Source organism: Ranitomeya imitator, chromosome 1 (genome assembly GCF_032444005.1).
Source record: "Ranitomeya imitator isolate aRanImi1 chromosome 1, aRanImi1.pri, whole genome shotgun sequence".
NCBI classification, from domain to species: domain Eukaryota; kingdom Metazoa; phylum Chordata; class Amphibia; order Anura; family Dendrobatidae; genus Ranitomeya; species Ranitomeya imitator.
Genome location: NC_091282.1, coordinates 707,356,690 through 707,500,868, shown reverse-complemented (window position 1 = coordinate 707,500,868; position 144,179 = coordinate 707,356,690). Strand labels below are relative to the sequence as shown.

Genomic DNA, 144,179 nt, shown 5'->3' with positions numbered 1-144,179 from the left:
CTCTTTGCTCTGGCTATCTCCATCTCTCGTTATAAGCACAGCTTATTAATTAAGTCTAGTAAAGGAGAGAGGAATGCAGTGGAAACCGGGCGCTGACGCTGACAAAGGTTAATCCAGGCAGTAAGTCTAAAACATTTTTTATTGCAATGCGTTTCGGGGTAGGACCTACTCTTTTCTCAGGCATAACAGTAAAGGAATCACCTCTTCCCTTACAAAGGGGTCAGAGGTGACGTTTAAATCGCGTTATCTCTTAACTCATTTAAATTTAAAAACAATTGTTTGAACATAAAAATAGCATTAAAAATTGATAAAATTATTCATTTTTTATGCACATTTTTTATATGCATTCGATTGTTCTTAATTTAAATAAAGTGATAATATCCTTTAAACCTCACCTCCGACCCCTTTTTAAGGGAGGAGGTAATTACTGTTACGCCTGAGGAAGGCGTAGGTTCTGTGCTGAAACGCGTTGCTATAAGTTGGAAGTTATTTTTATACTTGCGATCTGGATTATTCTTTGTTAGTGACCGCACCTGGGATCCGCCGCACTCCTCTCTCCTCTACTTGCTATGTACTCTCTCCATTTGGTGTGAGTACAGTGACCGGAGCAGCAGCCACAATTGGTATATACATCACTCTTTACATAGTTGTGCTGGTGAGTGACCAACCCTCCAGCTCACCATCACCTGTTGCCCATGGTGTTACACGGGGAGCACCTTTTGTTTTTTTTGCTCTCTAAACTATGAATTTAATTTGGAACTCGTGTAATGCTTAGCTTTCCCTGAAGGGGTGCTGTAGGAAATTTGAACATCTAGCTGTTGGACTTGCCTACAAATTTAAAGCAACTCTGTCAGCACAGAATGGCTGTGCAAACTAAGTCCTGCCGCTTGGTGCTTCATGGCGGGACCAGTCATTTATATACACCTTCCCACCTGCTTGTTTTCCCTCTATTTCCTACCCCTCTTCTTTGATTGACAGCTCTGGCTTTATAGAGCCCGAGAAGGGTGGAGATAGATGGAAAATAGGCATGAGGGAAGGTGAATATAAATGATTGGTACCGCCATGAAGCACCACGCGCCTGTAAAGCCATTCATTGTTGAGGCCCTTTAAGAGAAACGTTGAGGGTCCCACTAGTAGAATACATTGTGATCGGTGTATGTAATAATGAGTTATCCACAGTGGTTACCTGCTTGACATGCAAATGCACTTTGACCCCTCTGCAGCGGTAGGCTCATTCACATGTATAATAAAATGCGCTATATTAGCATGGGTGCTTTTTTACAGCAAGAAAACAAAATGTATAATAAGAGAACTTTTTTTTCATCCTTTTCTTTTATTAGGCACAATTTAACTATTTCATCTAATGGTTTGCTATAGGATCATTCATCCAGAGCATTAGATGTTACATTGAATCCTTCAAGCAGGCAGATCAGAAAATGCTTGTTTTTCAATTCGGCTCAGCAGTTTTGGAGAAGTAACTGTTGAAAACAATGAAAATAAAATCCTAATAACCATAAAATTCCATTTAGTGCTCATCTCCGGCACAAGAAAACTGGTCCTGCTGACATATGAATTGAGAATAACACACTAAATAGTCGTTTGTATTAAAATTGAAAAAATTGGCCTAGAATGGAAATTGCAGAAACCCACCTGAAATAAAGAAGTAACGGCACCTTCCTATTCTTCATTGTCTTAAATCCACTACTGCTTTTGGATCAAAAGTTGCTTCAATCTAAATGCACCAGAATTCTGGCCCAAAACAATGGTCTTGTATGACTTGCCCCATAATATGTGTTTTATACACTTTTCCCCAAAACAAACAGTGTCTTCCCACACAGGACTTTTTAAATGTAAAATAAAACACTTTATAGTGTAGTTTTTTTATCATGGCTTTATGGAGTCAATAGAGAAATATTAACCTTCGTCCGGCTGAGTAGGTACAATTGTAACTATTCCGTTTTAAAATTGCAATAACTTTTTTTTTTTAGAAAAGTCGTAGAGGGCTGAAATTTCGTGACATCTCTGCAGTTTTAGTCCAGAATATATTGGCCAAATTTCAATAAAATATATATGAAGGTACAATTGTACCTCTGCAGCTTGTTAACGTTGTAAAGTTATGCAGCCTGACGAAGGTTAAGAGAAATACATACACTGTATTTTTTCTGTGGACTCTTTTTTTATACGGCAGCATACACTAAATGTTTTTGCATGCAGTTTTGTGTAATTTCTACTTCTATTTATTATTGTCGTTTTTGTTTTTTTTTTTGCTTTGATATGTATTGAACTTTTTGGCGGCTTTTTTGTTGAGGTTTTTTTTTTGTATGATCGGTAATGTTAAAAATGCAACCAAAAACACAACTTAAAAATTTATTAATTTTAAAAATACACAAAAAAGTGCCAAAAAATGTGTGGAGGCCATTTTCATAGCCTGTCAAGTCAATGAATATTCAAAGCTAGTAAAAGAAAATGATTTGATCCTTTTTAGTGATGAGCGAATGTACTCGTTGCTCGGGTATTCCCAAGCACGCTCGGGTGACTTCCGAGTATTTGTGACTGCTCGGAGATTTAGTTTTCATCGCCTCAGCTGCATGATTTACAGCTATTAGCCAGGCTGAGTACATGTGGGGGTTGCCTGGTTGCTAGGGAATCCCCACATGTAATCAAGCAGGCTAGTAGCTGTAAATCATGCTGCTGAGGCAATGAAAACGAAATCTCCGAGCGGTCATAAATACTCGGAGACCACCCGAGCGAGCTCGGGAAAACTTGAGCAACGAGTACACTTGCTCATCACTAATCCTTTTGTTTCAAAGATTAAATGTCTAGACATGGTTACTCTTCAATGGAAACCCAGGCAGGATCCTACCTGTGGTTTCACTAAAGTTGTAACTTGAAGCTCTTGGGCTACTCCACCATACAGGCAATCAAGTCAGGCCATGTTCACATGTTCACATGTTCAGTATTTGGTCAGTATTTTATATCAGTATTTGTAATCCAAAACCAGGAGTGGAACAATCGGAGGAAAAGTATAATAGAAACACGTCCCCAAGTCTGTATTTATCACCCACTCCTGGATTTGGCTTACAAATACTGATGTAAAATACTGACCAAATACTGAACGTGTGACTGTGGCTTTATAGCTGATGGTTCCCAACAATGTAACTTGTTGTTCAGCCTAATAAGAGCTGCAGTCTGTACTTTTGTGCATTGTGGGGCCCAAATCCAGTCTTCTATATACTGTTTCCATGTCAGACAGCAATGATATTTAGTGATGGGAGGACGTGCCAGGATAACGTGTTAGCCGAGTATGCTTGTATGGTAACTGGGTGTCTTCGGAGTGCTCAAATACTATGTACGAGCCCAAGCTTGAACTGGTCTATAGGACAGAAGGAGAATCCTCCGGTGGGTCCTGTGTAGAGTGGGCCACCACCCTCTTATATGAGCAATACTTGGCACAATATACTGAGTCACTATGTACAGACAGAGGCAGCATCTTATTCATTTATCAATCTACCCAGTTCATTGTTATATACATTTTTGATTGAGGATAATGTCCCATTTGTATGTAGCTGAAAAGTGGGGCCCTGGAGGGCCCTTGGCACCCCAGTCCGACACTGTAGGTCAGTATGACCTAACCTCGACTGTCATGTGAACCCAATGGTGCCCCGAGATCGTGGTAGGACTAATGGGCAGCTAGAACAGCGCTCCCCCTGGACTGCATGTGCACTTTAAATTCCCTTGTTAGAAATTAGCAGCAGCATTTAACAGGTTAGCAGCCACAGACAGCGCTCGGCTTCACCTGTGCCTGTTAGAGGTAGATGTTGGTTTAATAACACAGCCATCATCTGCCAAGAAAGATGCTATCTAATTTCCTGAGTCCACGTCAAAGAAAGCAATGCACCATTGCATGTACTTACTAGTATGTCATATGTCAGGTAGGGGTAAAGGGAACATATTTACAGTTATATGAAAAAGTTTGGGCACCCCTATTAATCTTAAGCTTAATGTTTTATAAAAAATTGTGTTTTTTGCAACAGCTATTTCAGTTTCATATATCTAATAACTGTTGGACACAGTAATGTTTCTGCCTTGAAATGAGGTTTATTGTACTAACAGAAAATGTGCAATCTGCATTCAAACAAAATTTGACAGGTGCATAAGTATGGGCACCCCACCAGAAAAGTGACATTAATATTTAGTAGATCCTCCTTTTGCAAAAATAACAGCCTCTAGTTGCTTCTTGTAGCTTTTAATGAGTTCCTGAATCCTGGATGAAGGTATTATTGACCATTCCTCTTAACAAAACAACTCCAGTTCAGTTAAGTTTGATGGTCGACGAGCATGGACAGCCCTCTTCAAATGATCCCACAGATGTTCAATGATATTCAGGTCTGGGGACTGGGATGGCCATTCCAGAGCAGTGTAATTGTGCCTCTGCATGAATGCCTGAGTAGATTTGGAGCGGTGTTTTGGATCATTGTCTTGCTGAAAGATCCATCCCTTGCGTAACTTCAACTTTGTCACTGATTCATGAACATTATTGTCAAGAATCTGCTGATACTGAGAGGAATCCATGCGTCCCTCAACTTTAACAAGATTCCCGGTCCCGGCATTGGCCACACAGCCCCAAAGCATGATGGAACCTCCACCAAATTTTACTGTGGGTAGCAAGTGTTTTTCTTGAAATGCTGTGTTTTTTGGCCGCCATGCATAACGCCTTTTTGTATGACGAAACAACTCAATCTTGGTTTCATCAGTCCACAGGACCTTCTTCCAAAATGAAATTGGCTTCTCCAAATGTGCTTTTGCATACCTCAGCCGACTCTGTGGAGTGCTTGCAGAAACGGCTTCTTTCGCATCACTCTCCCATACGGCTTCTCCTTGTGCAAAGTGCGTTGTATAGTTGACCGATGCACAGTGACACCATCTGCAGCAAGTTGATGCTGCAGCTCTCTGGAGGTGGTCTGAGGATGTCCTTGACTGATCTCACCATTCTTCTTCTCTGCCTTTCTGATGTTTTTCTTGGCCTGCCACTTGTGGCCTTAACAAGAACTATACCTGTGTTCTTCCATTTCCTTACTATGTTCCTCACAGTGTAAATTGACAGGTTAAATCTCTGAGACAACTTTTTGTATCCTTCCCCTGAACAACTATGTTGAATAATCTTTGTTTTCAGATCAATAGACAGTTGTTTTGAGGAGCCCATGATGCCACTCTTCAGAGGAGATTCAAACAGGAGGAAAACTTGCAAGTGGCCACTTTAAGTAGCTTTTCTCATGATTGCATACACCTGGCTATGAAGTTCAAAGCTCAATGAGGTTAGAAAACCAAAAAAAGTGCTTTAATAAGTCAGTAAAAAGTAGGTAAGAGTATTTAAAACAAGAAAATGATAAGGGTGCCCATACTTATGCACCTGCCAAATTTTGTTTGAATGTGGATTGCACATTTTCTGTTAGTACAATAAACCTCATTTCAAGGCAGAAACATTACTGTGTCCAACAGTTATTAGATATATGAAACTGAAATAGCTGTTGCAAAAAAAACAATTTTTATAAAACATTAAGCTTAAGATTAATAATAGGGGTGCCCAAACTTTTTCATATAACTGTAAATTAGCAACCATACCGTGCCAATCTGAGCACGGCATTGCAGTACATTCCAGTGTATCTAAAACAAATTTAATTTGATTTTACAAATGAAATTGATTAAAAATCTACAATTTTGCTTATAGCTCCATTCAGGGCCGGACTGGCCATCGGGCTCTTCTGGCAAGTGCCAGAAAGGCCGGTGTCAGTAGTGGGCCGCTGCACTCTTCCCCCTCTCCTCCAAATAGTGCCGCTGCCCCATTCAACTATACCGGCGTCTATGACGCCGGTACAGTTGAATGCAATGATGGAGGAGAGAGCGTCTGCTGACGCTCCCTCTCCCATCATTCCCCGGTTTGCCTCTGACACTGCATCATATCATCTCGCACCTGCTGTGTCCCAGGCAGACTGCAGCCGCCAAGAGAGGAGCAGGGAGCAGCACGGGCAAGAGGAGAGGTGAGGAGTGTGTTTTGTTTTTTGTTTTTCTTTACTGGACTGTGGGGCCATTATCAGGGGGGGAGAAGAGATGAGATGTGGGCTGTGCTAGTCTGTCATTGCCTCAGTTACAGTTGTGTGGGCTGTGCTGTATATATTACTGTGTGGACTGTGCTGTATATACTACTGTGTGGGCTGTGCTGTATATACTACTGTGTGGGCTGTGCAGTGTATACTACTGTGTGGGCTGTGCTGTATATACTACTGTGTGGGCTGTGCTGTATATACTACTATGTGGGCTGTGCAGTATATACTACTGTGTGGCCTGTGCTGTATATACTACTATGTGGGCTGTGCTGTATATAATACTGTGTGGGCTGTGCTGTATATACCACTGTGTGGGCTGTGCTGTATATACTACTGTGTGGCTGTGCTGTATACTACTGTGTGGGCTGTGCTGTATATACTACTGTGTGGGCTGTGCTGTATACTGTGTGGGCTGTGCTGTATACTACTGTGTGGGCTGTGCTGTATATACTACTGTGTGGGCTGTGCTGTATACTACTATGCTGGCTGTGCTGTATACTACTACACGGGCTGTGCTATATTATGCAGGCTGTGCTATATACTATGCGGGTTATGCTATATACTATGCGGGCTTTGTAAATATACTATGGGGGTATATTATATTCTATGGAGGAGGCCGTGTTATATACTATGTGACTGTGTTATATACTATTGCGGGGATATATTATATTCTATGGGGGAGGCTGTGTTATATACTATGGGGGTATATTATATTCTATGGGGGAGGCAGTCTTATATACTATGGGGGGCTGCATTATATTCTATGGGGGGCTACATTATATATTATGGGGAAGTGGGCTGTATTATATTCTATGGGGGGCTGTATTAGATTTTATGAGGGATGATTGCATCATACTCTTTGATGGGGCTGTATTATATTCTATGGGGAGGTGGGCTGTATTCTATTCGTGGCTACATTATATTCTATGTGGGGCTGTATTATATTTATATTCTATGAGGGGTGATTGCATCATACTCTATGAGGGGGTTACATTATACTCTGAGGTGGCTGCATTATACTCTCGGGTGGCTGCATTATTATTCTAACGCATCGGGTATTCTAGAATATGCATGTCTCCGTAGTATATGGACAATGATGATTCCAGAATTCGCGGCAGACTGTGCCCGTCGCTGATTGGTCGAGGCAACATTTATGACATCATCATCGCCATGGCAACCATTATGACATCTACATCGATACTGTGCCCGTCGCTGAATCAGAAACGTGGGATTTCTACGTCCTTTATGACATCATTATGACATCATCGTCGCTGTGCCCGTTGCTGATTGGTCGAGGCCTGGCGGCCTCGACCAATCAGAGACGCGGAATTTCTACGTCGATGCTGTGCCGGTCTCTGATTGGTCGAGGCCTGGCGGCCTCGACCAATCAGAGACGCGGGATTTCCAGGACAGACAGACAGAAAGACAGACAGACAGAAAGACAGACAGACAGACAGACGGAAAAACCCTTAGGCAATTATATATATAAACTAGATTGTGGCCCGATTCTAACGCATCGGGTATTCTAGAATATGCATGTCCCCGTAGTATATGGACAATGATGATTCCAGAATTCGCGGCAGACTGTGCCCGTCGCTGATTGGTCGAGGCAACCTTTATGACATCATCGTCGCCATGGCAACCATTATGACATCTACGTCGATACTGAATCAGAAACGTGGGATTTCTACGTCCTTTATGACATCATCGTCGCTGTGCCCGTTGCTGATTGGTCGAGGCTGTCAGGCCTCGACCAATCAGAGACGCTGGATGTCTACGTCCTTTATGACATCATCGTCGCTGTGCCCGTTGCTGATTGGTCGAGGCCTGGCGGCCTCGACCAATCAGAGACGCGGGATTTCCAGGACAGACAGACAGACAGAAAGACAGACTGACAGAAAGACAGACAGACGGAAAAACCCTTAGACAATTATATATATAGAAGATGGAGGACTATGAGTAGTGTATTATACTATGTGGAGGACTGAGCAGTGTATTTTAATATATGGAGGACTATAGGGAGTGTATTTTAGTAAGCAAGTAAAATGCTGCATACTCAGATTGTTTTTGCCGGAACAAAAATCATTGTTCTCAGCAGCACATCACTGGTGTAAACTGTAGATGTGCTGCTGATAACATGATACTGTATAGTGATCTGTTACTGATCTATTAGTGATGGTTCTCTCCCATCATTCTTTCTCAGACGGTGGAAAGAGGCCGGGAAACAAGTGTTGTACAACTTCAGTATTGTCGATCAAACTCATTTAGCGGCCTCAGATCAGCGCATGTAAATACAACCGAAATGCTTTTGTGTGATGTGCAATATGTTAGCATTTGGGGCCCATTTTAAAGTTTGCCTAGGGCCCCACTTTACCTAAAACCGGCCCTGCCTACAAGTGTACAAAGATATCATACAGTCACCATGTGACAAGTGGGCCTGTGTAACTTCAAATGCCAGGGCTGAATTTTAGTCCCAGTCCGGCCCTGGCTCCATTGCAGAGCTATGCGTTTCTATGGTTACAGACTACAGACTTATCCTGTGTAGTCTGATCCTAATGTCATACTCCATTTATTGATTTTCAGAATGGCATATGAATAACATTTGGTAGACTAGTAAGAAGTGGAGGACAGAGAGAAGATGAAATAAAAACCTGAGCTGATTTAATGCTCCAATCAGTGATACAATCAGAATTAGAGTTTTTTATCATAGTTTTGTAAATGAGTTCTTTGTTCCTATAGTAACAGTGCAATACTGTAAAGGAGGGAAGTTTAGTCATAGGGTCTAGAATTTAATTACGTTTGAGGTAAATTATTATAAATTCCTTTATTTCTTTTAGACACAGTAAATGCATTTTACTTTTGGGAACTCATCCTTAATCGTCCGACTCCTCCAGCCTTGATGCTAACCAATGTGATTTGCCATAATATTACTATTTGTTATCAATGTTAATTAACATGGAGACTAATATGGAGATATCACTCATGGCCATATGTGACATCATCAAATACAGGTTGCCATTGTTACCTCTCAGCATGATGTCACAATGACTGTGTGACTATATAAACGGGTGTTCAAGGGGCAGAAACTCATTTCAGAAGATGAAGACGAGGAGAGCGGAGGATTCAGGACCGAGGACACGGATTCTTATTTCAGGAGATAAAGTCCTTGTTGGTAGAATCTCAGACTTGGGTGATGAAGGTTCTTTGTGAGGTCACACAGCGGAATGTTGGACGCTGAGAGTTCTATGCTGCAAACATGGGGACATCAGAGAGGTCAGCACAAGGATGGCACCTCGGATGGAGACACCACTGTAGCTACTATGGTCAGTGGCACTTCAAGTTCTATCTGTGATTGGCACAGATTGTTGTTGGTGGTTCTGTCACTTTAATTTAAGATTTTTGGGGGTAAAAAACTGACTATTATTCCTTCACATGGGACAGAGGTCGGTGTACATACATGGGGTAGCATTTAATTATTTGTTTACTTTACTTTATATTTTACCATTCTATTTTACTGTTTATTTTAATTATATATAACTGGATTTGCTGCAATTTTTACAAAATTTATTACATTTTTAAGTCTCTAAGTTCAAACTCAAAAATGCAAATAAAAGGGGTATGATTAACTGACATAAAGTGCAATATATTTATGATGCTTTTCTTCAGGTTTTATACTGATACTTCTCTTTTTTTTTTCTCACTAGGGATGGTATCTGGATCCTGGAAGGAAAACTGAAGAATCTAACAAGAGCCACATGATTGTTTAGTGTTAATCTTTTAATATGTCTGTACATTATATTTGTTGTCTCATGATGTCATTATATACTGATTATATGGTTCTAATTCTGGAATCAGTGCATCATGACATCATATTGTATAGGTGTCTGCGGTATAACCAAACTGTATGGCTATGTGCCCACAATCCGGAAGTAGCATCATTTTGGATGTGCAGTGTATTTTCTGTGTCCAAAACGCTGCCTTCTATTGAATGCAGGTAAAGCCGCATGTGTTCACTGAAGCATGAGGATTTAGCACATCCAAAACATTTCTATTGTTGAAATTTCTAGCATTTCCACAAGAGAAACTGGCAGAGTGGACATGGGATTTCTATAAATCCCAGCCACTGTGCTGTAACATCTGTCAAAACTGCAACATTTCCTGATCGCGGGCACATACTCTATAAGAGTTCTGATATGCTACAACTGCCCTAAGCCTGTGTCTTAAGGGGTAGTGTTTAGGGGGGAAGGTAGTGTTCTTTTTTTTCAGGGGAGATGAACGTAGTCAAGCTTTGAGCTCCAAAGTCCAATTGTACGGAGGAGAAGCGTGTTACCAGAACAAAGTCACCAAACTGAATATCATTGCTCTCTATATATATATCAGTTAGTTAGTTGTAGTATGGCCGTGGTCCAGGGTTCACGAACTGATCGCCTTTTCTCGGGGTCAAAAAGGAATTTTTTCCCTGTAACACACATTGGCTGAATGTGTCCAGGTTTTTTGCCTTCTTCTGGATCATTGGTCTTAGGTAGTGGAAGAAATTGTAATTAATAAAATGTGCTTAAAATCAATTATCTGTCTCCTTATGTCTTTATTTTATACAGCACTTGCGTAATTGTATATGTGAGTTCTCATTTTTATGATCCTTGGCTGTCACAATATGAAGCCAAACAGAAATATAAGGGCAGTAATGATGTGTCTGTGTCACGCTGTGATGGTCTTCAGTAAAGAAGGGGGGCCTCAAACTGTCCCTGGAGCTGGGACCCTAACTATCCCTGTTCTAGGGGTACTCTTAAATATACAAAGGCCCGAGTCTCTGATCTCACTATGCTCCTGTAAAAAAAACATATCTGAAAGGTAAACCAGCCACAAAGACAAAACAGGGATAACAGAAAACCTCCATGATACAAAAACACAAGCCAACAATAGAGAGGAGCATAGGTGAAGCGATGGCCGTGGGACCACCACGGTGCAGGAAGACTACTATACACAAGATGAGGTGCAAACAAGGCAAGGAATGAAGTGGATGAGGAAGATGCAAACGGGTATGCAATGGCAAAAGATAATTTACAAGAGTTATATTCTTTAGCTTGTCCGTAAAATAGCACGGTGCTCCAACTGTTACACAATCAACATACATCACACAAGTAAATGCAAACAATAAACAAAGAAAGATGCTACTCTACGTATAACCTCCCTGGCCTTTACTAAGCAGGCTTAATGGCTGCCGTGTTCTGACTATTGAAGCCTACACTAGGCCCTGACATGTGCACAAAACAGGAACAAACTCACGGTGATGTTGGGGACTCATATCCAGTCCCTGGGGGCCCCCAACAGTCTAATATGGTGGTGTGCACGGCTTTCTGTCAGCTCCGTATAACGTGGTCTTCTCCTTGCTTCGGGGTCCTGGAGGTGCTCCTGGAAACTGTAAATCCCTTTCTCGGTATCTTTGTGGCTTCTCAAACTCACACAGGACAGCCACCCCCGCTGCACCAGGAAAAGTCTGTGAAATCTCACAAGTCCACTCCATTACAGGCTTGGGGTCCTCTCTTGCAGCTATATCAGGACACAGTTCTCCTCTCTTGCAGCTATAAGCACAAAGTTCTCTCTGCAGCAGCCTCAGCTCACACACGCTGTTCAGGCTCCACCCCTGCCATCTGCACAGTCCAGTTCATTCACACAGTATATCCCAGGGGAGAAGCAGAACACTCCATCCTGCCAGACAAGGGGGTGCAGTCTCTTAAAGTAACAGCGTGTTCCTAACTGTCCATAACAGCATCACCCTCCTACATAGGGACAGGGAGGAATAAACTAAATGGGAAAATGGACCAGGAGATAAACACACACGTACAAACAGCAAACTACAGAACACCACAACTCCAACTCCAAATTTCAACTACTTATCTTTAGCACACAGCACAACATTTCCTAAGAGCATGAAAGCAGAGATTTCACCAGCAGGACAGAGAGGGTCTGGCCAAGTTTTATAGGAAGAGTTAACGTCCAGGTCAGAAGCAGCTAAAATGGAGCTGCATGTTCCTGACCAGCAGAGAAAGGGTCATTAACCTATTTAGCACCAAAGTAAATAAAATTAATAAAATATGGGATCCAAATACAGAAGCTAAATGGAAGATCTGCAATTCACAAAACGCAGTTATCTTCTACCCCTAGATCTCCCAGGTTGGCAGACAGTCTGCTAAGGTAATGTCTGTATTTATGATGCAGAAAATAGAGTCACAATGAAGATTTTTGCAACAGTGGAAAGTATTATTCCATAATAAATGCAGAGTCAAATTACCATATTTATATTGAATTTCCTAAAGTTACCTGAACTTAATTGCATGAAACTATTAGAAAGCATACCTCTCCTAATAACACTCCTAGTGATACGTCCTTCTTAAAAACACTCCTTTTGGCATGCCCCTCCTAATTAGACTTCTAGTGGCACACCCTCCTACTAACACTCCTAGTGGGACGCCCTCCTAATAGCACTCCTTTTGGCACGCCCCTCCTAATAACCCTCCTTTTGGCACGCCCCTCCTAATAGCACTCCTTTTGGCACGCCCCTCCTAATAACACTCCTTTTGGCACGCCCCTCCTAATAGCACTCCTTTTGGCAGGCCCCTCCTAATAACACTCCTATTGGCACACCCCTTCTAATAACACTCCTAGTGGCACGCCCCTCCTAATACTGGTGGCACGCTTCTAATAACACTACTAGTAGCACATCCATCCTAATAACACTCCTAGTAGAATGCCCCTTCCAATAACACTCGTAGTGGCACGCATCTTTTAACATTTCTATTGCCACGACGCTCCTACTATATTCTATGAGGGGTTGCATTATACTATGTGGGGCCTGCATTTAATCCCATGGGGGGCTGCCTTATACTATATGGGGGTCACATTATATTCTATAGGGGGCTACATTATACTATATGAGGGAGGCTGCATTATAATATATGGGGGCTGCAGTAGATTCTATGGGAGGGCTGCGTTATACTACATTAAGGCTACATTATATTCCATGAGGGGGCTGCATTATACTATGTGAGGGCTGCATTTATTCCTATGGGGGGCTGTTGTGAATTCAGCTTTTGGGCTCCATCCGGTGGTTGTAGAGGCTAATGCAGTTGTGACTGGACTGCAGGATTGGACAGGTGTATCTACTAATTGCAAAACTGACTGGGGTATATAGCCTTGCTGGACTCTTTAGTCCCTGCCAGTTGTCCATTGTTTTTGAAGGATTCACTTCCCTGCTGGTCTCTCCAGTTTGCTGTGCTTTTCTACAAAGATAAGTCCTGGCTTTGTTTTTGCTGTCCACCTGCAGTGGACCTTAAGGTACTGTCACACTAGACGATATCGCTAGCGATCCGTGACGTTGCAGCGTCCTCGCTAGCGATATCGTCCAGTGTGACAGGCAGCAGCGATCAGGCCCCTGCTGTGATGTCGCTGGTCGGGGAAGAAAGTCCAGAACTTTATTTCGTCGCTGGACTCCCCGTAGACATCGCTGAATCGGCGTGTGTGACACCGATTCAGCGATGTCTTCACTGGTAACCAGGGTAAACATCGGGTTACTAAGCGCAGGGCCGCGCTTAGTAACCCGATGTTTACCCTGGTTACCAGCGTAAAAAAACAAACAGTACATACTTACATTCAGCTGTCTGTCCCTTGCCGTCTGGTTCCTGCACTGACTGCTGGCCGTAAAGTGAAAGCAGAGCACAGCCACAGCGGTGAGTCACCGCTGTGTGACGCACCGCTGTGCTGTGCTTTCACTTTCACTTTACGGCCAGCAGTCAGTGCAGGAACCAGACGGCAAGGGACAGACAGCTGAATGTAAGTATGTACTGTTTGTTTTTTTACGCTGGTAACCAGGGTAAACATCGGGTTACTAAGCGCGGCCCTGCGCTTAGTTACCCGATGTTTACCCTGGTTACCAGGGACCTCGGGATCGTTGGTCGCTGGAGAGCTGTCTGTGTGACAGCTCTCCAGCGACCAAACAGCGACGCTGCAGCGATCCGGATCGTTGTTGGTATCGCTGCAGCGTCGCTAAGTGTGACGGTACCTTTACAGTTTTGTGCATATTCATGTTTTTGTCTTGTTCAGCTTTGTCTGTGAAAGATTTTTTGCAGCTAAGCTGTGTCTCTGGAGATGCAGATATACCCCCCATGTCTTTAGTCAGATGTGGTGATTCGTATTTTCTGTGGTGGATATTTTCTAGTGTTTTTATACTAACCGCATAGTACTCTGTTCTATTCTTTCTTTTTAGCTAGTATGGCCTCCTATGCTAAAATCTGATTTCATTTCTGCGTATGTTATTTCCCTCTCCTCTCACCGTCAATATTTGTGGGGGGCTATCTATCCTTTGGGGATTTTCTCTGAGGCAAGATAGGTTTCCTGTTTCTGTCTTTAGGGGAAGTTAGATCTTAGGCTGTGCCGAGGGGTCTAGGGAGTGTCAGGTACCCCCCACGGCTACTTCTAGTTGTGCTGCTAGGTTCAGGGTTTGCGGTCAGTACAGGGACCACCTTCTCCAGAGTCCGTCTCATGCTGCTCCTAGGCCACCAGATCATAACAGGGGGCTGCATTATACTATATGAGGGAGGCTGCATTATAGTCTATGAAGAACTACGGAGAGTGCATTATACTATATGTACTATATGGGACCTGCATTATACTGTATCGAGAACTATGTGGAATACATTATACTATATGAAGAACTATGGGTGGGGTGCATTATACTATGGGGAGTGCATTGTACATGGAGAACTATGAGGAGTGAATGCAGTATACTATATGAAGAACTATTGTACTATACTATTTGGAGGACTGAGGAGTGTATTATACTATATGGAGGACTGAAGAGTATATTTTAATATATAGAGGACTATGGGGTGCATTATACTATGGGAAGGACTAGTGGGGTGCATTATACTATATGGAGGACTGTGGGGAATGTATTATACTATATGGAGGACTATGGGAGGATATTATACTATATGGAGGACTATGAGGAGTGTATTATACTTTATGAAGGACTATGGGGAGTGTATTATACTATATGGAGGGCTATGGGGAGAGTATTATACTGTATGGATGACTATGGGGAGTGTATTATACTATATGGAGGATTACGGAGTGTGTATTATACTATAGGGAGGACTTTGGTGCACATTAAATTATGTGGTGCATTATGGGGTGTATAATATACTATGCGGAGGACTATGGGGCTTATTCATCTAATGATTGGATTGGTTATACTGGAACAAAAATCATTGTTTTCAGTAGCACATCGCCCAGAGAAAACTGCAGATATTTTGCTGATCACATGATGCTAAAACTCCTACAAAAAAACACGGAGTACATGTCCAAATGTGAAAATATGAAGGTAATTTATTGAACAATTATACAAAACATGACATGACATGACACAAATATAAAAACAGCTTAGCAATGACAGGGTAGATAGAGGGCTTGTGTGTAAAACCACACAAGTACAGCAAAATCACTGATAACAAACAGGCTGGGCAGGCTGAAATCAAAGGGTTGTGTTCCCAATTAATTAGATGCAGTAGCATACAAAGTGCATAGTGCAATGAAAGTGCAATTTAAAAATCAAAATGAATGTCCCAGGGTAGAGGGCTAAATTAGGAAGAGCATATATCACTCCAAGTGAACCCACTGGCCAAGTATCAGTACCCCAGAGAACAAAGACAAATAATCAAACGGCGTCCTGCTTACCCATGTGGCCTGTCAGTGTGTGCTTCTTCGGGAGGCTGTATGTTAGGGATACCTCAAAATACAAATATCACTTACATTAAACAAAACTAACAATGACAGACTGATACAGAGGGAAGAGGACCCTGCCCTTGTGGGCTTACATTCTACAGGATTATAGGGAAGGAGACAATAGGTTGGGGGTTGCAGTAGCTCCAATGTTGTGGAAGTGGCCGTGTGGTCATTACAGGTTGTAAGCTTCTTTGAAGAGATGGGTTTTCAGGTTCCGGTTGAAGGATCTAAATGTGGTGGATAACCAGATGTGTTGGGGGACAGAATTCCGGATGATCAGGGATATTCGGCAGAAGGCTTGGAGGCGATTTGGTGAGGAGTGAATAAGCATGGAGGAGAGAGAGAAATCTTGGGAGGACCGGAGATTACATGAGGGAAGATATTGAGAGATTAGTTCGGAAATGTACGGTTATGGATGGCTTTGTAGGTCAGTGTTAGTACTATAAACTGGATACACTGGGAAATTGGGAGCCAGTTTAGGGATTTGTAAAGAGGGGAAGCAGGAGTGTAGCGAGGAGAGAGATTAGTTAGTCGGGCAGCAGAGTTAAGGATGGACTGGAGAGGTGCAAGAATGTTAGAAGGTAGGCCACAGAGGAGGATGTTGCAATAGTTGAGGCGGGAGATGATTAGGGCATACACAAGCATTTCGGAAGAGTGAGGGTTGAGGAAAGCACGGATTCTGGAAATATTTTTGAGCTGGAGGCGACAGGAGGTGGCGAGAGCTTGGATGTGCGGTTTGAAGGACAAGGCAGAGTCAAGGGTTACTCCGAGGCAGCGGATTACCGGGACAGAGGTAAGTGTGAATTCATTTATTGTGAAAGATAGATCAGGTAGGGAGGGTATGCGAGATGGCAGAATGATAATTAGTTCAGATTTGTCCACATTGAGTTTGAGGAAGCGAGAGGAGAAGAAGGAGGATATGGCTGATAGACACTCTTGGATTCTGGAGAGCAGAGAGGTGACATCTGGGCCAAAGAGGTAGATATGAGCAGGGTCAGACTGGCCCACTGGAGAACCGGAGGATTCTCCAGTGGGCCCAGACCCTGACACCTGCTGGCATGCAGGGCCAGCAGCTGCCTAGGGCCCCCGCTGCTCCAAGGGCCCCCAGCCAGTGGGGTGTCGCTAATAGCAGGACACCACGCAGCCGCTATGGGGCCCCCGGTGCCAGCGGAGAAGCAGCGAATGACAGGAATCCTAAGCCTGCTCCCGCTGCTAAATTGAAATGAATATTCATGCATCCCCACGCCCCCATGGGCATGGAGAGGAGTGAATTAATTTCACTATAATAGCGGGCAGCGCTTGCCGCATGCTGCAGCTAACACTGCCCGCTATCAGGATCTGCAGACCAGGGCTCCCGCCCCCTCTCCCTCAGGGGCCCACAACCCATGCGGCCGCTATGGGGCCGTAAGTCAGAGGGACCAGTCGCCATTGCCACCCCCAGGGGCGCATTAATGGAGGAGAGAGCATCAGATGATGCTCCCTCTCCCATCATTCCCCTCGCCTTTGACACACAGTGGGTGCGCGATGACGTCACTTCATCGCGTACCTTCTGTGTGCGAGACCGACTGCAGTGCAGCTCCTGACATCAGAGCAGAGCCACCGCTGGAATCAGCGTGGGAGCGAGGAGGAGAGGGAGTATTGTGGGGTTTTATATATATATATATATATATATATATTATATACATATATATATATATATATATATCAGTGAGTCAGGGGCAGCATTATTCCCTATGGGGGGGCAGCATTATACCATAAGGGGTTGCTACATTATACCCTATAGGGGGCAGCATTATACGCTATGAGGGAGGCAGCATTATTCCCTATGGGGGAGCTGCATTGTACCCTATAAGGGGGGCAGCATTATTCCCTATGGGGAAGTTGCATTATACCCTATGGGGGAGCTGCATTATACCCTAGGAGGGGGCTGCATTATACCTTATCAGGGAGGGCTGCATTATATCTTATGGAGGAGCTGCATTATACCCTATGAGGGGGCAGCATTATACTCTAAGAGGGGGCAGCATGATACTCTGAGGGGGCTACATTATATTCTGTGGGGGGGCTGCATTATACTATATGAGGGGAGCTGCATTATATTCTATGGAGGGGCTACATTATACTCTGAGGGGGCTACATTATATTCTAGGGGGGCTGTATTATACTATATCAAGGGGGCTGCATTAAACCCTATGAGGGGGCTACATTATATTCTATGGGGGGGCTGCATTATACCTTATGAGGGGGTTGCATTATACTCTATGAGGCTGGTTGCATTATATTCTATGGAGGGTACATTATACTACACTGTTCAAAAAAATAAAAGGCGCAATTAAACAACTGAATATATCTCCAAGTAAATCAAACTTCTGTGAAATCAAACTGTCCACTTAGGAAGCAACACTGTTTGACAATCAATTTCACATGCTGTTGTGCAAATGGAATAGACAACAGATGGAAATTATTGGCAATTATCAAAACACACTCAATAAAGGAGTGGTTCTGCAGGTGGGGACCACAGACCATATCTCAGTACCAATGCTTTCTGGCTGATGTTTTGGTCACTTTTGAATGTTGGTTGTGCTTTTACACTCATGATAGCGTGAGATGGACTCTACAACCCATACAAGTGGCTCATGTAGTGCAGCTAATCCACTATGGCACATCAATGGGAGCTGTGGCAAGAAGGTTTGCTGTGTCTGTCAACATAGTGTCTAGAGGCTGGAGGCGCTACCAGGAGACAGGCCAGTACACCAGGAGATGTGGAGGGGCCGTAGGAGGACAACAACCCAGCAGCAGGACCGCTACCTCAGCCTTTGTGCAAGGAGGAACAGGAGAAGCACTGCCAGAGCCCTGCAAAATGACCTCCAGCACGCCACAAATGTGCATGTGTCTGCACAAATGGTTAGAAACCTACTCCATGAGGATGGTCTGAGTGCCCGATGTCCACAGATGGGGGTTGTGCTCACAGCCCAACACCATGCAGAACGCTTGGCATTTGCCACAGAACACCAGGATTGGCAAATTCGCCACTGGCGCCCTGTGCTCTTCACAGATGAAAGCAGGTTCACACTGAGCAAATGTGACAGACATGACAGAGTCTGGAGGCGCCGTGGAGAGCGATCTGCTGCCTGTAACATCCTTCAGCATGACCGCTTTGGCAGTGGGTCAGTAATGGTGTGGGGTGGCATTTCTTTGGAGGGCTGCACAGCCTTCCATGTGCTCGCCAGAGGTAGCCTGAGTGCCATTAGGTACCGAGATGAGATCCTCAGACCCCTTGTGAGACCATATGCTGGTGCGGTTGGCTCTGGGTTCTTCCTAATGCAGGACAATGCCAGACCTCATGTGGCTGGAGTGTATCAGCAGTTCCTGCAAGGTAAAGGCATTGAAGCTATGGACTGGCCCGCCCGTTCCCCAGATCTGAATCCGATTGAACACATCTGGGACATCATGTCTCGCACCATCCACCAACATCATGTTGCACCACCGACTGTCCAGGAGTTAGGGGATGCTTTAGTGCAGGTCTGGGAAGAGATCCCTCAGGAGACCATCCGCTGTCTCATCAGGAGCATGCCCAGGCATTGTAGGGAGGTCATACAAGCACGTGGAGGCCACAATCACTACAGAGCATAATTTCCTTGTTTTGAGGCATTTCCACTCAAGTTGGATCAGCCTGTAATTTGATTTTCCACTTTGATTTTGAGTATCGTTTCAAATCCAGGCCTCCGTGAGATATTCATTTTGATTTTTATTGATAATTTTTATGTTTTATTGTTCTCAACACTTTCCACTATGTAGTGAATAAAGATTTACAAGTGGAATATTTTATTTAGTGATATTTAGGATGTGGAATTTTAGTGTTCCCTTTATTTTTTTTAGCAGTGTATATGAGGAGGCTGCTTTATATACTATGAGGGGGCTGCATTGTATCCTATGAGTTGGCTACTTTATATTCTATGAGGGGGCTACTTTATATTCTATGAGGGGGCTACCCTAACCCTTGCTACATAATTAAGACATGTACTACCTCATATTATACCCTGATATTAGCGTGTTTTACCGCACAATTGATGGTCTTGTATTAATTTCTATGTAGCTACATAGTGGGCCCCAAGAGTAATTATCTCTGGTGGGTCCAAGGTGCTGCAGTCCGACGCTGTGCGAGCCCCACTCCTTCATGTATCACGGCTGTTAGACAGCCTCAACACATGCAGGGATTGCCTAGCAAACAGGCTGTCTAACAGCCACGAGACATGCAGCCGCAGGAACGCAAACACATTATTTGAACACGCCGAAGACACTCGGTTAGTACATGAGCATACTCTGATAACACCTCATCCGAGCACACTCTCTCATCACTAATGATAATACAATAATGGCACAAAATCTGCACTGATGCGCAGAGTCACCATCTTGCCTTCTACTTCCCATGTGTTCATTAGTTCTGACACCCTCATCCATGAACCAGGAGGCCCCAGATGAACACATCTATGAGTTGTACTTGGATATGGAAAAGATGCTGTGCCTAAACCTGTAGGAAGACAGCTTAAAAAATAGTAAAATGTATCCAATTTCTAGAATGAAATATGTGAGTATCATCAGCGAGCAGTGCTGCACTGAGAAGCATGGGGCCTCCCGGAATGGCTCTTTAATTTGCTACTGCTTTCCATTACGGAGCAGATAGATTCTTCGATGTCATACGCACGTCAACAATATTCCGCGCTGAGACTTGGTTATTTAATTTTGATTTGTAAACCCTTTAGGCCATGAGCGATCTTGTCACATGGAGATAAAACTGCGTGTGATTACTTTCACAGGAGACAAAGACTGACTCAATTAGAAAGAAATAAAAGTGGAATCCTTTCTAGCAGATGAGGAGGGAAGGGGCACATGTGTTTCCTGTTAGCGGAATGAAATAGCCGCCATCATTTGTATACTGTATGTGCGCTTGTTTCTAATTGTAACAAAGAACAATGTAAACACCAGCAAATCAAGAGCGGGTCCTCTCCCCAAATAACATGTTTATCAATAAGCGGCCCTGACACTGCACCCAGATCTGTGTATTCAATCAACTGTAAGTGCTCTGGATCATCTTTCCTGCATCCTTCCAACATACCCACCTCATTACCTTGTTTCCAAAGCTGTCAGTCATAGGATGTCATATACTGCGGGTACGGCAGACAAGATTATTACCGTGTGTGTACCCATGGAGAAAAGCCTCCCAAACCCATCTATTCTGTGTAGTTATTTGTTTTCATCAGGCATGGTACCATGCATTTTGGAATATTGACAAATCTTAGAAAAAGAAAACCGGAAATATGATATTATGAAATACATACTTTATAGGGGTATTTTATTATTTTTTTTTTTTAAGACAACCCTTGTCTATGTGACCTTTTTGTCCAGACCCCGAACCATTCTGGTGGACTTCAGCCATCCTTGTATTACAAAGACAAGTATTCATAAAAATTGCAACCATGTAATACTACATATCCTTTGTGGACCTCCATAGAAGGAATGTCTGGTTGACCACGGTTTCCATTTTAGCTTTTTGTCCTGCGGTATGGAAGCAAGACCTGTGGCTTTCAGCTAAACACCATGGTGGCTTCCATGTGCAACATTTGCAACCTTTAGAGCTCTGCTCATGGTTGAGTGTGCAGACTTTAGACTGTATTGGCCTAAAATGTCCCAATATGAAAAGTCAAAAGATGATCAAAAGGATTTGCAGAACCATGGTCCAGAAACCAAGCTGGTAGTCCGTGGCCGCCAGACCAGACCCCTGAAAACCTCCTCCTAAGTGCCCACAACCTTGTTGACTCCTCTGATAAGTACTGACCCACGCATGACGTTGCTAAGGGTCTGCTAATCAGAAGAAACACCGGTGATGTCACCAGTTTGGATGAGATTTGCAGCACTATGGACTGGCTGACACATACTATCGATGTAGCGGCTCCATCAGTGTCCTGGAAATCGTTTTGTCTGGAATAGACAAGTACTATTGTGAAGCATAATATTTAAAACAGTCTTGTTAGGTTTTGTTTTCATGCATCAGTTGTTGACAGACAAGTCATGCACTTTATCAGTCCAGTTCCTCGACCCATTTCGTGAAAGAACTGTTACCCTGGATGCCAGAAACAATCCCACTGAGTATAAGAGAATCCGTTTCTCTCTGGCACTTCTTTCCAACACCGGAGGAAGAATAGAGGAAATGCGAGAATTCGCCCTTACAGATGTTTGCACTTGGTTCCAGGAGTTTAGACTCCATCGTTGGCGTTTGTTGTTGAGATTACACATTTCATACATCTCACTTGTAATCTGTGTTCTATCAATAAATTATCAGTGCCATGTAAGTACTACATTTCTTCTGAATATATGTTGAGAAGCTAATGAGATGTGTGTAAGCCCCAGTGCAACAGTTGGACTAACTGCGCATTGTATAGTAACTCTTAGGGGCCATAAACTCAGGTTTGTGAACCCATATTGGCACAAATGGTAGGATTAGTATTCTCTGTTTTTAACTTTTACAAAGTGATTAAAATGGTCACCAAAAAACTAATTCTAAAAACTGCCCACATAATATACTCGTAATATACTATGCAGATTTATAGGCTATGGACACCGTTGGCATGGAAACTTTATTTTTTTACACTTGTTCCAGATTATCTTTAGGGTCCTGGATGCTGCATTCTTCACTAGCTCTCTTGTATGAGCACCGCTTCATTGCTGAAGGAATTTGTCATTTCCCAGCTCATGAAGGATGATGGACCTTACTTCCTACCACACCCTCTCTCATCTCTGATTTGTCATTTATATTGTCCTTGCTCATCTCCTAGCTCACCTGCTATAGCTGAGGCCAAATTAAGACGTCCCTGAAACATGGAATTGCAATGCCCAGACCAGACGGGGCATCTGATCTGAACTTAGCAGGTTCAGAAGCATATGTCTTTCCAATGGTGGACATATCAATGGTGCAACCTGTGCAGCTGCGCAGGGGTCCAAGACGTAAGGGGCCACCTTCCACTTTGAAATCAGCAAGTAGTTTCTTTCAACAGTACAGGGGGACCCATATAGTGTTCTTGCACAAGGTGCCATATCGTGTTCTTGCACAGGGAGCCATATAGTGTTCTTGCACAGGGGGCCATGTAGTGTTCCTGCACAGGGGCCATGTAGTGTTCTTGCAGAGGGGGCCATATAATGTCTTTGCACACAGGCCCTCTTCCATCTGTGCCCGTCACTGTCAGCCTGCCAAGCTCAGCTCAGCAGATCTGCAACCAGTTCGTACATTGCAGTCCATACTTGTATTGTAATTCAGCAACTACTGAATTTGGCCAAAAATGGAGAGCTCTGTCAGAGTCAAGAGTAGAGCTCTGACAGATGATTGTCAGATTTTGTAAACCAGCCAGCTAATAGAAGGAGTAAAAGATTCTGGCACTCACTTATTGAATAAATGCTGTTTAATTCAATTTATGGAAATCCAATTGAATTGAATTAATCAGCATTTATTCAACATGTACAGTGGGGGATATAAGTCTTTGATCCCTTGCTGATTTTGTAAGTTTGCCCACTGACAAAGACAAGAACAGTAGTGATGAGCGAGTGTGCTCGTTACTTGAGTTTCTCCGAGCAGGCTTGGGTGGTCTCCGAGTATTTCAGCGTGATCAGAGATTTAGTTTATGTTGACGCAGCTGCATGATTTGTGGCTGCTAGACAGCTTGAATACATGTGGGGATTGCCTAACAAACAGGCCATCCCCTCATGTATTGAAGCTGTCTAGCAGCAGCAAATCATGCAGCTGCATCGACATAAACTAAATCTCCGATCACGCTGAAATACTCGTAGACCACCTGAAAATGCTCGGAGAAACTGGAGTAACGAGCATACTCGGTCATCACTAATGAACAGTCTATAATTTTAAGGGTAGGTTAATGTTAGCATTGAGAGATAGACTATCAAAAATAAAATACAGAAAATCACATTGTATAAATTATAAAAATGTATTTGCATTTTGCAGTGAGTAATAAGTATTTGATCCCTCTGGCAAGCAAGACTTAATACTTGGTGGCAAAGCTCTTTTTGGCAAGCAGAGCAGTCAGATGTTTTTTGTAGTTGATGATGAGGTTTGCGCACATGTCAGGAGGGATTTTGGTCCATTTCTCTTTGCAGATCATCTCTAAATCATTAAGATTTTGAGGCTGTCACTTGGCAACTCGGAGCTTCAACTCCCTCCATAGGTTTTCTATAGGATTAAGGGGTGGAGACTGGCTAGGCCACTCCATGACTTTAATGTGCTTCTTTTTGAGCCACTCCTTTGTTGGCTTGGCTGTATGTTTTGGGTCATTGTCTTGCTGAAAGACCCAGCCACGACCCATTTTTAATGCGCTGGCGGTGGGAAGTAGGCCGTCACTCAGGAATTTGCGGTACATGGCTCCATCCATTTTCCCATAGATGCTGTGAAGTAGTACTGTGCCCTTAGCAGAGAAACAGCCCAAACATAATGTTTCCACCTCCATGCTTGACAGTCAGGATGGTGTTTTTTTGGTCATAGGCAGCATTTCTCTTCCTCCAACCATGCGAGTTGAGTTAATGCCAAAGACCACGATTTTTGTCTCATCTGACCAGAGAACCTTCTCCCAATCATTCACAGAATCATCCAGGTGTTCATTGGCAATCTTCAGACGGGCCTGCACATCTGCCTTCTTGAGCAGGGGGAGCTTGCGGGCACTACAGGACTTTAAACTTTTACGGCGTAATGTGTTAGTAATGATTTTCTTGGTGACTGTTGTCCCAGCTGCCCTGAGATCATTAACAAGTTCACCCCGTGTAGTTTTAGGCTGATCTCTTACCTTTCTCATGATCAAGGATACCCCATGAGGTGAGATTTTGCATGGTGCTCCAGATCAATGTCGATTGACAGTCATTTTGTATTTCTTCCATTTTCTTACTATTGCACCAACAGTTGTCTCCTTCTCACCCAGCGTCTTATGTACAGTTTTGTAGTACATTTCAGCTTTGTGCAGGTCTATGATGTTGTCCGAGGCATCCTTAGAAAGCTCTTTGGTCTTGCCCATGTTGTAGAGTTTAGTCTGACTGATTAATTGAGTCTGTGGACAGGATTCTTTTATAAGGCAGGGATCACAATTGCGAGAAACTCGCACGAGTCTCGCATCTCAATACCCATCACTGAGCTCAGCTGCATAGAAATACATGCAGCCGTTTGCTCCGGTCCTGAGTGCTGGTGGCAGTGCCGCTTATTGAGATGTGAGACTCGTGCGAGTTTCTCGCAAGTGTGATCCCAGCCAAAAGGTGACTATATAAGACCGCTGTCTTTAATGCAGGTAATGAGTTGATTAGGAGTCAGAATTCTTGATGGTTGGTAGGGGATCAAATACTTATTGCAAATAAATTTACGGTATATAATTTGTACAATGTAATTTTCTGGATTTTATTTTTGATATTCTGATAAAATTAACCTACCTTTAAAATTATAGACTGTTCATGTCTTTGTCAGTGGGCAAACTTACAAAAATCATCAAGGGATCAAATAATTATTTCCCCCACTGTAAGTCCCTGGATCTTTTTCTCCCTTTGTACTTTATCTCCACGAGCACCACAAACTTACAGAGTGCCGACCCACTGTCTTCTATTTTATTAGCTAATAGAAGGAATCTGCAGCAGATGAGTTGGAAACTTTTTAATAAAAACTATTTATAAAGTGGCTTAAAAGGGGTTGTCCAAGTTGAAATATTTTTAGTCCACAAATGTATAGTTTTCTAAATACTACAATATCAACCTTCTATACCCCCTGCCACTATAGCGCTGCCTCTCTGCTGCTACCCCAATCTTTATCGACCAGGTTGCAGCAGTGACCCATGCAGGATACACTGGGCTCAGCTTTACTTTTGTTTTATGGGATAATGTTTTATTTTTTCTTTTAATGCAGCAATCTCTATGTATATAGTTTTTTTTACTATAGACCCTAATTGTTTATATTCTCTCTTTAAAAAAATGCTTGCTTCAATTCGTAATTCTATGATAAATCTAGAAATCACATACTCATTGAGTCCAATATCTTGTAATGTTTTAAACAGAGAAAAAAAACACACATACTAAAGCATGGTGGCTCAGTGGTTAGCACTGCAGCCTTGCAGCACTGGAGTCCTGGGTTCAAATCCCACAAAGGACAACATCTGCAAAGAGTTTGTATGTTCTCCCCGTATTTGCATGGGTACTCCGGTTTCCTCCCACACTCCAAAGACATACTGATAGGGAATTTAGATTGTGAGCCCCATCGGGGACAGTGATGATAATGTGTGCAAGTTATAAAGCACTGTGAAATATGTTAGTGCTATTTACAAATAAAGAATTATTATTATTATTATTATTAATACCCATATAGCCAAAAATGCACCAAAAACCAAATAAACACCCGATAAAATGCTTGTAAAATAGATATTTTAAAAAAATTTTTTACCAAAAATGGGAAACAATGTATAAAACCATGTTATTACTTTATTTAAGTGTACATTTCTGAATTTCTAAATGACCCATTAAAGGAAATAGAAGTTAGGACAATGCAAGAGTTTATTATTAAAATTTCCAAAAATATGTCTGGTCATCGGGTATTAAATTGTCGGACAGTGAGCCAGGAACCTTCCTCTATGAGCCACAATGAAGAGCCGCTAAGGAAGGCAGACTCGGCTGGAGCAGATGTGGCCGCTCATGTATTACTTGGTCTGGAATAGATCGGAATGTGAATTCTATGAAATACAGTTGTCTTTATGAGGAAAGAAAACATCTAGTTACACGTCAAAGAATAGCAATGAAGTAGTAAAAAATACCCGAATCCGCACCATTCCTATTTTTAGGTTTGTCAAAACATTGCAGCAGAAATGTAGAAACTGGTGATCTGAAACGTTTCCCCCTTCTCTCCAAAACTCTATATTATAGCAGTGCTCGAAAGCCATGTGCTAGATATGATAACATCTTCCGTTGGGCTGATCACATTCCCTCCATATGCTTGGGTTGCAGTTTTCCCATCTCTTGTGTGCGGGGATGGAATATATTCAGGTGATTGAGTTTTATTAATGTCTCCTGTGAGGGTTCAGAAACCAGATGGATATACATTATCCAAACAATCCATCCTGTTTGTACAATATATGGAAGAGACAGTCAACCTGTGGAAGTCCGCCTGGACTGTAAGCCCATAGCCGGGAGTAAAAGAATCAAGTTTCCGTACAATCTGAGATGTTGACTTTAAAGCCAGAAAACCTTGTTGGTTCAGTTCAGAATTATTCCCCCATCTAAGGTACAGTGGACATCTTGCTGATTGCTGGGGGTCTGATCACTGGGACCAACACTAGTTAGGAATGGTGCTCTGAAACCCAGGAATCGTTCTCCGCAGAGCCCCACTTTGATAGTCATGCTTGACCCCCACTCCATTCACAGTGTAGAGGACTGGTAGAGAATGCTCATTTCATGTCAGTTCCATAGACAGCGAATGGAATAGAGATTAATGGGGCGCTACAGTTCCCCGTTCTCATGATCACTAGGGGTCCAAGTGGTTATGCCCCCAGTCATCGGCACGTTATCACCTTCCTTTTGGATAGGAAATACCCTGCCATTTTGGGGGGGGAATAACCCCTTAATTATAAATTTTTCTTACCTCCCTACTATTTTTGATCACTGATTCTGACTTTCTTGATTCCCCTTCAATAGCAATACCTGCTCAAACTGACAGAGACGTACCTGTTTCTCTTCACCAAATGCAAAGGTTCAGTTCACTGCCTTAGCCTTGATCTAAGTATCTTATTGCCACCCACCGAGTGACTAAAGCACATCCACTATTACCCTCTACCCCCACCCCCCAGAGTTTACACCCGTGGAGCAAGCAAAATCTCTAATGTTTGGCATGTAGTTGTTGAGGAGCATCTAGATTCCAACTTCCCATGATGGTTACTCCAAGGAGACAACCTGTCAGCACATTTTTATAAACGGCATTAGTTGTATGGAGCCATAGGTGCTCGCGCCCCAATAAATATTACTTCTTTTTTTTTTAAGAGAACCTATGTGCCAGTCCTGAAAAATCTAGGGTAGGAGCTACGTGCAAGTCAGGGAGTAGGAGCACTAGTTTTTGCATATTCCCTTGGAATAACCAGTAGGATTACATTGAAACATCCCCAGTGCACTTCTACAATGATTTGCATATGGCGGGCACACTAGATTTCTCATGACTGTCACATCAGTTCAGTACAAGAAAGGGATCGTTTTTATTGATCGCCTATGTGATGTGTAAAAAAATAAGAAAAAAAAAACAAGGGTTGATGATGATTTTTTCAGCTGATTTTGGATGTTAAATATGCTATGTGACCCAAGTAAAGTAGACTACTTAAGTGTCAAAAATGTTGATTTTTGTTTTCCCAATCTGCGATCATTCTTTGATAAATTCCAGTTGACAAAATATTACTATAATTAAAAAAGTCAATTTTAATTAATATTTGCATATATAATATAATATATGCTCATTTGCAGCTCCTGGGCCCCAACACAAAATCTCAACTAGAACTCAAGCTATAAAATACCCTTTTTAATACCAGCACTTTTTGTGATATTAGTACCAATATTACTTGTTATTAAGGGTGGCAAAGACAAACATCAATAACAAAAAGTGAACACTTGTAAACCAAAATAAAAGAAGTAGCGCATAGAGAAACTAGTGTGAACTTACCTTATGGACTGCTTAGATCCAGTTACTTAAATGGATAAAAGACAAGATTATATATACCTTATAATAATGCAGATAATTAGTGTTATGCCAGATATTTTGGCGCACCTTGGCTGCACATGCAGCTTCATATACATAAAGATTTAATATTTATTTTCTCAGGAGTTGAATGTCCATCTTGAGCAAGGAAGGTATAAGGTCCTTTCTAAATATCTATCTTTGCACTTTAATCACTTTTGTAATTGGCATTATTGCAAAATACCCTATACTTCTCCCTATCTTGGTAAACCCTAAATTACTTTTTTAAATTCACTTTGTTATATTTTGTTTGAGGGGAGTCTCAGGAGGCTGGGACTGCACTCACTTCTCCGCAGCGTATATCGCCCCACCTGAAACAGGACATCATTACAGGTCAGCGCTACAGTTGCTTCCTACATTTTTTTTTGCATTGCCGCCCTATGAAGATGTTATTAGATCCATGGTGCTGAAGCTGTAGGAGAATTGAGTGCAGCGCTGGTTCTCTGCTTTTATCCCTGCCACAGTGTCTAATTATAAAATAAATCATCAGGGTCGGAGATAGAAGCAGGGTGAGTGATACAAGTGCTGCCTCACAGATTCTAGCACTACTCTCAAACAATTAGTCATCTGGGGGCAGTAATAGAAGCAATGAGTGACACCAGCACTCCCCATGATGACTATCCATTTGAAGGTAAAGCTAGAAGCTTTGGGGCGGCACTAGTGTCACTCACTGCTTCTATCACTGCCCCCTGATGATCATTCATTTGCGGTTGTTCTGTCTTCCTCCACGTAGGATGCTGTGTGGATTCCAACATACGGCTAAACCTTCATCCACATCCCAGTAAACAGACTGTGTTGATGCTTAAGTCTTATTTATTAGGGTGATGACAACCAAAACTATAACGTTGAACAACAATGGTGGACAGTATTCATAGTAGATGATCGAATAGTGAATGATGTTGATGTACAAAGTGGATGTTCAGTGAATAATCATAGTGGATGACTGATCATAGTGGATGACTGATCATAGTGGATGACTGATCATAGTGGATGACTGGTGAAAAACTGTAAAGAATAACAGCATTTCAGTATATGCACATACAGGGTGCAATCACATAAATAACTGGGACATTACAGCAAGAATTATACAGAGTGCATTACACAGTAATTCTAACAGCACTGCCCTATTCTATACAAGAATGCATCTATCTACATGCAGAGTACACATTAACCTAACTGCAAGCTGCAAAGCACATCTGCCTAACTATATCTGACTATAGGAGCTGCATAAGGCTTAAATACTAACACAAACATAAGATGCATTAAACCTTTATAAACGTACCGAGATCCGTTAGGACAGGGGTAAGAAAGTAAGCGAGACAGGAGCACGTGTGCCTCTCTGCAGATCTCAGGAAAAATGGCTACTGAAGCTTGTCTTCACAAGAAGAAGAAGAATGTGGGCGGAACTAACCCATAAGACATTGCTCTTAGGAGGGAAAAGTTGGTAAACAACATGAAAAGTAGGCAACTGATGACCTCCAGTGGCCACAACTTGAATAACATGATAATTAACTCTTTGCACATTAAGATGGGCAGAACACTCCCCGCTTGGCGTCAACAGATGCCACAATAAGGTTCTTTTGGGGAAAATAATAATACAAGCTCGGTAACGGGTCTGAGGAACAGTTTGTTTTCTCCGAGCTTGCACACTCTGACCTCTACTTTCCGCACTTTCCCATCTTTACTGGGAAGGGTCTTAATGACTAGGCCGAGTGGCCACTCGTTCCGATGTGACTGACTGTCTTTGACGAGTACAACATCGCCAGATTGAATGTTTGAGCGGTCTTTCTGCCACTTTGTCCTGCTTTGCAGAGTGGAGAGATACTGTTTCCTCCATCTATTCCAGAAGACGTTGGACACGCTTTGTACTTGCCTCCATTGTCTGTAGAGGTCTTTGTCATTGAATTCTCCGAGTGGAGCTTTCGGGACACAGGTTTTCTGTGTGAGTAACATTGCAGGGGTAAGGATGGATGGATCTCCAGAATCACTAGAAAGTGCTGTCTTGTAGGACTGGGTTACAAGAAATAGACAAGCTATAGCTCGAACAAGTGACTTCCATGTGGAGAACCTGCTGAACCGGTGAGATTCGAGGTGGCAGCTTGAAATCTCTGTATGTAGAGCAGACACTTGAGGTCGGATCTCTTCGTCTGTGTCTGGACCCACTAGTTCGAAAGTTTCAGGCCTGCTGATGTGGGACATCGAACGGTACAAAGAGGTAGGACCTGTGAACCATGAAGTGTCCTTCAGATGACTGGGTGCAACGGATCTAGTCGCGTGGTCCGCAGGATTGTGATGAGTAGGTACGTAGTGCCACTGATTAGGGTCGGTGGATCTTCTTACCCGAAGTACCCGGTTGCTGACGTAGACGTAGAAGCGTCGTGTCTCGTTACAGATGTACCCCAGTACCACCTTGCTATCGGTGTAGAACTCTGCATCCCCGATCTTCAGGCCCATCGCATCCGAGACCAGCTCGGCCAACTCAACTGCGAGGACAGCAGCACAGAGTTCAAGTCTGGGTATCGTGTGTTCACGAAGTGGCGCCAATTTCGTCCGGCTCATAACGAACCCGATATGGCATTGTCCGCTTACGTCTGTGGATTTGAGGTACGCTACTGCTGCAATCGCTTTGACTGATGCATCACAGAAAATACAAAGTGTTTGCGTTTTGACCTCTGTGGATGGCACAGGAGCATACGGTCGTTTCACACGAAGGTTGGTCAGGGCTTCAAGAGACTTCCTCCACTCTGCCCACAGGTCCGCCTTTCCCGCTTAAAGTGGATCATCCCAATCAGTAGTGTCTTGGGTGAAGTCCCTGAGCATCAGCTTTCCTTGGATGGTTACTGGAGCTACGAACCACAAGGGGTCGTATAAACTATTCACGAAGGAAAGAACTCCTCTGCGCGTGAAGGGTTTCTCATCCTTGCTGATCTGAAAGGTGAAGGTATCTGTCTTCAGGTCCCACAGCCATCCAAGGCTCCGCTGCATAGGAAGGGGGTCGATGCTGAGGTCTAAATCCTTTAGATCGCTGGAATAGTCTTCAGAGGGAAAGGCTTCCATCAACTCTCGGCTGTTGGAAGAAATCTTGTGTAACCTTAGGTTAGACTGAGCGAGCATGTCACGAGTCCTCTTTAGTAGACTGATTGCGGCCTCACTTGTCGGTGTGGACTTCAAACAGTCATCCACGTAAAAATCCTTTTCCACAAAGGACCTGACGTCCGAGCCATACTCTTCACCCTTTTTGGCAGAATGTCGGAGGCCGTAGATTGCGACCGCTGGGGAAGGACTGTTCCCAAAGATGTGTACCCGCATCCGGTACTCTGCGATGTCTTCGTCCGGGTCGTTGTCACGGTACCAGAAGAACCTCAGGTTGTTTCTGTGTTCCTCTTTGACGAGAAAACAGTGGAACATCTGTTGTATGTCGGCCATAAATGCCACTGAATCTCTATGGAAACAGAGTAATACTTCCAGAAGTCTGTTGTTGAGGTCTGGGCCCAACAGTAAGACATCATTCAATGACACGTCTTCGCATTTGGCACTTGAGTCGAATACCACTCTAATTTGACCTGGCTTCTTAGGATGGTACACTCCGAAGATGGGCAGGTACCAACACTCCTCTCCGTGTCGAAGTGCAGGTGCAATCTCTGCGTGGTTGTTCTGGAATATCTTTCCCATGAAGGTAAAGAAATGTTCCTTCGTCTCAGGTGACTTCTGAAGCTTGTGTCTTAGGGAGATGAATCTGCTGTAGACCAATTCCTTGTTGTTGGGTAGGCGTCTCCTCTGAGGTCGAAATGGTAGAGGTGCGACCCAACTATTCGCCGTATCCTTGACTATTTGTTCGTCCATGATGTCCAGGAATATCTTGTCTTCTATAGACATCGCTACCTTGTTGTCTTCCTTCGTCCTGTGGAAGACTGTACATCCTATGTGGTCTTGTTCACCTTCACAGGCGTGGTCTTCGTTGATAGGAACTGAGAAAGGGCAAGGTAGGGGAGTGCTGCTCGGTAGTTCCTTTACCAGCAGACTATTGTGACACAGCTGGAAGAGAGATGGACGTCCATTTTCTAGTGTGCTGGTAAGCATACTGTTGACTGAGACCGGCTTGTGTGCTCCTCCTAGACAGACATCTCCAATGACCCATCCAAGGTCTTGCCTCTGCACGTATGGAGCATTCAGTGAGCCGTTGATATATTCTCTAGTCTTGTGGACTCGTAGTATATCTCTTCCCAGAAGTAAAGCTATTGGCGCTTCTGGTTCCAACTTAGGTATCAGGTGGGCTATACGCTTCAGGTGGGGGTGATACGTTGCCACCTCTGGTGAAGGTATCTCAGACCTGTTGTCAGGAATCTGGTTGCACTCCAGGATGGTCGGTAGTGACAGACAGGTCTGGCCATCCATGGACTCCACTTTGTATCCGGTTGCTTTCCTCCCCGCCGTCTCGAAGGTACCTGAACATGTCCTAAGGGAGTAGGGAGAACTGGGGCCTACAATGCTGAAGTTGTCAAAGAAGATGGACCTGGCTAAAGACCTATTACTTTGGTCATCTAGGATTGCATATATCTTGAGCGCTTTGTCTCTGTGGCCTGTTGGATAGACTCGGACAAGGCAGAGTTTTGAGCAGGATCTTCCTCCCTTGAGTCCCTTACAGATCTCCGTACATTGAGAGGTGACCGCAGGGGTGTCTTCGACGGTGTTCTTCTGTTTCTCATCGTGCTCCTCTGCTTGTGACAACACTCCTGGAGGTGGTCCAGGATGCAAGGCTGTATTGTGATCCGTGCTGCTGCATTCTGCACATTTCACGCTAGCTCCACAGTTCCTGGCGAAGTGAGAGGTCGTAGCACAGCATTTGAAGCAGATGTTGTTTTCCTTGAGGAAACCTTTGCGATCCTCTAAAGTCTTCTCCCTGAAGGCTCTGCACTTTAGTAGAGGATGTGGTTTCCTGTGTAGAGGACACTGCTTACTGACATCCTGAGGTTTGCTCTCTTCCGTAGGGGGCTTAGTTGTCTTGTGTGGAGGACCTGTGGAATCAATATCAGTTTTATGGACTGCCACGGGTGTCTTACTGGGTTTGACACCAGGGGTAGTGGAACATGACAGAGTGAAATCAAAACTAGGGTCATTTCTGATATTGGCTTGCTGGGTGACAAACTCAACAAGTACAGTAAAAGGAGGGAATGGTACGTTATGAATTTGTTTATACCGTGAACCATGTATAATCCACCTTTCTTGAAGATTGTAAGGAAGTTTCTGTACTATTGGATTGACACCCCTAGCAGTGTCTAAGAATGCCAATCCAGCCAAGTGACCTTCCTTCTGGGCGACCTGTAACTCTATCAATAAATCACTCAATTCTCTAAGTCTTTGATAACCCTTGGGCCCTATCTTAGGGAAATCATCAATTCTTTTGAATAAAGCATTCTCTATTACTTCTACGGACCCATAGCATTCGTCAAGTCTTTCCCACACTTTACGTAAACCTATGTGTGGGTATTCTATGTTAATGTCTCTTAGTCTTTTAGCATGCTCGACCGATTCAGTTCCAAGCCACTTTACCAGGAGATCTAACTCCTCACTACTAGAAAGGTCCAGTCCCTGAATGGCGTTCTGGAACGAAGCTCGCCATGACCTGTAGTTTTCGGCTTTGTCAGTGAACTTTACAAGTCCTTTTGTTACCAGTTCTTGGCGGGCAAAGAACTTTGCCAAGTCTATGGTGGCTTGATCAGTGTTGGTACGAGCCGGTATGTTATAGCCATGTCTAGTGTGTGGTGCATCACCATACCTGTGAGACGCTCTTGGCTTCGGACAGTCTGCATAGTACCTTTCTGGTGAAGAAGATGTCTCTTTAAGGTGAGGTGGAAGCTGTACCTTCTTCTCAGTGGAACGATAGCTGTGGCCGACTCCTCTGTGTTGGACGTCTCCTTGTTTGTAGTAGCGAAGTTCGGGGTTAGATCGATGATAATCGGCGTAGGCTGATCGTTGTAGTCTGTCGAGGGTGTTGTCCATGCTGGAGTGTCGATGAACGTACTCTGCGACGCGCTGAGCTGGATCTTGCTGCTCTAGATCTGTTCCAAGAACGTTGCTGCGTCCCTCATAATCAGGATCCCTCATGGCTTCCAAGTACTCTGCCTTAGCTATTGCAGCTGCTGCCTCTTTGTCTACCATAAGTCTTTCTAGAGACACTTGCAGGCGCGCACCTTCTGCTTCTTGCTCTGCCCGCAAACGTGCGGTTTCAGCCTGCAAACGTGCATTTTCTGCTTCATGCTCTGCTTGTCTCAGCTTTAGATGCATTTCTTTCTCGGCAAAGGAGGACCTCGCTTTGGCTGCTTCAGCTTCAGCACGAGCGACAGCGGCCAGCTCTGCTAATGATGACCTGTTAGAGCTTGCTCGTGACCTCGTCTTGAGTGAGGATGTGCTGTTTCGAGACATTGTGCGCTTAGCTGCGTACTGCTGAGTGTTTTGGCGGGAAACTGAGTCTAGGTGCGGTGAGCTTCCGCGTGGCGGGAATGATGTAGCTTCTCTTGGCGGGCTGCAGTATAGTCCCGCGGCTGTATGGCGGCTGCTGTGGTACCCGAATGCGGAGCAGTGTGGGTGTTAGCGGTTCCGTACAGTCTGAACAACTACAGCCTGCGACCGGCTATCAGTTTCGCTGAAGGCAGCTAATCTGTTCTTACTTTACAATCACCGCCTGCGACTGGTGGTCTCGTTTTTCACTGTTCTGTCTTCCTCCACGTAGGATGCTGTGTGGATTCCAACATACGGCTAAACCTTCATCCACATCCCAGTAAACAGACTGTGTTGATGCTTAAGTCTTATTTATTAGGGTGATGACAACCAAAACTATAACGTTGAACAACAATGGTGGACAGTATTCATAGTAGATGATCGAATAGTGAATGATGTTGATGTACAAAGTGGATGTTCAGTGAATAATCATAGTGGATGACTGATCATAGTGGATGACTGATCATAGTGGATGACTGATCATAGTGGATGACTGGTGAAAAACTGTAAAGAATAACAGCATTTCAGTATATGCACATACAGGGTGCAATCACATAAATAACTGGGACATTACAGCAAGAATTATACAGAGTGCATTACACAGTAATTCTAACAGCACTGCCCTATTCTATACAAGAATGCATCTATCTACATGCAGAGTACACATTAACCTAACTGCAAGCTGCAAAGCACATCTGCCTAACTATATCTGACTATAGGAGCTGCATAAGGCTTAAATACTAACACAAACATAAGATGCATTAAACCTTTATAAACGTACCGAGATCCGTTAGGACAGGGGTAAGAAAGTAAGCGAGACAGGAGCACGTGTGCCTCTCTGCAGATCTCAGGAAAAATGGCTACTGAAGCTTGTCTTCACAAGAAGAATGTGGGCGGAACTAACCCATAAGACATTGCTCTTAGGAGGGAAAAGTTGGTAAACAACATGAAAAGTAGGCAACTGATGACCTCCAGTGGCCACAACTTGAATAACATGATAATTAACTCTTTGCACATTAAGATGGGCAGAACAGCGGTCATTGATAGAAGCTGAGGGGCAATGCTGGTTTCATTTACTGTTTTTATATCCGCATCTTGACTGCATTTTGATGCGCAGTTAGACTATGCAGTGGTGGAGATAGAAGCATAGTACAACGTTGCAACCACCTCTTGTCCAGTTTCTATTGCTATGGATCCAGGACTTCTTCAGAGGGCGGTGATGAAAAAAACAGTGGTAAGTGACTGCAGCGCCACCCCCTGATGAAGTCCTGTTCTGTGATAGCCAATGCTGCTGCAAGGACGTGAATGCATCTCCAGCCTCCTGTGACATCCTGGATGAGACTCGTCTCAAACAAAAGTCACAGCAAGTGAAGAATATCGAGAAGTATAGGGAATTTATTTTTAAAAAAACAGCAATTTACAAAAATGGTTAAAAATTGGATGTAAAAATAGATTTTTGGAAACGACATTTAAGGTACCAGACCACAATCACTGTCCTTATGACTGGTATCTAGAGGTCCAAGAGGGGACCTCTTCGCTATTAACCCAAGAAGAGATCAATTTTTGATGACTTATGCGAACATGTTGTTCTTGGTCATAAGTTCATTTGTGATACCACAATTCTCTAGCTGCTGTGTCCCAAGATAAAAATGTCTAAAGAGGACCAGTTAAAGGTTTTTGCCACCCTATCTGAGGGCAGCATGATGTAGGGCCAGAGACCCTGATTCCAGTTGTGTGTCACTTACTGGGCTGCTTGCTGCAGTTTTAATAAAATCACTGTGCTATCTGCTGCAGATCTAGCAGTGCTCTAAATGCTGAACTCTCTATAACCCTGCTCACACCACTGATTGGCAGCTCTTGTGTGCACTGCTCAAAGGTAGGAAGCTGCCAATCATTTGTAGGGTTGGGGTTATACAGAGGTCCTTAATATGGAGGACTACCTAGCAGCAGGTTTACGAGTCCTCTAGTGATATCCACCTGCTAATAAATCAATGATTTTTATCAAAACTACAGCAAGCAGCCCAGTAAGTGACTCATCACTGGAATCAGGCTCTCTGTCTTGACATTTTGCTGCATTCAGATTAAGTGACATAAACCTGGTAACAGATTTAACTCTCAAGACATTCGAAAATCCTAACTCAACTTTTTGTAACAACTTGTTAAAAAATTGTTGCTACTTTAGTCAATTTTACTCCAGCGCAAGAGGCTGTAGTAAGCCATGCCTTTATATATATTCATTATCATTGTCAGTGGCATAAATTATAGCAGAAATCGACTCCAGCTCATAATTGGCATAGATTTCAGGTTGTGGCACATAGACACCATCAAGGTGCGACAAATAGATTGGCAAGCAAGGATAACCCGAGGCACCAGCAGTAAGGCCATGGGCAGACATATCATTGGTGCTATCTGTGCGGCTGCACAGGGGACCATGTGTTAAGGGGGCTCATTTCTACCTTCATGTCGGTGGAATTGTGCATTATATTGAGCTATTGGAATGAGAAAGGGCCGTAAATTGTTCTTGCACAGGGGCCCTTATTTACCTCTTAAGAGTTGCATTTTGAAATCACGTGACTTTGTGTTGTGCCTTTTTGCTTTGTTATTCCTCCTGAGAATACATCAATTGCCCCTGCTGTCTTCCCATTACCCTGGTTAATAGGTTGTGTCCTTACAGACTGTCAGCAGTGCTAAAGGGAACCTGTTGTGTGATTCACACTGCCCAAACCCCGGGCACCATGAACTGCAGCCTGGTACATTATTCTCTGAAATGTTCCGGCGTTGCAGAGGACACATACTTTGATGATCCATCTACATCTCAAAGTGCTGTGGTAGGCGATTCCCTATGTACGCGCAAGGGAAAGACCTGTCACTCAGCTGCTGCTCCTCCCTACTCTGATCTCTGGCTATGGTTCCTATCTGAATCTTAAAAATATATAAAGCATTTTAGAGATTAATGCTATTGATGGTATAAAGAATGTAAAGGGGTCATCCCACTAACAATTCCACCCAATTGTCATCTTAAAGGGAACCTGTCACCCCCCTCAGGCGTTTGTAACTAAAAGAGCCACCTTGTGCAGCACTAATGCTGCATTCTGACAAGGTGGCTCTTTTAGTTATGATGCCTGCACACGCTGAAATAATCGTTTATAAAATGTGCCCCCTCATACCATGAAATCATCCCGGGGCGGGACTTTCCTTCCTAATCAGACGCAGCACAGCCGTCACTCCGGTCCTCTGTGCGCCGGGCGCCGCCTCCTCTTGCTGCTTTATTGTCCCTGGCGCCTGCGCTGTAAGTACGAAGGGCAGCGCAACTGCGCGCGCACGAAAAAAAACTTAATGCGCAGGCGCCGGGGATGACAATGAAGCAAGAGGAGGCGGCGCCTGGCGCACACAGGACCGGAGTGACGGCTGGGAAGCGTCTGGCTTAGGAAGGAAAGTCCCGCCCCCCGTGGCGATTTCAGGGTATGAGGGGGCACATTTTATAAACGTTTATTTTAGCATGTGCAGGCATCATAACTAAAAGAGCCACCTTGTCAGAATGCAGCATTAGTGCTGCACAAGGTGGCTCTTTTAGTTACAAACGCCTGAGGGGGGTAACAGGTTCCCTTTAAGCCTAGATTTGCAGAAGGAATAACAGAGGTACAGCACCGCACAGACTTTTAAGAAAAAACTTCTTGAACTGTTCTTTTAAGAGGAATAAAAGTATTTACTAAAATTAACATATCAGCAAAATAATTGATCTTCAGGTTAAAAAATAACGGGATGCAGGAACAGATAAAAAAGAACTTCATGACTCCTGTTGTGAATTCTGTTGTCAAGCTCCCTCCTGTGGTCATGAATGGTACTTCGGCTGGTTCTGTCCATGGGCTTCATCTGGTGGTTGTGAGGGGGGCTGCGGCTTCTGAGTTTCCTTCCACAGGTGACGAGGTTAATTCATTAGCTGGCTGCTCTATTTAACTCCACTTAGATCATTGCTCCATGCCACCTGTCAATGTTCCAGTATTGGTCTAGTTCGCTCCTGGCTCGTTCTTGTGACCTGTCTTCCCAGCAGAAGCTAAGTTCCTGCTTGTTTTTCTCTTGTTTGCTATTTTTTGGTCCAGCTTGCTATTTGTCTTTTTGCGCCCTCTGCGTGGTCTTTTTGTAGTTTTTCTGCTGACCGCAAAGTTACCTTTCCTATCCTCTGTCTGTTCAGTAAGTCGGGCCTCTCTTTGCTAAATCTATTTCATCTCTGTGTTCGTAATTTTCATCTTAACTCACAGTCATTATATGTGGGGGGCTGCCTTTTCCTTTGGGGAATTTCTCTGAGGCAAGGTAGGCTTTATTTTTCTATCTTTAGGGCTAGCTAGTTCCTTAGGCTGTGACGAGTTGCATAGGGAGCGTTAGGAGCAATCCACGGCTATTTCTAGTGTGTGTGATAGGATTAGGGATTGCGGTCAGCAGAGTTCCCACGTCCCAGAGCTTGTCCTGTGTTATTAGTAGCTATCAGGTCATTCCGTGTGCTCTTAACCACCAGGTCCATTATTGTCCTAACCACCAGGTCATAACAGTACAGGTGGCCCAAAGTATTAATGCATCTCAATAGAGGGATTAGAGAAGTTCTGAGACCATTTTTTTTTTCTTTGCAGTGTGTTTTGTCTCTCTTTTCCCCTTTACCTCTGGGTGGTTCAGGATACAGGTGTAGATATGGACATTCAAGGTCTGTCCTCTTGTATGGATAATCTCACTGCAAGGGTATAAAACATTCAAGATTTTGTGGTTCAGAATCCGATGTCAGAGCCTAGGATTCCAATTCCTTTTTTGGGGATAGATCTAAGTTTCTGAATTTCAAAAATAATTGTAAATTGGTTCTTGCTTTGAAACCTCGCTCCTCAGGTGACCCTGTTCAACAAGTGAAAATTATTATTTCTTTGTTACGTGGCGACCCTCAAGACTGGGCATTTTCCCTTGCGCCAGGAGATCCGGCATTGCGTGATGTTGATGCGTTTTTTCTGGCGCTTGGATTGCTTTATGATGAACCAAATTCAGTGGATCAGGCAGAGAAAATCTTGCTGGCTCTGTGTCAGGGTCAGGATGAGGTAGAGATATATTGTCAGAAGTTTAGGAAGTGGTCTGTACTCACTCAGTGGAATGAATGTGCCCTGGCAGCAATTTTCAGAAAGGGTCTCTCTGAAGCCCTTAAGGATGTCATGGTGGGATTTCCCATGCCTGCTGGTCTGAATGAGTCTATGTCTTTGGCCATTCAGATCGATCGACGCTTGCGCGAGCGTAAAGCTGTGCACCATTTGGCGGTATTATCTGAGCATAGACCTGAGCCTATGCAATGTGATAGGACTTTGACCAGAGCTGAACGGCAAGAACACAGACGTCGGAATGGGCTGTGTTTTTACTGTGGAGATTCCACTCATGCTATCTCCGATTGTCCTAAGCGCACTAAGCGTTTCGCTAGGTCTGCCACCATTGGTACGGTACAGTCGAAATTTCTTTTGTCCGTTACTCTGATTTGCTCTTTGTCATCCTATTCTGTTATGGCATTTGTGGATTCAGGCGCTGCCCTGAATTTGATGGACTTGGAGTTTGCTAGGCGCTGTGTTTTTTTCTTGGAGCCCTTGCAGTATCCTATTCCATTGAGAGGAATTGATGCTACGCCTTTGGCCAAGAATAAGCCTCAGTACTGGACCCAATTGACCATGTGCATGGCTCCTGCACATCAGGAGGATATTCGCTTTTTGGTGTTGCATAATCTGCATGATGTGGTCGTTTTGGGGTTGCCATGGCTACAGGTCCATAATCCAGTATTGGATTGGAAATCTATGTCTGTGTCCAGCTGGGGTTGTCAGGGGGTACATGGTGATGTTCCATTTTTGTCTATTTCGTCATCCACCCCTTCTGAAGTCCCGGAGTTTTTGTCGGATTACCAGGATGTATTTGATGAGCCCAAATCCAGTGCCCTACCTCCTCATAGGGATTGCTATTGTGCTATTAATTTGATTCCTGGTAGTAAGTTTCCTAAGGGCCGACTGTTCAATTTATCTGTGCCAGAACACGCCGCTATGCGGAGTTATATAAAGGAATCCTTGGAGAAGGGTCATATTCGCCCGTCATCGTCACCATTGGGAGCAGGGTTCTTTTTTTGTGGCCAAGAAGGATGGTTCTTTGAGACCTTGTATTGATTACCGCCTTCTTAATAAGATCACAGTCAAATTTCAGTACCCTTTGCCGCTGCTGTCTGATTTATTTGCTCGGATTAAGGGGGCTAGTTGGTTCACCAAGATAGATCTTCGTGGTGCGTATAATCTTGTGCGTATTAAACAGGGCGATGAATGGAAAACAGCATTTAATACGCCCGAGGGCCATTTTGAGTACCTGGTTATGCCATTCGGGCTTTCCAATGCTCCATCAGTATTTCAGTCCTTTATGCATGACATCTTCCGAGAGTACCTGGATAAATTCCTGATTGTATATTTGGATGATATTTTGGTCTTCTCGGATGATTGGGAGTCTCACGTGAAGCAGGTCAGAATGGTGTTCCAGGTCCTTCATGCGAATTCTTTGTTTGTGAAGGGGTCAAAGTGTCTCTTTGGAGTTCAGAAGGTTTCATTTTTGGGTTTCATTTTTTCCCCTTCTACTATCGAGATGGACCCTGTTAAAGTCCAGGCCATTTATGATTGGACTCAGCCGACATCTGTGAAGAGTCTGCAAAAGTTCCTGGGCTTTGCTAATTTTTATCGTCGCTTCATCAGTAATTTTTCTAGTGTTGCTAAACCGTTGACTGATTTGACCAAGAAGGGTGCTGATGTGGTCAATTGGTCTTCTGCGGCTGTGGAAGCTTTTCAGGAGTTGAAGCGTCGTTTTTCTTCTGCCCCTGTGTTGTGCCAGCCAGATGTTTCGCTCCCGTTCCAGGTCGAGGTTGATGCTTCTGAGATTGGAGCAGGGGCTGTTTTGTCGCAAAGAAGTTCTGATGGCTCGGTGATGAAACCATGTGCCTTCTTTTCTAGAAAGTTTTCGCCTGCTGAGCGCAATTATGATGTTGGCAATCGAAAGTTGTTGGCCATGAAGTGGGCATTCGAGGAGTGGCGTCATTGGCTTGAAGGAGCCAAGCATCGCGTGGTGGTCTTGAAGGATCACAAGAATTTGACTTATCTCGAGTCTGCCAAACGGTTGAATCCTAGACAGGCTCGTTGGTCGCTATTTTTCTCCCGTTTTGATTTTGTGGTTTCGTACCTTCCTGGCTCTAAGAATGTGAAGGCTGATGCCCTGTCAAGGAGTTTTGTGCCCGACTCTCCGGGTGTTCCTGAGCCGGCGGGTATTCTCAGAGAGGGGGTAATTTTGTCTGCCATCTCCCCTGATTTGCGGCGGGTGCTGCAAAAATTTCAGGCTGATAGACCTGACCGTTGCCCAGCGGAGAAACTGTTTGTCCCTGATAAATGGACTAGTAGAGTTATCTCTGAGGTTCATTGTTCGGTGTTGGCTGGTCATCCTGGAATCTTTGGTACCAGAGATTTGGTGGCTAGATCCTTTTGGTGGCCGTCTTTGTCACGGGATGTGCGTTCTTTTGTGCAGTCCTGTGGGACTTGTGCTCGGGCTAAGCCCTGCTGTTCTCGTGCCAGTGGGTTGCTTTTGCCCTTGCCGGTCCCGAAGAGGCCCTGGACGCATATTTCTATGGATTTTATTTCGGATCTCCCTGTCTCTCAAAAGATGTCGGTCATTTGGGTGGGTTGTGATCGCTTCTCGAAGATGGTCCATTTGGTACCCTTGTCTAAATTGCCTTCCTCCTCTGATTTGGTGCCATTGTTTTTCCAGCATGTGGTTCGTTTACATGGCATTCCGGAGAACATTGTTTCGGACAGAGGTTCCCAGTTTGTTTCGAGGTTTTGGCGATCCTTTTGTGCTAGGATGGGCATTGATTTGTCTTTTTCCTCGGCTTTCCATCCTCAGACAAATGGCCAAACCGAACGAACTAATCAGATTTTGGAAACATATCTGAGATGCTTTGTTTCTGCTGATCAGGATGATTGGGTGTCCTTTTTGCCTTTGGCTGAGTTCGCCCTTAATAATCGGGCCAGCTCGGCTACTTTGGTTTCGCCGTTTTTCTGCAATTCTGGTTTCCATCCTCGTTTCTCTTCAGGGCAGGTTGAGTCTTCGGACTGTCCTGGTGTAGATACTGTGGTGGATAGGTTGCAGCAGATTTGGACTCATGTGGTGGACAATTTGACATTGTCCCAGGAGAAGGCTCAACGTTTCGCTAACCGCCGGTGCTGTGTGGGTCCCCGACTTCGTGTTGGGGATTTGGTTTGGTTGTCGTCTCGTTATGTTCCTATGAAGGTTTCCTCTCCTAAGTTTAAGCCTCGTTTCATTGGTCCGTATAAGATTTCTGAGGTTCTCAATCCTGTGTCATTTCGTTTGACCCTTCCAGCTTCTTTTGCCATTCATAATCTATTCCATAGGTCGTTGTTGCGGAGATACGTGGCGCCTGTGATTCCATCCGTTGATCCTCCTGCCCCGGTGTTGGTTGAGGGGGAGTTGGAGTATGTGGTGGAGAAGATTTTGGATTCTCGTATTTCGAGACGGAAACTCCAGTACCTGGTCAAGTGGAAGGGTTATGGTCAGGAAGATTATTCCTGGGTCTTTGCCTCTGATGTTCATGCTGCCGATCTGGTTCGTGCCTTTCATTTGGCTCGTCCTGGTCGGCCTGGGGGCTCTGGTGAGGGTTCGGTGACCCCTCCTCAAGGGGGGGTACTGTTGTGAATTCTGTTCTCAAGCTCCCTCCTGTGGTCATGAATGGTACTTCGGCTGGTTCTGTCCATGGGCTTCCTCTGGTGGTTGTGAGTGGGGCTGCGGCTTCTGAGTTTCCTTCCACAGGTGACGAGGTTAATTCGTTAGCTGGCTGCTCTATTTAACTCCACTTAGATCATTGCTCCATGCCACCTGTCAATGTTCCAGTATTGGTCTAGTTCGCTCCTGGACCTGTCTTCCCAGCAGAAGCTAAGTTCCTGCTTGTTTTTCTCTTGTTTGCTATTTTTCTGTCCAGCTTGCTATTTTGATTTTTGTCTTGCTTGCTGGAAGCTCTGGGATGCAGAGGGGCGCCTCCGCACCATGAGTCGGTGCGGAGGGTCTTTTTGCGCCCTCTGCGTGGTCTTTTTGTAGTTTTTGTGCTGACCACAAAGTTACCTTTCCTATCCTCTGTCTGTTGAGTAAGTCGGGCCTCTCTTTGCTAAATCTATTTCATCTCTGTGTCTGTAATTTTCATCTTAACTCACAGTCATTATATGTGGGGGGCTGCCTTTTCCTTTGGGGAATTTCTCTGAGGCAAGGTAGGCTTTATTTTTCTATCTTTAGGGCTAGCTAGTTCCTTAGGCTGTGGCGAGTTGCATAGGGAGCGTTGGGAGCAATCAACGGCTATTTCTAGTGTGTGTGATAGGATTAGGGATTGCGGTCAGCAGAGTTCCCACGTCCCAGAGCTTGTCCTGTGTTATTAGTAGCTATCAGGTCATTCTGTGTGCTCTTAACCACCAGGTCCATTATTGTCCTAACCACCAGGTCATAACAGACTCCAAAATACTGGAATGAGAATTTGGAATCTGTGCTTTGGGGAAACATTGAGGTATGAAGCTTCCTGCTTTTTGAGCCCTATGGTCAGGTCATTGAAATCACTGCTCTTACTGACGGCAGGTTGAGAACACTGCGTCCCTGGACCACGGGATTGCATTGATTCAAAATATTGCCAATATTGTAACGATTGGCATAAAATAAAAGATCAGTGATTACCCACAGAGATATTCAGTGCAGGAAATTTAGTAATGTTACCCATTTTAATACCACAACAATAAGAATATTAGATTTCCCGCAAGGAAAATTATTGGCAGATTGTTGTCCCTTTTAATCCAGAAGAATATCAGAGCTATTCCTTAAAGGGTTGTTCCCAAAAAAGCAAGGTATCCCCATCGGTAGTAAATGGTTCAACAGTTGATTCACGTGCATCATTGACCAAATTTGTGCTTAGCTCGGCAGGACTACCACCAGGCCCTTAGCATTACCGGAATCCAGAGAAGCCAAGGCCCCAACACAGAAAGTTCCTGATAAAAAGATGATCTTTATTTCATATTGGTTAAAAAGAAAAACACAACAGAAAGACAAAACCGGCAACGTTTCGGCCAAAAATGGCTCTTCTCCAGCCTAAAACAATACAGTTACGATCAGTGTTGTACTGGGGTGACAATGGCCCATGTTATGAACAGGTAATTCAGAACCACAATGGACCTTGAAGTTCAGAGCACACAAAGTGACCTGACAATTACCAAAAACATAGGATGAGCTCTGAGACGTGGAAACTCTGCTGACCGCAATCCCTAATCCTATCCAACCACACTAGAGGTAGCCGTGGAGCGCTCCTGACCAGACCTATGCGCCTCGAGCACAGCCTGAGAAACTAGCTAGCCCTAAGAAAGAAAAATAAGACTAGCTTGCCTCAGAGAAATACCCCAAAGGAAAAGGCAGCCCCCCACATATAATGACTGTGAGTAGAGATGAAAATACAAACGCAGAGATGAAATAGATTTAGCAAAGCGAGGCCCAACTTACTGAACAGACCGAAGATAGGAAAGATTGCTTTGCGGTCAACACAAAACCCTACAAACAACCACGCAGAGGGGGCAAAAAGACCCTCCGCACCGACTAACGGTACGGAGGTGCTCCCTCTGCGTCCCAGAGCTTCCAGCAAGCAAGAAAAACCAATATAGCAAGCTGGACAGAAAAAATAGCAAACAAAAAATAACACAAGCAAAACTTAGCTTATGCAGGATAGACAGGCCACAGGAACGATCCAGGAGAAAGCAAGACCAATACTAGAACATTGACTGGAGGCCAGGATCAAAGCACTAGGTGGAGTTAAATAGAGCAGCACCTAACGACTTAACCTCATCACCTGAGGAAGGAAACTCAGAAGCCGCAGTACCACTCTCATCCACCAAAGGAAGCTCATAGACAGAACCAGCCGAAGTACCACTCACGACCACAGGAGGGAGCTTGGCCACAGAATTCACAACAGGCCCACCAGTAACTAACTCCAGGGCCCCACTTGTCAGCTACTTGCAAACGTGACTTTATCCTGCTTCAAAAAATTCTAGAGCAATGACCTGGGTAGATTGTTAAATATATAAGACGCTGCTTCTGTCTGTACACAGTGATTCAAGTTTATTGTGCCAAGTACTGCACATATAAGAAGGTGGAGGCCCACCAGAGGATTCTCCTGCTCTCCTGTGGGCCAGTCCAAGCTTGGCTAGGATTATGACTACTGCTTCAAAATCCTCATAAAAAGTTCCATGTGAACATCCCCTGACAATTGCGTTAACATTTGATGCCTGTCTTATGGGGTGATCATGATGACTGCCTCTGAACGTTTTAGTCTACCGGCGGCAGAAGTTTGACTGCAATCTGCATTGATTAGTTAGATAGATAATTACCCTATCAGCCATGTCCTATGACAGAGTGGGTACAGGGCACATTAGTCACCCTTGTTGAAAGGGGTGCCTCAGATGAGCTGGCACTTTAAGCATGTGCCCACCGGAAGTCTTTTGTATTAGTTGTATAGCAGCATTGTATACATATCAATGGTATTAACCCCTTAATGACAGCCAATACGTCTTTTAACTGACCTGAGATATAAGAGAATATCCTCCCCATACAGTTAACAATTCCGCAGCTGTCGGCTGTCCACTATAGCTGACAACTTGCTGTATCAGCCACGATCAGTGTTTGCACCGTCCAAATCTGTTTAACCCCTTAGATGCTGCTGTCAATAGTGACTACATCATTATAAATGGTTAACAGAGTGTGGGGTCTCCCTCTTTATCCAAATTGGTGCCCTCAGATCTTGATTTTGTGGTCCTGATGTTTGCCATGGCAATTCATGACCAAATAGCGGCCTTAGAGTCTGACAGCTATAGTAATCTGTTCAGAAGTTAGCGACATTTAGGTGGTAAAAATGCAAATTTTCATTTCTATCATACCACTTTGCATTAATTCCTGTAAAGCACCTGAAGGGTTAATAAACTACCTGACTGCAGTTTTTAATATGTCAGGGGGTGCTGTTTTTAAAATGGCATCATGTTGGGGGGGTTCCCAATATATGAGACCCCTAAAGTCACTTCAAACATGGATAAGTCCCTAAAAAAATTGTTTTTGTAAATTTCCTTGAAACAATGAAAAATTGGTGCTACATTTTTAAACCTCCTAAAATGCTAACAAAATAAAATAACATTTTACAAATGGTGCTGATGTAAAGCTGACACGTGGGAAATATTATTTATTAATGGTTTGCTGTGGTATGACTATCTGGATTAAAGGGATAATCATTAAAATTTTGAAAATTGCTAATTTTTTAACATTTTTCTCAAATGTTTGATATTTTTTATAAATAAACACAAAACATATTGACCTAAATTTACCATTTTCATAAAGTATAAAGTGTCACGAAAAAATATTCTCAAAATCACCGGGATTTGTTGAAGCGTTGCAGAGTTATTACCACATAAAGTGACACTGGTCAGATTTCAAAAATTTGGCTCCGTCACTAAGGGGTTAAATGACTGTAGCTATAGAGCTGGTATTTGGTAACTGTATGTCACTATTGAGCACTGCGTGGTGGTATTTACTGATATTGGTGGCACTGCTCATTATGCATTGTATTATTATCATTATTATTTTATTGGGTGGTACATGATATATAGTGGGATCTGGTTTCTCGCCAGTGTAGGCTACTCCTTTTGGGCTACATATGTTTGGAGCTTTTATTTAGGGACTCTAGGTAATTTGGAAATTAAATGACAGTGGTCCAGAAAAGAAAGCAGTGATAACAGAAGGTGCGGCCCACGGCTTTATTAAAGGTAAGGTTGGCCCTGCTGCACAAACGGTACTGAAATACATTATATATTGGCTATGATTCCTGCACAGCTGAACTTAACCCAAAGCTCTCTGCCATCAGCCCCGTGGTCTCATCAGATCCACTGCTCCTATTTTATAGTTCACACATTTTTGTTTTTTTTATTGAAATAAATGTCTGTTCCAATTATCACATTTTTATAAGCTTTTTTTATTGTAGAAATGCACACAAAAAACGACAACATTATAGGACAGCAGTTTAATCTACGGGCTTAGGGTGCTCATTTAAAAGAATAGGTAACATTTGTAATAAAAGGTGCTTTTGCATAAAAAGAGATCTACATTTTATTTTTATTTTTTTATTTCACTCATTTCTATAGAGCCATTAATTCCACAGCGCTTTACAGACATTATTACATGCTGAAGAATGCAACAAAAGCCAATTTCTGCAGGGATTAAACACACTAACAGCATGTGGATGAGACTTTGTTAAAACTTCTCCACTTTGCTGGGATTTTAATACGCTGCGGATTTTACATGCAGAAAATCTACAGATAAAAGATAAAATCCAGCCCAATGAAGCAAGGAAACGTTATCTATTACACAGTGCAGTATGGGCATGGCCACACATTGCAGAGGCGCTGTGGATTTTGATAAAGTTCTGCAATTGTCCTATTCTGCCAAAACAAACAATTCAGAGAAATGGAATTGATTTTCAGTTGCAGAAATTTCTGCTATAAAATCTGCCACGTGCGAATTCACCCTAAAACGTGCAGATTTTCTCTTCATACCTGTTCTGTCACATTGCAGTCGGTGTGCAGACAGCAGATGATTCCTGCAGGAAGCAGAGTGTCAGAGCTATGACAAATGATTCACAGCAACAACGTGGAATAAAACCAGAACTCTGAGCAGGTGAAATAAAGCGTTATTAATATTCTTCATATAAATACAGCATGATATAACTCTGCTTAGCCCTGCATGACTTTGTTTTATTTTACAAGTGAAACACAAAAAATGGACGATCCTACTCTCCATCATATAGTATATTGTAAAATATAGTTATTATAAAATTAGAAAAGTGTGTATTTATATATATATGTGTGTGTGTGTGTGTGTGTGTGTGTGTGTATATATATATATATATATATATATATATATATATATATATATATATATATGTGTATATATATATTAGGGTGCCAAGGAAATGCATGGTAAAAATTAAAAAGTAGCAAGTTTTTGAAGGTCTTACCTCCTAATTTTGTTCCTTTTTGGTCATAGATATTTTATAATTTTCTTTCTTTAAGATTAGTTATCATTTACTGGTTGCTCATTGGCACATCATATTGCAGTTTTAAATGTTTGTTTAGTATTTATCGTCATGCATATCCCGCGTTATGTATGGTATGTTATGCCAGTTACCGTTCAGATTAATTATATTTACGCGAAAAACTGAACTGACTGCTACACTGCTACTAAGTACTGACACATGTACAATGCACATAATTGTGTAATGCATATTTTACTGTAATAGAATGCTTACTGCCATTCTATGTTTTTTGAATTATAAATAGTATATACAGTTAAAGATATGATGACAAACTGAATGGTTATTGTGTGTACAATATTGTGGAAAATGAGAAACATGGAATAATTCACCTGCCTTGAGCAAGTAGTAAATTTATAATTAATGTCAACATATTTTACATGGTGAATCCTTATGCCCAAAGAAACAAATTTGAGGGGTAAGACTTACCAATTTGCAAAGTTCATTTTTCCTTGGCACCCTAATATGTAAATGTATATATGTATGTGTGTGTGTATATATATATATATGTATATATGGGTGCATATGAATATATGTGCGTGTGTGTGTGTGTATATATATATGTGTGTGTGTGTGTATATGTGTGTGTGTGTGTGTGTGTGTGTGTGTGTGTGTGTGTATATATATATATGTATATATGTGTGTGTATATATATATAATTTTAGTCACTCCAAAGCTGCATATGGGGTCAATGTTATTAAATAGTATTTGCCATATGGCGCACATATTCTTAATAATTGCATTTTTTTTGCAGATTTTCTACAAAAACATACATTTTAGATAGCAATAGCACAATTAACTATTCATTTTGCAACAAGAATCGTTTAATTGAAATAAATGTTTTTCTACCTTTCTTTTGGGTAGCAGTAGTATTCTTATTCCTTATTTTAAGGAAATATGCAAAAACTATAATGATAGTTTATAATTTATAGTTAAGATGGTTATAAAAGTAATAAAACAAAATAATAACTGGGTTAAGTATAAATTATTTTGAAGCACAAAAATAATAAAACTTTTTATTAAAACAATGCAAAATGAGAATTTATTTATACGTTTGTATTTATGATACAAATACATTTGATATAACTATGTATTCAATGTACAGTGTGAAGCCAGAACATTTCAGGTTTACTGCATTGCAAATTAAAACATGCATGGAACAGTTAAAATAAAAATGTTCTGCAACTACATGAATACATAAATTGAAGACATGGTGGGGAAAAAGTGTATCCTATTATCCTTTTTCCAAGCTTTTTTTTTTTCTTTCTTTTAATTTTTAAAAGTTAGAAATTAGCTAAAACACATAATTTACATAATACTTGCAAAATAAAAATAATAAAAAAAAATAATAAAAATTATATTCCAGAATTGAGAAGAAAAATGGTCATAACTGAGAGGACAGGTTCACCTCCTTACATGTTATACTCCTATGTAGAGGCCAAATTGGGACATTAGTTTTATTATCCCACAACTTATAGTGTTCAGCACCTCAACTTGGTCCATTGTCCTCATCCGAAATGCTTATTTATATGTGTAGGAAACAGTTCCCCCTCTTTACAGGATTAAAAAAGAAATGGGGTCCTGAAAGGAGAAGCAGATCAAAAATCTTAGAAATAATACTATTAATAATAATACTAATAATAATAATTAATAATAATAATAATTGGCACATTAAATAGAAATAGAGGTGCTGACCAAAACACCCAAGGTAAACAAAAAAATGAAGATTAATAGACAACAAAGAGTTTAGCTTAAGGAAGTAGCTTTCCCTCCAGTGCTGAGAGTTGTAGTGCCACTGTCTCCTATCCCCACAGATGAATGATGGCTGCCCAATATCCTGTGGAGAGCTCATGATCTGTGGTTTATGTATTTATTCTCCCAGTAAATAAACAATTAGAGAGCATTACCCAGAGCATGTCAGAGCATAATGCAATTATCTGCCCAGATGTTGCCTTCCATCCCATACCCCAGTGCAGTGACTGATTATCAGCCCCATTGCCCTCCTGGGCGACCACTCACTCTATGGTTGGGATCTGCAACCTGTAGCAATCTGGCTGTTGTGAAACTACAACTCCCAGCAGGCCACATGATGCAAACTCCATTCTAAAGCCTTGTCCCAGGTGTAGGAGGAATTGCTGGCTCTCTGATTTCATGTCTGCAGTGAAGCCAGAGATGTGAAGCTGCAGCCAGGGCCATACACAGGGGGGCTAATATCATGTAATAAGGGGGGAATGAGTGGTGTGTGATGAGGAAAAGCACAGCAGCTCTGCCCAGGGATAATGTGCCCCAGTGCCACCATGTGGAGCAGTGCCAGGGGGCACAGAGTATTCCGCAAGCTGCAGCATAGAGAGAAAGGATGATTAATAGAACAGATCAGTGCAAAGATCTTCATGAAACCAACAGTCCATCAAACTGCGAAGGAGGATTAGATACAAAATGAGACAGAACAACACCTATATATCTATATCCACCTGGTCATCTGATTGTATCTCCCTCTGTAAGATCTCGGCTCTGTTACCGATCCATCACTATGCTCTCCTCTCTACATATCAGGCTCACAGTTATCTCCTCTGTCTACTTTAGATTTATCTATTCTCTCTCTGTTCAGCCGAATAGATCATTTCTAGCTTAGACAAGAGAAAAAAGAGCAGCACAAAAAATGGAATGCTGCCTCCATATCTTCATCCCTCATTTCTAGCTTATCTCTCTGTCTCTTATATTCTTTATTCTCCCTAGCTCATATCCATCTATATTTCTATCTATTTATCTCTCTCTTATCCTATCTATCTATATCTAATATCTATCTATTTATCTATCTATCTAATATCTATCGATAAACGGTGTGTTGCTTCCAATTTTTCTGGATTTTAATCTATCTATCTATCTATGTAATATCTATCTAATATCTATCTATGTAATATCTATCTACTATCTATGTAATATCTATCTATCTATCTATCTATGTAATATCTATCTACTATCTATGTAATATCTATCTAATATCTATCTATCTATGTAATATCTATCTAATATCTATCTATGTAATATCTATCTACTATCTATGTAATATCTATCTAATATCTATCTATGTAATATCTATCTATCTATGTAATATCTATCTACTATCTATGTAATATCTATCTAATATCTATCTATCTATCTATGTAATATCTATCTACTATCTATATAATATCTATCTAATATCTATCTATCTATGTAATATCTATCTATGTAATATCTATATAATATCGATCTATCTATCTATGTAATATCTAATATCTATCTATCGATCTAATATCTATCTACTATCTATCTATCGATCTAATATCTATCTAATATCTATCTATCATCTATTTATCTATCAATCTATCTAATATCTATCTATAGATCTACCATCTATCGAATCTAATAACTATCTATCTCATATCTATCTAGTACATATAATTTATCATCTATCATATCTATCTTTTATCTATCACTATTATCCCCTTTTCTCTTACATATCCTTCTCATCCTTTATATTTATGTATTTATCGCTCTCTATGGATCTATCTTCCCATTTGTGACTATCCCATGTAGTATCCCAGGTGGGAGTGTGATATCCGCAGACCCCGCACAGATCTCCTGCACAGTGCAGTCCGCGGCTGTAGCCCCCCATCCTCAGTATCATCACAGGAGATTATTGGGGTCCCCTCAGCCTCACTACTTCTGATGCCATGTGTGTAGGGTGAAGCTGCTGTAACCTGATGTCTGGTGAAGCTGGAGTTTATGTGACTAGATGCATTGGACATATAGGGAAATTGTGAGAGATGGAAGAGAATACAAAAAGTGAATTTACAATCAATGAATTTAGGTTGTAGAACAGTAAAACCATCAGGGGATGTAATGAGATAGCAGTGTGGGTTATGCTCGGTGATGTCAGATTTTCACATGAAGCTCCCTGGAATAGCGCTGACCACAGTGTAAAGTCCGCACCGTCTGAACTGACCTCAATGGGAGTTTTCTGGTTTGGGGATTTATTTATTTTTTTTTATTAAATCACAGAAGGTTAGTTTTACAAATGTAAAGGTATTAGCATTATAAGAAAGTATTATTCTACTTGTATTTAAATCGTTATTTAGGTATACTGTACATGACAGATGATAGGCAGATATTTAGATGCGTCTTTCCATCTAGCCCTAACTAGCTATGGATTGCAGGTTATGCCCCATCTATTCTTAGATTCCTGTGAAACTGATCCGATTGATCGATCACTGATTTTATAGTGTATATCAGTGGTACTAAATCTGAATAGATTTCTTATTTTTTTTGGAAATGATGGGTTAATATCCGATGTACAATGGTCTGGGGGCTACCATGGGCATCACAGATATCCGTGCAGTGTAGATTGACGGTAGAAACTAAGGACTTGTTAATCCGTGTGTATACGAGGCCGAATATTCCGCTTTATTGTAAGGAAAACCACGAAATACTGTCTATGGAAAATAACATACAAAATAAAAGGAAATGTATAAAAAAAATTGTCATATAACTACAATTTGGTACATTTCACTTATTATCTTATTTTCAATGCATCAAGTATATATATATCATTATATATATATATATATATATATATATATATATATATATATATATTCTGGTACATTTATTTCCTTATTTTAGATTAAATATTCAACAGACTTTGAGATATATATATATATATATATATATATATATATATATATATATATATATATATATATATACTAAAAAACTGAATGACATTAGGTATAGATAGAACAGAAAGCAATAATAATGGCAAGATAAGGAAATGTATCAAATACAACCTGCTAATGCGTGTAATGTAAAAATATTAGAAATCTAATAAATCATTTACTATAAGCATTTGCACCAATATAACAGGCACACAAATGAATACTATATGTATAAGAAATTCTAGGGGCAGACTGGAAAGTGAAGTCCTCAGGTGTGCTCTCCGAGTACTGTATAATATTCCTCTTGCTGTATGGTGATATTTGTTTGTACTATGTCCCCACATTGCCCTTTGCTCTCTGGTTGTTTTGCAAAACCCAAATGCAGACCCTAATTATCCGACAAGACCAACAACAATTATACTAATTACCCAATGGGTTTTCTGCTGTATGTGCACAATGTGTTGTTACAAGGCGTATGCTAATCACTCGGAAACCTAGCCCTGACATTAATCTTTATGCCAGGCTGCACAGGACCAGTGTATATTTGGATACTGCCCCCCACGCGCACATCCACCCTGCTCTCAGGCCACTGTGGAGGTGACCTCTCCTGTCCCAGCCCACACTGGGCACGTCTGCTATAACCCCAAATCACTGGAGACCCCCGAGCAATCACTCAGCCCAGAACACACAGAGAGCAGGGGATGGGGGGCTACATGCTCTGCACTGAGCGGGGGATGGACTCACCCTTGTAGGATATGACAGACCCTGCAGTCAGCCCTCATTCTATATATATATATATATATATATATATATATATATATATATATATATATATATATATATATATATATAACGTGTGTGTATATGGTAGAAATATAATCTGGAGAGTAGGCAAGAATCACTCCATAAGTGGCGCACAAATAGTGTGTGTAATATGTCCAAGATAGAAGATACTCTGTGAAATAATTTGTTCCATAGACATAATCATCAAAAAATCTATTTACTGTATATGTTATAATAATAATAATAATAATAATATGCTTATATATTCTTATATACTAAGTGTATGTGTAGTATAATATATATTACACACAGATGTATATAAAACAGCACAATTGATATTTAATATATTATATCATATTATGTGAATTAAACTAGAATATATATATTTGCATATTAATTTATAATGGCATACAGCAAGCTGAAAACAATATCAACCTCTAATGGTTACAGTGTTGATACATGTGTCCATCTGCTGGTAGTTTTCCTAGACGACTGCTATTTCTGTATCTTATCTGTGACATTTAGCTCTGATGATATTGTAAAAAAAAATAAAAAAATACTATTATTTATTTTTGAACAATAAGTATTATTATTAGGGCTAGATGATGCAGATAAGATACAGAAATAGTGGTCTTCTAGTAAAACTACCAGCAGATATAAACACTTTAACCATTAGAGGTTGATATTGTTTTCAGCCTTTCTAAATTAATATCCAAATATGTGTGCGTGTGTTTATAAATTATATATATAGATTAAAATGATCTAGATGAATTCATATAATAGATATATTACATTAAATATCAATTGTACTGTATATAACCCTGCTACATACTATTACTATTATTCTGGTCATCGGTTTTCAGTGTGCCATGCAGGCAGGCACCCTTGGCCCGGAGCCCCCCGTGCTGGCACTCACCGCCTCTCGGAGGGTCTCTCCCCTGCCATCAGTGCCCAGGTGCAGATGAGGCTGGTCTGCGCTGGGCAGGAGCAGGGAGGCCGCCACCAGGCTGCTGCCTGTCACTGCAGAGCGCCAATAGCAGGGGGGCATTCTCCCAGCCTGCCCACGGAGGAGTGCCTAGCCCCGGTGTCAGTGCAGCCCTGCCCACGTTGCTATTAGAGGGAAATACAGAACTTCCACTGTTGCACCAAGTAAAGGAAGGGTCTTCGTCATCTTGTTTCCCCTTAATTGCGCGGTGCAGCCTGCCCTGCTGCTGTCAGGCCCCTGTCATGGGTAAGTGGCCCTGTCCCCACTGGTGACCTGCACTGGCGGCACTCTGCAGTAACCCATGCACTGCCAGTGAGGTGAGTACCAGCTGATTGCCCAGCACTAACCCCAGTTGGCATGCATCTGTCCACAGAACCTGCCTTTGGAGAAGTCAACCAGCTAGGAGGGGTGTTTGTGAATGGAAGACCTCTGCCCAATGCCATCCGGCTGCGGATTGTGGAGCTGGCCCAGCTGGGCATCCGGCCCTGTGACATCAGCAGGCAGCTGCGGGTTTCCCATGGATGTGTCAGCAAGATTCTGGCCCGCTACAATGAGACTGGGTCCATCCTGCCGGGAGCCATTGGGGGCAGCAAGCCTCGGGTGACCACCCCGACGGTGGTGAAGCACATCAGGACCTACAAGCAGAGGGACCCTGGGATCTTTGCCTGGGAGATCAGGGACAGGCTGCTGGCAGATGGGGTGTGCGACAAATACAACGTGCCCTCAGTCAGCTCCATCAGCCGGATCCTCCGAAATAAGATCGGAACCTTGTCCCAGCAGGGTCACTACGAGTCCCACAAACAGCAGCAGCAGCAGCAGCACCCCACCTCTGCCCTGCAGTACAACCACATCTACTCCTACACCAGCCCTATGGCTGCCAAGGTGCCCACCCCGCCTGGCATGCACTCCATCCCCAGCAGCATGGCCATGCCCAGGACCTGGCCCTCCTCACATTCGGTCACGGACATACTCGGGATTAGATCCATCACAGATCAAGGTAAGAGATCCCTGGATCAATGCGATCACCCACAATATTGGATATTAAACCTATGAAATAGATGGAAACAGAATTCTGGAGGTTAAGCAGAAATAACAGTTTAGCCCTGGTGAAACCCAATGATCATATATATATGTGTATATATATATATATATATATATATATATATATATATATATATATATATTAATCTTAGATAATCTTCACAAATAAAACCTACTTTATAACAGACACCTTTAAAAGAATCAGATTAGCTGAAATCCCCTTACCATCCTATGCAGCATATCTCCAATTACGCATATATGTAGAATTATATTTTAATTAATATTTGTAATTAGTTTTCTCCTATCCATCATTGCACCTGCGCTTTGTCTATCCTCTACCCATCAAACACGCATGTTCTTTCTTATTAGTAGCATTTCGAGGAGGCATAAAGGAATTTTGGAGCCCGAATGTTTTAGCAGCAGATTTTGATCAATTGTTTTCACATTCTACAAAAATGTCGCATGCAGAGCCAGATGTCGCAGGGTGTCGGGTGGCAGTGCAGCTTCTCCATCTAATACTTGTGGACACGCTGAGAAAACTGTATATAAGAGAGATCAGGTCTAATAGAGCTGAAGGGTGAAGAAGTGCAGCCCCCCAACCTTTCCCTGTTACAGCAGGCCTGTGTCATCAGCTCAGTGCCTGCTGGAAATTAGGGGGGGAAAAGTTTCACTTCTCCAGTCTGTGCAATCAGACTAAATTTACCCAGACAGGAAGTTCAAATGTCAGATAATTGGTTTCATTGTGAGGCACACAGCCCAACCTCTGGGCATAGTGTGCACAGGAGGAGAGAGAGCTCTGCCCTGCACCCAGAGACTCATTCTCTGCCTATTGCCCTGCATATGATGGATCCCCCTTACTGGTGCCACAACAATACCAGTCCTGGGCTCCAACCAGTCCAGTCCCATCAATAACTAATGAGACCAAGTGCTGTATCCCCTTCCCACAGCCTGGCCCAGAATATACACAGATTACCATTTCCTGAATTGGCCTAACATTGGAGAATTAGATTACAAATTGGGAATGTTTGTAGATCCCCCTAATGGTTTCCTCTCTTATTAACACCACATTGGCAGTCAGGCCTCCAAGGGAACTGTCTGGAGTTGTTCCTCTATGTCTCAGATTATTTTGGGGGAAAGGATTCCTGAGCTGTGTACAAGGGGTCCTGCTCTGCACTGCTCAGGCCATTAAACTTGTGCTTTTGTGAGCAAATTGCTAATTTATTGGACAAAGCATTGCCTCTGACACAGGGACAGCACTTTCTAGTGGGGAAGGTGTGAACTGGTTATTAAGAAGGAGGGGAGAAAGGTCCCTTAAGTAGAGTTTTTATTTTTCCTTATTTATATTTAACAGATAGCTGGAGACTTTGTCTATAGAATCAGATGACAAGGAGCAGGAAATACATAACTAGGTTAATGCAGGTTGTGAATGAGTGCAGAAAAATGTGTGTGTATATATATATATATATATATATATATATATATATACAATATAAATAAAAAATATCAGCATGTAACATAAGAATATATGTGTGTGTGGGTGTATATATGTATATATAATATATCAGCATGTAACATAGTAGGAATATATATATATATATATATATATATATATATATATCAGCATGTAACATAGTAGGAATATATGTGTGTGTATATATATATATATATATATATATATATATATATATATATATATACATCTACATGTAACATAGTAGGAATATATATGTGTGTGTGTGTATATATCAGCATGTAACATAGTAGGAATATATGTGTGTGTGTATATATCAGCATGTAACATAGTAGGAATATATATGTGTGTGTGTATATATCAGCATGTAACATAGTAGGAATATATATGTGTGTGTGTGTATATATCAGCATGTAACACAGTAGGAATATATATGTGTGTGTGTGTGTATATATCAGCATGTAACATAGTAGGAATATATGTGTGTGTGTGTATATATATATATATATATATATATATATATATCAGCATGTAACATAGTAGGAATATATGTGTGTGTGTGTGTGTGTGTGTGTGTATATATATATATATATATATATATCAGCATGTAACATAGTAGGAATATATATGTGTGTGTATATATATATCAGCATGTAACATAGTAGGAATATATGTGTGTGTGTATATATATATATATATATATATATATATATATACATATATATCAGCATGTAACATAGTAGGAATATATGTGTGTGTGTATATATAGATATATAATATATCAGCATGTAACATAGCAGGAATATATGTGTGTGTGTGTGTGTGTGTATATATATATATATATATATATATATATCAGCATGTAACATAGTAGGAAGATATGTGTGTGTGTGTGTGTATATATATATATATAGATATATAATATATCAGCATGTAACATAGTAGGAATATATATATATATGTGTGTGTGTGTGTGTGTGTGTGTTTGTGTGTGTGTGTGTGTGTGTATATATATATATATATATATATATATATATATATAATATCAGCATGCAACATAGTAGGAATGTATATATGTGTGTGTATATATATATAATATATCAGCATGTAACATAGTAGGAACATATGTATATATATATATATATATATATATATATATATATTAAATATCAGCATGTAACATAGTAGGAATGTGCATATATATATATATATATATAATAAATATCAGCATAGGAATAGGAGGAATATATATAAATATATATATATATATATATATATATATATATATATATATATATATATATATATAGATTCAAGATTCAAAGAAGCTTTATTGGCAGAACCAAACACACATCAGCTTTGCCAAAGCAAGTATATATATATATATATATATATATATATATATATATATATATATTATTTAGGATTTGTGTATCATACTTTATTCAATACATTTCATAAAATATTACCACTAAAATCTAACACCATAATAAATCCTATATAATATAATCAAATGTATCACAAATTACAAAAAATCCATATAGTGATAACTTCTAGCAAACTTATCCTACATATAATGAATATTATTATTATTTATTGTTATAGCCCCATTTGTTCCATGGCGCTTTACATGTAAGGAGGGGTATACATAATAAAAACAAGTACAATAATCTTGAACAATACAAGTCATAACTGGTACAGGAGGAGACAGGACCCTGCCCACGAAGGCTCACAATCTACAAGGGATGGGTGAGAATACAGTAGGTAGGGTAGAGCTGGTCATGCAGCGGTTTGGTCATTGCAATATATCTTCTCAGCCCCTTTTTATTGATAATCTGCATCTGATAAAAGGCTCTAGAACCTTATAGCACAGGGTTATAGGGTTACTCCTCTCCTTCCTGCATGTATGTGCATGGTCTGATGCCAGCTCTGTGCCCAGGTGGGCAGCATACACTGAGGATAGGGGGCTCATCCCCTGATGGACACTTGCAGGGCTTCTTTTCCCAGATCCTTCCTTCTGTACAATCCCGACTGACAGATCTTCCAGCTTTGACTACATTGTGAGAAAGACTCTGGAACGTTTTTTCCCCCTCACTGTAGAATAAACATTTCTGACAAATTCTGGAATGCTAAGTATTTTCCATATTTAATCCTTTCTTCAAACACAGGCCGCACTTAATTTTCACCAAATTCTAGGGGCTGCAGACTATTTTTCTTGTAAAATCCCATTTTGTTACAAGATGGGAATAAATTAATGGTGTGCTGTAAGTACAGGCTGTCACATGCAGGCCGTGATTAATGAGCCCTGTGATTAATGGCTGCGGCTAATTATTGCATTTTCCCTCCATGACATGTGATTTTCTAATGCAATTTTCAGTATTTATCCAAAAACTCCACAAAACAGACACTTTTTCGTTTACACTGAAAACATAGTCACTTCCATTTTATTTGCATCTATGAATTTCACACATTGGGGAGAACAGCCTGCAGGATGCAGACAGCCAAGATACACACTCAGCAGAAGTGCTCCACTCACCGCAAGGCTGTAATAACCTGACTCCAGGGCCGCCAATGATAAGTGGAGGAGAGTAGGGGAAACAGGGGCAACCCTGCCGGAGCCAAGAGGACACTCTTACCACATGTATTATTATTTCCTCAAAATATTTACAATATTCATATCAAATGAAAGAAGTAGATGATAGTATAACAAGAGGGCGAGAGAAATTAGAGGTAGATACTAGAGATGAGGTAGACAGATGGATGACAAGTTATAGATGGCGGGAGGTCAAATCAAGAGATATTAAACAGTAAAATGTCACATAGATTGTGTGTGTATAAATAGTCATATGTGTATGGAAAATATCTATCTATCTATCTATCTATCTATATATATATGACAAAAATTCTCGGTATGAAAAATATAACAATGTATCTGTGTGTATATATGTATATATATATATATATATATATATATATATATATATATACACATGTGTGTGTATATCTATTTATATATAGTGTGTGTATACTTTTATGTGTATGTGTACTTACACAAATATATATTTATATATACACAGTGTATAAATACTAAATATGCATGTTGTATATTTATAGGCTCTCCGTTTACAGTGTGTGTCTGTGTATATATATATATATATATATATATATATATATATATATATATATATATATACACTACACAACCATACATAAATATGGACGGATTTATAATATCTTTCTCATTTCTAAATTGAGAATGGTTTTGCTGTATCTGTATATCCGGTTTATGAGTTTCCAATGTATTTAGGAGATATGTTGTGTTTTCTGGCATATTCCTATGCAGTTCTCTCTTTAGTCCTTTCTTCATCCTCTCTGCTGTCCTTTCTTAACCCTCCCTGGTGTCCTTTCTTCAGTCCTTGCTGCTGTCCTTTCTTGATCCTCTCTTTAGTCCTTTCTTCATCCTCTCTTTAGTCATTTCTTCATCCTCTCTTTAGTCCTTTCTTCAGTCCTCTCTTTAGTCGTTTCTTCAGTCCTCTCTTTAGTCCTTTCTTCAGACCTCTCTTCAGTCCTTTCTTCATCCTCTCTGATGTCCTTTCTTCAGTCTTCTATGCTGTCCTTTCTTCAGTCCTCTCTTTAGTCCTTTCTTCAGTCCTCTCTTTAGTCCTCTCTTTAGTCCTTTCTTCAGTCCTCTCTTTAGTCCTCTCTTTAGTCCTTTCTTCAGTCCTCTCTTTAGTCCTTTCTTCAGACCTCTCTTCAGTCCTTTCTTCATCCTCTCTGATGTCCTTTCTTCAGTCTTCTCTGCTGTCCTTTCTTCAGTCCTCTCTTTAGTCCTTTCTTCAGTCCTCTCTTTAGTCCTCTCTTTAGTCCTTTCTTCAGCCCTCTCTGCGGTCTCTCACCCTTTCCTTAATTGTGGTGTAATGTATAATGTGGAGGCAGTGAAGATATTGGTACAGTCAGTGACTGATGCTCCTGTGCCCGCAGTCAGTGACACTTCTCCATACCACAGTCCCAAGATTGAGGAATGGTGCAGCCTGAGCAGGAATGGCTTCCAGTCTACACAACACATGCTCAATGGCCTGGAGAAAGGCTCCCTGGAGCAGGAGGTGAAGTACAGCCAGGTAGGTGCCGCAGAGCTGTGTGTGGTCAGTAGGGTCCGGGGAGCTGAAGCTGCAGACCCCTCCTGTCTTATCTCACATCTGTGGAATCTTGATTTTATTTCCTTATCTACTTCATGAATATGTATTTGTATAATGCACAGACAGATAGCAGCACAGTCGCCGGACCCATCGGCACAAGTCAGATCCGACCTTACTCCGTCCCAGATGCTTAAGAACGTTACTATTTTATTGTTGTTTTTGTTCTGTACTTTTACTACTTTACATTCCTAAACATCGGGGATTATCAGACTTCATATTGTAAGTCCTAGCGGGACTTATACCAGTTAATATATATATTTATATAGATATCTATATATATAGATATCTATCTATATATATCTATCCACATGCCGGCTCCCAGAGATCGGCCCCAGCTCTATAAACCTTGATCTTACCGGAGACGATCCCGCTGATCTGCCGCAGGAGATGTGTGACATGATGACTGCACAAGATACTGTGTCACATCATTGAATTCTATGGATGGCTAACAGATTTGCTATATTGTAATTGAGCCATACACTCTCAAGACTGAGGAGTTACATTGGCTTAAAATCGGTGAAGCAAATATTATATGAATGATCGGTTAATAAAAGCGTGTATATAACTAGCAGCTTAGTGGGGAAAGGCTGTCAGCATTCCTAGGTCAGTGACCGAAACACACAGCCAAGGGATCCCCTGTATATGGACACAGAACTGCATCTGCCACATCAATGCAGAACGCTTTCTTTACAAAAAAAGCCCATACATTATATATATATTTATATTCTGTAGCTACATATGTCATGTGTCTATCTATCTATATATATATATATATATATATATATATATATATATATTGTATGTATATGCGTTTGCATGGATTATAATTGTAGGAGTTTATTTGTACATGTATGTATGTGTATATATATATATATGTCTGCATATATGCATGTGTATATATATATATATACACATGCACACATGCCATATGTAGATTCATTATATATATATATATATATATATATATATATATATATATATATATATATATATAGTATTAGGCTATGTTCACGTGTTTTTGCAGCATTTTGTTAATGCAAATTTTCAGCTGTGCTTTTCAATACCAGCAAAGTCTATGGGATTTCAGAAATCTCATGCACACACATTAGTTTTATTTTTCTGCCTTGGAAAACTGTTGCGTTTTTGCAAACTGCAGCATGCAATTTCTTTCGGCATTTTCTTTGCGTATTTGCAGCATTTTTTTTAACCCATAGGAAACAATGGATAAGTGCAAAAACACAAGTATCAGGTTTTGCAGCATTCTTGGTGCAAAGTTGTGTCACGTTCTTTGTTTTTTGTTTGGGGGGCACTAAACTTTAACAGCATGCACAAGAGACAACAAAAAACGTAGCGAAAAATAAAGTAGCAAAATTGGCTTTTTTGTAGCAGCTTTTGCCTGCAAAAAAAATGCAATGTATGAACATAGCCTTAAGTGTGTAAGTGTGCGTATAAGTGCATATATATATATAATTATAAAACATATGTATATGTGTGTGAATATATGTACAGTGTATACATGGATATGCTGTATTTGTTATATATATATATATATATATATATATATATATATATATATATATATATATATATATATATATATATAATCATAGTGTAGGATAATCATGTATATAATATCTAATGTGTTATGAATACTATTCAGGCATAATTGATCTATATAAGGTGAAAAACCCTGATGCTATATTTATATTTTATGTAACAGTTCTAGGATATGGGTGTTTATAGTTTTCTCTGTAGTTTCTGGAATCCTTAATAATAATGTATATCATATGTTACATATACAGAACTTTATATCGTATTATTGTAACATGGTCATTGAGCTTGTCTGCTTTGTTTAATTGTTTGAACTTATTCTCTATAGAGATGAGCTATATGGGAATATTTATTTCTATCGTGTGCGATATTTATCTAAGATCTCTGATATCTATTTGTAGACAAGTCTACATTTCTAAAAGCCTGAAACTCTCTTGCTTTGTGAGTGTATATACCAATACACAGAGATATATTTATATTATTTTAAAGCCCTTTCACTTTGTTCTATAGTCAAATATTTAGATTTAGGTCACCTGGAATCGTTTGCGTTATTTGCTCCCAAATAATAAAAAATATCCCCAAAATGTAATATATATTTATTGTATAGATTTGTCTGCAGATAAATCCACATTGATGCCATATGGTTCACTGCACATAAGAGGGAGCGATGGCCTCTACATTCACTTTGTTTTTCTTGCACCAGTGTGGCGTTACAGGGCGTTTTGTTCTCTATTTATGGCTAAAGCTAAATTCGGAATTTGTGGACACCAGTGCATTGTGTGTTCAGGTGACCCCGGCGTAGTCTGAGTTATGTGATATTTCTGATGGCGGAATGGACACAACATGTTGTCTGTTTCCAAGGGCGACCAAGAGAATTTTAAAAGCAGCGTTAGACATTAATGGGGGAAAATGGGAACAGCAGAGAAAATGAAGTTATTGTTGCTCAAAGAAACCAGAGTTTATTTTTATTGAGTGCATTGATTTTAACAGTTGTAACACATTGGAAACATTGTGTATAAATGATTAGAAAATGGAAAATCTGAACCCAAGTTGGAGAGCAGCATACATCTGGTCAGATCACACAGGTAACGCGTCATCTCCTAATAATAACACATTACCCCTATACCAATGACCAGACTGTAAGCAATTCATATACGGCTTGATGCACGTCTTCTGGAATGTCTGACAATCCCAGCTCCATTTTATCCTATAAAAAGCATTTTTTTTTTATCTTCACTTGATGCCCACAATTCACACCAGTCTTCAGATGCAGCTGTAGCATGGCTGAATATACCATAAACATCACTTGTGATACTGTGTGTCAGTCATGCAGTAATAATAACTACAGACATTATCCGAAACACCCAGCACTCACTCCTGTAGTCTTTTCCATCCAATCCTTAAATGAAGCTCTATGGGATTACAAGAACACCTTGAGATACTAATAAATGGAGGATGTGAACCTTGGATATCTGAATGCATGTAGGAACATTTTTCCCGCTCTACTATAAGGTCAGGATGTATAAAGAGGGAACAGGGGAATCCCTTATTATTTTGTATTGCTTATATAGCACTATCATATTCTGCAGCGCTTTACATTCATTATCATCACTGTCCCCATTGGGACTCAGAACCTAGATTCCCTATTAGTATTTCTCTGGAGTGTGGGAGGAAACCAGAAAACCCTCAAACACGGGGAGAACATACAAACTCCTTGCAGATGTTGTCTTTGGTGGGATTTGAACCCAGGACTTAAGGTCTTCAAAGCAACAGTGCTAACCACTGAGTCAGCGTGCTTGTTCCATTATGGTGCTGGGAGGTGCCAACCTGGACAGAAAGGCCCGATGCTTGGCTGCCTTTCTCACCCCCTTTTCATTAACCATGTGCTAGCTTACCTTCGATGCAATGGTAAAGTAGAAATAGAGATGGCAGTACGTAATCCATTAGTAAAAGGAATAAGACCAACCTTCATTGGGATTTCTTTCTTTAAAAGGCATCCAATGGAAACTGTCTCTATGGCCCATACACCCTCCCCCATTATATACATATACAGGTGCTTCTCACAAAATTAGAATATCATCAAAAAGTTAATTTATTTCAGTTCTTCAGTACAAAAAGTGAAACTCATATATTAGTCATTACAAACAGAGTGATGTATTTCAAATGTTTATTTCTGTTAATGTTGATGATTATGGCTTACAGCCAATGAAAACTTAAAAGTCATTATCTCAGTAAATTAGAATACTTTATAACACCAGCTTGAAAAATGATTTGGCTTACTGAAATGGATGTTCAGTAAATGCACTCAATACTTGGTCGGGGCTCCTTTTGCTTCAATTACTACATCAATGCATCGTGGCATGGAGGCGATCAGCCTGTGGCACTGCTGAGGGGTTATGGAAGCCTAGGTTACTTTGATATACAGCCTTCAGCTCGTCTGCATTGTTGGGTCTGGTGTCTCTCATCTTCCTCTTGACAATACCCCATAGGTTCTCTATAAGGTCAAGGTCAGGCGAGTTTGCTGGCCAATCAAGCACAGTGATACTGTTGTTTGTAAACCAGGTATTGGCACTTTTGGCAGTGTGGACAGGTGCCAAGTCCTGCTGGAGAATGAAATTTCCATCTCCAAAAAGCTTGTCGGCAGAGGGAAGCATGAAGTGCTCTAAAATTTCCTGGTAGACGGCTGCGCTGACTTGGCTCCACAAACCATCACTGATTGTGGAAACTTCACACTAGACCTCAAGCAGCTTGGATTGTGGCCTCTCCACTCTTCCTCCAGACTCTGGGACCTTGATTTCCAAATGAAAAGCAAAATTTACTTTCATCTGAAAACAACACCTTGGACACTGAGCAACAGTCCTGTTCTTTTTCTCCTTGGCCAAGGTAAGACACTTCTGGAGCTGTCTATTGGTCATGAGTGGCTTGATACAAGGAATGCGACACTTGTAGCCCATGTCCTGGATACGTCTGTGTGTGGTGGCTCTTGAAGCAATGACTCCAGCAGCAGTCCACGCCTTGTGAATCTCCCCCAAATTTTGGAATGGCCTTTTCCTAACAATCCTTTCAAAGCTGCAGTTATCCCGCTTGCTTGTGCACCTTTTTCTGCCACACTTTTTCCTTCCACTCAACTTTCCATTAATATGCTTGGATACAGCAATCTGTGAACAGCCAGCTTCTTTAGCAATGACCTTTCATGGCTTACTGTCCTTGTGGAGTGTGTCAATGACTGCCTTCTGGACATCTGTCAAGTCAGCAGTCTTCGCCATGATTGTGGAGCTATTGAAACAGACTAAGGGACCTTTTAAATGCTTAGGAAGCCTTTGCAGGTGTTTTTTGTTAATTATTCTAATTTACTGAGATAATGTCCTTCGGGTTCTCATTGGCTGTAAGCCATAATCATCAACATTAACAAAAATAAACACTTGAAATAAATCTCTCTGTTTGCAATGACTCTTCATAATATACGAGTTTAACTTTTTGTATTGTAGAACTGAAATAAATTGACTTTTTGATGATATTCTAATTTTGTGAGGACGCGTGCGCATGTGTGTGTGTGTGTATATATATATATATATATATATATATATATAATGAAGGATGTTGGTGGCCCTGTATCACACCTATTGTGAGATCTTCTACCATCTTTATATTTCGATACTCCTATACTCCCCATCCTTATATTTAAGCCAAAAGGCATATTTGTAAACAAATCCCTAAAGAAACAAAGCTTTTCTTTAAGGCTGAAAATATCTTTATTGCTATTAAATATACTAAAGACATATATATATATATGAAATTATCTAGAAGTATGTTTGGATTTACTCCATTTTTGGGGATTATTTTTCTGCATATTATCAGCAGCATATTTGGTGCATAAAATTTGCAGTATTTTGATTTATGAAATCTCATGCACACGCATGTTCTTTTTTTCCTGTATTACCAAGACACAGTATGTCAATTCTTTCAGCATTTTTTCACCCATTTCCTGTCACCACTTTGGTTTTTGGGACAGAATAAAAATGCTGCAAAAATGCCATGTGTGAACATACCCTTAGGATCTTATACACAGTCACTACTTTGTATTAGGTCACAGACCTCCTGCAGTTCACTTGGCCACAATACATAATATATCAGGCGTCCGCTCTCAGAGTAAGTGAGAACATTCTATTTTTCTTTTCTGCCAACTAAACAGCAGTGGGGCTGAGCTAGTAATGAGGACATACATATTATACAGGTGGCAAGAGAATGACTTGAATTCATTGACAGACAAGTCCTCAGCCGTCGTGTCATGTAATGTAGGTATGCAGAACTCCTCTTCTTGTGATGAGAAGGGTCCCAGCAGGATCCTGTGGATAGATGATAAATTGTACTTGTAGAACAGTCATGTAACCTGGAAACACAGGATTGGGCATGCTGAAATTTGATCTGATCTGTCAAGGCCCTTAATGTGTAGGGGCGATTGTAGAGCTTTACGTGTAGGGCTACACTTCCTATATAGGTAACTTTTTTTTAGGAGCGTACCTAAATGAAGGCATCTAATTACGTCGTCAACAGATTGGTAAACGGACCGTGGATCATCAGTGTTCTGGATCTGATTTTCATCAGTTTTTATTACCAGTAGAAAAACAAAAACACAAAGCTTCTTCTCTCCAATCCACTGTTAATCACTGATTTTCACGGGCTCATAGACCTATATGTGTAATATTGCTCCACGACTCGGATGAAAAATGGACGTATCTCTGGAATTTTTCGCTCCGCAAAAGAACCCACTGACATGTGAACAGCCCCATAGACTGTAATGGGTACGTGCTGTAGCTGTGAAAATCACAGATCGGACACAGATGTGACTCACGGACGCCGGAGTGAGGCCTAAGGCTCAGTTCACTTGTTCGGACATTTGTCTGTGCCTAACACTTAGCAGACAAACAGAATGCGTCATCTGTTACATCAATCATGAAAACATAAGGAGAGAGACCCCTTTGATTATTATGGGGATTATCTGGGTTCTGCATGCAGGACTTTTTTTTTCCATTCTAAAAACTACAAACTAAATAAACCCCACAATAATGAACGGGTTCACCCCGCTGCCGTCTACATAGCTGATGCAATGGGTCACTTATTCCATTTGTCTGTTAAGATGGAAGAGACAAATAGAAAGTCCAAATGGACAGGTAGACTGAGCCTTAGATAAAGGGGTTGTCCAGTCTGCAATCACTCTATGTGACTGCTGAGTTGTATATTCCCTGTGTAGGTGGCTGTGTCATGTGCTAAGTAGGCTCTACTCCACTTCGTAATGTTCTAAGGGAGGAAAGCCTAGTCCGCATGTGACCACAAGTTTGCAAATCACATATATGTTCACAATGCCGCCCCCCCCCCCAGGGAATACAGGGGAATCATGACTGTGTGCATTGTGACTGCAGACTTTTCATCTTACACTGGACAACCCCTTTAATGATGTACATTTTGGTTTATTTGATGTCACTACTGCATTACTGCTGTAGCCCAGTATGGTTATGATTCTTGGAAGAGTTAATCATCAGGCCGTTCTGCGTGCAGACACATGGCAGACATTGGCGTCCGCTTGGCACATTATTGAGGTGGAGAGCTTTCAGGCTTCACAATTTAATTTCTAAAATATGATACAAGTTTGCATTGTGGAATGTCTCCTATTAATTTTCTGCTATTTAGTACAGAATGAAGCAGCTTGTGACGTAAACTCCATTCTGGTTGGATTCTGTGATACAATGTGTCATTGTGCTTAGAACGGTGATGTCGTCACTTGCACAGAATGGTGAACCATGAAGCTGAGAAAGGAATATTCTGGTTTCAGACAATTTTTTTTTGTATACTACAAAGTTCCGCAGTCCTCACAGTTAGCAAGTTCTCTGCTTGTAGTCATAGAGTGGGATTTTTTATGGGTTAGTCCTGTTCTGGAATGGCACCCCGCACCTTACACAAAGAGCTCTTACTTCTGTACTGTAACTATAGACACACTATATTCTCCTCCCTTGGGGGATTATTGGACCCCAGACCTCCAGCAATGATAATGTGTTGTCACATGAGACTGCAATTGGAGTCACGTGTCTGTATGGCGCAACCTCACTGAACACAGGGACTGGTGGGATCTGGGGAAGTGCTGCCTTGGTTCACCCAATAGATGTGCTTAGTAAGTTTTCTATTCTTTTAATAATTTTGTAATTATGTCTACTGTGCTGTGGAGGTAATCGACAGCAAATCTCCAACTGGATTTTGTTACTTACAATCTCAATTAAAATTAATGAGAAAAATTGTCCCCCAAAAATCTGTAAATTAACAAAATGAGTCTGTCATAGTAAACATGCAGTCTAGTTTCCCAGACGTCTCTTAAATAGCAGGAAAAGTTGAGCAGATATAGATATATATATATATATATAGATATATATATATATCTATATATATATATATCGGACTGGCCCACGGGAGAAGGGGAAATTTCTCCGGTAGGCCCCTGTGCAGGGCTGCAAATGAGTAGTGCTATTACGCTTGATTCACAATTTGTAGAAAAAGATATAATATAATCATTCAGTAAACAAGCTAGGCAAATTCCTATAGCATAGAAGCAAAAGTAAATGTGTGTACTGTACTAGGGTCCGGTTATTTTTGTGTGTAGCTGAGAAGTGGGCCCCAAAAATCAATGTTACTGTTGAGCCTTTGACAATCCACTCCACTCAAACACTGTATATACATATACATATATAGTAACATAGTAACATAGTAACATAGTTAGTAAGGCCGAAAAAAGACATTTGTCCATCCAGTTCAGCCTATATTCCGTCATAATAAATCCCCAGATCTACGTCCTTTTACAGAACCTAATAATTGTATGATACAATATTGTTCTGCTCCAGGAAGACATCCAGGCCTCTCTTGAACCCCTCGACTGAGTTCGCCATCACCACCTCCTCAGGCAAGCAATTCCAGATTCTCACTGCCCTAACAGTAAAGAATCCTCTTCTATGTTGGTGGAAAAACCTTCTCTCCTCCAGACGCAAAGAATGCCCCCTTGTGCCCGTCACCTTCCTTGGTATAAACAGATCCTCAGCGAGATATTTGTATTGTCCCCTTATATACTTATACATGGTTATTAGATCGCCCCTCAGTCGTCTTTTTTCTAGACTAAATAATCCTAATTTCGCTAATCTATCTGGGTATTGTAGTTCTCCCATCCCCTTTATTAATTTTGTTGCCCTCCTTTGTACTCTCTCTAGTTCCATTATATCCTTCCTGAGCACCGGTGCCCAAAACTGGACACAGTACTCCATGTGCGGTCTAACTAGGGATTTGTACAGAGGCAGTATAATGCTCTCATCATGTGTATCCAGACCTCTTTTAATGCACCCCATGATCCTGTTTGCCTTGGCAGCTGCTGCCTGGCACTGGCTGCTCCAGGTAAGTTTATCATTAACTAGGATCCCCAAGTCCTTCTCCCTGTCAGATTTACCCAGTGGTTTCCCGTTCAGTGTGTAATGGTGATATTGATTCCTTCTTCCCATGTGTATAACCTTACATTTATCATTGTTAAACCTCATCTGCCACCTTTCAGCCCAAGTTTCCAACTTATCCAGATCCATCTGTAGCAGAATACTATCTTCTCTTGTATTAACTGCTTTACATAGTTTTGTATCATCTGCAAATATCGATATTTTACTGTGTAAACCTTCTACCAGATCATTAATGAATATGTTGAAGAGAACAGGTCCCAATACTGACCCCTGCGGTACCCCACTGGTCACAGCGACCCAGTTAGAGACTATACCATTTATAACCACCCTCTGCTTTCTATCACTAAGCCAGTTACTAACCCATTTACACACATTTTCCCCCAGACCAAGCATTCTCATTTTGTGTACCAACCTCTTGTGCGGCACGGTATCAAACGCTTTGGAAAAATCGAGATATACCACGTCCAATGACTCACCGTGGTCCAGCCTATAGCTTACCTCTTCATAAAAATTGATTAGATTGGTTTGACCGGAGCGATTTCTCATAAACCCATGCTGATATGGAGTTAAACAGTTATTCTCATTGAGATAATCCAGAATAACATCCCTCAGAAACCCTTCAAATATTTTACCAACAATAGAGGTTAGACTTACTGGCCTATAATTTCCAGGTTCACTTTTAGAGCCCTTTTTGAATATTGGCACCACATTTGCTATGCGCCAGTCCTGCGGAACAGACCCTGTCGCTATAGAGTCCCTAAAAATAAGAAATAATGGTTTATCTATTACATTACTTAGTTCCCTTAGTACTCGTGGGTGTATGCCATCCGGACCCGGAGATTTATCTATTTTAATCTTATTTAGCCGGTTTCGCACCTCTTCTTGGGTTAGATTGGTGACCCTTAATATAGGGTTTTCATTGTTTCTTGGGATTTCACCTAGCATTTCATTTTCCACCGTGAATACCGTGGAGAAGAAGGTGTTTAATATGTTAGCTTTTTCCTCGTCATCTACAACCATTCTTTCCTCACTATTTTTTAAGGGGCCTACATTTTCAGTTTTTATTCTTTTACTATTGATATAGTTGAAGAACAGTTTGGGATTAGTTTTACTCTCCTTAGCAATGTGCTTCTCTGTTTCCTTTTTGGCAGCTTTAATTAGTTTTTTAGATAAAGTATTTTTCTCCCTATAGTTTTTTAGAGCTTCAATGGTGCCATCCTGCTTTAGTAGTGCAAATGCTTTCTTTTTACTGTTAATTGCCTGTCTTACTTCTTTGTTTAGCCACATTGGGTTTTTCCTATTTCTAGTCCTTTTATTCCCACAAGGTATAAACCGCTTACACTGCCTATTTAGGATGTTCTTAAACATTTCCCATTTATTATCTGTATTCTCATTTCTGAGGATATTGTCCCAGTCTACCAGATTAAGGGCATCTCTAAGCTATATATACACACACAGCTCTGGCAAAAATTAAGAGATCACCACATCAAAACGCTGTCATGGGCAGCCCAATCTCCAGACCTGAGCCCCAATGAAAACCTCTGGAATGTAATCAAGAGGATGATGGATAGTCACAAGCCATCAAGCAAAGAAGAACTGCTTATATTTCTGAGCCAGAAGCTGGTGGAAAGCATGCCAAGACACATGAAAGCTGTGATTAAAAATCATGGTTATTCCACAAAATATTGATTTCTAAACTCTTCCTGAGTTAAAACATTAGTATTGTTGTTTCTAAATGATTATGAACTTGTTTACTTTGCATTATTTGAGATCTGAAAGCACTGTCTTTTGTTATTTTGACCACTTCTCCTTTTCAGAAAAAAATACAAAATTTATTGCTTGGAAATTTGGAGACATGTTGTCAGAAGTTTATAGAATAAAAGAACAATTTACATTTTACTCCAAAATATACCTATAAAGAGCAAAATCAGGCAAACTGAACATTTTGCAGTGGTCTCTTAATTTTTGCCAGAGCTGTATGTATAATGTGTGTGTGAATAATTAAAAGATAAGATTATGCATAGTAGGAGTGAAAGTGTGTTTCCTCACTTTTTTGTTGTTGGAGTGCTGCTGCCTGTTTTTAATTAATTTTGATCTTTCTGCATATGTATGCGTATATATATAAGATTTCAAAGCAGCACTAGCAAACCGTTATGATAATCGGGTTCCAAACCTTCCAGGCATAGCCCAGTCTTCAAAATACCGTATATAATCGAGTATAAGTCGAGATTTTCAGCCCATTTTTTGGGGCTGAAAGTCCCCCTCTCGGCTTATACTGGAGTCAAACCCGGGGGTCGGCAGGGGAGGGGGAGCGGGGGCTGTCTAGTTATACTCACCTACTCCTGGCACGGTCCTTGCTTCTTCCACCGCTGCAGATTCTTCCTGTACTGAGCGGTCACATGGTACCGCTCATTACAGTCATGAATATGTGGCTCCACATATTCATGACTGTAATGAGCGGTAACTGTGACCGCTCAATACAGGAAGAAGATGCAGCGGTGGAAGAAGCCGGGACTGCAGGGACCGCGCCAGGAGCAGGTAAGTATACGGGGAGGGGAGCGCTGCGCGATATTTACCTGCTCCTCGTTCTGATGCGGCTCCGTCTCCAGCGTCCTCTGGCTGTGACGCTCAGGTTAGAGGGCGCGGTGACGTAGTCAGTGCGCGCCCTCTGCTGAGCATCAGTGCTGGAGACGGAGCCGCACGAGGAGCAGGTAACTATTGAAAGCGCCGGCGTCCTGAGCGAAGAGAGGTGAGTATGTGATTTTTTTTTAATTGCAGGAGCAGCAGCTTTATATATGGCACAACTTTATATGGAGCATCTATGGGGCCATAATGAACGGTGCAGAGCATTCTATATGGGGCACAGCTTTATATGGAGCATCTATGGGCCCATAATGAACGGTGCAGAGCATTATATGTGGCACAGCTTTATATGAGGCCATAATGAACGGTGCAGAGCATTATATGTGGCACAGCTTTATATGGGGTCATAATGAACGGTGCAGAGCATTATATGTGGCACAGCTTTATATGGGCCCATAATGAACGGTGCAGAGCATTATATGGAGCATCTTATGGGGCAATAATGAACGGTATGGAGCATCTATTTTTAGTTTTGAAATTCACCGGTAGCTGCTGCATTTCCTACCCTAGGCTTATACTCGAGTCAATAAGTTTTCCCAGTTTTTTGTGGCAAAATTAGGGGTCGGCTTATACTCGGGTCAGCTTATACTCGAGTATATATGGTAAGTAAAAATAGAAAATTGTGCTTTAATAGCCCATTGGGGCTCAACATTTTTTTTGTACAGGCACGGATGATTGAACTCGTGGAGACCAAAACATCCAACACCGCGGAGACATCATCACGTGTTTCTCAACGCAGTGATCCAGAACACTGCCCCCAAATATGCAAATGCATGTAGAGGAGCTGCGGAGACACCATCACATGTTTCTGAACGCAGGCAGTGAATAGCCAGGCCTTTCCCCGGGAAGGATCAACCAAGGGAAGGGCAGCATCCAATAAAGGAAAACCACCTATGCCAAGCATGGTATCCATCCACAGACAGCTGTTTCGGGGATTTTGCCCCTCATCAGTGTGGAGTAGGAAACTGGCTATCAGGAGCAGTGCCTAGTAGAAAGTCTATAAAGGCACGGATGATTGACCTCGTGGAGACCAAAACATCCAACACAACGGAGACACCATCACGTGTTTCTCAACGCAGTGATCCAGAACACTGCCCCCAAATATGCAAATGCATGTAGAGGAGCTGCGGAGACACCATCACATGTTTCTCAACGCAGGCAGTGAATAGCCAGGGGGGGCAGTGTTGTGGATCACTGCGTTGAGAAACACGTGATGGTGTCTCCGTGGTGTTGGATGTTTTGGTCTCCACGAGGTCAATCATCTGTGCTTTTATAGACTTTCTACTAGGCACTGCTCCTGATAGCCAGTTTCCTACTCCACACTGATGAGGGGCAAAAGCCCCGAAACAGCTGTCTGTGGATGGATACCATGCTTGGCATAGATGGTTTTCCTTTATTGGATGTTTTCCTTTATTGGATGCTGCCCTTCCCTTGGTTGTTCCTTCCCGGGGAAAGGCCTGGCTATTCACTGCCTGTGTTGAGAAACATGTGATGGTGCCTCCACAGCTCCTCTACATGCATTTGCATATTTGGGGGCAGTGTTCTGGATCACTGCGTTGAGAAACACGTGATGGTGTCTCCGCGGTGTTGGATGTTTTGGTCTCCACGAGGTCAATCATCCGTGCCTTTATAGACTTTCTACTAGGCACTGCTCCTGATAGCCAGTTTCCTACTCCAACATTTTTTTGGGTTCTACCAAGAACCTTTTTAAGCTGGCTATTAAAACACACAATTTTCTATCTTTGCCTAAATGGTGTGCTGCCTTCTTTTGTAATTAAATATGTATGTATGCATCTCTATCGAGAGATAAAAATCAATTAAAAAAAGCAGGACTGCATGCAAAAAAGTGAAGACACACTCTTCCATTCTCTTTTTATATATAATCTTATATTTTAGTCATTCACATTATTATTATTATTTATTATAGCGCCATTTATTCCATGGCGCTTTATATGTGAGGAGGGGTATACATAATAAAAACAAGTACAATAATCTTGAACAATACAAGTCACAACTGGTACAGGAGGAGAGAGGACCCTGCCCGCGAGGGCTCACAGTCTCATCCCTGTTCATTCTCGGTTTAGGAGTCCAATAGGTGGTCCTGATCACTGACTGACCACTATCCCTCTACATGCTCATACACTAAATGTTGCCAATCATATTTTACTATTCCATTGAATTTATCTTGGTGGGAAACATCTTTCCCTAAATGCATCTGGAAGCGAGGGATTGCTACCGACATGAAGCCAGCAGGAATTAGGAATTACTGGCCAGCGGCAGGAAATGTGTAACTTCAAGCATTTGATTGATCAAAATATTGAATAAATGATTCTGGGGTTCTACCCCTGCAATGCTCAATTAGGAAAACGTCGAAAACAAAGGGATTAGTGGATGGTTTCCGCATTGCTGAAAGTATCGAGGCGTATATCCCGGTAAAAGTTGAATGAGGTGGTGGTTTATGCGACGCGTTTTGAAGACCGAGTTACGTTTTCTTCAGGAATGACCGAAGCATGGAAACCGTCCACTAAACCCTTTGACTTTGATGTCTAATGGTCACTTGCTGCACCAGATGTCTAACATTACATGCCTTCTTAACAGATTTATCAGGCTAGTTTAATCTGAGCATAAAACTTATTGTGTCTCTCAGATAAGACCTTAGTTTGCGCTGACTTCTCCTACAGCTCCTTTAATTGGGAAAACAGTGAGTCCATTTCTGGAGAAAGGAATGTACACGTAGACATCTATGGAGAGCACTCGGTAGTCATAGACACGTGTATTGACTTCTAAGCTGACACACCATTATGTTGAACATCCTTGTGTTGCTCACAGCAAACCCTTTGGAGACTGTCCTGACGTGCGAGGCTCTGCCTCTTCACCAATAGACCGTCTGGCTGCGTTCAGGCGCTGCACCCATTGAATATGGTCAGTTAGGCATGGTGAAAATAAACAATGTATGGCTGAGAGAAGTCAATGTAGCAAAGTGGAATTGTATAAATACATATATACTGCAAGTATGTGGTTAGCTACGTGATCTGGTATATGCAGTAAATCTTATACTGGACATATCGATTGCTGTCCCTTCCCTTGTGTATATACAATATCTACAGTAGCTTTTATTCCAGTTATATAATATATTTACTTTGATAAAATAAATTCTTGTACTAAAAAGTTTTTGTTTCTTCTATATAAGCATCCGCAAAAGTAATATTTTAACACTGTAACATGTAAGATCAGTTTTCCATCAGTTTCCCACATTATTTTTTTCCATGGTCAATGGTTATTTTTTTTCAGTAGGCGGCATCCATTTTTGGTCCATGTGTCAGTTTCTACAATTCTTGTTCCATCTCTTATTCTTGTATGAAGAAAAAAAATCTAAGTTTCTCCTGCCCACCAAAAATAAAATACGGACAGTCTAGGGATGACACCCATGTAATATCTTATTTTCCATGGGGCAACGTGTAGCAAAGTAGGACATGCATGTGTGCTTTTTTTTGTAGGCAGTCAGTCATGTAAAAATGCACATTCATTATAATAAGTTCATGATCTGTCCAGAAAAATGATGGATAACACACGTAACAAAAGAACCGATGTGGGAAACCGGCCTTACAGTATATAGCGGTTTTTGCTGCTGCATAGTTTTGTTTTACCTATATGGGTTTTCTGCTTTTTTATCAGCTTTCTTGATTTTTGTCTATATGGGTACATCACCGTTGTTACGTGGATCCGTGAAATTACTTTACGTAGGGTGTCATGTTCCCACATTTTAACTCTTAAAATGGTAAGCTTGGCATCTTAAAAGGTTCCTGGAATCAAAAGTATTCCCCTATTAGTATCATGGGGTGTACAGTTGTGGCCAAAAGTATTGACACCCCTGCAATTCTGTCAGATAATACTCAGTTTCTTCCTGAAAAAGATTGCAATTACAAATTCTTTGGTATTATTATCTTCATTTAATTTTTCTTAAATGAAAAAAACACAAAAGAGAATGAAGCAAAACATTGATCATTTCACACCAAACTCCAAAAATGGGCCAGACAAAAGTATTGGCACCCTCAGCCTAATACTTTGTTGCACAACCTTTAGCCAAAATTACTGCGACCAACCGCTTCCGGTAACCATCAATGAGTTTCTAACAATGCTCTGCTGGAATTTTAGACCATTCTTCTTTGGCAAACTGCTCCAGGTCCCTGATATTTGAAGGGTGCCTTCTCCAAACTGGCATTTTTAGATCTCTCCACAGGTGTTCTATGGGATTCGGGTCTGGACTCATTGCTGGCCACCTTAGAAGTCTCCAGTGCTTTCTCTCAAACCATTTTCTAGTGCTTTTTGAAGTGTGTCTTGGGTCATTGTCCTGCTGGAAGACCCATGACCTCTGAAGGAGACCCAGCTTTCTCACACTGGGCCCTACATTATGCTGCAAAATTTGTTAGTAGTCTTCAGGTTTCATAATGCCATGCACACGGTCAAGCAGTCCAGTGCCAGAGGCAGCAAAGCAGCCCAAAAACATCAGGGAACCGCCGCCATGTTTGACTGTAGGGACCATGTTCTTTTCTTTGAATACCTCTTTTTTCTCCTGTAAACTCTATGTTGATGCCTTTGCCCAAAAAGCTCTACTTTTGTCTCATCTGACCAGAGAACATTCTTCCAAAACATTTTAGGCTTTTTCAGGTAAGTTTTGGCAAACTCCAGCCTGGCTTTTTTTATGTCTCGGGGTAAGAAGTAGGGTCTTCCTGGGTCTCCTACCATACAGTCATTCAGACGCCGACGGATAGTACAGGTTGACACTGTTGTACCCTCGGACTGCAGGGCAGCTTGAACTTGTTTGGATGTTAGACGAGGTTCTTTATCCAACATCCGCACAATCTTGCGTTGAAATCTCTTGTCAATTTTTCTTTTCCGTCCACATCTAGGGAGGTTAGCCACAGTGCCATGGGCTTTAACCCCTTAAGCCCCGAGGGTGGTTTGCACGTTAATGACCGGGCCAATTTTTACAATTCTGACCACTGTCCCTTTATGAGGTTATAACTCTGGAACGCTTCAACGGATCTTGGCGATTCTGACATTGTTTTCTCGTGACATATTGTACTTCATTTTAGTAGTAACATTTATTCGATATAACTTGCGTTTATTTGTGAAAAAAACGGAAATTTGGCGAAAATTTTGAAAATTTCGCAATTTTCCAACTTTAAATTTTTATGCCCTTAAATCACAGAGATATGTCACGCAAAATACTTAATAAGTAACATTTCCCACATGTCTCCTTTACATCAGCACAATTTTGGAACCAAAATTTTTTTTTGTTAGGGAGTTATAAGGGTTCAAAGTTGACCAGCAATTTCTCATTTTTACAACACCATTTTTTTTAGGGACCACATCTCATTTGATGTCATTTTGAGGGGTCTATATGATAGAAAATACCCAAGTGTGACACCATTCTAAAAACTGCACCCCTCAAGGTGCTCAAAACCACATTCAAGAAGTTTATTAACCCTTCAGGGGTTTCACAGGAATTTTTGGAATGTTTAAATAAAAATGAATATTTAACTTTTTTTCACACAAAATTTATTTCAGCTCCAATTTGTTTTATTTTACCAAGGGTAACAGGATAAAATGGATGCCAAACATTGTTGTACAATCTGTACTGAGTACGCTGATACCCCATATGTGGGGGTAAACCACTGTTTGGGCGCATGGCAGAGCTCGGAAGGGAAGGAGCGCCATTTGACTTTTAAATGCAAAATTGACAGGAATTGAGATGGGACACCATGTTGCGTTTGGAGAGCCACTGATGTGCCTAAACATTGAAACCCCCCACAAGTGACACCATTTTGGAAAGTAGACACCCTAAGGAACTTATCTAGATGTGTGGTGACCACTTTGACCCACCAATTGCTTCACAGAAGTTTATAATGCAGAGCCGTAAAAATAAAAAATCATATTTTTTCACAAAAATGATCTTTTCGCCCCCAATTTTTTATTTTCCCAAGAGTAAGAGAAGAAATTGAACCTCAAAAATTGTTGGCCAATTTGTCCTGAGTACGCTGATACCCCGTATATGGGTGTAAACCATTGTTTGGGCGTATGGCAGAGCTCGGAAGGGAAGGAGCGCCATTTTACTTTTCAATGCAAAATTGACTGGAATTGAGATGGGATGCCATGTTGCGTTTGGAGAGCCCCTGATGTGCCTAAACATTGAAATCCCCACAAGTGACACCATTTTGGAAAGTAGACCCCTTAAGGAACTTATCTAGAGGTGTGGTGAGCACTTTGACCCAACAAGTGCTTCACAGAAGTTTATAATGCAGAGCCGTAAAAATAAAAAATCATATTTTTTCACAAAAATAATCTTTTCGCCACCAATTTTTTATTTTCCCAAGGGTAAGAGAAGAAATTAGACCACAAAAGTTGTTGTGCAATTTGTCCTGAGTGCGACGATACCCCATATGTGGGGGTAAACCACTGTTTGGGCGCATGGCAGAGCTCGGAAGGAAAGGAGCGCCATTTGACTTTTCAATGCAAAATTGACTGGAATTGAGATGGGACGCCATGTTGCGTTTGGAGAGCCCCTGATGTGCCTAAACATTGGAACCCCTCACAAGTGACACCATTTTGAAAAGTAGACCCCTTAAGGAACTTATCTAGATGTGTGGTGAGCACTTTGACCCAACAAGTGCTTCACAGAAGTTTATAATGCAGAGCCGTAAAAATAAAAAATCTTATTTTTTCACAAAAATGATCTTTTCGCCCCCAATTTTTTATTTTCCCAAGGGTAAGAGAAGAAATTAGACCACAAAAGTTGTTGTGCAATTTGTCCTGAGTGCGACGATACCCCATATGTGGGGGTAAACCACTTTTTGGGTGCATAGCAGAGCTCGGAAGGGAAGGAGCGCCATTTGACTTTTCAATGCAAAATTGACTGGAATTAAGATGGGACGCCATGTTGGTTTGGAGAGCCCCTGATGTGCCTAAACATTAAAAACCCCCACAAGTGACACCATTTTGGAAACTAGACCCTCTAAGGAACTTATCTAGATGTGTTTTGAGAGCTTTGAACCCCCAAGTGTTTCACTACAGTTTATAACGCAGAGCCGTTAAAATAAATTTATTTTTTTTTCGCAAAAATTTTTTAGCCCCCAGTTTTGTATTTTCACAAGGGTAACATAATAAATTGGACCCCAAAAGTTGTTGTCCAATTTGTCCTGAGTACGCTGATACCCCATATGTGGGGGGGAACCACTGTTTGGGCGCATGGCAGAGCTCGGAAGGGAAGGAGCGCCATTTGGAATGCAGACTTAGATGGATTGGTCTGCAGGAGTCACGTTGCATTTGCAGAGCCCCTGATGTACCCAAACAGTACAAACCCCCCACAAGTGACCCCATATTAGAAACTAGACCTCCCATGGAACTTATCTAGATGTGTTGTGAGAACTTTGAACCCCTAAGTGTTTCACTACAGTTTATAACGCAGACCCGTGAAAATAAAAATTATTTTTTTTTTCACAAAAATGATTTTTTAGCCCCCAGCTTTGTATTTTTACAAGGGTAACAGAATAAATTGGACCCCAAAAGTTGTTGTTCAATTTGTCCTGAGTACGCTGATACCCCATATGTGGGGGGGAACCACTGTTTGGGCTCATGGCAGAGCTCGGAAGGGAAGGAGCGCCATTTGGAATGCAGACTTAGATGGATTGGTCTGCAGGCGTCACGTTGCATTTGCAGAGCCCCTGATGTACCCAAACAGTAGAAACCACCCACAAGTGACCCCATATTGGAAACTAGACCTCCCATGGAACTTATCTAGATGTGTTGTGAAAACTTTGAACCCCCAAGTGTTTCACTACAGTTTACAACGCAGAGCCGTGAAAATAAAAATCCTTTTTTTTCCCACAAAAATGATTTTTAGCCCCCCAAATTTTTATTTTCCCAAGGATAACAAGAGAACTTGGACCCAAAAAGTTGTTGTCCAATTTGTCTCGAGTACGCTGATACCCCATATGTTGGGGTAAACCCCTGTTTGGGCGCACGGGAGAGCTCGGAAGTGAAGGAGCACTGTTTTACTTTTTCAATGCAGAATTGGCTGGAATTGAGATCGGACGCCATGTCGCGTTTGGAGAGCCCCTGATGTGTCTAAACAGTGGAAACCCCCCAATTATAAATGAAACCCTAATCCAAACGCACCACTAACCCTAATCCCAACTGTAACCCTAACCACACACCTAACCCAGACACACCCCTAATTCTAATCCCAACCCTAATCCCAACCGTAAATGTAATCCAAACCCTAACCCTAGCCCCAACCCTAGCCCTAACCCTAACCCTAACCCTAACCCTAACCGGAAAATGGAAATAAATACATTTTTTTTAATTTTATTATTTTTCCCTAAGGCTAGGTTCACATTGCGTTAGGGAAATCCGTTTAGCACTAGCGGATTGCGCTAACACAATGTCTTTTTAGGTGTCGTGTTTAGTGGTCGCGTTAACGTCCCCGCTCTGGAAGATCGGGGATCGGACCTCGGGCGCGCCGCGGACGCTGCAAGCAGCGTCTGAGGCGCGCCACAAAAGAATGGCACCTTGCTAGCGCGAGCCGAAAATGGCACGCTCTAGCGATGCGCTACACCTGAAAATCACATTGCTGTCAATGGTTGTGCTAACGGACCCGTTGCACGGCGTTAATTGTGACATTTTCGCCGTGCAACGCTGTCCGTTAGCGTTAACCCATTAACGCAATGTGAACCTAGCCTAACTAAGGGGGTGATGAAGGGGGGTTTGATTTACTTTTATAGCGAGTTTTTTAGCGGATTTTTATGATTGGCAGCCGTCACACACTAAAAGACGCTTTTTATAGCAAAAAAGTTTTTGCGTCTCCACATTTTGAGACCTATAATTTTTCCATATTTTGGTCCACAGAGTCATGTGAGGTCTTGTTTTTTGCGGGACGAGTTGACGTTTTTATCGGTTACATTTTCGGACACGTGACAGTTTTTGATCGCTTTTTATTCCGATTTTTTTGTGAGGCAGAATGACCAAAAACCAGCTATTCATGAATTTCTTTTGGGGGAGGCGTTTATACCGTTCCGCGTTTGGTAAAATTGATGAAGCAGTTTTATTCTTCGGGTCAGTACGATTACAGCGACACCTCATTTATATCATTTTTTTTATGTTTTGGCGCTTTTATACGATAAAAGCTATTTTATAGAAAAAATAATTATTTTGGCATCGCTTTATTCAGAGGACTATAACTTTTTTATTTTTTTGGTTATGATGCTATATGGCGGCTCGTTTTTTGCGGGACAAGATGACGTTTTCAGAGGTAACATGGTTATTTATATCCGTCTTTTTGATCGCGTGTTATTCCACTCTTTGTTCAGCGTTATGATAATAAAGCGTTGTTTTTTGGCTCGTTTTTTTTTTTTTTTTCTTACGGTGTTCACTGAAGGGGTTAACTAGTGGGCCAGTTTTATAGGTCGGGTCGTTACGGACGCGGCGATACTAAATATGTGTACTTTTATTGTTTTTTTGTTTTTTTTTTATGTAAAGAAATGTATTTATGGGAATAATATTTTTTTTTTTCTGCTTTATTTAGGAATTTTTTTTTTATTTTTTTTTTTACAAGTGTGGAAATTTTTTTTTTTACTTTTTCACTTTGTCCCAGGGGGGGACATCACAGATCACCGATCTGACAGTGTGCACAGCACTCTATCAGATCGGTGATCTGACATACAGCCGGGCAGGATTAGAGCTGCAGCTGCAGCCTGCTCCTGACCCGGAAGTGCTCCCTGCAGGACCCGGATGCAGCCCGGCGGCCATTTTGGATCCGGGGACTGCAGGGAGAAGACGCTCGGTACACGGTGAGCACATCACCGTGTACCGATCGTCTCAGGGAAGCCCGCAGGGAGCCCCCTCCCTGCGCGATGCTTCCCTGCACCGCCGGCACATCGCGATCATCTTTGATCGCGGTGTGCCGGGGGTTAATGTGCCGGGAGCGGTCCGTGACCGCTCCTGGCACATAGTGCCGGATGTCAGCTGCGATAGGCAGCTGACACCCGGCCGCGATCGGCCGCGCTCCCCCCGTGAGCGCGGCCGATCGCATATGACGTACTATCCCGTCCATGGGAATTAAGTCCCAGGTCACCTGGACGGGATAGTACGTCATATGGGATTAAGGGGTTAAACTTCTTGATGACACTGCGCACGGTAGACACAGGAACATTCAGGTCTTTGGAGATGGACTTGTAGCCTTGAGATTGCTCATGCTTCCTCACAATTTGGTTTCTCAAGTCCTCAGACAGTTCTTTGGTCTTCTTTCTTTTCTCCATGCTCAATGTGGTACACACAAGGACACAGGATGAGTCAACTTTAATCCATGTCAGCTGGCTGCAAGTGTGATTTAGTTATTGCCAACACCTGTTAGGTGCCACAGGTAAGTTATAGGTGCTGTTAATTACACAAATTAGAGAAGCATCACATGATTTTTCGAACAGTGCCAATACTTTTGCCCACCCCCTTTTTTATGTTTGGTGTGGAATTATATCCAATTTGGCTTTAGGACAATTCTTTTTGTGTTTTTTTCATTTAAGACAAATTAAATGAAGATAACAATAACAAAGAATTTGTGTTTGCAATTATTTTCAGGAAGAAACTGAGTATTATCTGACAGAATTGCAGGGTGTCAATACTTTTGGCCACAACTGTAAGTTACTGATAGCTGTGGGTCCAACCACTGGGACCCCAACAATCCTTTAAAATGGGGCTCTGAATAACAGGATACCAGCTCTACAGGGTCATGTCTTGAATGGAGTGGAGATGAATATGCTCAACCTCCACCCTATTCATTGTTTATGGGACCTCCGGAAATGGCAAACTACTTTACTCTCCTTTCTCTGGCACTCCTATACACAATGAATGAAGTGGCGGTCAACCACGTGCACCTCAGCTTCACTCATGATGGGGGTCTGACAGCCTGGTCCCCGGGATCACTTAATTTTAGTAAATTATCCTATGGCTTCGGAACACATATTCATTCTGAGAATGACACTTTCAGGTTACTTAATTTTGTAGAATATTCCAGAATAAATTGGTACTATGTAAAAATAAAATAATTCCTATTACAACTAGCAAAGATGAGTGTATTGTAGTGCTCTAGACAGATGTTCACCTCCTTCGATAAGGATCGTAACGTAGATGGAAAAGGCGCTCGCCTTGAAATGCAACACTGTGCACCAAACTTTTGCTGCAAAATTTGTCTCCCTGAGCCAACCAAAAGGTGGTGTGAATGTGGTCAAAAGTATCTAAGGATTCACCAAACATATCCAACATGAGCCGTTGTGCGTTATTTGGTGATTTTCAGACTTTTACTCTTTATATTGTCTAAACATTAGACAGGATTAGTAAATCAAAGCCATTATTTTTAATTAAAGACAAGGATTTGTTATCTCTTACTCTAACAAGATGATAAAATGAGATATAATCTATTCATGATTCTAATTAAAAACTACTATATAATTGTCTAAGGGGTACTTCCATCTGTCCTTCTGTCTGTAACGGTTATTTGTTCGCTGATTGGTCTCGGCAGCTGCCTGTCATGGCTGCCACGACCAATCAGCGACGCGCACAGTCCGGAAGAAAATGGCCGCTCCTTACTCCCCGCACTCACTGCCCCGCGCCCGCATACACCCCTCCAGTCTGCCCTCACACAGGGTTAATGGCAGTGGTAACGGACCGCGTTATGCTGCGGTATAATGCAGTCCGTTACCACTGCTATTAACCCTGTGGGACCAAGTTTCTTACTATTGACGCAGCCTATGCAGCGCCAATAGTAAAAACATTGAATGTTAAAAATAATAATAAAAAAAAAATGATTATATACTCACCTACGCCACCTTTCCCGCTCCTCGCGATGCAACCAGCATGTTCTGGTCACACAGATGGTCTGGCAGAAGGACCTGCCATGACGTCACGGTCATGTGACCACAACGTCATCACAAGTCCTGCGCGCCTGCGCGGAAAGGACCTGCCGTGACTTCACGGTCATGAGACCGTGACGTCATGACAGGTCCTGCATGACAAGGACCTGCCGTAACGTCACGGTCATGTGACCGCGACACGGTCACGTGACCGCGACGTCAGCACACCCTGGGACCGGAAGATGCCGCCTGCACCCCACACAGGCGACAGTGCTACAACGCGCCTGCGGAAGGAGAGTATATGTTTATTTTTTTAACCTGTGTCATACGTGGCTGGGCAATATACTACATAGCTGGGCAATATACTACATGGGCTGTGCAATATGCTACGTGGCTCTGTGCTGTATACTACGTCACTGGGCAATATACTATGTCACTGGGCAATATACTATGTGGCTCTGTGCTGTATACTACGTCACTGGGCAATATACTACGTTACTGGGCAATATACTATGTGGCTCTGCTGTATACTATGTCACTGGGCAATATACAATGTAACTGGGCAATATACTATGTCACTGGGCAATATACAACGTAACTGGGCAATCTACTACGTGGCTGGGCAATATACTACGTGACTGGGCAATATACTACTTAACTGTGCTATATACTATGTGGATCTGCTGTATACTATGTCACTGGGCAATATACAATGTAACTGGGCAATATACTACGTCACTGGGCAATATACTATGTCACTGGGCAATATACAATGTAACTGGGCAATCTACTACGTGGCTGGACAAGATACTACGTGACTGGGCAATATACTACGTGGCTGAGCAATCTACTACGTGGCTGGGCAATATACTACGTGGCTGTGCAATATACTACGTGACTGGGCAATATACTACGTGGCTGAGCAATCTACTACGTGGCTGGACAATATACTACGTGACTGGGCAATATACTACGTGGCTGTGCAATATGCTACGTGGCTGTGCAATATACTACGTGACTGGGCAATATACTACGTGGCTGGGCAATATACTACGTGGACATACATATTCTAGAATACCCGATGCATTAGAATCAGGCAACCATCTAGTTTAGAATATTCAGCCAGGTCCGCACACTGCAGATTTATTGCCTATTTTAATGGTAAAATCTGTGCCAAAAATCTAAATCCCATCACTAGGCAGCAGATTAGAGGGCCTGCTATGGGAATACAATCCACAGCATGTTCCCTGTCTGGTGGATTTTATTCATACAGTAAAAATAATGACAACTACAACAAAATCTGTACACAAAACAATGTGAAATTTGCTGTTTTGAAGCAAAAAAAAGGTCAATTTTGTACTTAAGATCCCCTCTCCTGGTATATATGGTCCCCTCATCCCCATTCTGATACAAATGGCCCCTCATCCCTATCCTGGTATGCATGGCTCCATCATCCCTATCCTGGTATGCATGGCTCTTCATACCTATCCTGGTATGCATGCCCCCCTCATCCTTATCCTTGTATGCATAGCCCCACCCTTATCCTGGTATGATTGGCAGCATCCCAGTCCCGGTATGTTTGGCCCCATCCTTAACCTGGTATGATTGGTCTCATCACAGTCCTGGTTTGATTGGTCCCATCCTTATCCTGGTATGATTAACCCCATCAAGGTCCTGATATGATTGGTCCCATCCTTATTCTGATATAAATGGCCCTATCCTGCTCCTGGTATGATTGGTCTAATCCTTTTTCTGGTATAAATGGCCCCATCCTGTTCCTGGTTTGATTGGTCCCATCCCTTTTCTTTTATAATTGGCCCCATCCTGCTCCTGGTATGCATGGCCCCCATCAGGAAAGATTAAAAAAAACAAAAACATTACACTTATCTTCCTCCGCTCCCTCGCAGTCGCAGCATCCTGCTTGGGTGTCAGCAGCTGCTTAATGCTTGTAAGCATCGCAAGGAAGGGACATCATGAGCTGCTCACAAGCAGAGCACAGCTGCCTGAATACTCACCGGGACCGTTCATTGCAGAGAGCAGTGAGTATTCATTGCTCTTCAGTAGCGCGCACTGTCAGCCAGCTGCTTCCTGTTACTGCGGCGGTCACGTGTGCCGATACTTCAGAGAAATTAATATTCAGAATATTAATTTCTCTTAGGTATCGGCACATGTGACCGCTGGCAATAGCAGGAAGGCTCTCGCTGACACTGGGTGCTACTGAAGAGGAATGGATACTCACCGCTCTCTGCAATGAACGGTCACGGTGAGTATTCCGGCAGCTGCTGGCACTGGAGCAGAACACTGTGAGGGAGCGGGGGAAAGTAAGTGTAACGTTCTTTTAAAAAAAAAAAATCTTTTCTGATGTGACCAATCATACCAGCAAAAGGATGGGGCCAATCACACCATGATGCCAGAAAGAAATGAATATTCATTGCCCTCCATGCCCATGGGCCTGGAATGCAGTGCATATTCATTTCTCTTTAGCAGCGGGCACAGAGTTAGCTGTACCCATTCCCCCACCTTAGCCAGAGGCCATACATCCAGACTATAAGACGCACCCCCATTTTCCTCCACATTTTGGGAGGAAAAAAGTGTGTCTTATAGTCTGAAAAATAGAGTATATGTTTTATATTATTACAGGTGAAACCAGAAGTTTACATACACTATATAAAGAGACATATGTATGTTTTTTCTCAATATTTGACATGAAATCAGAATAAACCTTTCCCGTTTTAGGTCATTTAGGATTACCATAATTATTAATGTTTGCCAAATGCCAGAATAATGAGAGATAGAAAATGTTTTAAGGCATTTTTATTACTTACTGCAAAGTCAAGTGTACAGACACTAAGATTACTATGCCTTTAAACAATTCTTGATAATCAATATTCACCGCACACTCATAAGTTCATAGTGCAAAATCATTTTTTTTTATTTGTGTCCATTAGCAAAGTCAATATTTAACAATGGTGACATGAAGAAAAACGTGACTAGAGCTAAAGTAGATGTTTCGACCCATCCTGGGTCTTAATCATTGAGTTGCTGTATCATGTAGGTAGGTGTCATAATGAGAAGGAAGGTTTTCCTAGTGAGATCCACCGAGAGGATGCTTGATGGTGGTTGCAGGAATGCAGGTAACCTGGTTGGGTAGCTCTCAGTAGCAGCGCTCCCGGACCCTGCTGTAAAGCTCCAGTACCAGGGGCTCTTCAGCCCGTTCCACCAACGGTGTGCACACTAAATTATCTTATTTTAAACAATTCTGGACTTCCCATATGAGGATTTCATGTGTTTGGAAGTTTCAGTTGAAGATTTTTTGGCAACATCTGAGTTAACTAGAGACACACATGTGGATGTATTTTAATGCACACCTGAAACACACTGCTTCTTTGTGTAGCATCATGGGGAATTCTCAAGGAATCAGCCAAGATATCAGAAAGAGAATTGTGGACTTGCACAAGTCTGGCTCATCCTTGGGTACCATGTCAAGATACGTGAAGGTGCCTCATTCATCTGTGCAAAAAGTTATATGCAAGTACAAACAAGATGGTAATGTCCAGCCATCATACCAATCAGGAAGGGAAGGAAGGATGGGTCCTGTGTCCCAGAGATGACATGCTATGGGCTGACGTGCATATAAACCCAAGGACAAACGCAAAAGACCTTGTGAAGATGATGGCAGCAGCTAGTAAGATTGTGTCAATATCCACAGTGAAACGAGTACTGTATCAACATGGGCTGAAAGGCCACTCTGCAAGGAAGAAGTCATTACTCCAACAGAAACATAAAAAAGCCAGATTAATGTTTTCAAATGCACACAGGAGCAAAGACTTTAATTTTGGAGACATGTCCTGTGGTCTGATGAAACTAAAATTGAACTTTTTGGGCATAATGACCATTATGTTTGGAGGAAAAAGGGAGAAACTTGGAAGCCTAAGAACACCATCCCAACTGTGAAACACGGTGGTGCAGCATCATAATGTGGGGTTGTTTTGCCCCTGGGTTTCAGGGAACTTCGTATTTCAACTCTATGTGAAGTGGCCATACTGATTAGATGCCGTTTACACTAACTTTTGATCATACAATGAAGGTTTGTTTTTTAGATCTTATTTTTTAATTAACTGTTTGCAAAAAAACATTTGTGTTCTAGCAACATACGAATTCCATATATCATAGCAACATTTCTGGTGCTATTGAATACTGCATTAACCCATGTCACTCTTTACAGCTTTGTCAATTTTAGGCTAAAAGGACACTTTTTAGTATATAATTTCTTTATATTTTACAGGTCATTTTGGGACTGGCAAGGAATTGGTGTTGTCTCACCAAACCAATTTACGTGACTTGCAATTGTTTGACCATTTTTTGAGCTGTAATATGGCTGCAACCTGTGAACCAAAATACAAGAGAATTGGAGCCTTTCCTGGTGGGAGAGTGCTGCAACCCTGAATATTAGACATCTGTCACAGTCAATAAATGCAATGTCACCATGCAGCACTAGATCTTCAAATCATTCAGCCCTCTAGCACTAGTGTTTAGTTCCTCTGCGACATAGTTTGGGTGTAGAAGATTTGTGCACAATTCTGTAACATGTAAATGTCTCTCTGACTTGCCCTATTCCTCTAAGGATATTGCTTATTTCCTCCTCATTCGTTATGCTCAGCTGAGACTAATGTGCATGGCTATAGAGGAGTTCCCCTTTACAATAAAACCGCTTTGATTATCTATAATTTTGCCTGAAAGGCACTGACCTAATGCATTTTATGGCTCTCTATACTTGAAGTGAGCTTCATAGCATTCCAGGGTCCTATTCTGAGTATAAGGGCTCCATGATCTGTTTCTGCACAGTGGCCACCATCTGCATGTGATGGATGAATCCAGAAATGTGTAAAGGAAAACCAAAGAAAAAGAATTAACCGCAGATAATAAAGAATTAGACTACGTTAACAATTTTTTTTTTGCACACCCTTGAATACATGAGTCTCATACAATAGGAATAATATAGTACATGCTGGATTTTTTTTTACGTGGACATTCAGTCTAACAAAACAAATCAAAAAACAGTCATGTGAACAATCCAATTTAATTACATTGGTCCGAGCGCTGTCTTTTTTTCCATGAAAATATCGTTGTGTGAACTTGGCCTAATTCACGTGCATACGAATGGCATTTAGAACAAGTGAGTAAATCTCATCCCATGCTGTTCTCTAACAGCTTAGATGGTGATTATAAAAATGTGTTGCATAGGATTCCGTGCTGTATGCCGGCGTGCAAGTGTGTGATTCATCACTGTGGAGAAATTGTTCAAGAAAAATGAAAGATCAGAAACCAGTGCCCAGAAATATAAGGATTAATAGTCTGGTGTTCATATGGCGGTGTGGCGTGAACAGTACAATTGGCTTTAGGTTACACATTTCCTACATAATTTCCTCTAATAGTAGGATTTGGAATTGCCTGCGTGGTGCGGACTTTTGACGTAATAGAGCTGTTTATAGGACTAGCCATGAGCAGGCGCACACGTGCTGGACAGTGATTATGCTCATCCTGAAAACTTGGTCATTAGCACAATGGAGAATATTTACTTAGAACACAGTCTCAAAGAAAATGTGCTGGAGTGAGATGCACCAAATTGTATGTTTGACCACAAACTGAGCAAGGGTTGTCACGATTCTGTTGTCAGGTGTCTTGGAACCAGGGGCTCGTTCCCTGTCCCTAACGTTAGGGCCTCCCTAGCTCACCCTGTTCTCCATATCACTTCTGATGATGAAGACGCTGTGGCCAAATACCTTAGTTCTTAAATCCGCCCTCAGTCTTTACCCTTCTCCCACCCAGGGAAGAGGGGAGTAGTAGTGTACTGTAATACACCAACCAGACTAACAAGGTAATATGAACAGGGATAAGGGAAAATATCAATCATACAAATATACTCACACATATAACAGGGGTAAATATCGGGGAGTGGAGGATGGGGTAAAACCAAAGTAGGAGAAGGAATGGAATTAGCACACAACCAAAACCACATCTCTTAACCATGCTACATGAAGCTAGCTAACAGTGGCTAACAGTGAACAGCTGAGAACCTTAATGCAGGAAAGCTTCCAAAAGTTCTCAACTGTGCTGATAAACCCCTGCACTGCTAAAAGCAACCTGTAATATGAAGGTGAAGTGCTTCTAAACAGTGCAGGAGGAGGAGAAAATAGACGCTGCGGTCTTTTGGCTCCTCTGTGTCGCGTTAAACCAACAGATTTATTGGGCTTCAACTTGCACTATTTTCTGGTATAATTCATAAAATGTGTAAGATCATGGTAGTGATGCTAAACATGCATAGTTTATATTTTTCTTACTTTAAAATATTTTAATGGCTTTAATAAAATCTGTACTTGTTTTGAAGAAAAAAAAGGTTTGTGTCCCCATTTTTTGGAGCTTGTAACTTGTTGATGGAGATGCGTGAGCTTTTTTTTTTGTACCAAGTGGTAGAGTTTATTGTGAGTAATTTGGGATACATACTACATATTCACAGTTTTTCATTTTTCTATGAATGGTTCAATAACCAAAGCTTTGTTTTTTATTTCTTTTGTGACATTTCCCATGCAATTTATAATGACAAACAATTCTATATTTTAATAAAGCAAACTTTTATATATATATACACACACACACACACACACACACACACACACACACACACACACACACACACACACATATATATATATATATATACACACCATACATATATACACACACACACTTTTATAATTTGTTTAAAATTATTATTATTTGTGCACCTGTATAGTAATTTAGATTTTATCAGTCATGTTGGATATTATGAACCATTTTCACCCATAGCCTGGTCTGTTTATCAGCTAATAATCACCTCCCGACCACATAAATCCCCTGGCTGCAGGATCAGTCCACACCCTGTGGTCTGCAGTCATGGAGACACATAGTTAGCATAGGAGCTGTAGACATAGAATGGTGAGTTTTAAAATAAAATTACTTTCAAATTTGCTTTATTTATTTTTATTTTTTTACATATATTTTGATCACTTTGCTATGTTGTATTTAGCAGTACGTCAAGTACAGGTGTATGATCTTAATGCCTCTATTTAACCAAGTAAATAGTCCCTATCAACCATCCTCAATTGCGGGGTGACCCCTGTCTGTCACCCTCATTTTTGTATTTCCTATGAAGCCCTTCCATTTGGGCTTAATAGGAGATAGATTTGTACTACAGTCATGGACAAAAATTTTGAGAATGAGACAAAAGTCTACTGCTTCATTTCTTCTAATGGCAATTTGCATATACTCCTGAATGTCAGAGTGATCAACTTAACAGCAATTACTGTACTTGCAAAGTCAATATTTGCCCAGAAAATGAACTTTAACCCCCAAAACACATTTCAACATCATTGCAGTCCTGCCTTAAAAGCTAACATCGTTTTAGTGATTGCTCCATTAACACAGGTGTGGGTGTTGATGAGGACAGGGCTGGCGATCAATCAGTCATGATTAAGTAAGAATGACATCACTGGACACTTTAAAATGAGGCTGGTGCTTGGTATCATTGTTTCTCTTCAGTTAACCATGGTTATCATTAAAGAAACGCGTGCAGCCATCATTGCACTGCACAAAAATGGCCTAGCAGGGAAGAGTATCGCAGCTACAAAGATTGCACCTCAGTCAACAATCTATCGCATCATCAAGAACTTCAAGGAGAGAGCTTCCATTGTTGTCAAAAAGGCTCCAGGGTGCCCAAGAAAGACCAGCAAGCGCCAGGACCGTATCTAAAAACTGTTTCACCTGCGGGATCGGACTACAAGCAGTGATGAGCTTGCTCAGGAATGGCAGCAGGCTGGTGTGAGTGCTTCTGCACGCACTGTGAGGCGGAGACTCTTTGAGCAAGGCCTGGTTTCAAGGAGGGCAGCAAAGAAGCCACTTCTCTCTAGAAAAAACATCAGGGACTGACAGATATTCTGCAAAAGGTACAGGGAGTGGACTGCTGAGGACTGGGGCAAAGTCATTTTCTCTGATGAATCCCCTTTTCGATTGTTTGGGACATCTGGAAAACAGCTTATTCGGAGAAGAAGAGGTGAGCGATACCACCAGTCTTGTCTCATGCCAACTGTAAAGCATCCTGAAACCATTCATGTGTGGGGTTGCTTTTCAGCCAAGGGAATCTGCTCACTCACAGTCTTGCCTAAAACACAGCCACGAATAAAGAATGGTACCAGAATGTCCTCCAAGAGCAACTTCTCCCAACCGTCCAAGAGCAGTTTGGCGCCCAACAATGCCTTTTCCAGCATGATGGAGCACCTTGCCATAAAGCAAATGTGATAACTAAATGGCTCATGGAACAAAACATAGAGATTTTGGGTCCATGGCCTGGAAATTCCCCAGATTTTAATCCCATTGAGAACTTGTGGTCAATCATCAAGAGACGGGTGGACAAACAAAAACCAACAAATTCTGGCAAAATGCAAGCATTGATTATGCAAGAATGGACTGCTATCAGTCAGGATTTGGTCCAGAAGTTGATTGAGAGCATGCCAGGGAGAATTGCAGAGGTCTTGAAGAAGAAGGGTCAACACTGCAAATATTGACTTGCTGCATTAACTCATTCTAACTGTCAATATAACCTATTGGTACTCATAATATGATTGCAATTATATTTCTGTATGTGATATAAACATCAGATAAACACTAATAAAAACCAGAGGGCAGCAGCTCATGTGAAAATATAATTTTGGTGTCATTCTCAAAATTTTTGGCCATGACTGTATATACTGCAATCCAGAAGTAATGCGGGATATTGTACAAGTAATTAAATGATTGTAGATTTTGTCCTAAACTGAATAAAAAGATATTTTTTGTTCATATTTTTTACAATATTGAAAAGAAAACTAAACATATTTGGTAAAAAATACATATTTTGTATTGCTACATCCATAAGATTCCGAGCTATCAAAATATATAATTAATGCATATGGTATTAAAAAAAATAAACTGTCAGAAATAACATTTTTTTGGTTACTACACCAAAAATTGAATAAAAAGCAATCAAAACAGTTTATGTACCCAAATAAAAAAATTAAAAAAGTACACCTCAACGTGCAAAAATCAAGCTCAAATACTCGTAATTCAGAATTTTTATTTTTTTAACCACTAGAATCTAAAAACTATACAAGTTTCGCATCATCTTAATTGTTTGCACCTGAAGGATCATATCGCCACATCGTTTTTACATTTGTCGGAATGATGTTTTTTTCTTCAGTCATCCAACATGGAATTTTTTTTCTCGGTTCCCATTATCTTGTATGAGATGAATGGTGTCATTTTAAACTGCAACTTGTCCCACAAAAAAAAGCCCTTATTACGCTGTGTCCATGGAAATGGAGCAATAGAAGGTTGTTACTAAAGTATACACACCCTTTAACTTTTAGTTTTTAACCCCTTAGTGACGGAGCCAAATTTTTGAAATCTGAGTAGTGTTACTTTATGTGGTAATAACTCTGGAACGCTTCAACAAAGCCCAGTGATTTTGAGATTGTTTTTTCGTGACACATTATACTTTATGGTAATGGTAAATTTAGGTTGATGTGCTTTGTGTTTATTTATGAAAAATATCAGAAATTTGAAAAAATGTTAAAATATTAGCAATTTTTAAACTTTGAATGATTATCCCTTTAATCCCGATAGTCATACCACAGCAAAACATTAATCAATAACATTTCCCACATGTCTGCTTTACATCAGCACCATTTGCAAAATGTTATTTTATTTTGTTAGTATTTTAGGAGGTTTAAAAATGTAACAACAATTTAAATTTTTTTCAAGGAAATTTACAAAATATGTTTTTTTCTAGGGACCTATCCATGTTTGAAGTGAATTTGGTTCTATATATAGGGAAATCCCCACAAGTGATACCATTTTAAAAACAGCACCCCCTGACATTGAAAACTGCAGTCAGGTAGTTTGTTAACCCTTCGGGTGATTTTCAGAAATTAATGCAAAGTGGCATGAGAAAAAAGAAAATGTGTATTTTTACCACCTAAATGTCACTAACTTCTGACCAGATTACTACAGCCGTCAGACTCTAAGGCCGCTATTTGGTCATGAATTGCCATGGCAAGCATCAGGACCACACAACCATGATCTGAGGGCACCAATTGGGATAAAGAGGAAGCCCCCATACTCTGTTAACCATTTATAATGATGTAGGCACTACTGACAGCAGCATCTATGGGTTTAAATAGATTTGGATGGTACAAACACTGATCATTGCTGATGCAGCAAGTTGTCAGCTATAGTGGACAGCCGACAGCTGCTGGATTGTCACCTGTATGGGGATATAAGTCTCTTATATCTCAGGTCAGTTAAAAGGTGTATTGGCAGTCACTAATGGGTTAAAGATGTTTACTTGTGAACAGGAATATAGATTTTTTTTTTATTACAGTTTTTCTTTTCTACAGTGATCCCAGCAAATTGATTTACTAGTCTATGACTATCCTACATGTGAAAATGAGCAGAAATAAGTACCGTATACCAGCCATTAAGTGCTCAGACTGGCCCAGCAGATAGGCTTCCCACACTAACACTGACTAGGATAATGGTCTGCAGGAAACATTATATCACAGCCATAATGAGTCAATGATTCCCTACATTTGGCTGCTACAATAGGATTTTTGCATGTGTTCTCAATTCAGTCCGCTTGTGAACGTCTTATCTTTCTCCGCTTTTCCTCATTTTTTTGTACACTGATTTATAGAGCAGGATGTCTTTAATGCTGTTAATATAGCATCACGGATACTACATGTGAGATATTTTGCAAGCCGAAAACCACAGTAATCTTGTGTCTACACCAGTCAGTGTTCAGGAAGCGGCCTTATACTCTGCCAGGCAGTAGTAAATATGTATTTTTCAATGTCATTCTCAGATGTTATAGATGTTTTTGAGCTCTCTTATAATTTCCTATCACTTACACATGTGAACGCATCCCAACACATTCTGGCTTAGACCGGCTAGACTGTATATTTTTTTAAACCGCTCATTGATTTAAATAAGTATGGTGTAATGCCTAATATCACCTGTGGGAGTGCTGCAGGGAAATTAGGCTTTTGCAACCAAGTTCGTACACAGATTACATCTGACTCCTGGTATGATCATCTTATTTTTAGGGACCTCTTGGCAAAGAGTATCAATTAGTCTCAATGGCTGCAAAATAGTCAACCTCAATCTACCAGAGATCAAAAGCGATTCAACCATAAAAAACATGAAAGCCCAGATTCATCAAAGTGTTTACCCCAGAAATCTGACGTAAACGCTTTGAAAAATTGCAAATATTTTTTGCAATGCAGAGCTTTGGGACTTTTGGGGTTTTCCTGCCAAAATAGGTGAATTCGAGGAGGAGTTGCACCTATTCGTCAAATTCATCAATAGGGGTGGCGTTTCTTTTGCCATAAATCTTACTCAATGGCATGGCCAGGATTAATTACACTATGCAGTCAATGTAATGCTAGAATTAACTGACCTGAATGGTCTTGTCGTCCCAACTTTGCAAACTGCTGGCAAATGCTTTACAATTGCTTTGCTGATAATGTCGTTTTGGTTGGGGTTTATTTGCACTGATTGTTGTACGATACAAATGAAAGTCGTTCTGCAGTGACTGGTGAGTGATGTGGCCGGAAGGTAGCAGCATCCCGGGCTTGATTTCTGTGTATGCTAGGTCATTGTTGAACCAACGAGATTTAGAGATGCACATTCTCCTTCCATGGGGGACCTGATTGAATGTGACCCTAATTTCACATTTCTCAACATTTGGTTGAACTTGATAGAACAGTTGAATAAAAAAAAAACATCCATGTAATCTGACCAGGGGTGCTTATATTATTGATGCAGTTTGTAAAGCCGCACAGGGGCCCAAGAGGTAAAAAGCCCCATTTCCACCTCCAAATCTGGTGGAATTGTGCATTATGATGACCTATTGGTCTCCAAAAGTCCATATATTATTCTTGCACAGGGGCATCATCTGTCTGTGTCCGTCAATGAATCTGAGCAACAACAAATAAAAAAAAGAAGCTATGGCTCTTGGAAAATGGAATTAATACAATCACAGCAAGGAAATGGCAGTGCCAGGTACACTATATATTTTTTAACACTTTATGTATATTCATGTGGCTTCTTTCCCTTTTACTATAATGTCAGACGAACACTAAATGTTGCTGTGAACTTTATGGTTCGATTTAATCAGTTTGAGTCATTACACAAACAGTCTTTGATGAGGAATGCCTTCCAGCTCCCCCATCAACTTGCCATTGCATGAACTATCCGACCAGTGGTGCCTCTCATCAACAAAATCCAGATTCTTTTCTCTAAAGAAATGCCTAAGAGAAATCGGTGTGGTGAAACAGATGATGAATCCAGCACTGACATGTTAAAGGACTGGCTACATGCCAGCATTTGACAAATAAGCCTCTAATAATATGGGGCTTAGAGAGATCTTATCACTGTTCAAAAATCAAGATCAATCTCTTGACCTTGGCTTTTCTTTTGTACTCTCTAATTCTCTTCCTTGCCATTGCTTCCCGTACACATTCTACTGTTACCAGAAAGGAGAGGAATGAGGATGACGGTGACTTCTTGTTCTCGGCTACTCAACTACTCATGACAATATCCTGGATTACTGTACACAATTCACCATTTCTTCTATTATAATCAATAGGTACTATTTAAGAGGTAGCAATAGCCGGTCAGGTCGAGTGCTTGCTAAACACCAATGGGAAATGTCTCGTTACGAAGTGTTGCAGATTTATCTTTTGTTAGTTACATTAATATCTAGGTTTTTATTACAACATATTTGGCATTAGAATTATACCCTTGGAAATGTTGGGCTCTATACACACTTAAAGGGAACCTGTCAGGCAATTAATGCTGCCCGATACACAGGATGTGTGAATCAGAGACAGGCTCCATCATCACATCCCGCCCCCATGACTAGTCATGTTAGTCACTTTGTTCCTGGCTTACGGCCGAAGTATGTTCTCTTTCAAACTCCCGTCAAGGGCGCAGGAGCTGGTCTCTGAATCATGCTTCCCATGGTTCTCGCATCATGAATTCCCTGAAAAGTTGGTTTTAAGTCATTGCCTCTGCTAGTACCAGGGAAATGCTGGACAGAGTATCTGTTCTTTTTTTGTTATGGATCTTAACTGATCCCATTGCCTTATAATGGGGTTCTCATAGCTCTGTTATTTTATGGGAAAACAAGGTGGTCTGCATATCAGAAAAAAACAACAAAAACCTGAATGTACTGGCCTTAACAGTAGCGTGACCATACTCTAGGAATATTCACTATCAAAAAATATTGTAGTAATAATGGACTCAGAGGAAATAAAACAAAAAAGATCCATACTCTTGGCATTCCTCAGAACTGCTCCCTGTGGCCCTCACTGGTCTCCTTATTTCCTCTGGCAGGGGTCGTCCACTGTAGCCAGGAAGGAGCCACTAATAGGCTGCAGCTTTGACACCCGCTAAGGGCTGGAAGAGAGTCCCTCTTCCAACCAAGAGAGAAAGCCAAGGCTACAAAAGTATAAAAGTCACTGATAAGATTAACAGCAGCAAAAGTGCAAGCCAGGAGACAGCCAGTCAAGTATCTGTTCTTGTTTTTCTTCTTCAGGCTAGTCATTAGCTGCAGTAGTCACCTAGGGTATATGAGAGGTCATCGCTTTTGCCACTCCTTTACATATTTGAGAGAAAAATAAAGTGACTGATATATATCAGTCTCCCTCTTATTAGAATTGAGAGTCCTCAGTGGTTGATACCTTTCAATGGTTAACTGAAAAGATGGTAACAAATTGCAAGCTTTCCAGACTACACAGGTCTCTTCATCAGGCAAAGACTAATAGAAATTCTGAATAAATATATATTTATGCACAACACAGCACAGAAATAATGTCATAGATAAGACAGGTGATGTGAAGCAAAACTACCATTATGGGAGAGTGAAAAACAGTTATGTCCATAAATATTGGAACAGTTCATAGATATCTTATCTATTACATTATTTCTGTGCTGTGTTGTATATATGAACTGTTCCAATATTTATGGACATAACTGTTTATCACTCTCCCATCATGGTAGTTCTGCTTCACGTATCTATGACATTATTTCTGGGCTGTATTGTGCATAAATATGTGATTCTTCAGAATTTGTATTAGTCTATGCCTGATGAAGGGACCTGAGCAGTCTTGAAACCTTGCAATTTGTTACCATCTTTTCAGTTAGCCATTAAAAGGTATCAACCACTGAGGACTCTCAATTCTAAATATTTTTCTATCTACTGGCTAATACGGTACAAAGATATATATCTTTCCTGCATCCCTCTTATTAAACTCTCTCCTCTCCTTCCTGAATGTAGCAGCCAGGATCATATTCTTCTCCAACTGCTACAGCGATGCCTCTACCCTGTGCCATTGGTTGCACTGGTTACCCATCCGATACAGAGTTCAATATAAACTTAGCACTCATTATTATATACCTGGCTACTTGTGCCGCAGTTTTATTTTCATTTTGCTGATTGAAGAACAGAAGTCACGAGTAAAGCAGATTGTTGGACTGTTGTACTCTTGGCCACAAATTTACTGTAAATGAACAGATAAAAAATAAGTCCCTTTTCATACATTCAGCAAACAGCTAATAAAATTGTGAGGGATTAGATGTGACGGATTTTTTGGAAAGAAGACATGAAGAAAAAGCTTTCTGATGAGCTGTTAGAGAGCAAGGGGCCCATAATTTGTTTTTGCAGGTCGGACCTACTCTTGGAGGGGTTTAACATTCCTATTAAATAAATATAAAACCAATGTAAAGACAAAGGAAAATAATAATAATCAAGGAGAGATCCAACTGATCTGCCAGAATTAAAATAAACATTTCCTTTGGATAACGTCAATCAACTAAATCCAATGTTTGACAACTGGTGTTTGTTTATCTCATTAGTATAATTCTACTCTTCTGTGTCTGCCGCTTGGCAGGGGATGATTTCTTGATGATGGTGATCTCTATGGATGACAGTGTTTACAATGTACTCAACACTTGGCCTGATACAGTTTTAGGAATGACTTGGTTCATTGGATAAATCAACATGGCAGCTCTCAGTCAACAAAAATAAAACATTATACGAGTAATTATCCCATTCCGCTAAATGGGTAGTTCATATCTCTGTGACTACAACCATGGAAATCTGATTTTATTTTTGTCTTTTGTTTTTATATAGCCATAAGGACAGATTTTTATTTTTTTCCATTTTTGTTACAGTTGCAATGAGAGAAATATGGAACATTTACATGAGAACTAGATCTTTTATCATCTAATATATAATTGCCTAGAATACTACTTCCTGCAATTTGTGCCAACTTCCGTGGCTTTGTCCGCAGCTAATGTCCGGAGCTAATGTCCGGAGCTAATGTCCAGAGCTAATGTCCGGAGATTAATTGCCTAGAATACTATTTCCTGCAATTTGTGCCAACTTCCGTGGCTTTGTCCGGAGCTAATGTCCGGAGCTAATGTCCGGAGCTAATGTCCAGAGCTAATGTCCGGAGATTAATTGCCTAGAATACTACTTCCTGCAATTTGTGCCAACTTCCGTGGCTTTGTCCGGAGCTAATGTCCGGAGCTAATGTCCGGAGCTAATGTGCGGAGATAATGTCCGGAGCTAATGTCCGGAGCTAATGTCCGGAGCTAATGTCCGGAGATAAGTGACGTCAACAGTGTCCAGTGTCTGATTGGTTGCCGCCTGCTGCGAGCGACCAATCAGAAACGTGCCGTACTGTGACACACTCCGCCCGCCATTTTGGTGTGATTTTTGAATTTTTACCTCACAGCAAGTTTCTACTGCGTGGAGGCGGGCCCAGTGACGTTGCTCTTCAAGCTCCTGCCGAATTTCGTCAAAAAAATGATAATACCATTTACCAAAACTATATATATTTAGTTGTGAAGTGGTTCAGTGACATTTTCACACCAATTTTGAACTTTTGTTTGGTGTTTTCTCCATATACTGCCTATTATTTTTGTTCTTTCTTACTATTATTTATTAATTGTATTATTCTTACATTTGAATAAATAAAGTATATATGGATTCTAGACTCCCGATTCTTTAGAATCGGGCTGCCATCTAGTATATATATATATATATATATATATATATATATATATATATATATATATATATATAGATTCATTATTTCAAACCTCAAAACAAAATTCTTATTTTAATTGCATAATGACATGAAAAAGTTATTCTGCATGTCATTATAAATACAGTCATACAAATTTCTATACTTTAATATAGATTTTTACTTCAGCACAGTAAACTTTTTATTTTTTTATTTTTTTAAGAAAACTGTTTTTGTATTATTGAATTCAAAGATCCATAACATTTTTATTTTTGAGTAATACGAGAGCTTGGTTTTTGTGAGAAGACTTACAGCTTTCACTGGAACCATTTTGAAGCACAAACGATTTTCTTGATCACTTTTAATTCTGTTTTTTTTTGGTGAGACAGAATGAACATAAACTTTGCCTTTGTTTTCTTTTTAACAGATTACATTGCGTGGGGAAAGAGAATGTTTTTTAATTTGATAACATGGGTCGTTAGTTACTGGATGCGGTGATGCCACTAGTCAGGGTAAAAGTAACAAGCAGTGTATTGCTTGTAGCAAGTCGTAATAGTCTTTCGTACAGTGGCGTAACTAGAATCCAAGATAAAAAGAAAATGAGCAAATAACCTATAGTAAATAAACAGTAATAGTACATGTAAATAATCTACAGTACTTAACATTGTTTTGATAAAAAAAAATGTAAAAGCAATCATGACATGGTTCGGCATGGTACCTAACTCTTATAATTCACCTCACTATGTGTCGACGGACGTAGAAATTGATAAGGGCAGAATAGGATCAGGGTCCCAACTGTTCAGACATCTGCCCATGGAAAGCTATATAATCAAAATAAACAGCCCCCCACAAAAGGAGCCACACCCCTGTATGAACGATGTACAAAAAGCTAAACCAAAACCAAAATGGGCCGTTCATTCTGTTTACATAGCTTTCCACGCTTGTAAACAAAGACAGGAACAGCAGCAGAGAGCCATTGCTGGACCTGGGGAACAGAAGTATTGCGATCTTTATTATTTTCTATGTTTGCAAAACTGTGCGAAAATGCAAATGTATCCTGGACAACCCCTTTAAGATTTCCATAGCCATTAAGAATAAAAGCTTGTTCGTATGTTGCTACATTTTTGCCAAATGTTTTCCAAGGGTAAAAAATGCTTCACTGTAGAGTACCAAAGCACAGGATGAAAGCAAAAGGTGAAGGATCAAAGAACTAAAGCAAAACTGAAAAATGGGCCAACACAGAACCATCGTTTTTATTCTAGGTTCTGTCTAACAGGTGTGCCAGCCTTTTTTTTGTTTTACTTTACATTACAGCAAACTGAATGACAATTCTGAAATATCATACACACTATTCTTTTTTTTTTTCCAAATCTGCAGCATTTTGGTTCCTTCTGTGTTTTTTTTCGTTGATTTTCAATTTACAGTACATGAATTAGAGAAAAAAATATAAATACAAATGCGCAAAAGAGAGTATTTTTGCATATTTTTTCTGCCAGTAATCTGGGTTTTAGTGCAGAAATCTGCTGCAAATATTCGACTTGTGCACTTGTGCGTTTCACATAGAGGATTTAGTTTTAAAGAAAAAAAACCTCAGTTCTATTTCAGCTATTGAAAACTTGGGAAAGAAAAATATGAGCTCAATTCAATGTTGCCTTTATGACATTAGCTGGTGTCACCATGAGAAAAAAAGATTGATAACTATGTGGTGGGCCATTAAAACTGGATTAACTCTTGGGGGCTTTGTACCTTCAAGGGATGCTCCTAAAAAATAGGATAGAACAATACAAGAATGAGAAAGACCAAATGTCTCTGGGACCTTGTTATCGGATTTTCCTACCTGAGCTTGTAAAATAACATAGGTAAAGCTTCCCACAAACAGACTGCTCGTCTTCCTGAAATTGGAGATCTTTACAGATGTGATTGTACTGAAAGGTTAATTCACCTGCCACTGCTCAGGAGATTTGGGGGCTCTCTAAAAGTCCTGCTGTTTACTTCAGATCATTCAAGGTGATGTCTAAACAAACGGAATAAGTTGGTCTTGGTGGCTCAGGTTTAAAGGATCCTTTGTGTGAAATTTTAAGGTCAAAACTACTTGGCAAACATCGCCTTTGTTGTGGGATTGAGAGAATGGAAGTGTAGGCCTCTAGTCAATAAGCTGTGAATCGGTTTATCCACCTAAGTGATTTCCACTCCTACGAAGTCATTGAGACTCTTAAGATGTGTCGCTGATCCAGAGGGCACCTCCTCATACCAGGAAAGGTAGAAAACCTATTAAAGCTGCTTTGTTGAAAGATGTCAGTCTTTAGAAGGCATTATCTTTCTTAATTCATGTCAATCTAGGATGACAATACCGTTGGTTGGAATAGACGTTCCATCATGTTTTAGCCTTAAACGGGATTAGAAGTTTTCTCTACCACAAGGGACATGTTTCTACTATTTTAGGACCATGTATTAAAAAAAATCATGATCTTATGCCCTTGCCATGAAATTGGCCAATAATGTGGGTGTAAATAGCTTGCAATAAAAATAAACCAGAATACACATGCAAAGCATAACCTCACTACAAGTGAGCATGTGCAGAACGAACGAAGCCTATAGGAGGAGCAAGCGCAGCAATGGATGATTCTGTAGAAGCTAGAAGGATATGCCACACTACTATTATTTCTGTACCCTCATCTTAGGACTTGGAAAACCAGTAAGGCCGGCTTCACACTTGCGAGTTTTACGGACGTAAGAGCGCAGAAACTACGTCCGTAAAACTCGCAAAAAATACGGCACAATTATTCTCTATGCCCCTGCTCCTATCTGCCGTATATTACTGATCAGTATTATACGGCTTTCTACGGCCGTACAAAATCGCAGCATGCTGCGTTTGTCACCGTACTGCGCAAGAAATACGCCAATGAAAGTCTATGGAAGCGTGAAAAATACAGATTTCACACGGACAAGCAGTGTGACTTGCGAGAAATACGCAGCGCTGTTAGAGAGAAAAGCCGGTAATTCAGTGCGGTGTACAGTAAAATCACACTGACAGCTTACAGTCCAATAGGTAGAATAAATGTGTACACATAGAATAGGTATATATATATATATACGTCAGTGAGACACATATATGTATATATATTAATATTTATTCCAGCACTATACAGCTTGAAAGCCGGTAATTCAATTACCGGCTTTTTCTTTCTCCTTCCTAAAACCCGACATGATTTGAGACATGGTTTACATACAGTAAACCATGTCTTCTCTCCATTTTTTTTGCAAATTCCACACTACTAATGTCAGTAGTGTGTATCTGCAAAATTTGGCCGTTCTATCTACTAAATTAAAGGGTTAAATGGCGGAAAAAATTGGCGTGGGCTCCCGCGCAATTTTCTCCGCCAGAGTAGTAAAGCCAGTGACTGAGGGCAGATATTAATAGCCTGGAGAGGGTCCATGGTTATTGGCCCCCCCCTGGCTAAAAATATCTGCCCCCGGCCACCCCAGAACAGGCACATCTGGAAGATGCGCCTATTCTGGCACTTGGCCACTCTCTTCCCATTCCCGTGTAGCGGTGGGATATGGGGTAATGAAGGGTTAATGCCACCTTGCTATTGTAAGGTGACATTAAGCCTAATTAATAATGGAGAGGCGTCAATTATGACACCTATCCATTATCAATCCAATTGAATGAAAGGGTTAAATAAAACACAAACACATTATTTAAAATTATTTTAATGAAATAAAAACAATGGTTGTTGGAGTATTTTATTCTACGCCCAATCCAATCACTGAAGACCCTCGTTCTGTGAAAGAAAAAACATAATAAACCAACAATATACTTACCCTCCGCAGATCTGTAACATCCAACGATGTAAATCCTTCTGAAGGGGTTAAAACATTTTGCAGCAAGGAGCTTTGCTAATGCAGGCTGCTCCTCGCTGCAAAACCCCGGGGAATGAGTCTAAATATAGATCAATGAGCTATATTTAGCTTCATTTGCGGTGAGGCGCCCTCTGCTGGATGTTCATAGATCGTGGGAAATTTCCTAGAAAGCTCCCAGGCTTTCTAGGCAAGTTCCAGATGTGCCTTTTCTGGGGTGGCTGGGGGCAGATATTTTTAGCCAGGGGGGGGCCAATAACCATGGACCCTCTCCAGGCTATTAATATCTGCCCTCAGTCACTGGCTTTACTACTCTGGCGGAGAAAATTGCGCGGGAGCCCACGCCAATTTTTTCCGCCATTTAACCCTTTATTTTAAGAGCTAGAACGGCCAAATTTTGCAGATACACACTACTGACATTAGTAGTGTGGAATCTGCAAAAAAAATGGAGAGAAGACATGGTTTACTGTATGTAAACCATGTCTCAAATCATGTCGGGTTTTAAGAAGGAGAAAGAAAAAGGCGGTAATTGAATTACCGGCTTTCAAGCTGTATAGCGCTGGAATAAATATTAATATATATACATATATGTGTCTAATGACATATATATATATATATATATATATATATATATATACAGTATATATATTTTTTTTTTTCTTTTTGGGACACATGGATCATTTCTATAGCGGTATGTTGGTTTTGCAAGCCTGCGAGAAAACCACGCAGTACGGATGCCATACGGATTACATACGGAGGATGCCATGCGCAAAAAACGCTGACACACCCTGCCTACGGAGGAGCTACGGACCACTATTTTCGGGACATTTCAGCGTATTACGGCCGTAATATACGGACCGTATTTTCATACGCTGAGTGTGAAGCCGGCCTAATAGAGAGAGGAACCCCTAGGAACAATCATGTCTATCCCAGGCGCATGGCCACACTCTAGGCCAGTGCTCCCCATCTCTGGTCCTCAAGAGCCACCAACAGGTCAGGTATTCAGCATTTCCTTAGTATTGCACAGGTGATGGAATTCTTGCCTTTCCAGGTAATGCAATTATCACCTGGGCAATGCTAAAGGTACTGTCACACTAGACGATATCGCTAGCGATCCGTGACGTTGCAGCGTCCTCGCTAGCGATATCGTCCAGTGTGACAGGCAGCAGCGATCAGGCCCCTGCTGGGAGATCGCTGGTCGGGGAAGAAAGTCCAGAACTTTATTTCGTCGCTGGACTCCCCGTAAACATCGCTGAATCGGCGTGTGTGACACCGATTCAGCGATGTCTTCACTGGTAACCAGGGTAAACATCGGGTAACTAAGCGCAGGGCCGCGCTTAGTAACCCGATGTTTACCCTGGTTACCAGCGTAAAAAAACAAACAGTACATACTTACATTCAGCTGTCTGTCCCTTGCCGTCTGGTTCCTGCACTGACTGCTGGCCGTAAAGTGAAAGCAGAGCACAGCCACAGCGGTGAGTCACCGCTGTGTGACTCACCGCTGTGCTGTGCTTTCACTTTCACTTTACGGCCAGCAGTCAGTGCAGGAACCAGACGGCAAGGGACAGACAGCTGAATGTAAGTATGTACTGTTTGTTTTTTTACGCTGGTGACCAGGGTAAACATCGGGTTACTAAGCGCGGCCCTGCGCTTAGTTACCCGATGCTTACCCTGGTTACCGGGGACCTCGGGATCGTTGGTCGCTGGAGAGCTGTCTGTGTGACAGCTCTCCAGCGACCAAACAGCGACGCTGCAGCGATCCGGATCGTTGTCGGTATCGCTGCAGCGTCGCTAAGTGTGACGGTACCTTAAGGAAATCCTGAAAACGTGACCTGTTGGTGGCTCTTGAGGACCAGAGTTGGGGAACACTGCTCTAGACTTACAAAGACATGGCTTAGACTGTGAAGCTGAAGAAGAATATAAACATCACTGTATTCTACAGCTGCTGACTCATTTCAGATCTCACTTCTAGTCCAAAAGTGACTACATTTTGAGGGCTTCAGTGTCATCATGTGTATTCACTTAGGTTTAAAGGGAAGGTGCCACCAGTTTTCTCGTATTTTGTTTTTTAGTGAAATTAAGCTTAAAATAGTAATTAAAATGTATTAATGCAATGTTTGCACTGTTTGCAAACATTTCTATATGAAAAATATTATATATTTTTCTACAAATATACATATTTACCACTAGGGGGAGCATTTTCCGTTTTAGACCTCAAGCAGCTATAGTAAGATTTAGCAGCTCTGCCCCAGGGATATTAGACCACCCAAAAGGGGAGGGAAATGGTGATGTCAGCAGTTACTGCCCCAACAGTAAGAATGAAGAGCAGCATCACAGGGCAGCACCATTTTGTGTGTGACTGCCCTGTGACCTGCTGTCACCAGCAGTTACTGCATCAGAGTGACAGCTAGTTTACAGAGGAGCAGAACACAGTGGGCTCAGCAGCATCTGGACCCAAGAAGAGTGAAGACATGTGGTGTGCATGGAGCAGCATTAGGAGCTGTGTGGGAGCTCCAGCTCTGCAGTGAATAGCCAGGCATTATGGAGGGAGGGGAGAGATGCATTGTATGGCTAAGGCCGGGGTCACACTAGACCGCAATACGGACGAGTGCAATGCGATAAAAAAAATCGCATAGCACTCGTCCCAATGTTAATCTATGGGGCAGCTCCCATCATCCGATATTCTCTCGGCCGTATTCAGGATCCGAGTGAAATCGCAGCATGCTGCAATTGTCAGCGTATCTCGGCCGAGAATCGCCAATGAAAGTCTATGGGGTTGAGAAAAAAAAAAAAAAATCGCACAGCACACGGACCATCAGTGTGACGTGCGAGAAATTCTCAGGCATTGGGCAGGTGACAGGAAAGGCTCAGCCATTATTTGCTCATTTTGCAAATGTGTGAGAAAATCTCACCATACGGACGCCATACGGATGTCACACGGATGCCAAACGGATCATTGGATGTGAGAAAATCGCATCCTCGCACTGCACACGGATCACTGTTTTGGTAACATTTGTGCGATTCTCGTCCATCAAAAACGGACCTTTTTTTATACGTTGTGTGTGTCCCCGGCCTAAGAGTGACTGATGGGAGAGAAAGAGACGTGAAGTATGATGAGTGAGACACATATGGAGTGTGATGGGGAGATACACATTGAGGCTGTGTGCACACGTTCAGGATTTTTCGCATTTTTTTGCGTTTGTTCGCTATAAAAATGTGATAAAAACAATTTAAAAATGCATACATATGCATCCCATCATTTATAATGCATTCCGCAATTTTTGTGCCTATGTTGCGTTTTTTTCTGGGGGAAAAACGCATCGCAGTAAAAAACGCAACATGTTCTGCGCATGTCGTGTCTCCTCCTTTGATGTGGGCTCCGGCGCTGAGCCCACATCAAAGTCACGACATGTCGGCTGTTTTGTACAGCTGACATGTGCGCGCAATAGCGGCAGGTGAAATCGCAATTCACCCGCCGCTATTAACCTGTTAAATGCCGCTGTCAAATGCTGACAGCGGCATTTAACTACCGCATCCAGCCGCGCGGCCAGAAATGGGCGTATCGTCCACCCCCATCACATGATCAGGGGTTGGCGATGCGTCAGGATGGTAACCATAGAGGTCCTTGAGACCTCTATAGCTACTGATGCCGGCCTGCTGTGAGCGCCTCCCTGTGGTCGGCGCTCATAGCAAGCCTGTAATTCAGCTACGGAGCAGCAATCTGATGATCGCTGCTATGTAGCTGAGCCGATCGAGTTGTGCCAGCTTCTAGTTTCCCATGGAGGCTATTGATGCATGGCAAATGTAAAAAAAAAAGTTTTTAAAAATATGAAAAAAAAAAAAAGTTAAAGTTTAAATCACCCCCCTTTTGCCCCATCAAAAATAAAACAATAAAAAAATCAAACCTACACATATTTAGTATCGCCGCATCTGTCAATAGAAAAAAACATGACTGACATGTGCCCGCAATAGCGGCAGGTGAGATCGCGATTCAACCGTTCCTCTGTATGTGTTTTCCGTCCGGCGGAAACAGCTGTTTTGACGGATCCTGCAAAAAACGGATGAAACGTGTGGCCATCCGGCGCTAATACAACTCAATGAGAAAATAACGGATCCGGCGGAAAATAACTGATCTGGCAGAAAAAAAAGTAAATTGTGGAAAAAAACGGATCTGGCGTGAAAAAACGGATCCGGCGGAAAAAACTGATCTGGCAGAAAAAAAAGGAACTTGTGGGAAAAAAACGGATCCGGCGGGAAAAAACGGATAAAACGGAAAAAAAGGATCCGATGGAAAAAAAAACTGATTTGGCAGAAAAAAAAGGAAATTGTGGAAAAAAAACTGATCCGGCGGGAAAAAACTGATCCGGCGGGAAAAGACGGATCAGGCGGGAAAAAAAGGATCCGATGGAAAAAAAAAACTGATCTGGCAGAGAAAAAAGGAAATTGTGGAAAAAAACGGATCTGGCGGGAAAAAACAGATCAGGCGGGAAAAAAAAGGATCCGATGGAAAAATAACTGATCTGACAGAAAAAAAAGGAAATTGTGGAAAAAAACGGATCAAACGGGAAAAAAATGATCCGATGGAAAAAAAACCTGATCTGGCAGAAAAAAAAGGAAATTGTGGAAAAAAACGGATCCGGCGGGAAAAAACGGATCCGGCGGGAATTAACGGATCCGGTGGGAAAAAAACGGGTCCGGCGGGAAAAAACGGATCCGGCGGGAAAAAACGGATCCGGAGGGAAAAAACGGATCCGGCGGGAAAAAACGGATAAGGCGGAAAAAAAGGATCCGATGGAAAAAAAAACTGATCTGGCAGAAAAAAAAGGAAATTGTGGAAAAAAAACTGATCCGGCGGGAAAAAACTGATCCGGCGGGAAAAGACGGATCAGGCGGGAAAAAAAGGATCCGATGGAAAAAAAAAACTGATCTGGCAGAGAAAAAAGGAAATTGTGGAAAAAAACGGATCTGGCGGGAAAAAACAGATCAGGCGGGAAAAAAAAGGATCCGATGGAAAAAAAACTGATCTGACAGAAAAAAAAGGAAATTGTGGAAAAAAACGGATCAAACGGGAAAAAAATGATCCGATGGAAAAAAAACCTGATCTGGCAGAAAAAAAGGAAATTGTGGAAAAAAACGGATCCGGCGGGAAAAAACGGATCTGGCGGGAAAAAACGGATCCGGCGGGAAAAAACGGATCCGGAGGGAAAAAACGGATCCGGCGGGAAAAAACGGATCCGGCGGGAAAAAATGGATCCGGCGGGAAAAACGGATCTGGCGGAAAAAAACGGATTCTGCAAATGTGCTTGCAGGATGCGTTTTTTTCCCATAAACTTGTATTAGCGACAGATCGTGACGGATGGCCACACGTCGCGTGGTCGCGTCCGTCGTGCAACGGATCCGTCGTGTTTTGGCGGACCGTCGGCACGAAAAAACGTTCAAGTGACCTTTTTTTGTCCAGCGCATCCGCCATTTTCTACTGCGCATGCGCTGCCAAAACTCCGCCCCCTCCTTCTAGACTTCAGAATGGGCAGTGGATGTGTTGAAAAACTGCATCCGCTGCCCACGTCGGGCACAAATTTCACAACGTGCGTCGGTACGTCGGCCCGACGCATAGCGACGGACTCGTACTGACGCAAGTGTGAAAGAGGCTTTGTGAGGGTTGAATTTAAAAAAAACAAAAAAAACCGCGTGGGCGCCCGTGCAATTTTCTGCGCCAGAGGGGGAAAGCCGACGGCCGGGGGCCAATATCTGTAGCCTGCTATGAATATCAGCCCGCAGCTGTCTGTATAGCCTTTACTGGCTATTAAAATAAGGGGACCCCAAAAAAAAAAATTGCGTGGGGTCCCCCTATATTTTATAGCCAGAAAGGCTATGCAGACAGCTGCAGGCTGATATTCATAGCCTAGAGAGGGGCCATGGATATTGCCCCCCCCAGGCTACAAATACCAGTCCGCAGCCGCCCCAGAAATGGCGCATCTGTAAGATGCGCCAATTCCGGCACTTAGCCCCTCTCTTCCCACTCCCGTGTAGCGGTGGGATATGGGGTAATGAAGGGTTAATGTCACCTTGCTATTGTAAGGTGACATTAAGCCGGGTTAATAACGGAGAGGCGTCAATAAGACGCCTATCCGTTATTAATCCAATAGTAAGAAAGGGTTAAAAAAAAACACGCACACATTAGGAAAAAAGTATTTTAATATTCTTCATTTCACCATACTTACCATACTTCAGCGCCTGCAAAAAACGTAAAATAATAAACCGTATACTACCTATCCGCCGTAGTCCAATTAATATCGAGTGTCCCACGACGATCTCCCCTATAGAACAGTGACATCGGGTGATGTCACTGCTCTATAGACCTTCAGTGACACACTGACAGGAGACAATGGCTCCTACAGTGCATCACTGAGAGGTTACCTTAGGACAAGGTCTCACTTTATGGCAATTGCTGCCTGGGAAAATTTCTCATACAGCAATGGCATAAAGTGAGACTAGGGACTTTTTTTTTTACAGCGGCGGAGGAATACAGTGGTGGAAGGATACCTTCCTGCTGTCATTGTGTTCCTGGAGCCCCTAGAGAGCAGTCACATTATCTGATGCTGCTGCTCTCCACGGGAGATCGCCGTGGGACACTCGTGGATTTCTGCGGACAGGGAGTATATTGGTTGTTTGTTTTTTTAATATTTTTTTTACAGATGACACTGGCTTCGGGGAACAAAGTGACAAGTAATGGTGAGTATGAAATCTATGTTTAATGTACTGTATGTCTATATGTATGTATGTATTGTATGAATGTATTGTATGTGGCATGTATGTGGCATGTATGTAGCATGTATGTATGGAGTATTTTTTTTTTTCATTCAACACATTAGCCGGATGATGGGACTATTACTGTCCCATAATTGGCTAATGTGTCAATCACTGTCATTGTAGCAGGAATCGTCTGATGGGACACGCATAGAGACCCCCCCACGCTGCAGAGACCCCCCCACGCTGCACAGAGGCCCCCCCACGCCGCACAGAGACCCCCCCGCCGCAGAGACCCCCCTGCCGCACAGAGACCCCCCCACGCCGCAGAGACCCCCCACGCCGCACAGAGACCTCCCCACGCTGCACAGAGACCTCCCCACGCCGCACAGAGACCCCCCGACGCCGCAGAGACCCCCCACGCCGCACAGAGACCCCCCACGCCGCAGAGACCTCCCCACGCCGCACAGAGATCCCCCGACGCCGCACAGAGATCCCCCCACGCCGCACAGAGACCCCCCCGACGCCGCAGAGACCCCCCCACGCCGCACAGAGACCTCCCCACGCCGCAGAGACCCCCTGACGCCGCAGAGACCTCCCCACGCCGCACAGAGATCCCCCGACGCCACACAGAGACCCCCCCACGCCGCCCAGAGATCCCCCACGCCGCAGAGACTCCCCCACGCCGCAGAGACCCCCCCACGCCGCACAGAGACCCCCCCACGCCGCACAGAGACTTCCCCACGCTGCACAGAGACCCCCCGACGCCGCAGAGACCCCCCCACGCCGCACAGAGAGGGAGAGCGACACAGGGGGAGAGTGCAGTTTACCGGAGATCACTGGGACTCTGTGCAAGTGGGGAGACAGAGCAGAGGGAAGCACACAGGGCAGAGTGTGAGAGCAGAGGATGTCTGCCCAGAACCTGCAGTGCCTGGAGTACAGAGGAGAAGTGAGGGCTTCTTCTCTCCTGTGATAGAGAGCAAGTGGAGCTCGGCAGATAGCACTGGACTATAATAAAATGGCAGCTAGTCACACCTACAGCAGTGAGTTGTGCATCCCACAGAGGCGTGCCCAGCTCACTGCTAATGCTGCTGCAATGTTACAGATAGGGTCCGAGCTGGTCTATTATCTGCTATGTCCATGGGGTGCAGTAATCTGACACTGATAGTGACCTGCTACTGCTGCAAAACCAAGATGTCAGCCCCCAGTGCATTCTTTCTACTCATATATCACACGAAATCTGTTTTACATGCATTCAAATCTGGGTTATAAAAGCATGTTATGCTACATTACATTGATTAATTAATGATCTACAAACGCGGTACCTTCCCTTTAAAGTCCCAAATGGCCTAATATGGCAGTGTGAATTTGTTGTTTAAAAAAAAAAAAAAAAAAGTTCGTTTACTTTCCAACAACAACAACACTGTCGCCTATGGGATGTCTGGAAACAACTTTTCTAATAAGTGGGGCTGAGATGCAATTCCAGACAAAGCCCAAAGAGAAGAGTGGTGCTGATATACAGTGGGGAAAAGAGGTATTTGATACACTGCCAATCTTGCAAGTTTTCCCACCTACAAAGAATGGAGAGGTCCGTAACTTTTATCGTAGGTCCACTTCAACTGTGAGAGACAGAATGTAAAACAAACAAACAAGAAAAACAGAAAATCACATGGTCTGATTTTTACATAATTAATTTGAATTTTGTTGCATGAAATAAGTATTTGACATGATAGAAAAACAGAGCTTAATATTTGGTACAGAAACCTTTGTTTGCAATTTCAGAGGTCAGACCTTTCCAGTAGTTCTTGATCAAGTTTGCACACATTGCAGCAGGGATTTTGGCCCACTCCTCCAGGTCTTTCAGGTTTCGGGGCTGTAGCTCGGCAACATTGAGTTTCAGCTCCCTCAAAAGATTTTCTATTGGTTTCAGGTGTGGAGACTGGATAGTCTACTCCAGGACCTTGAAATTATTCTTATGGAGCAACTCCTTAGTTGCCATGGCTGGGTGTTTTGGGTCATTGTCATGTAACAACCCATCTTCAATTCTCTTACTGATGGAACGATGCAGGACCTGATCCATTCTCCCTTCAATATAGTGCAGTCGCCCTGTCCCCTTTTCACAAAAGCACACTAAAAGTATGCTGGTTCCCCACCAAGCTTCATGGTTAGGATGGTGTTGATGGGGTTGTACTCATCCTTCTTCCTCCAAACACGGTGAGTTGAATTGATAACAAAAAGTTCTATTTTGGTCTCACCTGACCTTCTCCTATGCCTCCTCTGGATCATCCAGATGGTTATTGGCAAATTTCAAACGGCCCGGACATGTGCTGGAGCGAGCAAGGGGACCTTGCGTGCGCTGCATGATTTTAATCCATGAAGGCATAGTGTGTTACTAATGGTAATGTTTGAAACTGTGGTCCCTGCCTTCTTCCGGTCATTGACCAGGTCCTCCCTTGTAGTTTTGGGCTGATCCCTGACCTTTCTCTGAATCATCCTTACTCCACGAGTTGAGATCTTGCATATAGCCCCAGATCGAGGAAGACTGACAGTCATGTTATGTTTCTTCCAGTTTCTAATAATTATGACAACAATTGTTGCCTTCTCGCCAAGCTGTTTGCCTATTGTCATCTTAGCCTTGTGCAGGTCTACAATTTTGTCCCTGGTGTCCTTAGACAGCTCTTTGGTCTTGGCCATGGTGGAGAGTTTGGAGTGTGATTGATTGAGTGTGTGGACAGGTGTCTTTTATACAGCTAACAAGTTCAAACAGGTGCAATAATTGTAATGATTTAGCGATGACCTGCAAAGAGGAGTGGACCAAAATTCCTCCTGACATGTACGCAAACCTCATCATCAACTAAAAAAAATGTCTGACGGCTGTGCTTGCCAACAAGGGTTTTGTCACCAAGTATTAAAGGGACACTGTCACCTGAATTTGGAGGGAACAATCTTCAGCCATGGAGGCGGGGTTTTCGGGTGTTTGATTCACCCTTTCCTTACCCGCTGGCTGCATGCTGGCTGCAATATTGGATTGAAGTTCATTCTCTGTCCTTCATAGTACACGCCCGCGTGAATATATATATATATATATATATATATACACGCCCGCGTGTGTGTGTGTATATATATATATATATATATATATATATATATATATATATATATATATACACTATATATAGTAATAAAATAAGCAATAGGGAACTGCAACAAAGCTAAAATATAACATATTTGGGACATAAAATTCATAGAAGGTATATCCGACAAGACGAGTAGGAGTGTAAATGAAGATTCTTAATTTATTTGTGAATCAAAATCTTAATAATTCTTTGCCTTTCTTTTTTTGCAGACAGCCAGTGGTTTACCAACGGTTGGTAATTTTGTTGCAGCTTCAGGAATGACTCCATACCCCACTTCAGCACCAGTGTCCCCATACATGGCATATGGCACAGCAGCCCCCACAGGGTATGTGACAGGTCATGGATGGCAGCATACCGGGGGTACGCCATTATCTCCTCATAACTGCGACATTGCCGCATCATTAGCATTTAAAGGCATGCACACAGCACGAGAAGGTGAGAACCACCTAGATAACTAGCCCAGAACCCACTATATGGACATCAAATAAACCTGATGTTGGCTTATCATAGAGGAAACCGCAAGAGAAAAAAGTGTGGGAGATGACCATTAATACGAAGAAAAAGCCAATTTATTAACACAGCTCATTTGTTTTTCTGCTACATTAATAAGGTGGCTTTTCATCATTAAATGGTAGCTTTGCACACTTTTTCTGATTTTAGCTGATGTGCACATTTTATTTTAAAGCCTCTTCAGAAAAAAATGCTAAAACTTCTTATATGAACATCAATGTGGAATTCTCATAGAAATGAATAGAAAGAGTTTTTTTTTAAACTGTTTTGGAGCAGATCTGCTTGAAAAAAACACTGTGTGAATGTACACTAACATAACCTTGACCAAGCACTCAACTCAAAATTGGAAGTGTTCCCTGACTTGTGTATTAAAGAGTACCTATCACCAATCTGTGGCTGCCCTTTTTACTCAGCAAAAGAGTGGACAGCCCCAGATTAGTGATTTCTCAAAATATCAATTGTCAAAAGGTCTCCTAAGTAACCCTATTGTTCTCCCAAAACTCAGGCCCAACCTTCTGTTTTGTGGGATCCCGCAACCCTCCGTGGTCTTTCTCTCAGTTAAAGATCGAGATACCGTTCTTTGCACTAACCCAGCGCCACCACTGACATTACTGTTCAGTAACCGCTTAGTAAAGTCGTAACAGAGGGCATTGTGGGTTATGAATTATCTAGCGATAGAGAATGTATAACTGGTGGAGAAAGGTTGAACTTGATGGACCTGTATATTTTTCAATCTAAGTAAGTATGAAGTAACAGTGTTGCAGCGTATCTACAAAGTGAGAGGGACTGCAGAGTTTTAATGTAGAGTAATGCACCTAGCACGGAGTAATCCTATCGCTGCATACACATTAAATTGAAGTATGTCAGCCGCTAAAGCAAACATGATTTTAGTGTGTATAAAATGAGAGAGAAAATCCCACGATCCCAACGTATTGTTACCCCTTTATAAATCACTTGTGAGGCCACATCTATAATATGGGATCCAGTTTGGGGTTTCACATTTTAAAAAGTATATTCAGAAGTTAGAGTCAGTTCAAAGGCGGTCAACTAGATTATTACAAGGGATGGAAGGCCTCTCATATGAGGAGAGGTTGGAAAAGTTGGGCTTGTTTAGCTTAGAAAAAAGATGTCTCAGAGGGGATCTCATTAACATGTATAAATATACCGTATGTGTGGTCAGTACAAAGGACTGGTGCATGACTTATTCCTTCCAAGGACCATACTTAGGACCAGGGGGCACTCATTACAGGTCGACAGTTAAATAGGAAAGGGTTCTTTACAGTTAGAGCAGTCAGACTGTGGAATGCCGACCACAAGAGGTGGTAATGGCAGAAACTATAACAGCTTTTGTACAAGGGATGGATGCGGGTTATAGTTAATTTATTGACAAAATGAACAATTGATAGAGAAAGGTTGAAAAAAGACCTAGGTTCATCAAGTTCAACCTATGTAACAATGTAGAGGCTTGTGGGATCCTGCTCTGCATCCAACAACCCCACAGGTCAGCCCTGACTTTTGTGGAGCTGTCTTGGGGGTCTCTAGGGTTAACCCTGCTGTTCTGTTCGGTCTGGGGAGACCTATTTTGAACTTTGGTATTTTTTGGGGTGTTCAAGATGCAGTTCTGAAACTTGTGGTTGATTGACTTAAATGAGGATGGGTCGGTCGGCCACGGGTTTCAGAGCCGCATCTTGAATATTTTAAAGAATATTGAAGTTCAAAGTCGGTCATTTTTGACCAACAGAACAGCAGGGTTAAGTTGAAGCAGTTATAGTTCGTAAAATCAACAATCTGGGGCTGTACATTCTTTTATTGAATTTAAAAGGCAGTCCCAGATTGGTGATAATTACCCTTTTTGCGATTTGCTGTACTCAATCGCAGATAGATACTTCTTTGATATTCTAAAGAAAGATGCACAGTCATGGCCATAACTTATGAGACTGACACAAGCTTTGGTTTTCACAAAATTTGCTGCTTCAGTGTTTTTTTAAATCTTAGAGTCATCTGTTTCTATGGTTGCTGAAGTACAATTATCAGCATTTAATACGTTTTTACACTTTTACTGACAAATACAATTGCTCCTGAATGGTTGGGAGAAGTAACTTATGTAGAAGGTGTAGATATTATTCTTTAATCTATGGCAAAATTCTGATGAGCCCACGTCCTTGAATAAGAAGCAACCCCACGCATCAATATGGCAGCAGAAAACTTTACTGTTGGCAGACACAGGATTTGTGGTGGCACTCACCAAGTGCAATTTTTCTCAATGATACAAGACCAATTTGGTGATGAACAATGATTTTTCTAGCATGATGGAGACAATGTCACAAGGCAAAAGTGATAACTAAGAAGCTCAGTGAACAAGACATTGACAATTTGGGTTCATGGCCAAAAAACTCCCCAGATCTCAATCCCATTGAGAACCAGTGGTGAATCTTCAAAAAGGGTATGGAGATATATATATATATATATATATATATATATATATATATATATATATATATATATATATATATATATATATATCGTATATACTCGAGTATAAGCCGACCCGAGTATAAGCCGACCCCCCTAATTTTGCAACAAAAAACTAACTTATTGACTCGAGTATAAGCCTAGGGTGGAAAATGCAGCAGCTACCGGTAAATGTCAAAAATAAAAATAGATATCAATAAAAGTTAAATTAATTGAGACATCAGTAGGTTAAGTGTTTTTGAATATCCATATTGAATCAGGAGCCCCATATAATGCTCCATGCAGTTTATTATGGCCCCATAAGATGCTCCATATTAAAATATATGTCCCATATAATGCTTCATGCAGTTCTTTATGGCTCCATAAGATGCTCCATATACAAATATGCCTCATATAATGCTCCATACAGTTCATTATGGCCCCACAGATGCCCCATATAATGCTCCATGCAGTTCTTTATGGCCCCATAGATGCCCCATATAATGCTCCATGCAGTTCACTATGGCCCCATAGATGTCCCATATAATGCTCCATGCAGTTCTTTATGGCCCCACAGATGCCCCATATAATGCTCCATGCAGTTCATTATGGCCCCATAGATGTCCCATATAATGCTCCATGCAGTTCTTTATGGCCCCACAGATGCCCCATATAATGCTCCATGCAGTTCTTTATGGCCCCATATAATGCTCCATGCAGTTCATTATGGCCCCATAGATGCCCCATAAAATGCTCCATGTAGTTTATTATGGCCCCATTGATGCCGCATATAATGCTCCATGCAGTTCCTTATGGCCCTATAGATGCTCCATATAACATTGTGCCACATGTAATGCTGCTGCACTAAAAAAAAATGACATACTCACCTGTTGTCGCTGCCCGCTGCTCCTCAGCGTCCCATCTCTCCGCAGTGACTGTTCAGGCAGAGGGCGGCGCGTACACTAATACGTCATCGCGTCCTCTGACCTGAACAGTCACTGCAGAGAACGCGGAAAACGAGGCGGCGGTGGAACGCGGAAAGGTGAATATGACATACTCACCTGCTCTCGACGCTCTGACGCGGTCCCTGCATGTCCCACGGTCTCCGGGAGCAGCAGCTTCTTCCTGTAGTGATATGGGGTGGGGCCACATTTTCAATACTTTAATGAGTGGTACCAGTGACCGCTGAACAGGGGAAGAAGCTGCCGCACCCGAAGACCGTGGGACATGCAGGGACCGCGTCAGGAGCGCTGGGAGCAGGTTAGTATTTGACAGTTGTTGCTCCCCCTCACCCGAGGACCATGACTCGAATATAAGCCGAGAGGGGCACTTTCAGCCCATTTTTTTTGGCTGAAAATTTCGGCTTATACTCGAGTATATAGGGTATATATATATATAAACTAGATGTATTTGTTTGTAAAAACTTCTGAAATTCTTATAACTGTACATCAGTAACCATAGAAACATCCAACTAAAAGATCTAAAAACACTGAAGCAGCAGAACCAAAATTTGTGTCAGTCTCAAATCTTTTGGCCATGACTGAACCTGCTAGGTAGTCTTGTACTCTGCCTCACAGGTCACCAGTATTATAAATGGAGACTGGTAGGGTACTGGATTAGTAATCCTGTATTGGGTTCATGGAGTTTCAAGTTTTGCTTGTGCTAAAATCCCTGTTTGTTTTCTTTTTTTAGTAAGAAGATATAATATAGATATATTAGTTCCCTTTTATGGAATCGGTCACTAGGTTTTTGCTACTTATTTGAGAGCAGTATCATTTAGAGACAGAGAACCTGATTCAAGTGGTCACTTACTGTAGTTTTTATAAAATTATAGATGAAAAAAGTTGTAATCTGGCACCAAAAAGTGTGTATTAAGAATCCACTCGTCCATTAAAATCCAAAGAATCAAACCAAAAATAATATGTAAAAAAAATTATTTTTCAATGTGTTATTTTTTTTGTTTGATTCTTGGTATTAAAAATCCATTTTATTAGTGTCCATTAAAATCCACAATTTTCAACTACGATTTGCCGTTGGGGATACCTGCATCAATTTTTGGAATTTATCCACATGACCTTTGGTATTTGTGGTAAGTTGATGTAATTTTTTCCCTTTTTTATTTTCAAAAATTAGTGTTATCAGCAGGAGATTATCACTAGAGGACTAGTAACCCTGATGCCAGGAAATCCTCCGTATTCATGAGCTCTGTAAAGCCCTGCCCACACCACTGATTAGCTTTCAGCCTTTGCACATTGTACACAGAATGCTGCCAATCAGTGGTGTGGGCAGGGCTATACAAAGCTCAGCAGTCTGAGAACTGCTAGATCTGCAGCAGAGAAAACAAGGTTTTTATCAAAACTCCAGAGTCCAGTAAAGTAAGTGAGATGTCTCTTGAGTCTTTGCGCCTCTCTGATAGGGTAGCAAAAACCTTGTGACAGATTACCTTTAAATATTCTATTAGCATTTGAAAGAAATGGAATTCTATTTGATATAATTTTTTTTTTTCATTTGCATTTTTAGCAGAAGATACAAAAGTAAGCATCCATTTGCGTAAATCTCCACAGTCCTACCACACATCCCAACGCCACGGGACAGTTGCTCATATGACAAGTGCATAGAAATGAAGGACAACCTCTGTAATCTGACATACAAGCATCACGGAAAACATTCCACATGCTATCAAGCCAGTAGCACATGCAGAACTGGAATATTGCCAGAAATCTGCCAATCACATGGACCGTGAACACCTGACCACTTGTGCAAAGCAACCAGCTGTCTCATCTTCACCTGGATATGTGGTCATCATGAAAGACATACACCTGGTGGACATACTGTGAAAGAATCTTCTCTGGATTCATTGAACCATATCTCTGCACCTTCTTATGGAATTTGAGACATGCCACTTTCCCGTTGAACTAAAATAAAAAAAAAAATAAGAAGTTTTGTTACCGTACACTCGACATCTATGTGCCTTTTATAAGACTTGTGGTTTGTAGCTTTAAAAATTTAGAATCTCTCACACAAAAGAAATCTAGTCATGAAACCTGAACTCAATGTGAAGAGGAAATGAAGGGACTTTGGACTTGCACCTCGTGCTGCGTGAAGTTTTGCAAATGTTCGATAGCCAAACATGGGGTACATGGGTTTAAAACCCAAACTACACAAAGGCTTATGGTCACTCAAAGTGATCGAACCAGATAAAATCTGGAGGACTCATTCATACAATTCACGATTCAGCCTCTTAAGCATTAAATAAAACACGTCTTGGCCCAACATCTACTAGGATATTTAAACATATGGTAGATGACAAGCACAAACCAATGCGGAAATGTGAAAACGTGTTCTGTCCTTTTGTATAGGTTTTAATTATTATGGTTATTATGGTCCAAGTTACAGTAACTAATGGGCGGGAGGGTCAGGGTAATATTCTGTCTTTTACTTTACAGGTGAATTTTTTGTAGATAATTTAAAAAGGAAAAAAAAAAAACCTCATGATGGTCCCCGCTGAATTCTGGCGTACAACTTCTTGAAATGTTTAAAATTTTTGTGCAGATTGAAATGGGAGGTTTAATTTATGACCGACATGTAAGCTTCTGCCTTGCATATTTTTCTGGCGGTGGCACACACAAGTTGACAGATAAGCCAAATTCTTTAAACAATTTTTCCATACTTCCCGAATTATTTGTGATGTAGTGCAAGTGTATTACAATTCTTACCAATTACCGCCTTCCCCGGTTTCCACCACCGTTCCCGGTCATTTTTGTTATGTGACCAAAGCTTCTATTCCATTTAGTCTTTTAGAAATCAAACGAGACGCTATAGACTTACAGTGGGTACAGAAAGAATTCAGACCCCTTTCAATTTTTCACTCTTTGTTTCACTGCAGCCATTTGGTAAATTCAAAAAAGTTCATTTTTTTCTCATTAATGTACACTCTGCACCATATCTGATAAAAAACAGAAATGTAGAAATTTTTGTATATTTATTAAAAAAGAAAAACAAATATCACATGGTCATAAGTATTCAGACTCTTTGCTCTGACACTCATATATAAGTCACATGCTGTCCATTTCTTTGTGATCCTCCTTCATTGGAGTTCAGCTATGTTCAGCTATTAAACTGATAGGACTTGATTTGGAAAGGCACACACCTGTCTATATAGGACCTCACAGCTCACAGTGCATGTCAGACCAAATGACAATCATGAGGTCAAAGGAACTGACTAAGGAGCTCAGAGACAGAATTGTGGCAATGCACAGATCTGGACAAGGTTACAAAAGAATTTCTGCAGTACTCAAGGTTCCTGAGAGCACAGTGGCCTCCATACTCCTTAAATGGAAGAAATTTGGAACCACCAGAAGTCTTCCTAGACCTGGCCGTCCAGCCAAACTGAGCAATCATGGGAGAAGAGCCTTGGTGAGAGAGGTAAAGAAGAACCCCAAGATCACTGTGGCTGAGCACCAGAGATGCAGTAGGGAGATGGGAGAAAGTTCCACAAAGTCAACTATCACGGCAGCCCTCCAGCAGTCGGGCCTTTATGGCAGAGTGGCCAGACGGAAGCCACTCCTCAGTGCAAGACATATGAAAGCCGGCATAGAGTTTGCTAAAAAAAACACATGAAGGACTCCCAGACTATGAGAAATAATATTCTCTGGTCTGGTGAAGCGAAGATAGACCTTTTTGGTGATAATTCTAAGCGGGATGAGTGGAGAAAACCAGGCACTGCTCATCACCTGCACAATACAATCCCAACAGTGACACATGGTGGTGGCAGCATCATGCTATGGGGGTGTTTTTCAGCTGCAGGGACAGGACGACTGGTTGCTATTGAAGGAAACATGAATGCGGCCAAGTACAGAGATATCCTGGATGAAAACCTCTTCCAGAGTGCTCTGGTCCTCAGACTTGGCCGAAGGTTCACCTTCCAACAAGACAATGACCCTAAGCACACAGCTAAAATAACAAAGGAGTCGCTTCAGAACAACTCTGTGACCATTCTTGACCACAGAGCCCTGACCTAAACCCAATTGAACATCTCTGGACAGACCTGAAAATGGCTGTCCACCAACTTTCACCATCCAAACTGACAGAACTGGAGAGGATCTGCAAGGGAGAATGGCAGAGGATCCCCAAATCCAGGTGTGAAAAACTTGTTGCATCGTTCCCAAGAAGACACATGGCTGTAGTAGCTCAAAAGGGTGCTTCTACTGAGCAAAGAGTCTGAATACTTATGACCATGTGAGATTTCAGTTTTTCTTTTTTAATAAATTTGCATTGTGTACATTAATGATAAAAAGAAATTAAGTTTTTTTGAATTTACCAAATGGCTGCAATGAAACAAAGAGTCAAAAATTTAAAGGGGTCTGAATACTTTCCGTACCCACTGTACAATGAGAAAGCAACTTCAATTCCACACACCTCTCCCTGTATGAGCCAGTTAGTCGATTTACAAATCCTGTGGGCCAGAAGACAACTGGAGTGATGTTGGAAACGTTGTAAGATGGCGATCAGTAAATATTTTAATACACTTGCATTATATCACATACAGGGCTAGGCATTCTTAGGGGAAAAAAGTGCTGAGACCTCTTCTATAACAAATGTACGCCTCTTACCGAATTGAATGCATCTTATATCAGCGCTCCCTTAATTAAAGGGACTTTGTCAGCAGGTTTTGCTTTGTAATTTGAGAACAGCATGATGTAAGAGCAAAGACACTGATTCCAGCAATATGTCACATACTAGACTGTGATGCCGTTTCAATATAATTAGTATTTTATCAGCAGGAGATTATCACTACTTGACAAGGCGTATTGTGCCTCCTAGTCAACTGCTCTGTGTAACCCCACCCACAGCACTTATTGGCAGATTTCTATGTATGCTGTGCATTGACAAAACGCTGCTGATCAGTGGTGTGGGCGGGGTTATACACATATCAGCATTCTGAGCACTGCTAGATCTGCAGCAGAGAAAGCAGTGATTGTATAAAAATTGCAGCATGCAGCCCACAAGTGACAGCACTGAAATCAGGATCTCTATCTCTACATTACACTGCTCTCAGATTACATAGCAAAACCTGCTGATAGATTCCCTTTAATACTGGTGTACATGACGGCAGCCGTAGTGTATTGGGACAAGCAAAAACAATAAAGCAATACATTTTCTTCCATGTTTTTGGCTTACAATTACTGGTGCAAAATATAGAACTAAACAATATTGTGTGAAAGAGGCCTTAGAGGTGCCCATACATCTTCGACAGCGGGTGGCCGATTACTCGATCAGCAATATCTCCTGACTCCGCATACACATGGCCACTCTGCTCTTCAGTCTGGACAGTGAAAATAGGTCTGTCAGACATATCTGGTTGTGGCTTATCATTCTGGAGAATAAATGAAGAGGTGGTGAAAGTCAACAAACTAACTCCTTCTTTCCTCCAATATCATCTGTCGGAAAGCTCCATACACCTTAAACACTTCTGTGTTTATGGGCAACTTTCTTTAATTCGTATGGGGGCTTTGAATGGGTTATGTAGGCCCATCCAGAGTTGCTCACTTCTGTATGGGAAGTGACTGGTGCCGATGACGTTACAACTCCAAGTCATTGGTACTGCGGTGTTCCTATATTGAAGTGAGGGGCTCTAGACGGTGCTGAATAACCTTGCAGTGGTGTCTTATTGTCCACAATCTTTGGTATAATCTTGTATTCAAAGTGTTCTGGTTTATGTGCTATACCATTTACAACATTTCAGCCACAATCTATTCTAGTTATGCTAATTTATTTGAAATCTAAGAACAATCCATTACTGATAGGACTTCAATGTGCCGCAACCTCTTGGCACCACGTAAGTGTGCATTCTGCTGGACTTACAGGATTGTCTGACTCTGATGGAAACAACACTTTGTTGGAGTCTATCAGTGGCGTGACAGAAAAAGGGTTCCTTATAAAGCACTTAAGAGACATAACTTGTAAGCCCGGCACTTGCACAACTCAAATCGGCCTGAATTAAGCATTTAATCAGCTCCTGTACTTTCAGGATCCGTTACGGTCACATGAAGACTAAATCTTGAAAGTCTTAGTAATATCTGTCCTTAAACGTAATTTTCTGCATCAACCCTCCATACATTATATGGACAAGCTGTGTTACAATGAATACCAATTCCAGGTTTCTGAATGTGCCTTACCATGGTGAGCAATAAAACCCCCATGTAAATCCCTTCTCTATGGCTTTGTGTATATTACTTTGCAGTTGGTATTTAATGCAGAAAATAATGCAATGCTTGGGTATGCGCTTCACAATGTCTTATTCAGGCAGATTACGCTCTGAAAAAAAAGAGCTAAGGAAAATGAATGGGATGTGCATTCCTGAGTAAAAACGACCTGTAATGCATTTGTTTAAACATTTGACAGCTTCGGATCTCCAAAGGCACCAAGCAGTTAAAACAAGAGAGCTGACCATTTTTCAGGAGTTTTCCACACTAAAGATGCTCTACTAACGTTTTTGCTTCAAAAACCTCTAGATATTTTTCATTATTGAGTGAAGTAAAAAAAAAAAAGACACCACTAAATAAATGTAGACATTTCCTGGAGGGTCGTCTTCTTGAAAAACACAGCAGGCTAGTAACATAGCAAGGGGCGGTAGCCATGGGCGAGGTACTCATCTCTTACTCCCCAGCTTGTCACATGAAGATGGGTTTGTTGACTTGGGTGTGTGGACTTGTGCTTTTGGGGAAGAGGGGCTATGCTCTTGCAGGCCGCATGTTATCTTTGACTTTGGTTGGCCAGGACCAGGTGTTTGACAGTCAAAAATACATGTTTTACTTAATGAGAAGTTGGTGGGGGTACACAACTTAATGAACGTTTCCTTCACAATACGTAGCATTTTCCACACAGTCTCATATCCTTTCTCTTTTCTCACTTGTTCTCTATAATCACCGTTCCTCTCTACTTCACCACAGCCCAGCTCAGTACTGCAGTTCAGCTAGCAAGAGTCCTTTACTCAACCCACGGTTCCATGTCTTCTTTCCCCTCGAGGGAACTATATTGCTAGTGTGGCAGGTAGCAAACTTCTCTGACTCTCTGGGACTCTCGCCCAGGGCACTCTCTTCATCTTACGTACTGTGTCCCATCTAGGCTTGTTGCCTATATGAGTTATACACTCTGGGCCACACTGCTTTTCAGTCATTTCTCTTTTCCTCTCTGCTAGGTTCTTGTTATCCTCTGTCTCATCTCTCATTAAGAACACCCACGTGTTCATCATCAGACATTAGGTTTGCTTTCTAAGCACTATGTGCCCTTTCTAGCTTCCTGACAAGAAATTGTCTCTGTCCCTCCAGCGTAACGCCTCCCACTCTGGGCTAGTCACAACCATTAACTCTCTTTCCTTACTGTCAAACAATCCACATTATTAACGTGTCGCACAATTCACATTACATGATATAACCATATACCGTCCTTGTTTTTCAAGAAGGAAACATGGGCAATATGCCCATCTCCTTACAGGTTCACCCGCCTGAAAAGGATGGTGAACATACTGTTAGGGCGTTTTGCCATTCTTAGTTTTTGATGATTAGATTGGTGAAGCTGCCAAGTGTTGGACTCCTGTCAATCAGCGGTTAGCAGCTCCGGCAGTGCCAGATGAAACTGTGCAGAGCACCACAGCTCCATACATGGTTTAGTGGCTTCTGCAGATTCAACTAGAAAAAGGAGCTTGTTCATTGGCAGCTGCTTGAGCAGGAAAGAGCGGATTGTTTGAGGAGTCGGTTGTGGGACCCCCATTGAATGCATGTGAATAACCTATACGAAGGTTATCAATATCCAAGTAGTGGTAATCCCAATTGTTGAGGGGTAACATAACTGCTGGTCAGCCATAAGAAGTAGATGAATATCTGTAGTGAGATGTTCATAGCCATGACTATAGTGATATAAAAAATGGCTCTTTTTTGCACCTAGACTATTTTATATATGTTTTTAATTTAATCTACAGTATTTTAGGACAATTTCAAATAGGATTTTGCAGGAAACCGCATTATGCATCCTCTGCTATATAAAACATTAGTCGACTATACAGGTGCTTCTCATAAAATTAGAATATCATCAAAAATTTATTTATTTCAATTTTTCAATACAAAAAGTGAAACTCTTACATTACTTAGAGTCATTACAAACAGATTGATCTATTTCAAATGTTTATTTCTGTTAATGTTGATGATTATGGCTTACAGCCAAAGAAAACCCAAAAGTCATTATCTCAGTAAATCAGAATTATTAACAAAAAAAAACCTGCAAAGGTTTCCTAAGCGTTTAAAAAGGTCCCTTAGTCTGTTCCAGTAGGTTCCACAATCATGGGGAAGACTGCTGACTTGACAGATGTAAAAAAAAAACCACGATGTTCCAGCTCCAAAAGGTAAAATAAACAAACTTTATTGGGAAAATATAAAAACCTGAAAAATCATGAGCTCCATGAAGACAACACCATGACCTGCGTGAGTTTGGCTACGCGTTTCGACCGGAAAGGTCTTTGACAAAGACCTTTCCGGTCGAAACGCGTAGCCAAACTCACGCAGGTCATGGTGTTGTCTTCATGGAGCTCATGATTTTTCAGGTTTTTATATTTTCCCAATAAAGTTTGTTTATTTTACCTTTTGGAGCTGGAACATCGTGGTTTTTTTTTTTTACATTGGTTCGCATCGTGTCAGGACTTGGTTCCATGGTCTGCTGGATATGGTGAGCTGGCTTTTTTTCTTTTTTTCTTTGCATATGACTTAACAGATGCCCGGGAGGCAGTCACTGACACACTCCACAAGGAGGGTAAGCCACAAAAGGTCATTGCTAAAGAAGCTGGCTGTTCAGAGTGCTGTATCCAAGCATATTAATAGAAAGCTGAGTGGAAGGAAAAAGAGTGGTAGAAAAACGTGCACAGATAACTGGGATAACCGCAGCCTTGACAGGATTGTTAAGAAAGGGCAATTCAAAAATTTGGGGGAGATTCACAAGGAGTGGACAGCTGCTGGAGTCATTGCTTCAAGAGCCACCACACACAGACGTACCCAGGACATGGGCTACAAGTGTCACATTCCCTGTGGCACGCCACTCATGACCAATAGACAACGCCAGAAGCATCTTATCTGGGACAAGGAGAAAAAGAACTGGACTGTAGCTCAGTGGTCCAAGGTGTTGTTTTCAGATGAAAGTAAATTTTGCATTTCATTCGGAAATCAAGGTCCCAGAGTCTGGAGGAAGAGTGGAGAGGCCACAATCCAAGCTGCTTGACGTCTAGTGTGAAGTTTAGTGATGAGCGAGTGTACTCGTTGCTCGGGTTTTCCCGAGCACGCTCAGGTGATCTCCGAGTATTTGTTAGTGTTCGGAGATTAAGTTTTCATCGCCTCAGCTGAATGATTTACAGCTATTAGCCGGGCTGAGTACATGTGGGGGTTGCCTAGTTGCTAGGGAATCCTCACATGTAATCAAGCAGGCTAGTAGCTGTAAATCATTCAGCTGCGGTGATGAGAACTTAATCTCTGAACACTAACAAATACTCGAAGATCACCCGAACAACAAGTACACGCACTCATCACTGGTGAAGTTTCCACAATCAGTGATGGATTGGGGAGCCATGTCATCTGCGCTGGTGTAGGTCCACTGTGTTTTATCAAGACCAAAGTCAGCGCAGCCATCTACCGACAAGCTTTTTGGAGATATAAATTTCTTTCTCCAGCAGGACTTAGCACCTGTCCACACTGCTAAAAGTACCAATACCTGGTTTAAAAACAATAGTATCACTGTGCTTGATTGGCCAGCAAACTCGCCTGACCTTAACCCCATAGAGAATCTATGGGGTAATGTTAAGAGGAAGATGAGAGACACCAGACCCAACAATACAGACGAGCTGAAGGCTGCTATCAAAGCAACCTGGGCATCCATAACACCTCAGCAGTGCCACAGGCTGATCGCCTCCATGCCACGCCACATTGATGCAGTAATTGATGCAAAAGGAGCCCCGACCAAGTATTGAGTGCATTTACTGAACATACATTTCAGTAGGCCAAAATTTCAGATTTTCAATCATTTTTCAAGCTGGTGTTTTAAAGTATTCTAATTTACTGAGAGAGATCATGACTTTTGGGTTTTCATTGGCTGTAAGCCCTAATCATCAACATTAACAGTGTTGAAAATTGAGATTCTGGTTTGGCTATTATCCTAAGTTATGTGACAAGGCTCGTTAAAGGGTCGACATTGACTTGTAGGATTGCTACTTCCAATAGGTGGCATTAGAGTTCTAGGTCTCTTCCTCTCTGAAGAGACAATTTGCATAATTAGCATATTTCCCAGAAGAGCATTGTGGCTTTAAGTCTCCTAATCTCAACATGCTTAGCATGTCAAACTCCGCAAGGAAAAATGATACTTCTTTGACAGTAACAGAAAATCTGAAATGTTGGCCTACAAAAATGCATCTTCAGTAAATGCATTCAATACTTGAAATAGATCACTGTCTGTAATGACTATATAATATATGAGTTTCACTTTTTGTATTGAAGAACTGAAATAAATTCACTTTTTGATGATATTCTAATTTTGTGAGAAGCACCTGTATAAATCCAGATTCTAGAGTCGCAGTCAGCAATCTATTTCCATCACAGAGCCACAGGTTGGTGACTGCCACATGAGACAGGATATGTATAGGCAACTGATCACATAATCCTAAAATGACTCATTTATGTTTGGCATAAAACACATATATAGGCTCCACTTACCCTGTACATGCCAATCCTTCTCATTTTGGTATAATTTGGGGGATTGGAAAGGCATAATTTTGCACAGCTGTTTTGAAAGGTACAATTGTCCTTGCTATTTCTATACAGACACACCCCACAAAAAGACAAGGACGTCTGTGGGCAACGTATGGTATTCAATTCCCTAAGCCACCAAGTCAGCTTTGGTCTGGTTTTTGCATTTCCCTAGATCAGGGGTCCCCAACCTGTGCCTTGCGGCTTTCTGCCAGCTCGGCGAATTAGCACCAGGTCTAGAAAACAGCTATGAGGAGCAGGCCTCCTAGCGGTGACTTTTTGGAATAGCCCTGCACAGAAGAGCAGGTCTTGGTGTCCTGAGGGTAATTTGTTAAGCAGGAGCTAGGAAGATATCACTAGTTAGAAGGTTGCTTGAGGCTGAATGCAATATGGTGGAGGGAGTCCTTGGTGCGAGAATACCGAATTGGGGCAAAGTGGGAACCCCTAGTTGTAAGAATACTGCCTATAAGGATGGGGGCACATGATCTCAGTGTGATTTCTGCAAGAAAGCCTTGGCTGACATACTGGTAATGGGGGATCTGAATGTCATTACTCAAGGGTGTGTTAGAGCTCATTCAAATGTCTATTTTATTTTTCACGTACGAGAAAAATGGTCATAGTTTAATCAGCGTAATTTAGAAAAAAAATGTCTCTAATCTCATTTCCAGGAGTACGTGACAAATTAATTTTTTCATGGAGCCATAGACGTGCATTGCTAACTTTTCTCCAACACTGGGATCAAAATCAAACGTCTCCACCATTTTGCATGAATCTCTTGGTCTGCAAAAACAAACAAACAAAATCGATCAGTCAGGTGAACTGCCCCATAGACTAACAAGAGTTTTGTCGGTGAAAGATACGGGTACAACTCATACGCAAAAAATGGACGTGTGAACGAGCTCCAAATGTAAGAAAGGTTGGGGACCACTGCATGATAGTAAAGTACGGTAGATATTTATCAGCAATCTCCAACCTTTGGCCTCCAGATGTTGTGAAACATGCATGATAAATCTTATTGATCACATTGCTAGTCAGTTATAGTCATCTTCTTGCAAATACTTAAAAACAACAATCCCAAAAGCCAAAAATGTTGGATCTCTACTCCTGCGGTCAGCTGAATAACCCACAGCCACCAGCCAGGGATCAAGCCATTAGTCAAGCAAGCTTTCCTTTCAGTCCATATTTTCCAGCGATTGCCAGTGAAAGGAACAAGTATATTTGGAATTGTCGTTCTAAGGATTAAGGGGATTAATGAGGAGCACATATGTTTTCATATAGTATTATGCGATCAGCGTACAGTTAATGTCTACAAATGTTAGCATGCGCTTTACCCCAGGAAGAAAGATCCGGTCTGTTGTCTCCTGAAATCCTCCCTAACATCTGCGCCTTCAGCTTGCTGTGCGGTGGAGGGTGCAAGTTTTCCCTCACATTTACCACATGTGGATAGTACAAATATACTGTACATCTACCACATATGAGTAATGCACCAAAGCTGAATATTCCCAGATATATCGCCGTCACTTCTAGACCATTGAAAACATATAATACAGCCATAAAAATGTAATTCACTGCATTGCTTTTCCGGAAAAAAAAAAAGCAAAAAAAAACCCAACAAAACTGACCTAATTTGCCCCAATAGCAATCCTTTAAAAGGAATCTGTTGGCAGGTTTTTTGACATCTAATCTAAGAGCAGCATAATGTAGGGAACAAAACCCTAATTCCGGTGATGGGTCACTTACTGGGCTGCTTGCTGTAGTTTTGATAAACTGTTTTATTAGGCAGATTATTATTAGAGGACTAGTAAACCTGCTGCTATGTAGTTCAATAGCGCTCCCAACACTGATTGGCAGCTTTCTGCCTAGGCACAGAAAACTACCAATCAGTGGTGTAGGCGGGGTTATACAGAGCTCAGCATTCAGAGAACTGCTAGATCTACAGAAAATAGTTTTCGTTCCATTTCCAATATGGCAGTCAGCAGCTATTAGACGGATAGATATAGGGAGTGGATTCCAGTAATTACATTATTTTAGGAAAAATTAGATTGGATCATTAGAACACCACTTAAAGGGAATATATCAGCAGGTTTTTGCAACCCCATTTTAGAGCAGCATAATGTAGGGACAGAGATCCTGATTCCAGCTATGTGTCATTCAGGGTATGTGCACACAATTTTCTCTAGATGCTGGCGTTCCCGCATAAGACTTCATAGGGAAACTTTTTTCTGAAGTGTCTTTTGGCATCCTTTTTGCTGTGTTTGTTGCAGCGTTGCTGCCAATGTAGGCCTTTTTTTTTTTACTGGCAGATTCAATGTAGGAGTTGCCTGAAGAATGGTCAGGCCATTTCTTTTACAATTTTTATGGCTGTCAAAGCCTGAAGCGCTAAAAGGAAACCGGTCACCAGAAAACGCCATTAACCCCTTACCGCCATCGGACGTACTATACCGTCCGATGCCGGCTCCCCTGCTTTGATGCAGGGCTCCGCGGTGAGCCCGCACCAAAGCCGGGACATGTCAGCTGTTTTGAACAGCTGACATGTGCCCGTAATAGGCGCGGGCAGAATCGCGATCTGCCCGCACCTATTAACTAGTTAAATGCCGCTGTCAAACGCAGACAGCGGCATTTAACTACCGCTTCCGGCCGGGCGGCCGGAAATGACGTCATCGCCGACCCCCGTCACATGATCGGGGGTCGGCGATGCTTGTGAATGGTAACCATAGAGGTCCTTGAGACCTCTATGGTTACTGATTGCCCGTCGCTGTGAGCGCCACCCTGTGGTCGGCGCTCACAGCACATGTGCAATTCTGCTACATAGCAGCGATCAGCAGATCGCTGCTATGTAGCAGAGCCGATCGGGTTGTGCCTGCTTCTAGCCTCTCATGGAGGCTATTGAAGCATGGCAAAAGTTAAAAAAAAAAGTTTAAAAAAATGTGAAAAAAATTAAAAAAACATAAAAGTTTAAATCACCCCCCTTTCGCCCCAATCAAAATAAATCAATAAAAAAAATATCAAATCTACGCATATTTGGTATCGCCGCGCTCAGAATCGCCCAATCTATCAAATAAAAAAAAGTATTAACCTGAACGCTAGACAGTGTAGCGGGAAAAAAACTCGAAACGCCAGAATTACGTTTTTTTGGTCGCCGCGACATTGCATTAAAATGCAATAACGGGCGATCAAAAGAACGTATCTGCACCGAAATGCTATCATTAAAAACGTCATCTCGGCATGCAAAAAATAAGCCCTCAACCGACCCCAGATGATGAAAAATGGAGACGTTACGAGTATCGGAAAATGGCGCAATTTTTTTTTTTTTTTTTTTTTAAGCAAAGTTTGGAATTTTTTTTCACCACTTAGATAAAAAATAACCTAGTCATGTTTGGTGTCTATGAACTCGTAATGACCTGGAGAATCATAATGGCAGGTCATTTTTAGCATTTAGTGAACCTAGCAAAAAAGCCAAACAAAAAACCAATGTGGGATTGCACTTTTTTTGCAATTTCACCGCACTTGGAATTTTTTTCCCATTTTCTAGTACACAATATGCTAAAACCAATGATGTCGTTCAAAAGTACAACTCGTCCCGCAAAAAATAAGCCCTCACATGGCCAAATTGACGGAAAAATAAAAAAGTTATGGCTCTGGGAAGGAGGGGAGCGAAAAACGAACACGGAAAAACGAAAAATCCCCCGGTCATGAAGGGGTTAACCTACAGATACGGGGTTAATCTGCAAGTTAATAGTGTCATTAACCTGTCTGGTGCCCGCACTCAGCCGAATGCTGCGGGGTGAAAATTAACTTCATTTACCCCCGCAGATAAAATACTTTATCTAAAAAACTAATTAAAGCTGCCAAAAAGGAAACAGAGAAGCACATTGCTAAGGAGAGTAAAACTAATCCCAAACTGTTCTTCAACTATATCAATAGTAAAAGAATAAAAACTGAAAATGTAGGCCCCTTAAAAAATAGTGAGGAAAGAATGGTTGTAGATGACGAGGAAAAAGCTAACATATTAAACACCTTCTTCTCCACGGTATTCACGGTGGAAAATGAAATGCTAGGTGAAATCCCAAGAAACAATGAAAACCCTATATTAAGGGTCACCAATCTAACCCAAGAAGAGGTGCGAAACCGGCTAAATAAGATTAAAATAGATAAATCTCCGGGTCCGGATGGCATACACCCACGAGTACTAAGAGAACTAAGTAATGTAATAGATAAACCATTATTTCTTATTTTTAGTGACTCTATAGCGACAGGGTCTGTTCCGCAGGACTGGCGCATAGCAAATGTGGTGCCAATATTCAAAAAGGGCTCTAAAAGTGAACCTGGAAATTATAGGCCAGTAAGTCTAACCTCTATTGTTGGTAAAATATTTGAAGGGTTTCTGAGGGATGTTATTCTGGATTATCTCAATGAGAATAACTGTTTAACTCCATATCAGCATGGGTTTATGAGAAATCGCTCCTGTCAAACCAATCTAATCAGTTTTTATGAAGAGGTAAGCTATAGACTGGACCACGGTGAGTCATTGGACGTGGTATATCTCGATTTTTCCAAAGCGTTTGATACCGTGCCGCACAAGAGGTTGGTACACAAAATGAGAATGCTTGGTCTGGGGGAAAATGTGTGTAAATGGGTTAGTAACTGGCTTAGTGATAGAAAGCAGAGGGTGGTTATAAATGGTATAGTCTCTAACTGGGTCGCTGTGACCAGTGGGGTACCGCAGGGGTCAGTATTGGGACCTGTTCTCTTCAACATATTCATTAATGATCTGGTAGAAGGTTTACACAGTAAAATATCGATATTTGCAGATGATACAAAACTATGTAAAGCAGTTAATACAAGAGACGATAGTATTCTGCTACAGATGGATCTGGATAAGTTGGAAACTTGGGCTGAAAGGTGGCAGATGAGGTTTAACAATGATAAATGTAAGGTTATACACATGGGAAGAGGGAATCAATATCACCATTACACACTGAACGGGAAACCACTGGGTAAATCTGACAGGGAGAAGGACTTGGGGATCCTAGTTAATGATAAACTTACCTGGAGCAGCCAGTGCCAGGCAGCAGCTGCCAAGGCAAACAGGATCATGGGGTGCATTAAAAGAGGTCTGGATACACATGATGAGAGCATTATACTGCCTCTGTACAAATCCCTAGTTAGACCGCACATGGAGTACTGTGTCCAGTTTTGGGCACCGGTGCTCAGGAAGGATATAATGGAACTAGAGAGAGTACAAAGGAGGGCAACAAAATTAATAAAGGGGATGGGAGAACTACAATACCCAGATAGATTAGCGAAATTAGGATTATTTAGTCTAGAAAAAAGACGACTGAGGGGCGATCTAATAACCATGTATAAGTATATAAGGGGACAATACAAATATCTCGCTGAGGATCTGTTTATACCAAGGAAGGTGACGGGCACAAGGGGGCATTCATTGCGTCTGGAGGAGAGAAGGTTTTTCCACCAACATAGAAGAGGATTCTTTACTGTTAGGGCAGTGAGAATCTGGAATTGCTTGCCTGAGGAGGTGGTGATGGCGAACTCAGTCGAGGGGTTCAAGAGAGGCCTGGATGTCTTCCTGGAGCAGAACAATATTGTATCATACAATTATTAGGTTCTGTAGAAGGACGTAGATCTGGGTATTTATTATGATGGAATATAGGCTGAACTGGATGGACAAATGTCTTTTTTCGGCCTTACTAACTATGTTACTATGTTACTATGTTACTATGAGTTCCGGTTTCTGTCACATCAGAGCGGGGTCAGTCACGGCTGAGTATCCAGAGCGGCGGCGGTAATCGTGCCCCCGACCCTGACTGACAGCCGGCCTTAATGCAGAGCCAGTGTCAGTCAGGGCCGGGGGCACGGTTACAGCGGCCGCTCTGTATACTCAAGAGCAGTGACTGAATCCGCACTGACGTCACCTCCGTGACTGAAGACGGGACCCTGTGAAGGGGGGGGGGGATAACGTTCATTTTCTCTCCGCCGCGTTCAGCTAATTGTGGGCAGGTTAATAATGCTAATAACCTGCAGATTAACCCCATATCTGTAGGTTAATAGTGTTTTTTCTGGTGACAGGTTCCCTTTAAAATAAGTGAAAAAATACTATAACATATGCACAATAATGTTGCTTTAACATTGCTGTGATTCTGTTCATTACTTTTACATTTTTTTTAACCATTTTTTCTGGCGGGTTCCTAGCAGTATCCACCAGAAAACAAGGCTGTGTGAGCATACCCTTACTGGGTAGTTTACGGCAGTTTTGATAATCTGTGTAACTCCTGCCTCACCACCGACTGACCGCTTTCTGCCTATGCACAGTGTATACAGAAAGCTGCCAATCAGTGGTGGGTGCGGGGTTATACGGAGCTCATGAATACAGAGGAGTACATGGGAGCAGGTATACTAGTCATCTAGTGATAATTCCTGTTTTATCAGCAGGAGGTTGAATCAAAACTACAGGAAGTAGCCCAGTAACTGATATATGAATGGCATCAGGGTCTCTGTCTCTATGCTATGCTGCTCTAAGATTAGGTGGCAAAAACCTGGTGACAGATTCCTTTAACCCTTTCCTGACAAGCACTGCACATGTACTGACTGCGCATATCGGTCTCCCCCTTTGATGTGGGCTCCGACGCTGAGCCCACATCTTTTCCAGCAGATGTCATCAGCTGACATGTGCCCCTAACAGCCGTGGGTGGAACTGTGATCCACCCATGACTGTTAACCTGTTAAATGTCGCTGTCAATTTCTGCCAGCAGCATTTAACATGATCGCGCCGTCACTAATCCCATGCTTCTGCACCAGTGTTACATGGCCGCCGATGGGTTGGCATGACAACCCAGGGTCTGCAGGAGACCCCTGTGTTTATTATTGCCAATCTGTAACCACGCCCAGGCCCTGAATGAATCTGATAGGTAAACAGAGTAATGAGAAATTAAATCAAAACATCGTATCTAAACGGTCAGTTTCAGCATTTGGCGAGCAGTGTAAAGAAAAAAAACCTCGAAACAATTGTATAATTGCACTTTTTTTTGCAATTTCACAGCACTTGGATTTTTTTCCCCATTTTCCAGTACACTATATGTCCTGCAAAAAACAAGATCTCACATGGCCATATTAACAGAAATATAAAAAAGTTATGGCTCTAGGAAGCAAAAACAGAAATGGAAAATGGCTCGGAGGTGAAGGGTTAAAGGAGCTTTCCTCAATTAATATTAATGATCTATCTTTAATATTGAAAGAGTCCATCAATGTAAGAGCGGTGGGGATTGAACTTTTGGCATCCCAGTGATAAACTATTTATTGTGGGATGCAGACCCTTATTGTTCAGTGCTCATACAGTCATGGCCAAAAGTATTGACACCCCTGCAATTCTGTCAGATAATACTCATTTTCTTCCTGAAAATGATTGCAAACACAAATTAATTGGTATTGTTATCTTCATTTAATTTTTCTTAAATGAAAAAATACAAAAAGAATTGTCCTAAAGCCAAATTGGATATAATTCCACACCAAACATAAAAAAGGGGGTGGACAAAAGTATTGGCACTGTTCGAAAAATCATGTGATGCTTCTCTAATTTGTGTAATTAACAGCACCTGTAACTTACCTGTGGCACCTAACAGGTGTTGGCAATAACTAAATCACACTTGCAGCCAGTTGACATGGATTAAAGTTGAATCAACCGCTGTCCTGTGTCCTTGTGTGTACCACATTGAGCATGGAGAAAAGAAAGAAGACCAAAGAACTGTCTGAGGACTTGAGAAACCAAATTGTGAGGAAACATGAGCAATCTCAAGGCTACAAGTCCATCTCCAAAGACCTGAATGTTCATGTGTCTACCGTGCGCAGTGTCAACACGAAGTTTAAAGCCCATGGCACTGTGGCTAACCTCCCTAGATGTGGACAGAAAAGAAAAATTGACAAGAGATTTCAATGCAAGATTGTGCGGATGTTGGATAAAGAACCTCGACTAACATCCAAACAAGTTCAAGCTGCCCTGCAGTCCAAGGGTACAACAGTGTCAACCCGTACTATCCGTCGGCATCTGAATGAAAAGGGACTGTATGGTAGGAGACCCAGGAAGACCCCACTTCTTACCCTGAGACATAAAAAAGCCAGGCTGGAGTTTGAGAGAACTTACCTGAAAAAGCCTAAAACGTTTTGGAAGAATGTTCTCTGGTCAGATGAGACAAAAGTAGAGCTTTTTGGGCAAAAGGCATCAACATAGAGTTTACAGGAGAAAAAAAGAGGCATTCAAAGAAAAGAACACGGTCCCTACAGTCAAACATGGCGGAGGTTCCCTGATGTTTTGGGGTTGCTTTGCTGCCTCTGGCACTGGACTGCTTGACCGTGTGCATGGCATTATGAAGTCTGAAGGCTACCAACAAATTTTGCAGCATAATGTAGGGCCCAGTGTGAGAAAGCTGGGTCTCCCTCAGAGGTCATGGGTCTTCCAGCAGGACAATGACCCAAAACACACTTCAAAAAGCACTAGAAAATGGTTTGAGAGAAAGCACTGGAGACTTCTAAGGTGGCCAGCAATGAGTCCAGACCTGAATCCCATAGAACACCTGTGGAGAGATCTAAAAATGGCAGTTTGGAGAAGGCACCCTTCAAATATCAGGGACCTGGAGCAGATTGCCAAAGAAGAATGGTCTAAAATTCCAGCAGAGCATTGTAAGAAACTCATTGATGGTTACCGGAAGCGGTTGGTCGCAGTTATTTTGGATAAAGGTTAGGCTGAGGGTGCCAATACTTTTGTCTGGCCCATTTTTGGAGTTGTGTGTGAAATGATCAATGTTTTGCTTTTTGCTTCATTCTCTTTTGTGTTTTTTCATTTAAGACCAATTAAATGAAGATAATAATACCAAATAATTTGTGTTTGCAATCATTTTCAGGAAGAAAATGAGTATTATCTGACAGAATTGCAGGGGTGTCAATACTTTTGACCATGACTGTATATCAAAGCGCCATACATACAGTGGCTTGCAAAAGTATTCCCCCTTGGCAATTTTTGTGTTTTGCTACCTCACAACCAGAGCAGGCCGGAGCGAGCCGTCCCCTGCCCCCAAGGCGGCGTACGTGCAGGCCGACATGACAGGGGTTTGGAGCAGAAGGGAGAGGGTGGGGTTATGTTTAAGGGGAGGGGGGTATTATGCATTAGAGTTTTTTTGTAGGGCAATGAGGGGGTGGGGTTTGGCCAGTTCCCGCTCTCGAGGCAATCAGGAGATACATACCAGATGGCATCAGTTGAGCAGGTGCTGCAAAGGCTGCTGGTGGCTGCCGCAAATCGGCCTCCTGGCTGGTTGGAGTCCCAGGTGGCCGTAATCCTGGGCGGAGGCAGCGGGGACATTCGGTGGCTGGAGGCGAGCGGCGCTCCCGGCGGGTTCAGCCTCCAGAGCGCTTATCCCTGGACGTGCCTCAGTGCAGGCACCCCTCCAGGGACCCTCCAGACCGAGTGCCCGCCCGCAAGCGTCCAAGCAGGGCCTGGTCCGGGAGGAATCCGCCAGCCATGGTGGAGCCTGCGGCGGATGATAGGCTTTCTCCTCCCTCGCTTCGGGGGGCGGGGCCTTCAAGTGCCGGATCGTCGGTCCTTTCCTGTAACGTCACAGCGGGTCGCCGCGGTGATGCTCCGGCCGGGTGGCCCGCTTCCTCCGCAGGCCTTAGACAATGGGGGAGAGCCTCTACTGCCGCAGTGGAGGGCAGCGCCTTCAGACTTGCAGAGCTTCTGGGCCTGACTAGTGACCCTGGATCCTCACCTGCATCATCAGCCGGATCTGGAGCGAGCCGTGTCCGAGGGTCTGATGGGATCGTCTCTGGCGGTGGGCCTGTGCACGGGGTGCCTTCATATCAGGCCGCATCTGGATTGACGGCAGCGGGCCTGGACGGGGCCAGAACGTCACGGTCCTCATCGCACGGCGAGCCTCAGCTCCAAAGGGGTCCACGGAGCAGATCGGGAACAGGTGACAACTGGACGAGCGGGACGTCTGCGGCTGGGGGGACCCCAGCTCCCCTGCAGCCTGGTGAGCACAACTCTATGTCTGTTTTGTTACCGACGGTATTGTTATCTCCGTTAGTTGGGGTTAGTCAGGCGGGTGGGGTTGTGGTTACGGGTGAGCAAGCGAGGGTTTGGTCTGATTCGGGGAATAAGGGGGTAGGTGAGATGTTATCTAGCGTCCGTGAGTTGCTTACACGGTTGGGAGGTATTAGGTTGGTGCCGTCACCTTTGGCGGCGTAGGTGGGTCCTACGGAGTTAGGTCTCGGTGTGTCGGGTGGGGGTTCTTTGGCGCCGAGCAGGTTGTCGGAGCTCGTGTCAGTGTCCGTGCAGACTGAAGAAGAGAAGGAAGGCGGGATTCATTTGGACGATAAAGTGCGGGGTGAGGTTTATGTTTGTTTTGAGGGGCCGTTGGGGGCTCATTTGAAAAAGGAAGTGAGGGAGAAGATTTGGAAGGATGAGTATGTGGAGATCTTTTCGCTCCTTCCTTTGGAGAAATTTAATTTAGATAAGAGCAAGAAGGAGGACAGTAAGAAGGAGGATGAGGAAAAGCGGAGATGGTGTCTTATTCCTCAGACTTTCGTGAATTGGCTACAAGCGTTCGCGATTTTGGCGAGCGTAGTTGGCGAAAAGGCTCCTGAACATTGTTCCGCCTTATTTTGCTATATGGATTCAATAGCTGAGGCACATAGGGCATATGGGGGTCAAGCCTGGCTCCGGTACGACGAGCAGTTTAAGGCAGCGAAAGGCGGATCGTTCGGCGATTAGATGGGACCAGAAGGACATAGGTTTGTGGGTTATGGCGCCGACGAAATTTGTCCATTCCTTTCAAGGTGGGGCCGGAACTGCTGGCCAAGCCGCCTCGCAAGGAAGTTCGTTGTGATCAGGGGGTCAGTCCGGACAATCGGGAGGTCAAAAACACGGCTTGTGCTGGCAGTTTAATGACAGCCAGTGCAAGTTCGGAGCTTGTAAGTTCAAGCACACGTGCTTTGAGGTGGCTCTTTTTCGTTTAGCCTTTTCCCTTGCATTTTTTGGAGCTTTGAGGTTTGGGGAGATTGTGTCTCCCACTATGTACAGACAAGGGGGGCTTTGGGTCAGGGACGTGGTGCTTATCGAGGGTCGTTTACATTTCTGGATACGGTGGTCAAAGACGGACCAGGAGGGAAAAGGTAAACGGGAAGTTTTGGGCGCTGTTCTTAGTTCGCTTATGTGTCCCATTCGCTGTTGGCAGGTTTTTAATAGTTTTCAGTTGTCCAAGAATGGACCTTTGTTGTGTCATGAGGATGGATCTTTCCTATCCAGATTCCAGTTTGTTGCAATTTTTAGGCGAGCATTGTCGGGGCTGGGTTTAGATGCTTCTCGTTTTGCGTCTCCCTCGTTTCGCATTGGGGCCGCGACCGAGGCGGCTTTGGGAGGTTTGGCCCCTGAAGTGGTTCAGAGGATAGGGAGATGGGAGTCTGGGCGTTAGAAGAGCTATGTTAGACCTTGAAGGCTGGGGTTTTTTCCTGTAGGTCCGCATTTTCTATTTCATTGGTGTGGACTCTAAGTTGTTTGTATTTTCTAGGTCAAGATCCTCTGTTGGTTTGGATCATCGGCCACTCCTACGTCTATTGGGGCGCGAGGCGTGCTGATGTTCGGCGTGAAGGACGTCAACTCGGTTTTTCCAAAGACGTTGCTGTGGTCAGGTGGTTGGGTTTTCGGTGTTTGTGTTGGAACATGGTTATGCAGGAGGTACATAATGGTGCTCGGTTAGATAGACCTCCTGACAGCTTGGTTTTGCATGTCGGGGGAAATGATTTGGGGGTTCGCCCATTTCATGAGTTAATACGGGATATTAAGCACGGTCTGCTCAGGTTATAGGTGTCTTTTCGAGATTTGCTCGTGGTGTGGTCTGATATCTTCCTGAGGAGATGCTGGCGACACACCAGATCCGTGGACAAGATTATTAAAGCTAGAATTAAGGTAAATCAGGCGGTATCTAGTTTTGTTGTCAGGAATGTAGGAATGTTCATCCGTCATTTTGAAATGGAGAAGGGGGGGGGGGAAGAATTTCTCCTGGGAGATGGTGTTCAATTGAATGCGGTGGGCATCGATTTGTGGGCCCTCGGATTGCAGAACGGTATTGAAAGGGCCATAGTGGTCAAGTGTGGGGGGGGTCTCGGGTATTTGAGGTGTTCAATTACCCTCGTTGTGGTGGTGGGAGGGGTCCTTGGAGTTGGTGCTAAATTGGCCTAGGGGATCCGTCAAGATACGGATTCTTCAGTTGGTTTAAAGTTTGGTTTCGGGTCTGGTGGTTTGGGGGGATCTTGGCAACGGTGGGCCGGATTCCCAAGTTTTAAGTGGACAATGGTAACCCTTCGGGGTACTTTGGTGCTCCCGAGCCAGTGTGGTAACAGCTGGGAGTAAATTATGGTCTGTTTTCTGTCCACTTTCTATTATGGTTTACCACCAGTTTGGAGCTTCAAGGACCCTCCCCACGTTACTTTACTGTTATATTTGTATGTTTATAATAAAGCCCGCTGTGGACAATTATTATCCAAGTTTAGAATCCTATCGTTATTTGGGATGGGGTTTATCTGGTGGGAAATCGGGGTTGGGGCTTAAAGGTGGGAGAGTCCTAACGAGCCATCGACCAATACCAATGTCATGGAATTTCACTGTTTGTTTTTGATGATTTGCATCAGTTCATGTAAAGAACATGCCTACAACTGTGAACATTTAGTTTTCTTATTATTGCGAAGCAAACAAAAAATAGGACAAAATAACTAAAAACTTCAGTGTGCACAAGTATTCACCCCCTTCCACCTAAAGTCAGTACCTTGTAGAGCCTCCTTTTGTGGCAATTACAGCTACATGTATCTTTGGATAAGTCTCTGAGCTTTCCACATCTTGTCACTGGAATTTCTACCCATTCCTCAAGGCAAAACTGCTCCAGCTCCTTCAAGTTAGATGGTGGTGAACAGCAATCTTCAAGTCTGACCACAGGTTCTCATTTGGATTAAGGTCTGGGCTTTGACTCTGCCACTCCAAAACATTTGCAAGTTTCCTCTTAAACCACTCAAGCGCTGCTTTAGCAGTATGCTTTTGAAGGTAAACCTCAGTCCCAGACTCAAATCACTGACAGACTGAAATAGGTTTTGCTCAAGAATAGCCCTGTATGTAGCACCATCCATCTTCCCCTTGACGACTCAGGTCATTTTCTCTGTCACTGCTGCCATCACATTTCACTGCTGGGATGGTGTTCCTGGGATGATAAGATGTATTGATTTAGAACTGGAAATAGCATTTACCCTGGTGGCCAAAAAGTTAAATTTTGATCTCATCTGACCACAGGATCTTCCTCCATAGATTTAATACTCCAGTCTCGGCATGGGAACTTAGTA

The 144,179-nt window shown here is 41.9% G+C and overlaps 1 protein-coding gene across 1 annotated transcript; it reads left to right on the top strand.

Moving 5' to 3' along the window:
* The first annotated feature begins 55,979 nt into the window (after positions 1–55,979).
* Positions 55,980–122,277, top strand: PAX9 (paired box 9). The gene is made up of 4 exons (XM_069731982.1): positions 55,980–56,846; positions 62,343–62,479; positions 116,253–116,478; positions 121,525–122,277. The coding sequence occupies exons 1-4, from the start codon at positions 56,207–56,209 to the stop codon at positions 121,620–121,622; spliced, it is 1,101 nt and encodes a 366-aa protein (XP_069588083.1). The 5' UTR covers positions 55,980–56,206; the 3' UTR covers positions 121,623–122,277.
* The last annotated feature ends 21,902 nt before the right edge of the window (positions 122,278–144,179 follow it).

Coding starts and splice junctions, on each gene's coding strand:
- PAX9 (XM_069731982.1), top strand. CDS start 56,207: ATGCATCTGTCCACAGAACCTGCCTTTGGAGAAGTCAACCAGCTAGGA. Junction 62,480..116,252: donor AGGAGGTGAAGTACAGCCAG/GTAGGTGCCGCA, acceptor CTTTTTTTGCAG/ACAGCCAGTGGTTTACCAAC. Junction 116,479..121,524: donor CATGCACACAGCACGAGAAG/GTGAGAACCACC, acceptor TTGCATTTTTAG/CAGAAGATACAAAAGTAAGC.